This window comes from Cygnus atratus, chromosome 1 (genome assembly GCF_013377495.2).
Source record: "Cygnus atratus isolate AKBS03 ecotype Queensland, Australia chromosome 1, CAtr_DNAZoo_HiC_assembly, whole genome shotgun sequence".
Classification (NCBI taxonomy): domain Eukaryota; kingdom Metazoa; phylum Chordata; class Aves; order Anseriformes; family Anatidae; genus Cygnus; species Cygnus atratus.
In genome coordinates this window covers 1,496,362-1,631,447 of record NC_066362.1, presented here as the reverse complement: position 1 = coordinate 1,631,447, position 135,086 = coordinate 1,496,362, and the positions used below count along the sequence as shown (strand labels likewise).

General features: G+C 50.4%; 10 protein-coding genes and 1 long non-coding RNA gene across 21 annotated transcripts in view; 5 read left to right on the top strand and 6 right to left on the bottom strand.

The window, feature by feature from the left end:
* Nucleotides 1-4,903, top strand: part of FBH1 (F-box DNA helicase 1) — a 26,183-nt gene extending 21,280 nt beyond the window's left edge. The window contains exons 19-21 of the mRNA XM_035566578.2: nucleotides 476-582; nucleotides 1,391-1,519; nucleotides 2,612-4,903. Of these exons, the coding sequence (XP_035422471.2) occupies nucleotides 476-582; nucleotides 1,391-1,519; nucleotides 2,612-2,716 (341 nt within the window). The 3' untranslated portion in view covers nucleotides 2,717-4,903. The remainder of the gene's footprint in view (nucleotides 1-475; nucleotides 583-1,390; nucleotides 1,520-2,611) is intronic.
* Nucleotides 4,853-12,654, bottom strand: LOC118258076 (interleukin-15 receptor subunit alpha-like). 4 transcript variants are annotated; one of them, XM_035566604.2, is made up of 8 exons: nucleotides 12,475-12,654; nucleotides 7,680-7,868; nucleotides 7,485-7,562; nucleotides 6,761-6,955; nucleotides 6,530-6,559; nucleotides 6,164-6,221; nucleotides 5,698-6,040; nucleotides 4,853-5,238 (listed from the first exon to the last, which is right to left on the bottom strand). In XM_035566604.2, the coding sequence occupies exons 1-7, from the start codon at nucleotides 12,545-12,547 to the stop codon at nucleotides 5,929-5,931; spliced, it is 735 nt and encodes a 244-aa protein (XP_035422497.1). In that variant the 5' UTR covers nucleotides 12,548-12,654; the 3' UTR covers nucleotides 4,853-5,238; nucleotides 5,698-5,928. The 4 variants fall into 4 exon arrangements, with proteins under 4 accessions (XP_035422497.1, XP_050569471.1, XP_050569474.1 ...); XM_050713514.1 differs by having other exon boundaries at nucleotides 6,761-6,952; XM_050713517.1 differs by lacking the exon at nucleotides 6,530-6,559.
* Nucleotides 12,655-15,418: 2,764 nt separating this feature from the next.
* Nucleotides 15,419-17,549, bottom strand: LOC118258082 (uncharacterized). Its single transcript, XR_004781790.1, has 2 exons — nucleotides 17,051-17,549; nucleotides 15,419-15,678 (listed from the first exon to the last, which is right to left on the bottom strand). It is a non-coding gene; the product is annotated as an uncharacterized LOC118258082 (long non-coding RNA).
* Nucleotides 17,550-38,487: 20,938 nt separating this feature from the next.
* On the top strand, nucleotides 38,488-59,538 carry COPG2 (COPI coat complex subunit gamma 2). Of its 2 annotated transcripts, none has more exons than XM_035566572.1 (24): nucleotides 38,488-38,595; nucleotides 39,953-40,005; nucleotides 40,664-40,744; nucleotides 41,580-41,651; nucleotides 42,731-42,810; nucleotides 43,607-43,682; nucleotides 44,091-44,183; nucleotides 45,353-45,439; nucleotides 46,477-46,634; nucleotides 47,316-47,449; nucleotides 48,194-48,261; nucleotides 48,895-49,083; nucleotides 49,941-50,036; nucleotides 50,399-50,642; nucleotides 51,602-51,677; nucleotides 52,861-52,964; nucleotides 53,812-53,937; nucleotides 54,811-54,873; nucleotides 54,997-55,136; nucleotides 55,448-55,619; nucleotides 56,578-56,675; nucleotides 57,389-57,527; nucleotides 57,938-58,036; nucleotides 59,023-59,538. In XM_035566572.1, the coding sequence occupies exons 1-24, from the start codon at nucleotides 38,559-38,561 to the stop codon at nucleotides 59,151-59,153; spliced, it is 2,616 nt and encodes an 871-aa protein (XP_035422465.1). In that variant the 5' UTR covers nucleotides 38,488-38,558; the 3' UTR covers nucleotides 59,154-59,538. The 2 variants fall into 2 exon arrangements, with proteins under 2 accessions (XP_035422465.1, XP_035422466.1); XM_035566573.2 differs by having other exon boundaries at nucleotides 38,511-38,595; nucleotides 57,389-57,574.
* A 139-nt stretch (nucleotides 59,539-59,677) lies between these two features.
* On the bottom strand, nucleotides 59,678-66,216 carry MEST (mesoderm specific transcript). Its single transcript, XM_035566575.2, is given in 12 exon segments — nucleotides 59,678-60,712; nucleotides 61,175-61,238; nucleotides 61,609-61,685; nucleotides 63,721-63,822; nucleotides 64,299-64,369; nucleotides 64,474-64,514; nucleotides 64,830-64,888; nucleotides 65,197-65,333; nucleotides 65,667-65,744; nucleotides 65,840-65,919; nucleotides 66,064-66,141; nucleotides 66,144-66,216. Coding segments are annotated over 12 exon segments (978 nt in total). The 3' UTR covers nucleotides 59,678-60,594.
* A 1,958-nt stretch (nucleotides 66,217-68,174) lies between these two features.
* Nucleotides 68,175-80,720, top strand: CEP41 (centrosomal protein 41). Of its 3 annotated transcripts, none has more exons than XM_035566614.2 (11): nucleotides 68,175-68,371; nucleotides 68,756-68,822; nucleotides 69,814-69,861; nucleotides 73,543-73,604; nucleotides 74,744-74,813; nucleotides 75,206-75,341; nucleotides 76,058-76,209; nucleotides 76,518-76,585; nucleotides 77,409-77,523; nucleotides 77,705-77,920; nucleotides 78,385-80,720. In XM_035566614.2, the coding sequence occupies exons 1-11, from the start codon at nucleotides 68,339-68,341 to the stop codon at nucleotides 78,531-78,533; spliced, it is 1,116 nt and encodes a 371-aa protein (XP_035422507.1). In that variant the 5' UTR covers nucleotides 68,175-68,338; the 3' UTR covers nucleotides 78,534-80,720. The 3 variants fall into 3 exon arrangements, with proteins under 3 accessions (XP_035422507.1, XP_035422508.1, XP_050564025.1); XM_035566615.2 differs by having other exon boundaries at nucleotides 68,301-68,371; nucleotides 68,759-68,822; XM_050708068.1 differs by lacking the exons at nucleotides 68,175-68,371; nucleotides 68,756-68,822; nucleotides 69,814-69,861 and adding an exon at nucleotides 70,751-71,243.
* A 1,655-nt stretch (nucleotides 80,721-82,375) lies between these two features.
* LOC118258068 (carboxypeptidase A1-like) lies at nucleotides 82,376-86,110 on the bottom strand. Its single transcript, XM_035566593.1, has 11 exons — nucleotides 86,046-86,110; nucleotides 85,707-85,788; nucleotides 85,272-85,406; nucleotides 85,089-85,190; nucleotides 84,846-84,947; nucleotides 84,663-84,764; nucleotides 84,427-84,537; nucleotides 84,145-84,235; nucleotides 83,567-83,766; nucleotides 82,692-82,776; nucleotides 82,376-82,563 (listed from the first exon to the last, which is right to left on the bottom strand). Exons 1-11 carry the CDS (start codon nucleotides 86,108-86,110, stop codon nucleotides 82,376-82,378), a joined length of 1,263 nt encoding a protein of 420 aa, XP_035422486.1.
* A 907-nt stretch (nucleotides 86,111-87,017) lies between these two features.
* On the bottom strand, nucleotides 87,018-91,704 carry LOC118258070 (carboxypeptidase A1-like). Its single transcript, XM_035566595.1, has 11 exons — nucleotides 91,640-91,704; nucleotides 90,828-90,909; nucleotides 90,231-90,365; nucleotides 89,738-89,836; nucleotides 89,131-89,232; nucleotides 88,794-88,895; nucleotides 88,318-88,428; nucleotides 88,045-88,135; nucleotides 87,714-87,913; nucleotides 87,301-87,385; nucleotides 87,018-87,205 (listed from the first exon to the last, which is right to left on the bottom strand). Exons 1-11 carry the CDS (start codon nucleotides 91,702-91,704, stop codon nucleotides 87,018-87,020), a joined length of 1,260 nt encoding a protein of 419 aa, XP_035422488.1.
* A 2,489-nt stretch (nucleotides 91,705-94,193) lies between these two features.
* On the bottom strand, nucleotides 94,194-105,727 carry LOC118258066 (carboxypeptidase A2-like). Its single transcript, XM_035566586.1, has 12 exons — nucleotides 105,701-105,727; nucleotides 103,202-103,290; nucleotides 101,236-101,317; nucleotides 100,228-100,362; nucleotides 99,316-99,414; nucleotides 98,456-98,557; nucleotides 97,621-97,722; nucleotides 96,766-96,876; nucleotides 96,315-96,405; nucleotides 95,732-95,931; nucleotides 94,630-94,714; nucleotides 94,194-94,381 (listed from the first exon to the last, which is right to left on the bottom strand). Exons 1-12 carry the CDS (start codon nucleotides 105,710-105,712, stop codon nucleotides 94,194-94,196), a joined length of 1,296 nt encoding a protein of 431 aa, XP_035422479.1. The 5' UTR covers nucleotides 105,713-105,727.
* Nucleotides 105,728-110,006: 4,279 nt separating this feature from the next.
* TMEM209 (transmembrane protein 209) lies at nucleotides 110,007-123,604 on the top strand. 5 transcript variants are annotated; one of them, XM_035566605.2, is made up of 16 exons: nucleotides 110,007-110,073; nucleotides 111,046-111,104; nucleotides 111,769-111,908; nucleotides 112,024-112,082; nucleotides 112,922-113,053; nucleotides 113,977-114,215; nucleotides 114,566-114,770; nucleotides 115,457-115,632; nucleotides 116,338-116,409; nucleotides 117,523-117,619; nucleotides 118,494-118,619; nucleotides 119,077-119,174; nucleotides 120,908-121,022; nucleotides 121,117-121,214; nucleotides 121,872-121,945; nucleotides 122,422-123,604. In XM_035566605.2, exons 3-16 carry the CDS (start codon nucleotides 111,772-111,774, stop codon nucleotides 122,474-122,476), a joined length of 1,683 nt encoding a protein of 560 aa, XP_035422498.1. In that variant the 5' UTR covers nucleotides 110,007-110,073; nucleotides 111,046-111,104; nucleotides 111,769-111,771; the 3' UTR covers nucleotides 122,477-123,604. The 5 variants fall into 5 exon arrangements, with proteins under 5 accessions (XP_035422498.1, XP_035422499.1, XP_035422500.1 ...); XM_035566606.2 differs by having other exon boundaries at nucleotides 110,027-110,073; nucleotides 111,049-111,104; XM_035566607.2 differs by lacking the exon at nucleotides 111,046-111,104 and having other exon boundaries at nucleotides 110,032-110,073.
* A 2,554-nt stretch (nucleotides 123,605-126,158) lies between these two features.
* LOC118258079 (uncharacterized) lies at nucleotides 126,159-131,985 on the top strand. The gene is made up of 20 exons (XM_035566618.1): nucleotides 126,159-126,216; nucleotides 127,171-127,317; nucleotides 127,402-127,523; nucleotides 127,639-127,747; nucleotides 127,854-127,970; nucleotides 128,139-128,206; nucleotides 128,295-128,432; nucleotides 128,579-128,764; nucleotides 128,840-128,942; nucleotides 129,024-129,165; nucleotides 129,246-129,429; nucleotides 129,536-129,635; nucleotides 129,719-129,837; nucleotides 129,963-130,000; nucleotides 130,222-130,334; nucleotides 130,430-130,578; nucleotides 130,794-130,888; nucleotides 131,176-131,254; nucleotides 131,503-131,611; nucleotides 131,881-131,985. Exons 1-20 carry the CDS (start codon nucleotides 126,159-126,161, stop codon nucleotides 131,952-131,954), a joined length of 2,250 nt encoding a protein of 749 aa, XP_035422511.1. The 3' UTR covers nucleotides 131,955-131,985.
* Nucleotides 131,986-135,086: the final 3,101 nt, after the last annotated feature.

Sequence of the window (135,086 nt, the reverse complement as noted above, 5' to 3'; positions counted from 1 at the left end):
GAGACTGGCTGTCCTAGTGCTCGCTGCTCGTGTGGTTTCCTCCTGGCAACATAGAGGGACCGCGCTTGGGAAAGACACTCCTGTCTTTAGGCACCACTAAGGTAAAGCTTTGGGAGAGCAGCTCTCTTCCCAGTAAGCAGAGAGGAGCCTGCAGAGTGAATCTGGCTCAGCCGATGACACAGAAGCTCCCCAAGTGCTGAGTCTGTGCCTGGGGAGGTGGAGAAACGCGTAGCAGTGAGCTGCTCCTCTGGGCATGCAGAATCCTGCCCTTACCTCGAGGGGAGAAGGTGAAACGAGGCAAGAGATTTTAGTGGTGCCCAGAACTGCACAGCAAACCCAGGAGGGTGCTGCTCTGCAAGCCCGTGCTCTCCCAGAGCATGAGATGTCCTTCCAGGAGCGCTAACTGAAGCATTAGAGTGGCAGAGCTGTTCATTCATGCTTTCTAGAGCCACCGGTTATCTTTCCTCTGATCTAGGCATGTATCCTGAGGATGAATGGAACCTACTCTACGTGGCGGTGACACGTGCAAAGAAATGTTTGTTAATGTCAAAGACCCTGAAGATTATTTTGGCGTTGGCTGGGGTAAGCGAAATCTCTCCAAAGTAAGCAATACCTTGAAAAGGGAATTCAGGGCCCTGATACCCGCGCTTCGTAGCACGCTGCACCAAAGCAAGCTATCAGTTTCCCAGAGCAGCACTGCCTGGGAGCTGCAGCAGTGCCTCAGAGGTGCATTGCAGAGGCAGAGCAGCAGGGAAGAGCAAGTTCCCACTGTCCGTGTAGGGTTTGGGGTCTGGAGGCAGTTCTACAAGCGACGACGTCTTGGGCAGGATGGGTTGCTGCCAGTTTGAAAAAGCACCCAATACCTATAAAATCTGCTCGCCTCTGATCATAAAATTTGCAGGGTCTGTGTGTGGTGGAGGAGCATTAAGTGAGATTCGTCCTCATCCTAAGATTCATGCTGATGGTAGACTGTGACTTCCTGGGTTGTGCTGTAGCAGACAAATAGCTGAGGACACTTTTTGTCCTCGGTTCCCACTGCTCCCCACTGTGCATTCGGTAGCAAGACACAAGGTTGCAGTGGTGCAGCATTTTTCCACAGTCATTTTGGGTGTTGTCTTCCAAGGAATCTGCCTTCTTATCTCAGCACAAGCGTGTAGGTTCCCTTTTCTGTCTGCCGTTTTTGCCAGCTTCCTTCTTTTCCAGCTTTCACTTCCTTCCTTGAAAGCTGCCATGAATTCTGCTTGGTTTTGCTGTCAGTGGTTTTTGGGTTTTTTATTTTGTCACTGGGATTTGGGGTGTTTTTTTGCCTGTTTGTTTTAATAAGCCATGTTGCAAGTCACGTCTCTCAGCTCCCTGGAAACGTTGTTCTTCCCCTTTTCTTGTTCCTTAGGAGCATTTCCTTCGAGTGGAGCTGTTGAGCAAGGCTGTGAAGGATGGGGCCACAGTCACTTGTTCTGTGCCACAGTGTGCGCAGTCCCTGCAGTCCAGGCTGGTTGTGAAGAAGCTGCCTTTGACTTACGTACGTCTCCTCCGAGCTCCTCTCTGCTTCTTGGTCTTGACCAAACCCACCGAGGGCCTCTGAGGTCGTGTGTTTAAACGAGGAGCCTTCACAAGCTGCTCCTTGTCACGGGGTGGCCGTGCTCGGTCACTGCTCTGAGCTATCACAAGGGGAGGGACAAATTCAGTGCTAAGCTTGTGTGGAAGTGAGCAGGGAACGTCCCGTGGCTGGATCCCGTGGTTCTGCCCCTTACTTCTGCTCACAGCCCAGTCTTGTAATTGGGGACGACTTCCTGAGTGCATGATTCAGGGTGGTGGTGGGGTTCCTGCAGTCTCTTAAGTCTTTACCTCTTCTAATTGTGGTCTCAGGTGGAGCCACTTGGGGGTTTGTTCGTGTCATCGCCCATTTCTTACTCTGCAGAGGCCATCAAACGCTCACCTAGAGATTAGTAGGGCACCCTTTGTCCCTGCCAGTGGCCGTACGTCAACTGGCGAGAGGGTGGCAACCTGATTTTTGCGCCCAGTTTTGGTTTCAGTTCCACTTTGTGGCTCTGGGGTTGGTCCTCACCCAGCAAGCTCTCCTAGTGCCAGGATCTGCAAGCACGCGGTGAATCTGTGGAGCTCCACAGCTGGGACTAGTGTTAGCAGATGGCTCCAAGCCATCAGCAGCAGATGTGAGCAGTAAGGGCAGTGCGTGACCCTAAATGAGGCAAGCTGACTGAGATGGGCCCAGCCTCGGTGTCAGCTCCTGGCTCGCAGGCAGGATTCGCTCCCCAGCATTGTAAGGAGCCATGCACATTTACGGGATGAGATCACAGAACCATAGAATCATAGAACATTTACGGGAGGAGATCATAGAACCATAGAATCTTAGAATCACAGAACGTTCACGGAGGAGATGCCAGCTGGCAGCCTCCTGCTTCACCACAGAAAACCTGCACGGGGACGTTTGGCTGCAGCTATTAAGCAAACTGCCCCAGAACGGATTTCTTTGCAAGGGAGGTGGCACGAGATACTTTGGGCACATCACTGCTGTCTTCCCTGGACGAGGCTGGGAGCAGAGGCTGTGCTCCTCCAGCCGTAGCATCCTCTTAAATCTCTCTTTCCCTTGCAGAGCAATGGCAGCACGGATGCAGATGGGTACCTTTGCTACTCGTGTGCGCAGAAGCGTTTTGGAACCATGACATCTCTGGCCTTCTTCCCAGCACTTCAGGAATAACACATCCTGATGTAACAAAGCCTTCCAGCTCCGAGAGCCCTTGCTTCACCCTGGAGCCGTTCTGGGTGCAGGACGAGGCCGGTTTTCACATCCACGCTCCGTATCAGGTGGATATTGGGGGCAGGATTTTGGACCAGCTCCAGGAGGAACCTTCCAGGTTCTCTGCAAGGAGGTGCAAGACTTTTTCTCAAGCCCTGCCTTGTCCTCCAGGAGCTGGTCAGCATGGCCTGCATCTTTGCACAGAAGAATATTCACAATGTAAACTCTGTGGGACAGGACTGCTTTTTTTTTTTTGAGCATTACCATCCATTCCTCTGTCACCAGGAAAATACTTCCAGTGACAAAGCTGCTGGGATTTTCCTGACTCTTCCATCACATCATGCCTTGGGAAAATCCTTCTCACCCAACAGAGGAGGAATGTGATGCCAAAAAGTACCCAGCGAAACCATTTATTCCTAGAAAATGAACCTTTTCCTGGAGCCTGCTTTAATGGCAACGTTTCACTCTCAGCTCTGGATCAGTGGGAAAGAAGGAAATCAGTCATAACTGCTCCCAGCTGAATTAAAGGAATTTTCCTTACTTACAGCCAAGAGGTTTCCCCAGACTTCATGTCTCTTCTCCCTGCAGCAAAGCCTAAGGGGAGGAGAGGCAGCATCTGAAGAACTGCTTTGGTTTGATTCCAGTCTAACACAGATGATCAGAGAGAAGTTGGAGAGCATTTTTAATGCTGAGATAAAATTTGTAACAACAGCAACGAAAGCCTTAATGCTTTTTCTCTTCAGTTAAAAAGTCATCCTGAGTTGTATTTCTTTACCAGCCATCACAGTAGCAATGGTACCAGCAGCACGGTGGCCTTGTCAACCAGAGGGTGGCTTATGCTGTCCGTGTGAAGACAGAATCAGAGAAGCCTAAATATCCGAGTTGGAAGGGACCCACCAGGATCATCGTGTCCAACTCCTAGGTTCCCAAAGGACCACATAAAAATCAGACCCTGTGTCTGAGAGCGGTGTCCAAACGCTTCTTGAACTCTGCCAGGCTCGGTGCCGTGACCACATCCCTGGGCAGCCTGTCCCAGTGCCCAACCACCTCTGGGTGCAGAACCTTTCCCTAACCCCCAGCCCGACCCTCCCCTGTCCCAGCTCCATGCCGTTCCCTCGGGTCCTGTCGCTGTCCCCAGAGAGCAGAGCTCAGCGCCTGCCCCTCCGCTCCCCTCGTGAGGGAGCTGCAGGCCGCCATGAGGCCTCCCCTCGGCCTGCTCTGCTCTGGGCTGAACAAACCAAGGGCCCTCAGCCATTCCTCACACGTCTTCTCCTCTAGACCCTTCCCCATCTTTGTAGCCCTCCTTTGGACACTCTCTAATAGTTTTATGTCTTTCTTATACTGTGACGCCCCAAACTTCACACAGTGCCTGAGGTGAGGCCGCACCAGCATGGAGCAGAGCGGGCCGATGACGATGCCCTGGCTGCTACCAGAGCCCCGTGCCACGAAGAGATCAAAACCGAAACCGATGCAGGCAGAGACCTGGACATCAGCCTGGAGCCATGAGCCGTGCCTGGCTGGGAAAGCTCCCGCATCCTGTTGACTTCCACAGTTAATCACTGAATGGCAGCTGCTTCGCTGGCTCTTTTCGCTTTCCAAGCGCCAGCTCCAGAAAGGCTTCCGTCTTCCCGCTCACCTAAACGTGGGCAGAACGATGCTTGGAAGCCAAATGGAACTGCAGACGCCGGACCAGGGACCTCGTGCGCTCCCTTTGAGCCTCATCTATTTTCTGCCCACCCCGTGGCACTGGGGAGGAGAAGGGGAGTGAAGTGCCGTGACGGGAGGCCGTGCTCGGCCATGAGTCCCTACAGCAGAGCGCACAAACATGAGGAAGAGACAGAAGGGAGGAAAGGACAGGAGTTGTGAGACACCTCCTGCTTTCCAGCTGCCTGCTGAAGCCCCTTTCGCCTTCCAGTGGAGCCAAATGGGTCGTGGCAGCCGCCACTTTGCCTCCAGAGGATGGCAGTGCCCATTTGGGGCAGTCACAGGGCTGTGGCAGGGCTGGCCAGCAAGCCCTGGCTGCTGCAGTGGGGGATTTCACCCCAAACCTGCTCCCTCTCCCCATTGTTGTGGAGGCTGAGACACCCAACTAAAGCATTGGCCACTCTGCGTGCGTTATTTTATATACAATATATACACATTTTAATATAAAACATCACCACAAAGCTGCCTGTTCTGTAGCAAGGGGGAAACGAGTGGTTAACAACTGATAAACAGACGGAGAAGGGAAAACCTGAAAAGGAATATATTCCCTAGGGCGTGTTGTTGCTTTCAGGTTTTGGCAGTGTCTGTAGTGAATCGCTCCTGCTTGTGCTCCCCTGCAAGCAGCCGGAGCTGGTGGGCACCTGGGGTCGGTGCCGAAAGTGCCCCCGAAGGATCCCTGAGTTGTGTCCGAGGGCCCCTGAGCCGCAGTGGGCTGGTGCTGGTGCTGGTGCTGGTGCTGGAGCTGGAGCTCCTCGCTGCGGTCGATGGCTTGGGGGTGGCTGAAAGAAAGCAGGGAAGGAGTCAGAGCACGGCAGAGGGATGCTCGCCTGGGTCTGCAGGGACCGTGAGCAGTGGTTTGGGGGCAGTTTGGGGTTAAAGCAGCTCTAGGGATGGTGTCTAGGTGGCCCAACCCCCAAGGGAAGGGGTGTGATTTGGGGCAGGGCAGCCTGGTTTCAATGCCAGCACACAAACCCTGTCCCCTGTACCCAAAAACATCTTCCACTGGAGCCAACAGCCCAGTCTGCAGTGAGGATGGGTGCATCCTGCTGCCTGTGGGCATGGGGCACCCATGGGTGTCCTGCTCATGGCCTGCCTCAGTGCCTCACATCCCGCTCCTCCGGCCCGTGTTTAAATACCTCCTGCTTTTTGGCCCCCAGCTCAGGCCACCCACCACCTCCACCACCCCGGGGTGCTCCCAGGGCTCACCCACCGAGCTGCCCAGCAGGATAACCACGCACCTTCGGCCGACGGAGCGGGCTCTTCCATGACAGTCACTTGGTCAGGCTGGGAAAAGCAGCCGCGTGTCCCCGGGGTGAGGATGCGCCGTGCGCAGGGCAGCTGGGGACGGGGGACGTGCTCTGCCCCGCGTCGCTGCCGCTCGGGGAAGCATCCGGCTTTCCAGCCGAGCCCCGAGCACCCTCCTCGCTGGCCGGGCTGGCAGGTACACCGAGTTGCCCGGCCGTGGGTGCTCAGCCCGTGGGGAAGACGCCGGGTGGCACCGTCTCATCGTCCTCGGCTGCGGCGGCAGGAGCCACCATGGGGATGGCCGTCCCCGCCACCGTGTAGTCCTGCTGGGCACTCCTGTGGACGGGAGAGGAGCGTCGTCGGCACCCAAAGGGTTTTCCCCAGCTTTTAGGAAAACTCAGGGGACAACAGTGGCTTGTCACCAGTGCGGAGGGACCGCGTGGGGCTCAGCACACTTACATTTTCATCCTCCAGCAGCAGCAAGCCACAACGCCGGCGATGACCAGCAGCGGGAGCCCTGTGGGGGAGACGAGGCAGCTGATGAGCATCTTCCAATGCACGGCCAAGGGAACAGCCGCACTCAAAACGCCTCCGTAAAGAGCCAAAAATGCGTTATGCACAACTTTTCACAGTGTATTTTTAAGGTACCCTCCCAGCTGGGGGAAGAAATAGGGGCGCTGCATCCTGCCCTCCTTGGAGGCATCGCTTCCGACCGTGGCACAAACCTCGCACAGCTCTGAGAGTGGCTTTTAGGGTAAAAATACAAATTAAATGAACCCACGCTTGCCAAAAATGAGCTTTTTTGCTCAACCCAGCGCTGCTTACCGATGGAAGAGGCCAGTATCTGGGCGGAAACTGAAAAAAAAAAAAAAAAAGAGAAATGGAGATTTTAGCCACAGAGCTGGGGAAGCCCAGGAAAGGGGAAGATGCTGGTGGGAACAGGGTTAAAAAGGAGCTCGGAGAGAAGAGGAAAAAGCACTGAAACAGTAAAAGAGCCTGCACTGACTGAAACGCAGCCCCGCTGGCAGGTTGTCTCCCTTGGGGAGGTGAACCAACCTGCAGCGTGGTCCACGGGGGCAGTGGGCAGCGGGGTTGTCCCCAGGGCCATCCCTTTTCCTGGCGGAGACGTCTCCAGCAGCGGGGACATTGCCGGCAGCGTGGACGTCTCCGGCGATGGCCCGTCAGCCACCGGCGGCACGGGTGTTGCTGCTGGAGAGGGGCTGGAGGTCGGAGCGGCGCCGGTGGTTCCTGCTTGGGGAAAGGGTGTAAAACCCTTTGAATTTGGGGCAGTTCTCAGTGGTGCTCTGGGCAGCTCCCTTACTCCATGCATGGCCTCGCACGGGATCCAGGCAGTGGGTGGCAAGGGCGACCCAGCCCACCCCACAGCTATGAGGCGGTGGAAGGTCACGCAGCTGAGTTACTCGAGCATGGGATCAGGGAATCGTAGAGGCATTAAGGTTGGAAGAGCCCTCCAAGATCATCTGGTCCAACCATCCCCTACCACCACGGTCACCCACTAAACCATGTCCCCAAGCACCACGTCCAACTTTCCTTGAGCACCCCCAGGAACGGTGACTCCACCACCTCCCTGGGCAAGCCGTCCCAACGCCTGACCGCTCCTTCTGAGCAGAAATGTCTCCTCGTTTCCAACCTGAACCTCCCCTGGCACAACTTGAGGCCGTTCCCTCTAGTTTGGCTTTCCGCAATGCTTTCTCACCATGACCTCAGCCAAGGCAGCCCCAAACACCCCCCCGTGGCGCCATGTTCACCCCTTCCTCACCTCTTTGGGTCGTCCTCATGGTGGGCAGCACGGTCGGGAGCTCGGGGCTGGGGGTTTGCAGGGGTAGAGCTGGGTCCCCTTGGGGAAGACACAACGCGGAGACGCCGTCAGCGGCAGCGGCAACGCCACCCCGCGTCCTCCTCCGCCCCGTCCCCGCGGCCTCCCCGTCCCCGCGGCCACCCGGTGAGAGCTTACGGATGCACTGCAGGCTGGTGGGCGTCCAGATGGGCTTGGCGTCGTGGAGGACGCACTGGATGAGGCCGGAGGTGCCGGCTTTGCGCTTGTAGCCCGGCTTGCAGGTGTAGCGCAGGCAGGCGTTGAGCTGCGTGTTGTTGCCCACGTCGATGTGCGCGTTGGCCACGTCCTTGGGGCGGCTGCATCGCACTGTCACGGGGGAGGAAAACAAAGAAATGAAGATGATAACGGGGGCATGAGGCGCTCTCCTGGCTCACCGTGCCCAACGCGGGGGGGTTCCATCCTGCTGGGGAGGTGGGTACGGGGTATTGGTGCTGCTCCAGGGCTGGGAGAGCCTCATCCAGCACAGAGCCTACAAACGGAGGCGGCTGTGCCTGCACGGGGGGCACGGGGAAGGGGGACAGCGGTGTGCCACGCACAGGGCCCCGGTTACAGCCGGGTTTCTGGCACGTTTGTGGTCCCTTTGAGCAGCTCCTTTTAGCAGAAAAAAAGCCTTTTAGCAGAAAAAAGCCTTTTAGCAGAATGTCTCCCCCTGCAGCGAGCTTCTCGGTCAGCCGCGTCCCACCGCCAGCCACCACGCTCCGTCTCCGCTCTGTTCTCCTCCTGTTTTGCAGGACGTGGGAATTTCCAGGCGCTGCACGAGTCCTCCTGCTGCTTCCTGGGGTTGTCACCCCTGCTGGTGGCTGTGACCCACGACCCCAGAGGTGGCCAAAATCTGACCGCCACGTGGCCAGGCAGCAGGACGGTGGGGATCTGAGTTAACACTGTCCTTCTCCCCAGCAGCGCTCGTGCTTCCCCTTTAGCTCCGATCTGGGGTCGGTTTTGCAAGAGGGTGTCACGATTTCGCTTCCTTTTCCCTGGCGCGATGGAGAAAGTTTCCCGACGGCTCCTACCCCGAGGCTGTGCCCTCGCTGCGACGTGGGAAAGGCTCGCGTGTCCACAGCCTGTCCCCCGGCCTGGGCAGAGCGGTGACACCGCGGGGCACGCACCAGGACGTGGTCGGGACGTGACGCACGGCGTGGATGCGCAGCTGCACGGCACGGATGGAGCAGTGCCCCCCAGGATGGGGCACGTTTGGCAGGGAGGGATTCCCGGTGCGATGCTAGGCTGAAGCAACTTTTGGTGATGTCCCCGAGGCTGGTGGCCACCAGGAGTCGAGGCTGTAGGTGAGGTCCTAACCCTTCCCAGTGGCTCTGGGAAGCACCCAGCGGCTGCAGCGGTGCGGCGGGGACGGGAGCGGGGTGTCGGTAGGAGCACAAGGACAACGGGGTTAGGGTTGCAGTGGTGGGGATGGGAGAATAACAGGGACAGGAGCACGACGGTGACGGGGATGGAATGATGGTGGCAATGGGATTGGGAACGTGGTGGCAGTGGGGGACAGAGATGGGAGCACGACGGGGACAGGAGCGTGATGGCAACGGGGACAGGAGCATGGTGGCAACGGGGACAGGAGCATGGTGGCAACGGGGACAGGAGCGCAATGGGTTTGGGAGCGTGACAGCAATGGGAACAGGGATGGAAGCACGATGGGGATGGGAGCATGATGGCGATGGGGACAGGAGGACAACAGCGGTGGGGACGTGGTGGGGACGGGAGCATGATGGGGATGGGAGCGCGATGTCAAGAGGGATGGGAACACAATGGGAATTCCCATCACAAAACCAGCAAAAACAGTTCGTGAGCAAACCCCGTCACAGCCTCCCTCTTGCACGAGCCCTCCTTCCCCTCTGGGGTCCATTTCTGGGCATTTCCACCCGCTCTCAGGGCAGGGGCACGGGGCACGCACGGCTGCCTCCGCCACGCTGGCAGCAGCACCGCAGCTCCGCGGCACGTGTTGGCAAAGGCGCAAAGGAAGTGGGCAGCAAGCCAGGACCGGCTCGCCACCCTGGGAGAAGCCAAAGGGCAGCTTCGGGCGCTGCCGTGTGGGTATCCCTCGTCCTTCAAATTGACAGGGACAAGCCCAATCACACGGAAATAAAAGCTACTTAATGCTGAAACGCCCTGATTTGTATCCGCAGCATCTCCTGGCAGAGCCCCATGGATGCCTGGGGCGGTCCGTGCCACCCGGGCTGCTTCTGCCTCCCTCTTCCCTTCGTTTTGGTGTTCGGGCAGCTCCGTGCCATGTCCCCCGGTGCCGGGAAATCCTGAAATGCTGCAGACACCATCGCTGAGGTCCAGGGCGTGAGCGACGCCGGGCGTGTGCCGAGCGCGTCGGTTCTCAGCCTCCGCTCAAGAGAGCGGTGACATTTCCAGGAGGAAAAGGAGGCAGCGCCACGGGACGTTCCGCAGCACGCTCGCCTGGCAATAAACCTGCGGCGGTGCCATAAAATTAGTGGAAAGACCTTCCGGTGCCAAAAATAAAAACGACGCGAAAGCAAAGCGAGCGCAGTGGGAAATCCAGCCGGCAAAAGGGGAGAAAGCCTTCGGGGGTTCAGATTTCCAGCTGGACAAAGCCCCCTGGATTTGGTCAGTGCCGGGGAGTGGCGTGCAGCCAGCGCTTCCCAGGGTTTGCTTTCCCCTTACAAAAAACAGGCCATCTGCCTTCTGTTCTCCTGGATAACTCTAGGAAAAGCTCACAAAACTGCCAGCACGGCCAAAAGCATCCCTCTGTTGATCCCCGCTCCTTCCCAGCGTCTCAGGTTGAGTTTTGCCATTAATGTGCCAGCCCAAATGCTCAAAAACTCATCGCATGGGAGCGAGCTGCTGTGCTGGGCGCACACCTCGGGTCCAGGCGGGTTTTGGACCCTGGGTTCCCCGTTCCTGCGTCGCCGAGCCGTCCCCCTCCAGCATCAGGGGCTGCACAACCCCAATGAGACATCAGAGAATCTCCATCGGGAAAGCTTTCCCACGTTGGTGGCTGAATCTCCTCCGAAAATGATCAGCAAAATGAGAGCGGGTCCCGTTTTCTGCGAATGTTCTAAAGAACATGAGCCAAAAAAAAACCAAACTGGAGGAAAGAGAAATTTCACAACTCCGTGCCCGAGACCAGAGAATCCACGGAAGACACCAAAACCACAGAAATAAGTAAAACTTTTTTCCGTTTAGCAACTAACGTGCCCCAAAGCATGTGAAATCGAACAGCCGTGCCCGTGGCTGCGAGGAAGAGGGGTTAGGATGGAAACATCCAACGAGGAGACACCGGTGGGTTTGTCTCTTACCGAAAAGGAAAAAATCGCTCCGTGGTAAAATCAGGCGTGACGGTAATGGAAGGTGTTAAGAAAATAAGCATAAATTTAATTTTCACTGGAATTAAGTTAAAACTGAACACATACGGAGTTGTCCCCGTGAGTCGCCTGCTGAGCAAATCCTCAAATCCCCAAATCCGCACAAAAAAGGCGAGTTCAGGTTCAGCCCCACGCATCCAGGAGAGCCGCAGGGAGCCCGGTGCTGGAGCTTCCCCTGGTGCCAGGCTCAGATTTACCCTCCCCGCTTCCTAAAGGCAAGAAAAGATTTCTCCTGACAAATATCCACGCGTTTCTGTGCTTTCCCCGAGAAACGCAGCCCCGGGGATGGAGAGCAGGGGGGTGCGACACCTGGTGCGAGCTCAGCGGGATGCAGCGGATGCAGAGGATGCAGCGGCTGCAGCACCTCCCGAGTTATCCAGCGGCCGAGCTAAAAGCAGCCGGGTTTTACTCGAGCCACCAAACCTGCTCCCGACGTCCTTCCCTGCGTCCCAAGCAGCTCCTCATTGCGCCATTTGTTCCCGACCGCCCCGGATAAACACGCTCTGCGCCCCAAACCGCGGTCCTGATTCCATCAGCGCCGCCGGGAGCATCGTCCGTGGGGCCAGGGCAGGAGGTGCTGCCTTCGGGGAAAACGCTCTCCTGCGTTTCCTTCGCCGCCGGAGCCGCTTTACAGCGCTGCGTGCACACGCCGGCTGTTCAGAGATGGGAATAAACTCATTTTCCAGGGCGTTGCTGTTTTGGCAGCCGGCAGCCCGATAAAGGGAGCACGAAAGCTGTCCCGAAGCTCCGCAGGGCGCTCAGCCTTATTTCCCGTGCTTCCACTTCCAGGCAAACCTTTCCGAATTCCCCCGTTTTCAGTTAATTAAGCAGGGCTAACACGTGCAGGGGAAGGTCTTGCCGCCGGTGCGAGCGTTTCCCCCGGGCTCTGAGCATCGCTGGCTCCTCTGACGCCACGGCGCCGGTTTTCCTGAAGCCACTTGGGAGAGGCGATGCCAAATTTCCACGAGATCCCGGTCTGGCGGCGATGCCCAGCCGCGGCCACAAATTGCCCCGAGCCCCGCGTCGCGCCCCAGCTCTGTGCCCCCCAACGGGAACCCCCCCCCCACCCCCCCCCCGTGATCCGTCTCCCGTGGGGTGCAGCGGCAGGACCCGGCTCCTAAAATCGCCCCCAAACCTCCAGGGACGCCGGTGGGGATTTGGGGTGGGCGCTAAGTGGGGCAGGCGGGTACCCGGTGGGGTGCACGGGGAGCTGGGGGAGCAGCGTGGGTGCGGCGTGGGCACCCGTGGGTGCTGCGGGGGGACCCGTGGGAGCAGCGTGGGGACCCGGGGGCGCTTGGTGAGCACCCGTGGGCGCAGGGTGAGCACTCAGGGTGCAGGGTGGGCACCCACGGGTGCAGCGTGGGCACCCCGGGAGGGAACCAAGGGGCCCCAGGGCGAAGCGCAGCCACGCCGGGAGCCCCCGGGCGCGCACCCAACGCCTCCCTCCCCGCCAGGGCAGCCCGGGCACCCATGGGTGCCCCCTAGGGAGCACGGGGGGGGGCTCGGGCAAGGCGAGCAGCGGCCCGAGCCCCCCGCCGGCAGGACGGGAGCCCCGGGGAAGCCTCGCTTACCGGTTTCGCCGGCGGCCCAGGGCAGCAGGAGGGCGACGGCCCCGCAGAGCAGCGGCAGCAGCGGGCGCGCCATGGGCGGCGGCACCGGGCCGGGGGCTCAGGGCTCCCCCGGGGGCTCCGAGGCACTGCCCCGCCGCCCGCCGCCGCCAGCCATGGCCTTTCCCTTCCCTTCCCTTCCCTTCTCTTGTCTTTCCAGGCCCTGCCCCTTTCGCTTTCGCTTTCGGCCTCGGGCGAGCCCGACGGGGACGCGCCCGCCCCGAGGGGATGGGGCCGGGAGGGGGGGCGGCACCCGGGGGGGGGGGGGGGGAAGGGGGTGGTACGGGGGTGCGGTACCCCAAAAGGGGGAGATGTGGTACCCCAGGGGGTGCAGTACCCAAAAGGGGGAGATGTGGTACCCCAGGGGGTGCGGTAGGGGGAGGGAGGATGCGTTGCCCCAGGGGGATGCGATACCCGAAGGGGGGAGATGCGTTATTCACAGGGATGCAATAGTGGGGGGGGGGAGGGGGGGGGGGAGATGCGTTATCCCAAGGGGGATGAAATACCGAAATGGGGGGGGGGGGGATGCGTTACCCCAAGGGGGTGCAGTACCCAAAGGGGAGAGATGTATTATCCATGGGGATGCGATAGTGGTGGGGGAGATGCTTTACCCCAGAGGGATGCGATGCCCAAAGGGGGGAGATGGGGTACCCCAGGGGGGATGCGATACCCAAAGGGGTGTGTGTGTGTGTGTGTGCGTGCGTGCGTGCATTATCCGTGGGGATGCAACACCCAAAGCTGGAAGACGTATTATCCACAGGGATGCAATAGTGGGTGGGAAGATGCGTTACCCCAGGGGGATGCAGTACCCAAAAGGGGGAGATGCCTTACCCATGGGGTTGCAATACCCAAAGGAGGGGGGGGGGGAATTCTTTACCCCAGGGGGCTGCAATACCCAAAGAGGGGGATGCAACACCCAAAGGGGGGTGCAATACCCAAGGGGGGGGATGAAACACCCAAAGGGGTCATACAGTACCCAAAGACAGGATGTGATACGTGAAGGAGGGAGATGCGTTACCCCACGGGGATGCAATGCCCAAAATAAGGGACTGCAACACCCGAAGGGGGGATACGATACCGGGGGAAGATGTGTTAACCCAGGGGGACGCAATATCTGGGGGCAGGATGCAATGCTCAAAGGAGGGCTGCAATACCAGGGGAGACACATCAGCTTAAGGGGGGATGGAGCCAGGAGGATGCAGTACGCAGGGTGGGAAGCGGTACCAGGGCGATGCAGTAACCGGAGGGGATGCAGCTTCTGGTAGGGGATGATGAAGCGTTCAGCATGGGGATGCGTTGAGGTACCCGGGGGAAATGCTGTGCCCTGGGGAAATACAACTCCCCCCCCACCCAGCGCCTGGGAAATCCAGTTGGCTGCGATACCAGAACTCTCTTAAACCAAATTTTCAGCCAAAACTCTCTTTGGGTGGGTGGGGGACCCCAGGGATGTCGATGTCAGAGGCCTGAAATGCTGGAGCTGGAGCTTGCTGGTCCGAAACTGGAAACCAGGCGATGAGCCAAGGCCCTGGAAGACGTGCAGAGCTCCTGCGTTTGGACTCCAACCCGCAGCACGTCTGGGACTGCCCTGCTCCCACAGGCCTGCCCAAACCTACCCCAGGCAGCCCCACGGCTCCTTGCTGGGGGCCTCCTGGCTTCGTGTGTCTTCGGTTCGCCTTCCATTGGCCACGAGTTGTTTTATCTTGGTGGCGAACAGAGGAGAAGGCAACAACAACACAACAACAGAAAAACAACGAAAGGGGAGGGCTATTTGAAGGATCACTTTTCACGGCCGATTAGAAAGCCTTCAAGAGAAGTAGGTAAACTCTCCCTCTGCCCACCAAGGAGAAGGCATCAACCCCCATTAACCTCCCTCAGAGCAAAGGAGAGTTGTGGTTGGTGGCCCAAGCGGTCATCAAATCATTAAACCCTTCTGAGTGTATTTTAGAAAGCACACTTCTTAATCGATGTACTCTGGACAGTCAAGATTTCACCTGACGAGTGTTACGAAGCAATCAGCAGGTTAGAGTTCACAATGAGCTAAAGCAATAAATAGCTGAGGGCAATAACACCAGGATTTGGTAAAGAAAATCCTCAGCCTGCAAAGACTTCTGCAAACATTCATTCAAAAGCCACAGAGGACATGAAAGCATCATACCAGATTTTGGGGGAGGGCTTTTGTAATCCTTATAAAAACAAGCCCTGTAGCTCATAAACTTTGCTTAGGTAAGCTAAGCGAAGTGCAAGTGCTTATATTCGCCAAACTGGAGAAATACAGTGCCTGAGAACAGCACATTTTTAATAGGAGGCTCTTCTGCAAAAAACAGAGCCGTCAAATGACCGTGGCTGATGATTTCTAGCATCGTCCCCTTGAGTCCTGCCTGCTCCCTGTCCCAGGGAGTTCTTTGTGCCCCGTCCTCAGCACATGGCACCAAAGGATCCTTCTCACCTTGCCCTTGCCCTGTGCACCAAGACAAGGAAGTGATTCTAAAGCATCCCTTGCCATGGGACAGGGAGATGACCAGGGGCTGAGCTCATCTTTTCTATTTTCAAAGGGCTTTGCCAACCCATGTCCGAGCTAATGATGTAAGAGTTGCCCTTTCAATTGCTTCCAGCATCTGAGGAGCAAGTTTGGGGCTGGGCTATCATCCACTGTCTCGCCATGCATCGCTCTGGGGAAGGTTGGGTAGAAATAGCTGATGAGTTCTTCAAGTTCTGGGAGTCCCAAACAATAAACCCTACAAGGCTCCTAAAGACACCAGTGACACGCAGAGAACCGTGCAACGTGGCACAAATGGCGGTGTCACAGTGCACACACACAAGTACAGACTAGTTTTGGTGGTGCCTGCCCCTTCTGTGCTTCGTTTCCAAGTTCCTACGCAAATTTAAGAGAGTTTTGAATAGGCGATATTTCAATAATTTGCCTTGTCAGGTCACTTTATTACCTTTTGCTGCTGGAGTTTTGTTTCTTCCTCCTTGGCTACGTAAGGGTTGTATTACTGACTATTTTACTGAAGATTTTTGGGGTAAGAAAAGGTGGATTCAGACCAGGAGTAGAGACCAGTCCAGTGTCTTTAAAGAGAGAAAACTTGCTTGTTCCAAGAGGCAGCACCGGCAGTGACGACCCCTCTCCTGCCGGGGTTAAAACGTTCCTTTGTGTTCACTTTCCAGCTAAAAGCAACGGAAACGATTACTTAAACAGCAAAATAGCGCAGGGCCCAACAATAAATCTGCTTTTGCTTTTCTTTGGGGATTCAGCCAGGAAGAATTCATTTCTTATCAATTCTAGCATAACCTGTGCCGAGCACGTATAACCCCTGGGGATGTGAGATTATTATAAAATGCTCTTATCTCCCAGGAATGTATTGGGGTTTGGTTCACCTGTTCTATTTGCATATGGTAAGTACCAAAGGTTGCTAGGAACTATTTTTAAAGATCAGATTTGCGAGGTGGAGTGATTTCCCATCAGGTTAGCATCCCTGCTCTAGTTTTGTATCTAGAAGAGGCACCTGGAGAAAATCAAAATAGAGCCCTGGAAAAAAGCAACATCATAAAAAGTTTAACTGTTTCCTTACCCAGGAAGCAGTCACAGTGCTAATGCTTTGCCTTATGGCAGCTCCAAAACCGCTGAGGCTCTCTGTGAAAGAAGCAGCTGGCTTTCTGGTACAGAAATAACAATTAGGCCTCCTGTAATTAGGTCTGCAAATGAGGAATGCCGGCGCCAGGCTTGGAGAGGCAAAAGTAAGTGTGACCCACACCTGGCACTGCTTCCCACCCAGGGGTGCATAGATGCAAAAAAATTTATCCTACGGGTGTTGCAGGTGAGTTTTAAAAGTTAAATGTGTTGATTAATAAGGAGAAGGAAGAGGAGGACAAAGAAGAATAAAGAGACAAAGGAGAAGAATGAGAGAAAGAAGGAGGAGGTGCAGAAGAAGGAGGAGGACGACGAGAAGAAGCAGAAGAAGGGGAAAGGAGAAGGAAGAGAAAGAGGAGAAGGAAGACAAGGAGAAAGGAGAAGGAGAAGAAGCAGGAGAAGCAGAAGTAGAAAGGAGAAGGAGAGGAGAAGGGGAAGGAGAAGGAGGAGGAGGAGAAGTAGAAGGAGGAGAAGGAGGAGAAGGAGGAGAAAGAAAGGAGGAGGAATAGCAGGAGAAGCAGGGGAAGGAGGAAGGAGAAGAAAGAAGAAACAAGAAAAGCAGGAGAAAAGAGAATCAGGAGGAGAAGGAGAAGGGAGAAGCAGAAGAAGGAGAAGAAGCAGGAAAAGTAGAAGGAGGAAAAGGAGGAGGAGAAAGAATAAAAAGAAGTAAGAAGACAACGCAGTGCTCAGCATTCTAGTTGGGATCGTTTTTTGCTAAGAGCCCAAACGCACTGCCTGGAGCCCACATTTGTTTGCCGTAGGCTTTACGCTCTGACGCACATCAGCAACTTTTTATTTCTGGCTGCAAGGCGGCGGAGTTCCTGGAAATGGGTTGGTTTCTCTGCCCACAGGAATACCCTGGCTCGGCTCAGCAGGCGTGAGCCCCTGTGGCTCTTAAATCCGCGGTACCTGGCTGGAGGGGCTCCTGCACTTCCAAAGGCTGCTCCTGGGCTCGACAAGAGGATTTGCTCCGTGCCGGTGTTTCATCAGGCAGGACTTTACCACCAAGAAATCACACGGGAGACGAGCAAGAGGTGGAGGGGCTGCTTGGCTCAGCGGGGATCTCCGACGGGGTTTTTTGGAAATTCAGCTCCGTTCCCATGTAGGGCGATGGGGTGGGGGCAGGCACCGATGAAACCACAGAGGGGGTTTCTGCCGCAGGGTTGCTCTGGGTTTTGTCCTCTGGGATCCGTGGCTTTGGGGAATTTCGGCTCTCAGAGCGTAAGGTCATCGGTGAGAAATGCCGCAGCCTTTTCTCCGAGAAAGGTGGCAGATTTGGGCTGCGAACCTTCAATTTATGCGATCGTAGTACATCCTGGGGGAGACGAGTGATGAAACACGAGGCTGTAACATTGCCAGCCAGAGGCTTGGACACAGTCCCTTTGTCCATAAATCATATCCCCAGGAGACTTCTCTGAAAGCAAAAATAACATTGCTCGCTTTATTTTTATTTTTTTTTAGTAACGAGGATGGAAGATTTCTAATGGCTCTTTCCAGAAGCCTATAAATGTCTGTCATAGGAGGCATTTTCCCATTTTACTTTCCTTGGGGTGAAAAACATTGTACGTGACGTCATTCAATGGTAGAAAGTGTAACAAGCTACAGGCAAGGTGTGTTACATCATGCCAAAAATCCCTGTGAGCACGGTAACTTTTAAAACTGCCCTGAATTGTGTGAAATTAAGCTCGCCTGCATTTGCCCTTGAAAGCTGTAAATTATGGTAACTGGGAGATCTTCACTCCAAAACACTCGTGCGGAGAAAAATGGTGCTGCAAAGGCTTGGAAACAAAACGAAACAAAACAAAACACATTTTCCTCCTTTTAACAAGTTCAGGGAAGCTCTCCTTGCCCTCTATACGGTGCCAAAGGAAACAGCTTGTTATAGAGGACTAAAAGCTCGGGGAAAACAGGCTTAGGAGGGGGTTGGTTTTCATTTCACGGTCTTCTCATCCATCTGTAGATGGCTGAGGGTATTAAGCTTCGACTTGGCTTTATGATGAGATTGAGGGGGTTGCACAGTGCAGCCTCCCAGCTTGTCCTTGCCACGAGGATGTTTTTATTTTTCCTCTCTTTGGCCTGAGAAAATCAGTACTCACAAGCGACGTCCTGCACCAGGCATCTGGGTATGTTGCTGGCCCGCCGCACTGCTTTTCTCGAAGAATTCTTGGAGCTGGCAGAGAAGCTGAGAAAGCAAACACTCCAAGCTGGCTATTTATAGACAGTTACTCCAAGCCCTGGTTTTGGAGATGCATCATTACCCAAGGATAGAGTGGCCTAATAAGTTAGCAGAGTCGTAAGGTCATTATTTGTGTTGGTTCGGAGCAGACCATTACGCTATTTTTAGCCTTTCTCCATCCTACTGCTGAGGAGAGGATTAAGCAGATGTTGCTGCTCCTGAAAGCAACGTAACCATGATCTCGGACGTGTGTTCAGCACGTAACAGCTTCAGTGCTGTGTGTGTATGCCAGCAAGGCTACAAAATGCCGGGGAAGCAATACTGGTGGGTGCTAAGCCTGAGCAGCCAGGCAGAGTCAGGGGCTTCTGCATAGACCAGGGAGGCAAATGTAAGATAAAAAGGTGCCACCAGAGGCAAAAGAAAAAGGGACAATAAAGCTGGAAGGGTTAAAGAGAGGAATTTCTTCTAAGAAAGGCAAATTCTGGTTAGAAATGTTTCATCGCTGAGATGTGAGATTATGCAGAGAGCTCGGTAAAAAAGGATTTAATAAGGAGACAGACAGACTGCGATGACAGGGACATGGGGCTGGGGCAGACAAGCATACAGACCAGCTCCATTTTCCACCAAGCTGGCCCCTTTTATATCTTTTCTTGTCTATTCCTCATTTTATACTCCCTGCACACGCCTTCACCAGTCTGCACACTTCCACCAGCAGCCCCAGTACAAGGACCCTCGGGTTTGCACCTGTATCAGTAGCAAAGTCCCAGCTCACCTGGGGTTTTTTAACAGTGCATCAATTAGTGTGACTGCTGGGGTTTGTTTCTTGTCTTTGGCCTCCACCGGGTCTGTATCTCTGTTTATTTTGTTTATGGCTTTCCCCTTTCCTTCTTATCTCCTTTTGCACTGCAAAGTTGCAAAAAATAGAAAATAAAAATAAAAACAAATCGCTTTCTTGGCATAAGCCAGAGGAAAACATGCAGCTGAGAAGTGTGTCCTTCCTGCAGGAGAAAGTCTCCCGGCAGCTGCCACTGTGATTTTTGGGATGGGGCAAAGGATCTATGAGCAGGGGAGCTCGAGAGAGGAGTGGAAACTGCAGACACAGCGAGGAAAGGGCTTGCACAGCACCTTGAAAGCAACTGTGTACCTTTAACATGTGCACGAGAGCTGAGGAGTGCTGCCACCAGCTTTAGCTGGAGAAGATGAAATACAGACAAGGAATTTGGAATTAGGAATTTGGCTTGGAATAGCAAAATCACGTTAACGAATTACATTCAGAGATGAAGGGATGAACTAGTGCAGGGCATGCCTTCGGACAAGGACTGTCATGGATTTCTGAAAACAGTAGCAGAAAGGTCCCAGACTGGATTTTTTTGTGAATCTGTACTTTCTGGAACAAGATTTCTCATCTGAAGCCACAGGGCACTTAGAAAGCATGGATAAAAAGGAATATGCTAACATTAATTAACACTGAATACAGTTTTTAAATGAGCAAGCATTTCTCCTGGGGTTAATTCCATGCAGATACGATTATAGCTTCAGTAGGCAAGATAGATTAAAAGCTGAACATCGGAGTAATCACTCTAGAAAAGTTATACTGAAAGGCTTTAAACAGTAGTAACAAGTTATTGGCCAGAGTAAAGAACTCAGTCTTGCAAACTATCCATGCTGCCAACATTTTCAACTTTCAGTAAGATCGCAAGGCCATGGGGTTGTTTTCGGAAGATGAATGCTCCTGCACGTATATAATCCGTTTGTTATTCTTTTTTTTTTTTTTTTTTTAATGAGATAGGAAAAATAAACTAGGATAATACATTTTGGGAGTACTTTGTCTTCGTTTGTTATTGTTAAATGCAGTAAAGAGCAGCTGCTTGCTCCAGCTGCTCTGGCCCAGCGTGGCTGATGGCAGGACCCCAACGGCTCCAGCAGACGATGCCAGGACCCCAACCTACTCCCTGGACCGCACGTGCTCCTTCAGCAGGCATACACATGGGAGAGAGAGTGCAAACAGCAAAGGCATAGTTAAGAAAAGATTTAATGAGAGAAGATATAAGAAGATAGGACAGACTGTGATCATCAGGCACAAGGTTCAGCCAGAAAATTGCACTGACCGACCCCGTTTCACACACGTTTTGCCTTTTTCATATTCTTTTCTCCCTATCCCCCCCTTTTTGATCCTCCTGCTCCCCCTTCCCCCTGTACACCCCCATGGGTTGCAGAGCTCTGCAGTTTCTCCACCCTCCCAATCCAGGGCCCCTTGGTCCACATCCTACCGGCCGCAAGGTTCAGCCTCAATGGAAGCGGTGCCGGTAGCTCGTTAGCCCGCCAATTAGTGTGAGTGGGAGTTCTGTTTCTTGTGATTGTCTCCCACCTTAGAAACCCTCCATTGGGTAGCTCTGGTGGCATAAACATTCCTACGTTCTCACCTAAATCAGTGTGTCTGACCAGGGGAGCTCCCACCACTGCCTCCCTTTCCTACTACTCCTTCTTGCCTTGGGAAAGGTCCGTGACCAGGCACCCACGAAGGAGCAGATGCTCTTCTTCCACAACCTCTTGTAGTCATCTATAACTTTTCAAGTTCTTTTCCTACATTTCTGAGTTAAAACCACAGCCCTCCAGTTATAAGAGCTGCTCCACACCAGCCTTATGCACAAATTTCTTCTCTTACTCGCAGGTTACTCGCAGGTTCTCACGTCGGGAATACTTTGCTGAAGAAGACTGAGGAGATGCCAAACACTACGTCAAACACTCCCCAAACACTGTGCTGTGCCTGTTAATCACTCAAGAAGTCACTGACTTTGAAGATCTGCTAGGGGAGGAGGACGCATCTCACCCAGCTTTACATACCAACATCTGGATGTCTCCACTCAACTCAGTTGCCTTTGATTCCCTCGGAGTCCACAGGAAAAAAACGGCACTTTCTGGATACATCTTAGCTGGTTTCCATCAGAACTTGTGGTCAGCAGCAGAAAATACCTGCAAAGACTTCAAATGACTTCGAATATCTAAACTAGTAGAACTTTAACATGAGCAGAAAGACAGACAAGATGCAGTTTTGTAAAACATGCCAACTACCTCTCTTCTTGTGGAAAACAGGGCATTTTGTAAGGAGACTAAGAGGAAGGTAATACTTAACTATCTGCAGCCACTGTTTCAGAGAGAATTGCATGGAAATCTGGAAGGAAGCCCTCTGCTCTGCCTCACCATCTGATACCGAGATTTAGACCTGCAAAGCTTGGACTGGCATGCAACTGCCCCTTCGAATGTTGCTTTCTTAAGGCATTGGATGTAATTGATAGGGATGACTGAGTCAGGATCTCTGGTTAGGGGACAGAGTCCTCAATTGCTCCTTCGTTAATGAGGAGAACTGCAGAAATGGACAGTAACTGCCTCCAGCCTTCCATCTTGCAGAACGTAGCAGTCTTGTCTGTGTCTTTCACAAAATGGAGGAATTTAGGTTTGAAGAGAGACATTTCAGCATTCCATGAATGAACACGAGACAGCAGCATGTCCCACGATGACAGCAGAGAGATGAACATTGTCCTCGAACTACAAGTTGTGGTTTAACACTTGAATTCGTTCCTTGGATTCAGACACCACCAGCAAAAATTTCTTTCCTTTTATAGCTCTTTCCTGAAAAAGAACCATAAGAACAACAACAAAAAAAACACAACACAGATGGTTGGAGAGTTTGCTGAAGTGGTTTCGGAGACCAAGCAGCCCTGCTTGTTGTGCATGCTTATGCTGCTTCAGAAGAGTTAAACAATTTTTATTGCAACACTTCTGGTCCAAGCAGACACCACTTGAATTTTCCGCTACAAAAGATTGTATACGGTTACATGAAAACAAGCATGGCATTCAGGGCATTTGGACAGATTAATCATACTTAAGGAGCAATTCAAACATTTTGCTGAAAGAATGCATCTTGACCGGGATTTGTCTTTGCTGGACTGCATACAAAAGCAGAATCAGAAATATTAAGTGGTTTTTATCAATCTCCCTGCATTAATTAGGGGACTGAAACACAAGCCTGTTGCCTGTGAGCAGGCAGTACCAGTCGTCCCATTTTCCAGACGATGTGAACTCAAGGGAATGTAAAGAACAGCAATTCTGACTGCTCAGAGATAAGGAAAAACTCTCAGAAGACATCAGAGAAGACTATGAGAAAGGATATCTGTCTCAGGAATGGTACAAAGGTCTCATGGCACACCAGACCGAAAGGAGAAAGTAGTAAACCCAGAAGCTCAGAAAGGGAAGGAAAAGGAAGCCCACATTACACAATGCACTGTTAGGCGGCAGAAGTCCAGACAGGCAAATATCTAACCACAAAACCAGCTGGTCACTTTATCATATTGCTTGTCGCTAGAATTAAAGATAAACTTTTCATCCGACACTGTAAACTCACTCACCAGTCTCTAATTTTCTAAAAACCGAAATGAGAGCTGCTCTTGGAACAGATTATACAGGATGACCTTTTATAGAGCCCGTACTTCTCCTGGGGCAAGAAAAATTGGCCACAACCACGGAATTGGTACAAATGTGGCACTTTGAGGCTGATCCATCTGAAATTTCCTGGGTTACCAAACCAGATCAACATATGAGTGCTGCCATGACACAACTCCAACTGTCCCAGCTGCCTAGCTGACAGCAACCAGCTCCCACTGAGGTTTTCAAATAGATTTATGGATGTTCTTTCTCCAGCAGACTGATTTGTTCACTGGATTATGCAATTAATCTTTGTGGTCTGGCTGTGTTAGCGAAGCCAGGGCAGATATAGTGCATTGTGCTTGGCTGCTCTGACTGCGTCCCAGCTGGCTCCCCCGGCCACGACTTCTATGGCATGTTGTTGGTGTGGTGGGTATGGACTGCTCCTGTACAGCATGATGGGGATTGTCTGCTCACGTATAGCATGGTGGGGATGGTCTTCTTCTGTACAGCACGACGGGTTCAGTCTGCTCCCGCTCTTGGCATAAGTCGTAGTCAGGTTTGTGAGCATGAAATCGCCCCTTGAACAGGATAGCTCGTTAAAACAGAGCCCCAGGCAGAGCACATTCTGGGAAGCAACCTGATAAGAAATCTCTGACTACCATTTGATCATTTAATCTCATAAATAGGAAAGGAAAAGCTATCACGACACCATTCGTCTGTTGGTGAAGGCTGACAGTGTCTCACTCTCCTGTGAGGGGAAGAGGATTGCGCAACCTGACTTCAAAATAAATATTCAAAAGACCCGAATCCTGGAAAATTACTGACCAAGAGACAATGGCCTCGTAATCCTATGAATAGCAACCCCAAACAAGAACTCTTGGAGCTCTCCAGGAACTGAACCCACAATTTCCCCCTGAGCTGGGACACCGCTTGGGGTGCCCCGAGGGTCCCCACATCTCAGGGCTGAATGCTCAAGGAACAAGCTCATCTGCAGACATACACCAGCGAGGGAGTAGGATGAACTAAGAGGGAGTTTTTGAAGCCACAGAATTTAGAACAACCCCCCAGGACCCTGCAGTAAGTCTCAGGTGAACCTTGTCACTCTCGAACCACTAACTAAGTCACTGCTTCTATTGTAGCAAATCCCTTTGGACCACTGTGTTAATTGTCTGAGACCTACCTACTGATGAGTGCTGTTAAAATCATGTAATCTAACCTGGTTATTTGCTATAAAGGTATATAATAAAACCTTAATTGCTGCGTCATTAGAGTTGCATAAAATCTAATACCACAGCAGCTAGAAAGGACACCTCTCTTCTTGGCCTTCCATCTGAAACCTCGTAGGGGGTTCCAGAAACTCCCTTTTTGTCCCATTTTTTCTGCCTGTCCTAAGGAGCAGTGCTTTAAAAAGCAGGAAGCCTGAAACAACAAACCTACTGACAACTTAGTCACATTATTTCAACCCAGTATTTGAAGGGAAAGGGTGTGTTCTATTGTGTAAATCAAGCTCAGTAGGAGCATTTTGCTGTGCAGGAAGGATTTGACAACAAATATAACTTTAACTAAAAGGACAAGCAAAATTGTATTATTTTCTAGAACAAATTAAGAAGCCTCATGTTAAGCAGCCAGCCTAGCAGGTGAGCTTGGGAAGTGTCCTACAGCACACTGGGGCCACACAATGAAGGCATCAGAGTGGCTGGAAATACACTGATATATGAGAAAATCAGGCTAAGGGGACTGATGGGTAGTATGCAGTATTACAAAAGATGAATTCAGAGGGGAAGAGAAAAGTCTTCTTTTGATGTAAGAGTGTGTAGGAAGACATTGAATGTGTTGGAAGGGGAACTCGGTACACTAGAGGATAAGGGAGGTGGCTTTTTAACAGAGCTCCCAATGTGTACTCTTGGGAGGCTGTGATGGTACAGTGGTCAAAGCAGGATTGTGTAAAGGACTAAAAGAGAATTTAGCCACGGGGTTGGAAAGAAAAGGATGGGTGGTGGCTATGGAGAGAGGCTAGAAGCAGAAAGATCTGAAGGCAGTCTGTGGGGTGAGGTTGGATGGAAGTTTGGTGTCTTCATGATGGAGAAGCTGTTGTTTGGTGTTGATGGCAAAAGAAAGGGGAGAGGTTTGGGAATTAGGGAGGGAGAAAGCAAGATGCAAGACAACATTTTTTTGTGTGAAACAATCGGAATATAAGTTTCAAGGAGTAATATTTGATCATACTAACAATGAATGTCAAATTTCCAGGATGGGAGGTATCTAGGGACAGGTTTCTAAAGCACTGAAATGTCTAAAGACATATAGAGGTCCCTATATACAGTTCCTAAAAATGTCCCTGCTCCAATTTTTTAAATGTACAGAGAGCAGTTCCTCCTTAGCAAAATGTCCAGGAGTGCAGAAGTTGCAGTCATGCCCTCCATGACTGAAACTATTTCCTTTTCAAGTTAACTGCACTAAAATCTGACCCTCCCACATCCACTTTCAATATTCACATGGCCAGACAGGATATAGTTGAGTACAGGCTGGAGAGTGTGAACAAAATGGAAGGATGTCAGCACGGCCATATTCATCTTTAGGTAGCTCAAGGTAACTGAGTACAATCCCACAGTCTTGCCATCACAATCTATGCAGAAAATTGAAAACAAAAAACAAAAAAAACAACAACAAAATCCCACAAAGTCAGTATCTGCTTTGGGGACACACCTACACATAACTACTGTTCCTTTACGCATTGTAGCAGGGCAATGGGATGCTGAGGCAATGTTATGTAGTAATTTTATATTGCCTTTTTGCCCACCAGGTTAATAATTTGTTGAAGCACAGATCAGAATTTTTTTATTTTTATTTTTTGTAGAGTGATGCAGAAAGCATTACTCAGAGGAACTTTGCAGGGTCACTTGTATCTTAAGATTTCTGATTTGTTCTGAGCAGTTGTAACACATTTTTCACAAAGAAAGATGTCATTTCTAAGGCCATGGTTTAATGATAAGTAAATCCAGCTTAAAAACTCCCGAACTGAGTTAAACCCTTCTGCAACTATATGATGCAAAGCACTGGCCCAATATAAATTCAGTGTGTTGACTTAAGTTGGTTCAAAAAATGATGCTGGATTCCTTATGTACCAGCTGGTCCCATGCCAGATCAGGTATTGTTTATTATTCCCAGGTAGCAAAGGGAATAAAAGTATAAAAGTAGTGCTACCTAAAGAAATACTGATTCACAGTTAATTCAGATTGCATTTGTATTGCAAATAATTGCTGAATCACAGCCAAAGGAAAACAAAAAGTAAACCACTGAGAACATTTTGACCAGAACATTTTCGCTTTGAATTTATTTTAAATAAAAGCTATTAAAGGGGAGTGTTCCTCAGACTGGTTTCTACCTTTGTTGTGGCTGTATATAATTCAGTATGAGGTTCTGCACAACATTTACAATCCTTTATTTGGCACTCATACTTTTTTTTTTTTTTTCATTTTTCCCTGTTAGAGATCACTTTTTACTTTTTCTTACGGAGTATTTTGTTACCTGAAATTTTCAGATGTACACCAACCTCTAAGCCCTCTACAAACATCTCAGACTCAGCAAACAATCTGGGACTAAATGGACCTGCCCCAAAACAGTTGTCTCAGGCAGAGTCATAAATTGTCCTGTGAAACTATATTATTCTTTAAAATTGAGAATAAAGCCCAGACAGGACGCCTGACTCTGAGACACACAGTGTTCTGGAAGATTAATTCTGCCCTCGTGTCAAAGGGAGTGCAGTCAGCAGCCATCCACATCCTTTGACCTCGTCTGCACTTACCATACACTTCAAATGGCGTCAAATTAGAATCAAAGAATCATAGAATATACCAAGTTGGAAGGGACCCATAAGGATCATTGAGTCCTACTCCTTGCTCCACACAGATCTACCTAAAAATTCAGACCGTATGACTGAGAGCACAGTCCAAACGCTTCTTAAACGGCTTGGTGCCGTGGCTATGTCCCTTGGGAGCCTGTTCCAGTGCGCGACAACCCTCTCGGTGAAGAACCTCTTCCTGAAGTCTAGCCTAAACTTTCCCTGCCTCAGCTTGACACCATTCCCTCGGGTCCTATCACTGGTCACTAAAGAGAACAGATCGGCGCCTGCCCCTCCGCTCCCCCTCATGAGGAAGCTGTAGGCCGCCATGAGGCCTCCCCTCAGCCTCCTCTTCTCTAGGCTGAACAGGCCAAGTGACCTCAGCTGCTCCTCGTACATCTTCCCCTCTGGGCCCTTCACCATCTTCATCACCCTCCTCTGGACACTCTCCAACAGTTTAATGTCTTTTTTGTACCGTGGTGCCCAGAACTGCAGACAGTGCTCGAGGTGAGGCCGCACCAGCGCAGAGGAGACGGGGACAATCACTTCCCTCAACAGACTAGCGATGCCGTGCTTGCTTAAACACAGGGCTTGAAATAGGAGAACCAGTTATTATTAGGCCCGTTACAACAGCACTGACACCTGCATTCCAAATTATCTAATTGTTATTTTTAAAATCATTAAAAATACAGCTAAATTCTTGGTAGGTGAGCTCCCCAGTGCTTGTGCAGCAGGGACCCAGGGCTGCTGGCACCCCCTGGGCACTTCCCACTGCCATTCATTGCAGGGTCACGGATGCTGACCCTGGCTGGCAGAGCTCCTTGATAGCACCACTGGCAAGTAATTAACAAAAACTAAAGCCAAAGCAAATTCAGGCAGTGGTCATCAGACAGTCGCTGTCCCACTGAAAACAAGCTAGTCATCTTGCACCATGGGAAGCCCATGTAAGGCTTGAGACTGCACCAACTTGTCAGGACAGAGCCCACAGCCTTACGCTAGCAATAGCAAATTTAAAATTAATGAGAGATTGGTTAGTTAATTTTATGAAGAAAAATGTCAGGAAAAGGCATTATAAAATACTTGGGAAATACTCGGGGAAGAAAGAGGTGACCAGAGAGGTGGTAGCTGGAGGGTGCCCAAACCCAGACACGTCCTCTCCGTCCTGGTTTTGCTGGAACCAGATGCATGACCCACGCAGGACCAGCTGTGTGCAGCCAGTGGTGGAGGACGGATGCTTTTCATCTCTCCGGTCAGTGTGTTCCTTAGGAATAACCATGCCAGATATAATCGGCCCTGCGGCTCCGGGCACGTGCCCTGGTCCCAGGGTGCTGCTCTCCCCAGCCTGGGCTCAGTACTGAGCACTTATCCCTCGTCCTCCATCACCGCCCAGAAATGAGCAAACACCCAGCGCGAACACAAGGCACAGGGCTTGGGAAGGGTCAGGAAAAGGCTGGCACGGCAGCCACCACACTGCCTACTGGGATTTGTTCCCCATTGATAGCGTACAGTGTTTAAAATATCCAGCCAGGTCATTTTAAAGTTCTCACACTGCCACTTCAGACTGCAATGTTATATCTTATGCATACAGCCAATTGTTGCACCAATTAAGAATTTTCTTTGATTTAATAATCTTCTAATTGCAATATACTCACAGTCTTGGCCCAACTATTTTGGCAGCAGCATTTCAAAGAACACGCTCTGTGCACACTGGCTTGTCGTACCCAAAGCAAAGCCTTTGGAGCAGTGGCTCAGAGGAAACCCTTCAAGCCTCTCTGCCAGCTACAAGCACAGCCCGGAGCTGCCCACAAGCTCAGACTGAGGGTATAAATGTAAATTTCTGTCCTTTAAGAAATTTGTGTGGTATAGCACTGTTGGATATAGATACATTCGCCTGCCTCTGTTTTTTTTTTCTTGCCCCTCCCAAGGTCAGGAAACATTTTTAGTCAAAGGTTACTCACGGACAGTTAAGGGACCCAGCATTTTTAGCATTTTACAGCAGCGTATCTGCTAGCTGGGTTGTAAGGAAGGTGGTACCTGGTGCAGAACTGCCGAGGAAAACCAAGCCAATAGCCTCTCCTTTCCTCCAGATTAGACAGCCCCAGTGTCCTCAGCTGCTCCTCACAGGACATGCCTTCCTTTTATCTGCTTTGTTGCCCTCCTCTGGACACTTCCAAGTACCTTAAAATTCTTTTTATACCGTGGAGCCCAGAACTGGAGGCAGTATTTGAGGTGAGGCCACACCAACACTAAACATAGCAGGAGAATCACTTCTTTTGATGCACCCCAAACTGGTGTTTGCCCTCTTGGCTGCCAGAGCACGCTGCTGGCTCCTGCTGTCACCAGCACCCCCAGGTCCCTGTCTGCTGACCTGCTCTCCAGCCACGTCTCTGAGTCTGTACCCATGCCTGCCATTACTCCATCCTTGGCACCACACCCCGCATTTTTCTTTGTTGAATTTGACGCCGTTGGTGATTGCCCAACGTGGTGCCTCCGACACGGCAGCATGCACTGGTGGCGAGGCACCAGCCCTCCCTGCTCACCCACAGCCGTGCTTCTCTCCCATGTCCAGCAAGGAAACGCATCCTTGGGGCCTGCCAGATTCCTCACGAACAGCTGTGTCTTGATTTGAACCAGTGCCAGGCTGGAGAACAGCTGCAATGCAGAAAAAAAAAAAAAGGAGTTAAGTGAGGTGACAGCTCCACATTCCTCATGCAGATCGAACGTTTGAAGATGCATGTTGTTTCGTGAGGTTTTGTAACCTTCTGAACAGCCTAAAGGACTTAAATTCTTAAAAGCCAGCGGGTTTTTGTATGCAGCAAACGCCTTTAACATCTGGCAAAACAAGTGTATGTAAACTGTACTGTGGCTTTTAGTGGGAAAGAAGTTTCTGAATCACTGTAGTAGTCATATCAGAGACTGAGACTCTTAGCCACGCTGCTTATTTCACATTCTTCAAGCTTTACAAATGTAACATGAGACAGCTCCCTAGGCTGGAGATGTCTGCGACAGCCCGGAACGCAAAAGATGAAGTATGGGAAAAGGAAAGCAAATACTTGAAGACCAAACTCTGGCATTCGTGATATTTTCTTTTCACATATTTTGCAATTCTAGGGGGGAAAAAGCCATTGAATAAATTCATCCATCACTCCTGTCTACTTAACTTCTTTTATTGGAAAACAACTGTCTTTATTTGAACTTGTTAGTAGGGAATTCCTCAGGAAAAAATAAAAATGTCAGAAATTGGCCCTATTGCCATTTGAGTGGCTGAGTCAGACATTTCAGAAATGGCCACTCCACTCTTTGCGTCTTGTCCAAAATTGGAAAAACTCTCCATCTTTTTCATAAGCCCCCTTTTAAGTACTGAAAAACTGCAATGAGGTCACCCCGGAGCCTTCTCTTCTCCAGGCTGAGCACCCCCAGCTCCCTCAGCCTGGCCCCACAGCAGAGGGGCTCCAGCCCCTTCACCATCCTCGTGGCCTCCTCCAGAGCCCCTCTAACAGCCCCACATCCTTCTGGTGCTGGGGGCCTCAGACCTGGACGCAGAACTCCAGGTGGGGCCCCACAAGGGCAAAGCAGAGGGGCACAATCCCCTCTCTCCCCTGCTGCCCACCCCTCTGGTGGTGCAGAGCCCTAATTTTATCTATTTCATTCCTAGAGGCAGCAAGCATGAAAATGTTTCCCTATGGCACAAGAAGGGGCATGCCAACATTCCCTGCATGGTAAGGGAAAAGTGTTTTTTCCTCTGCCTATGCTGGTGGGACAACATCCCAGCCCTCTGAAGCTATTACTGCTGTTTCCGTTAGAAGTGGCAGCATTTTAAAGGTTGCTCTCATACTAATTAGTCCCTGATAAGCATGCAGCGTGATGGTCCCAGGCACTATGGGGCTGATTCATTCAGGTGAGCACCAAGCACTGGACTTTCATTTTTACAGCTCTTTGCTGTGAAGGAAAGGCTGCTTGTTTCAGAGTAGGCTGCTCCTTCCCCCATGTGATCGAATGAAGGGGGAGGTTATATTTCCATGTCACTCCTTCTTGTTAAAGTTGCTGTTGCCATCGAGGCTGAGTAAGAAGCAAAAAGCTACTAAAAAGTGAAAAAAAAAAGTAAAATTGCTCTGAGATTACAGCCTTCAAATGGAAATGGACTGGCACAGTGGTCCTTGGGGTTTATTTTCTTTCGCTCAGGTGACACCTCTACTGATGTCTGGAAGACCCAGGTTAAAATCTTGCTCCTGGAAGGTTGTTTCACCAGCGTAACAGAGGGCGTGGTGGATGGTCCTCCAAAATAAAATGGTCCTCTGCAGCAGGCGGGCTGGAGCACACAGAGCACCTAAATCCTTATGTGGTGTTTTCTGAAGAACAGCTGTCACAAATAAATCGAAGCTGTTTCAAACATCATCTAGACAAATCCACAGAGAGACATCGATGCCTTTTAAATACAACAGCCCAGCTATGGAAATCACTTAACCCAGTGACCCCTGGAGTGCCAGAGTGAGGAAAGACTGCAATATTCAGGTGATTCTTATATTCTGGGTGTCTCTGCTAGAGATTGGGATCTCTCCGGGTTATCCCCTCGACAAAAAGTGGGCCCAGGCAACTCAGGACTGGTGCAGGAGGGCAGTTCTCGTACTTGTGTAATCATAAAATGGATATATAGAACTGGCTGTCTTATTTCAGCTCTTACTTTTGTCCCAGTATGGGAGCATGACTTTATGCTGCTCATCAGTGACGCATTTCAGAACCATCTCAATAGCTGCAGAAGGCTGATGAGATAAGGAGGTAAGATAACACCGACCATAACAAACAATCACCTCCCTGAGCTGAATTGTAGCCGCATGGTGTTTTACACTGAAAAGCAAGATGGAACTGTAAAGCACTTTATAGCTAATCAACGTACAAGGAACTTAATTTCTAAACTATCAAGAAGGTTTGTTGAAGGCTAAAGAGACCCCAGAGTCACAGCTCTGAGGCAGGCGGTAATACGCATTGAGCTGGGAGGCTGGTTTTAAAATTTCAGCCCATGACTGTAGTTCTGAGTGCAACAATGATCCAACAGAAATCAAATCCCATCCACTGGGTCCACTTCCCAAGATCAGTGAGTCGAACCCTTTGCCCTGCTGCACAGGGAGTCATCTGGAGCAAGCAGGTAGGAGTGGGAAGAAGATGTGGGTTTTTACACCTAAGCTGTATTAAATATAACAAGAAACCATACCCACAGACAGGGGATTCAGTTCTGGCTGTCTGCAGCGTCAAAGTCTGAGACCCTTCAGTGATGCTGCCACAAAAGCCATTCCCAACCCATCTTTGCTCCTTGCACCACCACCTTGGTTGGGCAGCTCAGTTGCCTTTTATTATGCAGATAACGTGGAAAAAATACATCCAAGTTTAAATAAATGAATAAATATCAATAAATTATAAATAATAAACAAACTGGTTCTGTTGTTACCTAAGGAAATATGGTCAAAACAGCCTCGTGCCTGCACTTCCATGACTAGTAGCACATCGTGCTATCATGCTCCGCCACTTCTTGACTGCAAAACAGAGATAAAAAAAGTCTAAACATGGAAGGGGCATCACTGCTAGGAGCAGGGCTGAGTCTGGGATCTGCTTGCTTGTTTGCTACAGTCTCTCAGGCAGGGAGAGTGACAAAAGCATGGGATGTGGACAGCAGGAAGGGAAAGATCACGCCGTGGCTAGCTGGGGCATGCATGCAAACACATTTAATGGAGATTGTGTGCTCTGGTGGGAGAGAATCAGCCTTCTGAGGGAAGCACTGGGGGCTGCGCTGAAACGTGGGCAGGATTTGGCAAGAGCTGTCTTCAGTTTCTTGTGCCTAGGTGAAGGAATCCTCTCATGTGACTACAGCCACCTCAGGCTTAAGGCTTTCATTCTAAACTACGTTATAAAGGACGTTTAGACGTGTGGGTAAAGGCGTCCTGTGCATGTCAGCGTCCCCAAACAGGATGCTCTGTCCATGAGCAATGTCTCCTTCCCTCTCCCTTTCTCACCTTCTACTCAGTGCAGAAGACATCCAGATGACCAACTCAGACTAGATGCCTAAGTTGTAGACAGCTGAAGTTAGGTGAGATGAATTCCAGCCTCAGTGCTGTGGAATTACGAAAGCATATTAGTATTTCTTTAAAACTGAACATCAGTATCTATGCCAGCAAAGAGAAACTACAGAACTCAAAGGGCAAAACAGAAAACAACAAAGAACAACTGAAAATATTTTATTTATATGGCCCAGCTGCCTTTACACGGTAGTTTTGGAAAGCACACTTGTGTGCATTAGGATAGCTGTGTTATTGCCTTCCCTGCGGCTCAGCCTGCTTGGCCTCCATTGCTTCCCTCCTCTAGCAGCAACTGTATTTGCTTTAACTTTCTCACAGAAACACCCTGCTAATCCAAACTTCCTCATTCCTGATGCAAAACCATTTCATAGTACCCTGAACAACTGTCTGGAGGTCTGGAGCTTCTTTCTTGTGTTAAAGTGGATGTTTTCAACCTGTCTCAGTACATCGAGTTTGATTTAATTATCCCTTCTCTTCTAGAATATTGCTCCCAAGCGTCAGATACGCTCTCCCTTGCTGAAAGCACACTGGAAAGAGATGGCAGAGCCAAGGACAAGCTTTCCTGGGGAGATGGCTGGTAAATGTTTTCCATTCAGGTACAGTCAAACCGCTCTCCTTTCCTACATAATTCTTGCCAGAGTACTATCATGGATTTTGAATCCTAACTTTGGTCTGAAATTAAGAAAGGGACCTGGAGCAGGTAGCAAAGCTATGATTTGCCTCTTCTAAATGCAAGGAGAAAATGGAGCTACTTGAATGTTTTTCAGTGGTAATTAAGATCATCAAATAGGCTCAGCACATAGGAACAACCCTGCACATGTTTTAGTCCACATATTTCTATAGCTTCGCATTCCCCCCAGGCAATTCTTTCTCCTGGGCCACCATGTTTTTAAAACAAGGCTCAGGTGGGCTCTGATGGACACCTCCTGCAGCTTCCCCCAGCATCGCGCAGCTGCTTGAGCCCAAGAACAAATGCTCCTCTCTGGAAGCCCCAGAATATTGGTATTTCAATTGCAGCTGGAGAAGGGCACTTAAAGGGCCCTACTTCACCCTAAATGATCACTTACGGATCCATTTCCGCACTTGGGGTTGCCAGAGACATGCGGAAGTCCACTTTGACCCAGACCCTTCAAGGAAGAGGCTCTCAGGTCATGAATATCCACTTGCCTTATCCTGCTTGACCTATAAAAAGGGCTGTTCTTCATGTGATTCACTGCTGTTAAGCACTCGGAAGCATGATCAAGTAGCCCATATCTATTGCTGGGATCTCCGGCTGGTTTCCCAAGTCTGGTTTTCACTTCATACCCTAAGTTCTCCAAAGTGATTTTGTAGCTGAAAGATGGTTCTCAGAAACCTTCACTGAGAAGCAAATAAAAAGGGAACATAGACAACTCTGCTACCAATCCTTCCCTAAACCAGGGGGGAAGTTACCTCTCCTGGAGAAGAGAAGTGAAAGGGTTGAACATATCCAGCACCCAGTCATCACCTACTGCAAAGCTTTTAAGTCAGAAGGAAAGAGCAACCAGTGTTTAGTTCCTTGAGTAGCTGTAGGAGGAGGACCAGAGGGTGTGGAGAAGGTGAAACACAGTGTTGATACCCTCCATTCCAGTCCACGGGTAACAATGTGTAATAAGATAAAAGATTCTCCTTCTCCAGCCTACCAGCAGCCATTCTTTTTACTAGATCTATAAACAGACACCATTCCCTAAAAAGCTGCAATCAGTAAGGTTTTAAAGGTGGTGAGTGAAGGCACCTCTTGGCTCCCTGAATAAAAGCTGCCCTTGTAGCTGTAGTTACCCTAAACCCATACAGGAATTCACCCTGCACACACCCAGCCCCAGGGATCCGTATCTATCATCTGTTACCTCACTGCTCACCATTGAAGACCTCCATGTAAGAGCTAATGCTTTGTACATGTGAAGAAACTACATCAACATGACAAGCCTGTTTTTAATGTAAATTAAACTTTTATGGACACACGAGCGAGTGATTCCTAGATGACAGGACATAAGCACGTCACAGGTGAGGTAAGACATGATATGTTGCCTTGAATACTTTACTGGGACAACTAATTCTACACTCAGTGTCTTTTCTTTCTCATTTTCTTCCATCCTCTATTTGCCTCAGTGTTGCTGCCTACTCTCACCCTGTTCCCCTAATTTATATCAAACTAATTTAGCATCCAGACCTTTATGTTGCGAATATCAAAGCCTCCCTATCCTACATCCTGCTCAGTACAGCTTTTTCCTTTTGTGGGGCTCTCCGCTCTTCACCATTAAAAATGCTAAGCTCCATGCTCAATACCCCTTCATCTCCAGCCCCAAGATCTGACCCATTCCCTCACTATTTTTTTTATGAGATGAATATTTTTTTATGAGGCTTCCCATTTTATACTAAGAGCAGCAGGTGGACCCCTAGCCAAAGAAGTCTCTGAAGGGAATTGAACATACAAGATCCTCTGCTGAAAACCATAGAATTATCATAGAATTATAGAATGGCTCAGATTGGAAAGGACCTCAAAGATCATCTAACTCCAACCCCCTGCCATGGGCAGGGATGCCACCCACTAGATCAGGTTGCCCAAGGCCCCATCCAGCATGACCTTGAACACCTCCAGGGATGGGGCATCCACAGCTTCTCTGGGCAACCTGTGCCAGTGCCTCACTACCCTTACAGTGAAATGTCCTCCTAACATCTAGGCTAAATCTATCCTCTTTTAGTTAAAGAACATTCCCCCTAGTCCTATTATGATCTACCCGAGTAAAGAGTCCTCCATCTTTTTTATAAGACCCCTTTAAGTATTGAAAGGCCTCAACGAGGTGTCCCTGGAGCCTTCTCTTCTCCAGGCCGAATGTCCCCAGCTCTCTCAGCTTTTCTTCATAGGAGAGGTGCTCCAGCCCTCTGAAGAGTTGCTCCAGTCCTCTGTAAAATCAAGGTCTGTAGGAGCGTTGAGCAAAGGGACATGACCACTTCTTCCATCTGCATGTAGAAAGCTAACAGAGCTGTCCTCAGGGCATCAGATGGAGCATAAAGATTGATGAGATCCCCCCAGAGGAAAGTATGTTTTTCCCTCCCAATCCAAGACAAGAGAAGAAGCAAGCAGGTTTAGGGATGATCCTTTCCTGTTGACAGAAGGTTACCCAGACAGGCTATGGTGTCTGACTCCATGCAGATATTCAAAAGCCGTCTGGACATGGTGCTGGACAACCTGCTCTAGGTGGCCTTGCCTGAGCAGGGGATTCAAGCCATTTGACCTCCAGAAGTCCTTTACAGCCTCAGCCATTCATCCTGTGATTCTGTGAAAAATGCAGAAAAATCCAGTTGCTAAAAACACGCAAGTAAGTGCCAGGCATTGCTGTGTACTGCTAGCAGTGTGCTGCCAGGATCCCTCCAAGGCCTTCTCTGTGAAGGAGCTGCAGTGACAGAATTTTGGAAGGAGAGGAAAATATTTGGCTCACAAGTGCTGGTAATCTGAGATTGATCAGAAATGCCCTGCTCCTGTCTACCTACATGGCAATGAGGAGCAAGGCCTCAAGGGTTTGCTCGCTCCCCTCCAGGCAATTTCAGATCTTGGCACCCAAATACTCCAAAAAGCACCTCCAAAAATACTCACTAATATCACCTGCTGAGTACTCTGTATCTTCATCTCTTGCTATTTTAATCTTCCACCTGTAAAGCAATAAAGCAAGTGTGAGGACAGGCAGATGAAAAGCAGGGAAGCCACTCAGCTACTTTGGGCAGCAAACACCCAAGGTAAGCAGGAGCCAGTTTTGCAGCTGAACCCAAAACATGTCTAAATAAGATACCTGAGACTGACACAAAGTGAAGTTTGTCTGTGCCTCACTAAGAAACAGCACATACTTCCTTACAGGGCCAACACTGTCCCAGCAGTGAGGTGAGATGGCGACCTGTCCGCTACAGTCATTGTCCCCGTCGGATTAAGGGTATGTGGCTGAGGGAGGCCCTCCTGTTGAGTCATGAGGTTCAGAAAGGACCCCCTTGCTTTCTAAACCCTTTCTCAGAAAGGAGCCTACGTGCGGCTGAATCCAGTCCTAGTCCCAGTCTTGGTCAAAGGTTTATGTCTAAGGGATTGTGTGTATAGCTATTTATTATTTCCCTAATTATTTCACTCAGAGGGTGGTGAGGCACCAGCACAGGTTGCCCAGAGAAGCTGTGGATGCCCCATCCCTGGAGGTGTTCAAGGCCAGGATGGATGAGGCCCTGAGCAACCTGATCTAGTGGGTGGCATCCCTGCCTATGGCAGGGGGGTGGAACTGGATGATCGTTGAGGTCCCTTCCAATTGAGCGATTCTGTGATTCTGTGATTCTATGATTATTAGAGTCAATGTTTGCCAGTTTCAGAGCCCTACCGAGGACTTTCACTGAGATAATTTTACAAAGTTGAAAATTCAGGTGATTTATTAAGGTGACAGATATAACAGATTCAGAATTGCCGTTAATAAATTCACTTACTGCAATGATTGATCTCGAGTTAATAGTTCGGCACTGTAGTTATCAATGTTTTCCCAGGTAACAACAGAGTTGGAGGCAAGAATGTTACCAACGAGGCATCCCTGCTTGGGAAGGAGAGCGGTCCAGGCCTGTTGACCTGCCCAAAAATTGGAGTTCTCATCCTCAGAATAGAGGTTTCTGAATACCAGATTTATCTTTCAGGTGAGGTGGGACTAAGTCATTTATCGTGTGCTGATCGGCTCTCAGCAAGGCTTGTTTGGTCAACAAGAAAAGATGAGGAGAGGGTGAGGCCAACATTCAGTACAGAGACAGGTTGCTTTCCGGCCTTACTTGGAGCAACATCAGGATGCGAGGAGACATCATTTAATTGCTGCAGAGAGATCACTTAATTGCTGTAGTTGCCAGGCCTATTGTTCAACTGCAAACCTCTAACGTCTGTCCTGTACTTTGGCCAGACGAACAAGATGTACATGTTAATTCCTGTCTGGTAATTAACTCGTGTTCCCGCTCAAGCCCAGTCTCAGCAATTTTCTGCTGATTTTGGTATTTTGACACCAAAAAGCCTGGCAATATTCCACACCCTCTTTGCCCTTGTCCAGAGCCACCATGTCACCCCCAAGCCTGGTGGCAACGGCTCCCAAAAAGGACGATGGCCACCAAATGGCTTGGTGCCACTTGGCGCCCAAGAAACCTCTCTGTTGCCTCACATGTTGGCCATTGCTGTTGGAAACAGTGCCATGATAGGGGGGATCCTAATTTCTGTTTTTTTTTTTTTGTTTGTTTGTTTTGTCTTGTTTTTTGTTTGTTTGTTTTTGTTTTGTTTTTGTTTTTGTTTGACTCCATCACCTCCCTGAGCAACCCCTTCCAATGCCTGACCGCTCTTTGTGAGAAGAAATGTCTCCTCATTTCCAGCCAGGAGAGAGGCCATTTGCGCCACATCATTCAGAAAGCCCTTGCAGAGGTATTAATGATTTATGACCACTCCATTTTCAGCTTTATTATTTTTAGAAGGGACGGGGCAGAGGGAATCAGTGCACAGGGTGAAGCAAGGGCATGCTGAAATGGCTGCTGAAACACCTCAGGCAACTCCAAGCCCCTTTATGAGAGTATCTGGCTAAAATGTGCATTCGTTATTTTGTTGAGGGGCTCAGATATTTGTTTGGTTTGTTTGTCTGTCTATCTGTCAGTCGGGGGGGGGTCCAACACCCCCTCACAAAATGGCGCCGCGGCTCCTTTAAGACTGGGGGGGGAGCGAGGAGCTCAGTCCCTGCCCCGACCCTCCGCAGCAGGGAGGGGGCGTGGCTTGGCGCGACGAAAGGCCCTGAAAGGCTAAGAGCCTTGAGTGGCATCCCCATGAGCCAATCAGATCGCAGGCTGCGAGGCGGCAGGGGGAGAGGGGGCGGGAGCCGCCGCTGAGGCGGCGGCGGTGGCGGCGCCATGTTGAAGAAGGCGGACAAGAAGGACGAGGAGCCCGGTCCGGCGGGGCGGCAGCGGGGGTGGGCGGCGGGTTCCTGAGGGAGCGGCTCTGAGGAGCTCCGGGGCCGTGCGAGCTGAGGGGATTGGGTTTCCCCGTGCCGCCGTTACCGGCTCTCCTCTCGCCGGGCCCCAGCCCCTGCCCGGCTGCGGCCGTTTGGGGGCTCGGGGGGCCGCGGTCGGGCACCTCAGGGGGTGAGGAGCCCCTGAGGCGCAGGTCGGGGCTCGGGGGGCAGGGAGCTGCTGGTGGTGCCCTGAGGCTGCCCCGTTACAGGCCCCGAGCAGCGGGTGGTGGGGTCGGTTCTCGTGCCGGTCCCAGTTTTCGTCTGCTGGGGGTGTGAGGGCTGAGGGATGGAAAAATTAAACGTTAAAAGGTGCTTATGGGAGGAAAAGGGTCAAGAGCAGGGTTTGAAGGGGTCTGTGTGTGTGCAGCAGGGGTTCTGAGGGGTGTTTTTGCTGTCAGCGTGCTGCCCGCAGAGAATTGCCATCTCCAAGAAGCTAAATGCCTTCAGAGTGAAGAGTTAAGCTCAGAGTTAAACATCAGCGTTCTTCAGAAATCTCAAAGAGAAGATGGCCCTCTTAACCACTTTTGAAACTAAAGGCTTCCCTCCGCTTTCCAGCAGAGATTCAAACTGTATTGGGTACCAGATGTGCAATAGTTGGCATAGCTGGTTCTCCAAACGGTGCACAGGAGTCGAAATGGACAAGAGATGGATTTGAGCCTCATGCCATGACCCATCCCATCCTCTATCCATTGTCTCCCTCTGCCCCCAAATGTTTTTGAAGTCTTCCTGCAGATTTTGGTTTTAGCCACTAAATAACTTCCCAACCCCATAATTTGGGTGGCTGAAAGGTTGCGAAGTTACGGCACGGAGATGAGTCTCGGATCTGTGGTTTTGTGATGTGCCGTAGCCAGGCTGATTGTGGAGTTTGCTGAGTAGCCCTGCTTAGTGGTGTGCTTGTTTTTCGGATCCCGATCTGCAGCCCCATCCTGCTGTGTTCGGTGCTGTCTGTGCCTGAAGGAATAAAGTAAGGGGACTAGGAAGAAAAAGAACAAATAGCTTTATATAAAATGACTGTTATTAACTACCTCAGTAGTTAATACTTTTCTCCCTCACCCTCCAGCTATGTTTAAAGCCTGTCACCCATTTTTTCCTGTACCTCTGAATATACAGCTTAAGGAATTGGATTCACAGCTGTTGATGGGGAACATCAGTTATTCAAAGAGGAGTGTCATTGTAGCATCGAGGTGTTTTTGTGAAGTTTAGGAGCTGGTCCTGCATGTACGCTTCTGTTGCTTTTATAGTTGGCGTTTGTGACGGATGTGTTTCTTTAACTGAGAGGTCTCTCTTGTCCAGGTAGTGGCTCTAATCCTTTCCAGCATTTGGAGAAGAGTGCTGTGCTGCAGGAGGTATGAACAGTACCTTAACCCTTTCTGATTGGGAGGAATTAGCAGCTTGAGGAGGAATTGCAGTGCAACTGGCAGGCAATGTGAACAGCGAAGTTTGGATAGCTGATTTAAAATCAGAGTTAATTAAACTATATGAGTTTTTTGCATATGGCAATTAGAGCTTTCTGAAGAGATGCCCTGCCTGGTTTCCTATTCTCATTCGATATACTCTGTTATGGGTCTTCCTGTTTCTCTTTGTGTTCCTCCAAGTAGTGAGGTGAATGTGTGATTAAATAAGATACTTTTGGGGCACAGACAGCAACAAGAAGGAACTTAATTTCAATTTTCTGTTCCCACAGGTTAGTACAAAGTAATGCTTGGGGTACAGATGCTATGGAAAGAACAGAGTTGAAATTTTATAGATATGCTTTTATTTTAAGCTATTTAGTTAGTACCAAATAGTAAACTGAGTCATTGTCTCTTGTTGAGATTGCTGCCCATCCAGCAAATCAACCACACTTGAACTGGACATCAAAAATATGTTCACTGGGACACATTTTAGAATAATAACGAAGTTATAAGCTGCTCGGTTGAAAGCAAACTGCTTTAGTTTTTATGGTAAGGACAAATTGTTAGTGTTGGATTATAGTGTAATACAGTATTTGTGCTCCGCTTGCAGGCGCGTATCTTTAATGAGACCCCCATAAACCCACGAAGATGCCTGCACATACTTACCAAGATCCTTTACTTGCTGAACCAGGTAATGATCATTTCTTGCCAGCCAGAGTGCGTGTTCCCAAGGCTTATTTCTGGTAACCTTCATTGCGAAAGAGGTTTTATAACTCCTGTCAGACTCAGGAGGTAGCTTTTAAGAAATAGAGTGCTTATGCTGTAGTATTGTGTGTCCCTTTCTGACTAAGGTGAGGTATGTCTACGTCCCTGAAGCTTTTAAATCTTTTTTTGAGTGCCAAGTGCGAGCTGCTGTTTGGTCTGTGTTCACTGTTGTTGAGCAATTAAGAGTCATTTGTGGTTGCCTGCCTAAAGTAGGAATAACTGAGTTGAGATAAGAGAATAAGGTGTCATTTTGTTTGTGGGGAAATTGGAAGCGTGGTAAGGAAAGGAATTTTACGCTGGGTAACCACAAAAGTTTCCTGCCTGCGTGGCCTGAGCCAGGCGGTATTTGACACAGGGTTACTGCTGGTTGGGATGACCTGTGCTGCTCGCTCTTCATTAGCACCAGTCGTCTTCGAGTAGGTGCCTCTTCAAGCAAGGGCAACTGTGTGGTTAAGAAGCGTGGTGCAAAGCCAGCTGCTGACACAGTAACCTCAGAAGAGGGACCAGAGGTTACAGGGCCGACTCTTGTGGCGCTGTACAGCTGCGGGTGGCGCTCGCTGAAGCCAAGTGGGTAACGGTGCCAGTGATGGCCTTACTCCCTGGAAACAAGGTGAGGGAGGGACTGCTCCTCACATGAGGAAAAAGTCTTGAAAGAAGAGAGTGTTGGGATGTGAGTAGGTGCTAGAGGTAGGGACTAAGGTGGAGGCTACTGGATAATGATAGGATTATTTTTCCTCTCACTTCTCGTATTCTCTTTTCAGGGTGAACACTTTGGAACCACTGAAGCCACAGAAGCTTTTTTCGCAATGACTAGGTTGTTTCAGTCTAATGATGTAAGTGCCTGGCGTTTAACGCTTTCTGCCTCCCTGGTTTTTGTTTGCAGTAATTACAAAGCAGCTGAGTGCTGGGCTGTGGGAGGAGGGTGAGGTGAGCAAACCACTTGCTGAAGGCAATTCACTGTTTGGAAACAAATGACTGAAATGACTGCAGCAACATGCAGCTCCTTCTGCAGGTTGCTTTTGGTGGTTTATTTTGAATTCCTCTTGTAAAGAATGTGAATAGTGACAGGAAGGCTTAGTATACCAATCGGTATAATGCTTTGAATGTTTTTTACGCTTGCAAATAATCAGCTCTCAAAACAAAAGTTAAGAAGTTGCTTGTAGCTTAGGTGGTTCTATTCCCTAGCACGACTCGCTGTATTTGTTAATCAGCATGCAATAGAGACATGACAACATCCTAAAAATGTTGGATTAAACTTTGGATTTTGCCCGATGTAAAGTCCTTTCCTGGTCTCTTCTGCGGAGGGTGTAGAACTTAGCAGAACATGCTTCATGGGTTGGATTTCATTCACGTTGGTTAAAATGAGCTAGCACTTCAGTTTTGGGGGGACTTGTCTGAAGAGAGTTCCGTGTGTAACTGTCAAAAGACAGAATGAACATTTTGGAAGCACAACGTGTTTTGTGACCTCTCCCATATCCATATTGTAGAAAGATTATTTTCTAGTGCAAAAATGTCATTTGCTTTCAAGGAATTAAAATGGCAGTGCTCTTTGCATATCTCTGTTGTTCTTTTGCAATAAAAGAGGAAGTTTTAAAGCATTTGGCTGGTAATTGTGAGGTTTCTGCTTGCAGACTTGGTGTGCCACTTCGCTCATAAACAACACACAGATTTTCTTTCCGTTAGTCCTATCATTTTGTAAGACATCTCTTAGTTGCTTCCTGATTTGTTTGTTTGATAGTAGGAGGTAAAAGCAGTGTCCAGTTTTCAATCAGGGTTTTACTGGTGTGCTTATGACTTTGTATGGACGTAGGGAAGAGGGCGTGCCGTGTCTGGTTTACCCCTAAAACTTGTAGGGAGTGTTCATTCATAATTGCCTGTGAGTTTAATGGTTTTCTGCAATTTGTTTTCACAGCAAACCCTTAGACGAATGTGTTACCTTACTATCAAAGAGATGGCCAATATTTCTGAGGATGTCATCATTGTCACAAGCAGGTACAGCCTTTTCTGCAGCTACCCTATCAGAGCTCTGAAATAATTAGCTACATTTTGACATGTTTGTTTTAACCACTAGGGTTTTTTGTAATTGTGCAAGGATACAGCAAGGGAAAACAAGTTGTTCCATGCCGCATATGAAGTGTTAATTTCTTCCCCCTGTGTTGTTGTGCTTTCCTTTAAAAACAAACAAAAAAACTTATATACACTTTATTAATAGGTTGTTACTTTTTTGTCTTTTCTTTTTTCTTCCACCTTATTGGTGCTGATGCTTTTGTTTTTCTTGATGTTTTGAAGCTGATTTGTTTTGCTTGTTTGTCTGACGTTTTGAACCTGTGGTTTCTGTTTCGCTTTGCTGTGAGAACAATTACGGAAAACAGAGCAAAACTCAGCTCGTTCCAGCACTGAACTATCAATTTTTATCGCTACAGAGTAGAAGTGACAGTTGTTGTGAGAACAAATTCCAGAGGTACGGTTTTTGCTAAGAGAATTTGGTTTTGTCGATTGAAGCTGTTCAGCAAACGAAATTTTATGAGGTAGAAAGAAGAATGGCTGTGCTAAATAAACCGGCTGTATGGCTGAGCAATTTTATGGACTACATATCTGTGTAATGCTCTCTATTTCTATAGAATCCGATGTTAATAATTTTCAAATAGCTGATTATTAAGTTGTTTCTACTGTATCTTGGCAGTTATGTGGTAACAGCTTGAAGGATAGGTAAATGAGATGGAGTGGAGTGTTGCAAAAGGATTGAGACACTAGAGAAGTGTTAACAGGTTGTCCTTGATTATTTCAGTTTGACCAAAGACATGACAGGGAAGGAAGACGTATACCGAGGCCCGGCCATCAGAGCACTGTGCAGGATCACTGATGTAAGTACAAAACGCTTCTGTTGGAGAGATGAAAAGTGTATTTAAAATCAAATTAACTGCTCTGTAGCAGGGTGCTTTCTTAGAGTAGAAAGGGAACTTCCACTTCAGGGAGGACTGCTCCGAAGCCCTGTGCTGATGTAGAGGCTCTGGAGCTGAGGCGCTGTAAAGATGGAGTTAAAAATCAGGAGCTTTGGAGTTCTGGTTTCTGCTCTGAGACTGCCTTGCTGTGGGCTTTGTGTCACTGAATCTTCAGGAGTGGGCACTGATGTTTCCCTTGTGTTTTTAGAATTAGGTGAGGCATCCTTCTGAGGGCTTTTTGAATATGTTGTGCATTTGTTTTTGTCTGAGCGTTTATACTTTACCTCCAGGGGTTGAGCATCAATGCTTTCTCTCCCCCTCTTCTCACAGGGTACGATGTTACAAGCCATCGAGAGATACATGAAGCAAGCCATTGTGGACAAAGTCCCCAGTGTGTCTAGTTCTGCACTGGTGTCTTCCTTAGTAAGTACAGCAGTAAATTGTTGTAAATCTGTGCCTTGTGTTGTGGCTGGGAAGGCTAGTCCGCTGCATGTGCAGCTTTGCTTGGCTTTTGTTTTGTTCTTTCTTCGTCTCCCTTTCCTTTGATAGGACTCCTCTTTGTCTTCTCACTGGAAAATAGACATAAACAGCAGCAATGGAGTTTCCTTTGTCTCAAGTAGTCTCTCTGTCTCCTTCCTCGATCTTCTCTTGTTTTAAAGTACTTTGGTTGTATGGCTCAAGCACAAAGTGCTTGGTCATCTCTGCGTGTAGTTAATGTAGAACATTGATTTGTCTGGGGAGGGACTTGTCTTTCTTTTTAAACGTCAAGCACACTGACGGCCATAAAAGTGCTTATCGTTTTGCTGAGAGTAAGTGAAAGCAGCCTGCTCTGTGTTGGGAAAGAATTAGCACCGATGACTGAAAGAACATTTAAGTTATGCAACAGAAAGTAAAAGCAGCCGGCTTTGTGCTGTGTAAAACCCACATCATTGAAATTGCTGCCCTGGTACAACTGCAATTCAAGATTATTTTTGCTAATATCTAGTTGGGGAGCCAGGTGAAGAAGTTTGCTGTGTGTTTTCTCTCCATTGTTTACAAGAAAAGCCTGGAAAAGACCTTGTTAATTTAGTATTTTTATTAAAGGGAGAAAATGCAAGTGAAAACATGATAGTCTGAGACTGAGATGCAAGAAAAACAGTGGTTTATAGGTGCGTAGGATAACAAGACTGGTTGCACTGGGAAATAAATAAATAAAAAACAGGAGCTAAGAAGTTTAGCTGATAGGGTAGAGTAGGGCTTGTGCAAGACCCCGAGGGTGCAAGTGAAGCTGTATTAATACTGACAACTGAAGGGCTCCTCCTGAACTAGCAGCAGGTAGATGGATTGCCCTGGGTTTGTTTCCTGTCTGGTTTGGACATAAACAAAATCTCAGAGTTACTTCTCGCTTTATTGAAACAGGTGCCCTGTTATGTAACTTGGGAGTTATTGTACGTGTCCTAAATACATATCTGGGAGTTATTCTTCGTTACCAGTAGTGTGCAATAAAGCAGTAGATGGTCTTGAAGTAGTGAAACTGAAAAACAAGGCTCACGGTACTTCACGGTGCTTCTGCTATCAGCTTGTTTGCAGTCTCAATTTGTGGCTTCTTCCAGCACATGATGAAGATCAGTTACGATGTAGTCAAACGGTGGATCAACGAAGCTCAAGAAGCAGCTTCTAGTGACAACATTATGGTACAGGTATGTTTTGGGGGGCTGCCCCAGGAAGCTGTAAACAAGCTACAGGGTTTTAATGGTGTTCTGGAAGTTCTTATAATAACTTAGAAAAAGGAACTGGTACTCATTTTTCCTTATTCTTTTGTTTTGAGGGAAATGATTCCACAGTTTCAAAAACCATGAATTTCTCCACAATCCTAGTGCAAGACAATCAATAAGTGGCTCTTTAGTGCAATCCTCTGCACTTTCCCTGCGGGTCTTTTGATAGCTGGAATGCTACTGACAGGTTTCACAGTAGGTATTGCAGGAGGAGGGCTTCGAATCTGAGTTTTCACAAATCTCGCTGCTTTCCAGAATACCGGTATCTTTTGTCTTGGCCTTCACAAAATTCGCCAGTTATTGCAGGACCGCAGGGAATAGCCCAAATATCTGGGATAGCCATATTAGGAAAATCTTTGTATAAATATTCCAAACAGTTATGGAAATGACAGTATTTATTTAAGACTAACAATCAGAAGCAAATCTACAATACCAGCTTTGTTTCTGTCCAGTTAGCAGCTTCATTAAGCTTTACTGTGAATCAGTCTCATGGAAAAAAAAACAAAACAAGAAAAAAACACTGCAAGAAATTGGAAATGTTCCTTTGTACTTTAAACATAAATGTCTCAAAGATTTTTGTGTGGTCAACTATGATTTGAAGGGCTTGGGGTACCGTGGATATTAAGTATACTAGAAAAGCAAGTGCTACTGTGTATCATAGTTAAGCCGAAGCCTTAGAAGTTCTGGTGTTTAATGGGGAGAAAATGAAGTAAAATAACTTCATGACTCCTTTGATCTTTAAAAATGTATTGAGGCTTTCTTGAGGGTAGGCAGGAAAGGAAAGGAAGTACAGCAGGTCTTTGTTATTTGTCAGGAAACTCAGATCATTTGAGATTAAAAGGTACTTCTGCTAGGAAACAGCAATTGTAAGACACAGAGGGCTGATAATCTGCCTTTTCCAACTGCATTATGCATTTAATATCCTCATGTGTTCCTGTGCACATCTGTTTCTGATCTAATAGTACCACGCTCTGGGGCTGCTCTATCACCTTAGAAAAAATGATCGCCTCGCAGTTACCAAAATGCTGAATAAGTTCACAAAGTCCGGACTGAAATCCCAGTTTGCGTACTGCATGCTGATCCGAATTGCAAGCAAACTCCTGAAGGAATCTGAAGAGGGGTGAGTAAGGAGCAAGGTGTGAATTACAAAATTAATGGTAGTTTGAGGTAAACAGTAGCTCGGATTTTCTTTTTTAAGTGTGTGGAAGTGTACACACAGAGCTGTAGTGTTAAAAATGAAGCGCAGGTAAAAGCAGAATGCTAGACTGAACTGAGTAGCAGTTTGTCTGGTAGTTGTGTGGTGAGTTTTGTGTGTTTTTGTTTTGGCACCACACCAGGACTCACTTTAGAGTACAACTAAAACTGCAGAATAATCTCTGGAGGAGAGGAGTGTTCTGTACTTTGCCTACTTCGTTGTCTTTCAAACTCAGTACGGATCTATCTATATTACGGTGATAAAAACAAAAGGAACTCTATTCTGATCTCATACTAGCAGAGGAGTTATCTGAGAAATTAACCTCCTGATGAAATTTTTTGTCAGTGAAAATTTTTGTTAGTGGTGCGTGATACATGATTAACCATAAAGTATTTGTAGAGTGCCAGAGTTCTGGCTTGTAGAAGATAAATTAAAAAAGAATAAAAAAGTAGTAAATAGGAAACTTATTGCTCAAATAGGAGTTCGGCAGCGTCAGAAACATGAGACCCAGGGCACTAACTGTGCTTTCGGCCAAGTTCTCAGAAATACAGCATCAACGATTGCGTGTAGTTCAGCATCACAACGTGAAATGTCATCTCTTTGTAGACATGAAAGTCCACTCTTCGACTTCATTGAGAGCTGTCTGCGGAATAAGCACGAAATGGTTATTTATGAAGCTGCTTCTGCAATCATCCACCTGCCAAACTGCACAGCGAGGGAGCTGGCACCTGCTGTTTCAGGTTGGTCCGAGAGCCCTGTGTCCTGCTGACATGGCTGAAAGAAAGGGCGGTAAAACACGATGTAGAGACAGTACAGCATAACTGGAGTACTGGACTCAAAACCTAAATTTTCTGATTGTTCCCAGATTTAGGGGGCTTCTGGCTGGGAAACAACTTGATCCCTTTTTCCTCTTCATCCAGAGCTTTACAGAAGGGACAGGAGAGGTGGCACAGCGTGATGCCTGCCCTTTTCCAGCTGCAGGAAGGGAAGGTGGGAGGAAGGCAGAGGAGAACTTGGACAGGAGATAGTAAAGATGTGTCACTAACTGCTATACAGACAGCCTATTGTTGTTATAAGGTGAAAAACCAGCTTTTTTTTTTTAAAATTCGCTGTTGATCTTAATTAGCTGTTGAAACTAGACATCAGTTATTAATAGAGCTGCACGAATGCTTAGCGTGCCATCTGCATAGTTGAATGTGGATACCTCAGACTTCCCTCTCCACTCCCTTTTTTTTTGAAAGAGACCACATTTGGTTTTCTGCTGTGGTGATTTCTGACTCTGCTATTTGCACCTCTCAGTATCAAAGTGCTGGCACAAGGCAACTTCCCTTTCCTCATCTGGTATGGGCATAAGGACTCTCATCTTCTGCTCCGCAGACATTCCGGGTGCCTGGAGGGGCAGTACTGGGAGCCAGTTTTTGTTAAGCAGTCTCTTCTCTGTACTATTTTGTCGTCGCTTACTTCTCTTGATTCTTTATTTTCAGTGCTGCAGCTTTTCTGCAGTTCTCCCAAACCTGTCTTGAGATACGCAGCTGTACGGACCCTTAATAAAGTGAGTGCTTCCAAAATCTTCTAAACAAGCCTGGCTTCCTCTGATGCTCAGAGACTTAGACTTCAGTGCCTAATGGTGTGTCACCTAAACCAGCAACTGCTGGTGTGATTACTGTATTCCAAAATACTCTGTGTTGGAGGATTGGCTTTTCTGTGCCAAATTTCCTGGGGTGACAAAAATCTTTTCTTCGCTGAAGCTCTTTTTGCTTATTTCTAGACCACAGGGCTATAACAGGCTGTAGCTGGATAACTTGTGAGCTCTCAGCTGTATAGGGAAGCAGAGCCCCAGATATTTAATGCTGTGAGAAGTGTGGATAGGGCGTGTGTGAAGGAAATAACGTTCTGGTTTCAGAGCAGCACGCTACACCAGAAGTAGAGCAAGACGTGGGTCACGTTATGTGACTGTCAAACTCATGAGCTGTAACTTTAAGTTAGAGGAGTTCATTTCAAAAACCGAAACAAGAATGCAAACCGAAATCAAAATGCATTGATTGCATCCTGCCAGCAGCGCATGATGTAGGTTTAGTTGCAGTGCTTGAAAAAACAAGGACTTTGATACTTGCTTCACTGAAAGCTTTGGACTCTGCAGGATGGTGCTGCTCTCACGTAACTTTTGAAATTGTTTCCTTTACAGGTGGCCATGAAGCATCCATCTGCAGTCACTGCTTGCAACCTGGACCTGGAAAACCTCATCACGGACTCCAACCGCAGTATTGCTACCCTCGCCATCACCACCCTGCTGAAGACAGGGAGTGAGAGCAGTGTAGACAGGCTCATGAAACAGATCTCTTCCTTCGTGTCAGAAATATCAGATGAGTTTAAGGTGTGGCATTGGAGGCCTCTCCTCTTTCCAGCTGCAGGTTTTTCTCCCATTCTTGTTTTTATGAAGCTTTTCCCACTTTTTAGTCCTTCGGTGACTTAGTCTAATAGAGCAAAGCCAACTTGAAATTCAGAAGGTGTGGTTCTGTGTTTTTCAGCTGTCAAAATACACTTTTCCATTTCCTCTCTCCACTCTGAAAAGGGATAAACATCATTTGGTAGATTCCTGGCTCCTGCGCAGTTTCCTATAAAACTTTGTACCGTCTTCTGGTTGCCTCTGGAGAAGGATTTTAACTGTCTTAATCAAGTCTGTATGACTTCAGTCTGATAGGAAACTTCCAGTTCACGCTACTAATTTAAGTTCAATCACTGTAAATTCAGGTGATAACGTGGTTACGGATGATTGTTTATCTGTACCTGTCCCTCTTACACTGCGGAGTTGCCTTGAGGAGCACAGCGTGCCTGCCAAGTCCTTTAGTCCACTATTGTACGGTGGTTTTACCTTACTGTCTGTATGAGCAAAAGAACCAAGTTTTAGATAGCTTTGAAATTGCAAAGAGCCTTAGTGACACGATGTAACTAAAGTTAGAATTAGGTCAGGATCCTCCCTGGGCAGAGGGGGAGGCGTGGGCCTTGGAATTGCCATATGACACCTGAATGCAGCCCCTTGAGCACAGCCAGGTCTTGCAGCCTGCTAGCATAGAGCTGTTAGCAATCCACGCTGAGGGTCCACCACCAGATTTTATCCTTCCTGTACAAGAACGTAATCTGTCAAAGCGACAGTTCGAGGTAGGGAGAAGGCTGTGCTGCTCTCAGAAAAACAAACGCGTGTGCCTAACGTCCTTCTCTGTTGTTTTGCAGGTAGTGGTAGTACAGGCTATCAGTGCTCTGTGCCAGAAATACCCTCGGAAACACAGCGTCATGATGACCTTCCTCTCCAACATGCTCAGGGACGATGTAGGTTTGAAACGTTCCGTGTAGTTCTGGGCAGGGAGCTCTGACGGCGTGAAGGGTCTCTTGCCTTACAAGACCTCGTTTATCTTGTGGGTCAGACCTGTCTGAAATCTGCTTCTGAATTAGAGTTGGTGCATTAAAAACCCTTCTGAAGAAGTTTTCTTGATGATGTGCCTCTCTTAGTTGATGGGAACTGGGAAGACCCTGTTAGATTATCCGGCCCGTCTCCTCTTCTCTGTTTATGTACAAATGTTTTGTTTTGTTTTCTTCAATGGAAAGAAGTAATTGAAGCATGAGGGGAACTGTGTAGAACTGCAGTCTGAGCTCTGCCTGCTGGGTGAGTGTCCTTGCTTTGCTCTTCCCAGGGTGGCTTCGAGTACAAGCGAGCCATTGTGGACTGTATAATCAGCATCATCGAGGAGAACCCCGAGAGTAAGGAATCTGGCTTGGCTCACCTCTGCGAGTTCATCGAAGACTGTGAACATACCGTCCTAGCCACAAAGATCCTGCACCTGCTGGGGAAAGAGGGGCCGAGGACCCCGTCCCCATCGAAGTACATCCGCTTCATATTCAACAGGGTGGTGCTGGAGAACGAGGCTGTGAGGGCTGGTGAGTTGAGCTAAAAGGCTGGCGTGATGTCTTGACTTCTGCCCATCATCTGTTTGCATGGAAATCTCCCGTGCACAAGATAAGGATTCCACTAAAAAAAAAAAGCTTGTTGCAGACTGATGCTTCCTTCCTGCAGGGCCTCAACAACAAACCCTTTAGAGCGTGGCGTCTTTTTTCGCATTTTGGGCCTGGTTTTGGAGAGGTATTGGCTCGATCTCCAGAGTGCTGGAGGAGGAAGCCCTGCTGGGGAGGGAGGAAGGAAAATGAGCTGACAAATACTGTATGGTGGTCTTGGCGTTTGGTTTTTGATGACAGCTCTTCTGGTCACCATTTCCTAACTTGTAACCTGGGAACACATGGAAAGCATCCCTCTGAGACCGTACTCTGTACAGATAATTCATCATATAGCTTCTTTTTTTTTTTTAACTCTCAAGGCCGTAAAGACTACTTCCTTATTGAACTTTCTGTTTGTATATGTGGAATTTATCGAAGGCAAAGCTGAGCTGAAATGAGAGTAGTTTGGACAGGCTGCTTCAGGTGATCGCTGAGGAGTTTCACCTCCTTGCAGAGTCATTGGCCCTGCCCACCACTGGATGCATCTGTATGTGGAAAACAAAGATAGCCAGGAGCGTGAGCCGCTGCTAAGGGTAGAGGGGCCACAGACTGGAACAAGCTGTGGAGCTTGACCTAACCTCGTCTGGCAGAGGATTCTCTTGGAACAGGGTTGTAGGGCGGTCAAGCTGGCCTTGGCCTGTTAGTCCCTAATGTCAAACTATTTCCTTTTGAAAATATAGAAATAGTTTAATCTTTCCGTATCTTTAACGAGTTTGTGGCGTGGAAGTGACAACCTTTGTAACTGGAACTTCGGGACAGCAGTATGCACAACGCTCTGGGTGTGCTGTGAAGTCTGTCTGCGCGTAGCGTTCACACCTCTGATGCCTCCCTGTTTTCTCTTGCAGCTGCTGTAAGCGCGCTGGCAAAGTTTGGTGCCCAGAATGAGAGCCTTCTTCCAAGCATCTTGGTGCTTTTGCAGAGGTGAGTGGGTCTGACTGTGCCGTGTATGGGCTGAGGATTGGTGACACCGGGCGCTTTGCTCCGCAAAGAAGCAAGTTAGACCAGGCCAGAACGTGTGCTGGGTCTGCTGGGCGGGTGGCTGCCTTCCTTCCTGGCTGGTGGGAACGCAGGGCTGCCGAATGTGCGTAAATGAAGGATGTGATGGGTCATGGAATCGTCTGACAGTTAATCTGATGTGAAAATTTTCCTTAGTGGGTAATAAATCTACGGTAATTCGATAAATGTGCATTTTTGCATCCCTTTGAAGCAAGAAAATAGATGTCCATGTTATTTATAAATAGTAAAATGTCTGTGGCTGATCTCAGGTGGTCCAGTTCCGCAGCTTTGCGTGCGTTGCACTAAGACCACCCAACCTTCCTAAGTTGTCTATTCGGTGAATGTCACATTCTTCCTGTGTGTAGCACTATAGTGTACCAGAAACCCAGCCTATGACTGACTTGTGTGGCGAAATAAATAATTCGAATTATGAAATGCTTCAGGAAAAAGGCAACCTCGGCGTAGGTGCAGGTGAAGAACTGCTGTGACAAGTGACCGGAGCAATGTGGAAGAAAAAACAGAATGAGTTGCCAGGAGGGGGAGAAGATCTCTCTTTGTAAGGCACCTGCTGTAATTGGAAAAACTAGGTGAATGTTTGAGCACACGGACGTTTTTTCAGTATGAAATAGCAAGCAGCTTTAACACGATGATTTTCGTGATCTTTTTCTTCTCCTTTTTTATCTCAAAACAAAGCTGTTTAATAAAAAAAAAAAAAAGGGCAACTGCATGGTGCAGTTAGCCATAAAATGCAGGCTCCAGGTGTGCGTTCTGTAGTCTAGCCACGTGCGTGAGGTGTTTTGGTGCATCTCCTTTAGTCTTAGGTTTTTCTAACGTGGCACTTGTATACAAGCTTCAGGTTAGCATCTTCTAACTGAAAGAGCTGAATGAAATATCCCGTCTTTTAAAATCTTACATTTTCTGGTCAGTACATCTGGGTGTGACAGTTACCGTGTTGTCTGAAGGCTTTTTTTCACAATTTGCAAATCCATCAGGAGAGCTCAGACTATCACTGCAGTGTCAAGCATCCAGCCTGGTCAGTGCCATTTGCAGCTCAGCTCTCACAACGTCCTGAGCAAGCTGCCTTCTGTCCTTTTGTTCCCCAAACCAGGTGTATGATGGACAGCGATGACGAAGTTCGGGACAGAGCAACGTTCTACTTGAATGTACTTCAGCAGAGACAGATAGCCCTGAATGCTGCTTATATTTTTAATGGTCAGTGGTAGAAAGAAACGTATGCGTGCCTGAAGCGTGAGCTGTTACTTCACATTCCGTATTATGGGTGGGTTTAGTTGCTGTAAGAATAATTTTCTGTGATGCATCTGGGGGTAACTTGGGTCAGAATAACTGGAAGAAATGGACCCATGTGTTTCTTCTGGCACTAGTGCTTTCCTCAAAGGATTTGTGTCAACTGAGAATGGGAGACTTAGCAAAACATGGGAGGGATTGTCTGGGTAAATAGAGCAGGAATATGGGCTGGGCTTTTTTTCATCGTTGCCTCTTCCTTCACTTGAGACAAGTTTCTTAACCTTTGCACTGTCTTCTCCGTCGCAAAATGCGGATGACATATCTTGTTGTGAGGGCTGGTTATAAAAATGTATTAGAGTTTATGCCAGAGAGATTATGCAGCAAAGTATTTAACGATTAAGATCATTGCAATGTGACTTCTCTCAAGTGAATTGTTGTGACTCCAATACTCTGGAATGGCAACTTAGTCTCTGTCATCTTCAGAGCAGCTTTTTTATTCTATGCAGTGTCTTGAAGCACTTCACACGTGTGCGTGTATACAAGTGTGTATGTGTTTACTGAGAAGCGAAAGTACTTCTACCAGCTTTTTATTAGCCAAAGTCCAAACCGTATCTGTGTAGTTGTAAACTCCAGATTCCGTGCGAGAGTATTACTCTGCAGCCTGAGCTACAGAGAAGAGCTTTTAAAATAATTTTCCTTACCTGATCTCGAGGGATGGAAATGTAATGCTGATTCAGACCCTGGCACCTTGTTGATTCTGGGGCAGTGAACCTCATTAACACTGAAATCTTCTGCCTGTGATTCTGCTTTGCAGGGCTGACCGTCTCTGTTCCTGGAATGGAGAAAGCCCTGCACCAGTATACACTGGAGCCTTCCGACAAACCTTTTGATATGAAAACAGTTCCTCTGGCTACCGCACCAATCTTTGAACAGAAAGCAGGTAACGCTCAGGCTTCCTTTAAATAGAAGAGACTGGAAGCGTTCGTGTTGCCGTAATGATGTTTGATGCCTGTAAGCTTGGCTGCTGCCCTCGCAGTGGGGTCAGGCCAAGACAGAGGTGACTCAGCTGAACGCCTCACAGTTTACTGTCACAGGCTTTGTGTAGGTAAGCCTGCCTGATCTTCACAGAGGAGAAACAGAACCTCTTCCAAAGAAATACGGATTGGCAAGATTTCATTATTCATTCACCTAGTCTTGTTATCGGATGGAAGTTTGTACATCATCAGAATTAATCTGCTCATAGATGTTTGAAAAAGGTGCATTCCAGAAGCGCTAAGTCACTTCGCTGGCTTTCTTCCATGGTCTTGCACAATTCTTGCGTCTTGACCTTGCACAAGCTTTCTAGAGAAGGTTTTTTTTTTTTCCCCCCTTCTCATTTTCCCTTCCTATCTGTTAGATATGGGAGATAGGAGCTGCGTTATTTCGAATTACATGGGTCATGTGCTCTCACGCAGAGTAAATAAGTTAATGCCTTCTGAGAAACGGCAGCTTGTCTTGTAAATTGCTGTTCTCATATATCGTGGCGGTGGTCACGTTGTATGCTGAAGCTGGAGCAGTCACGCAGTCAGTGTGGTGAGCTTTTTGCTGGCTGTTCCAGACTAAAGTGCGCTTTCTTCATCGTGACTCAAACGTCTCTCCTTGCAATCCAGTATTGCCTAGCAGAAAATACTCGTGTGTGTGAGGAGCTGGCGGTGATAAGGAGCAGGATGTGTGAAACGCTGCAGGCTAATGAATTTTTAGTGGAGCTATAAAGGCATTTAAAACTCCCCGTTGTGGAATTGACAGCATGATGTCTCTGCTTTTCTCATCACAGAGATTGCCTTAGTGACCAGCAAGCCTGAGAAAGTTGCTCCTTCGCGTCAGGATATATTCCAAGGTATGAGAGGAGATCAGCGGGTGTCCGGTGCTTGAAGCAGGGGGAGGATCGCTACAGATGAGGCGGGAGCAACGAGCAAGCCTGTCGCTGAGTGTCTGTCGTCGTCTTCTCCTTTCTGTGCAGAGCAACTGGCAGCCATTCCAGAGTTTAAGAGCTTGGGTCCGTTATTCAAGTCTTCAGAACCGGTGCAGCTCACAGAAGCAGAAACAGAGTATTTCGTCCGTTGTATTAAACACGTGTTCACAAACCACATTGTTTTCCAGGTAAGGGAAATTAAAAGCCCCTGTGAGGGTGCAGTAGGGGGTCAGCCGTTAGTGAGGCCAGGGTGTAGTATGAACAGCATTGCCACTGCACCCTGGAGAAGAGAGCTTCCCCCTTAAGGGAGTTGCACAGTAAAGTTAAGAGGGTGTGTGTTGCCTCAAAAACGATCCAAAAAAGGGTAGTAACCCCTATCCATCTGCTAGAGAATTCTGGTAAAATTGGAGAGAAGCTGTTCGGTGAGACCGACTTGGGAAAAACTTGATTGGAAATGTTTCTCCTGTGCTTGAGTCCTCTTCAATTTATTCTTCTGCAGTTTGATTGCACAAACACGTTAAACGATCAGCTGTTAGAGAGAGTCACCGTGCAGATGGAGCCGTCGGATGCTTACGATGTGATCTGTTGCATCCCAGCACCCAGCCTGCCCTACAACCAGCCAGGCATGTGTTACACCCTCGTGCACATGCCCCAGGATGACCCCACTGCAGGTAACGATTGCGAGGGAATAAAGAAATTGCGAGGAAAATAAAACTTTTTGAGAACAGCTGTTACAACGTTCAGGGTGTGGGATTTGGTGAGTGCATACTGAGATTCTAGCGCTGTTTTTCTCACGTGTCTTACTTGCTGGTTTTTATGCAGGACCTCTGTTTGTGCAGAACAGTGTGCATGCTTTTTAACTGATCGTTGGTACTGGGTGATTAAAAATGAGTTGGTAATGAGGCCTGGAGAGCACGCAGGTAATACAGGAAACTGAACGTGTTCGCTTGAGTCAATGAAAGCAGCACGTTTGAAAACGTGGATGCTTGGTAGTACTCAGGAACAGACTCAGTCAAAGGAAAACACAAGTGGAGACGAATGACTGGTAACTTGGGCCTTTGCAAATTCAGCTCATGCAAATTTTCCTGTCCCTAGAGAATTAGAAACTACTGTGAAATTTAGGAATGAGTGATTTTCGTGTGCATAAAGCTTCGTTCTTAATTTGTTCATATGCAAAAGGAACTCTGCTGGATTTGGAGTTGATTTAACGTGACTCAGCTTATCAGCGAGGTGAATTTCCTGGTTAACATTTTAACCAGAGAAGATCAGAACTGGTCTGAATTCCCTGAACTGTGCTTTTGGATCGTAATCCGCTTGTCAGAAATCCTTGCAGGGTTTCTGCTGGTGGCTAGTGCTGACCGATTGCGCTGCAGCACCCTGCAAGTCATTGGGCCAGTGCCTGTTACGCTACGGCCGTGGCATACTCCTCCTCTGAGATCCTCATTTAGTCTTCATCGTGGAGTCTGGGGGAAATTTTAAGTGAAGCAGAGAAGTGCTCTGACCACTGCCGTGTCTGTATCTTCTGGGGAAGAGCTTACTTATTGTCTTCTCAATCCTTTTTGGGAAGCAAGGGCTCAGGCAGAAGAAACTGCGCTACTAACCTGTGAGGGCTTTCCCTTTCCTCCCCAGTTGCTTGTACTTTCAGCTGCACGATGAAGTTCACCGTTCGGGACTGTGACCCAAACACAGGAGTGCCAGAAGAAGATGGCTACGATGATGAGTATGTGGTGAGTTCAGGACTGTTTTTCTTTTTTCCTGTCGCTGATTCTGGCCGTTGGGCTGACAGTTTCCTTTCAGTCCTGAAGCCAGTAGGAGGATCAGGGGATCTGCCTGAAACACTTCCAAAATACCCAGAGCTTGTGACTGTTTAGATCCTTACCCAAAAATAAGCTTCTGCCTAAAGTTCGTTTAACTTTAGTGTCCTGTGGAGACGAGATTTGTGGGTGTAGACATGAAAGCAGCAATAACTTCCGGTGTCCCTTCTCAGAACCGTGGCCCAACCTTTTTCTTCAACCCCCCAAGCATTTGCACCTCTGTTGTGTTCCTGTTACCAGTCGGCGCGTTACAGGCTGGATCTCAGGAAAGCGCCTGACTTTGGGGCTTGGGGGAGGTAGAGGCTGCTTCTGGGTTCTGAGGCTGCCTCTCTCCTTGCATGTCCAGTAAGGCTGAGAACGGGCTTTGACTTGAAAAGCAATTGCCCCATTTTTTGCTCTCCTTCTGTCTCTCTGATCATTTTGTGTGCATGTTTTTAAGCTTTGCAGATGACCACCGTAAATACTGATATTCTCCTCTGCTTTTTAGCATAGCATTATACGTTTCTCCTGAAATTAAAGGCAGGCATGCCGGAGTTGTCTTGGCAAAACGCTGCTGTCCCTCTTTCTAAGATTAGGTTCCTTTCTGTAACTGGCAGCTGAAACTCTCCCTTGCTTTTCTCTGTCAGTTGGAAGATTTGGAGGTGACGGTGGCTGATCACATCCAGAAGGTTTTAAAGCCGAACTTCGCAGCTGCGTGGGAAGAAGTGGGAGATGACTTTGAGAAAGAAGAAACCTTTGCGCTGAGTTCAATTAAAACCCTCGATGGTGAGATGGTCTCTCCTCGTTTATTGGTGACCCACGGAGTAATCCTGGTAAATCTGCCATGATGGGGAAATAATTAGTGTGGTAGGAAGAGGAGGAGGAGGATTTGGTGCCTTCCGATGTGACATCGTCGCAGTGACGAGGGTTTTTGTTGTAGTTTGGGATTACAGTGAGCAGAAGCTTGGCAGAGCTGTCATGCTGAGGCTTGTTGAGGGGAAGGGTGCGTTCCTAGGCTAAGGCAGCAGCAGGACGTTACACGTTAGCTGCGGTGGTGAGGCAGCAACCAAGATCACGAATGAAAAAGGATTAAGCCGTGTGGATGCTTGGAGAACGTTCTTTGACTGAGAACCAGTTCTCACAGAAAGCTTGGCACCAGCCTGGAGCTAACTTTCTTTTCCGATCCCTCAATGCAGAAGCTGTCAATAACATCATCAAGTTCTTGGGCATGCAGCCCTGCGAGCGATCAGATAAAGTGCCAGAGAACAAAAATTCTCACACGCTCTACTTAGCTGGTACGTATTCACGCTGCTGAGCCCGGTGTTTCCCTGTCCCCACACAGACAGATTTTCCCTCAATGAAGGGAAACGGGTTTGGGGATTCTGCTCCCATAAAGTTTTGCTCTGTAAAAAGCTGCGAGCTGAATGAAGCTGGTGCTGGTCTTGCAGCCTGCTGCTGTGGGCGCACTCGGGCTAGGCTCTGTGCCTCAGCATGGAGGCATTCTGCCTGTGGGAGCAGCAGCAAAGCCTTCCAAAGAACTTCCAGAGAAGACACCTAACTTATTTCCTTGCCACTTGTTATTTTGGAAGTGGATTCCTATGAACGCTTTGTTTTCAAGTTCCTGCCTCTGAAGACTCATCCTAAATCGGCCTGCAGTACCCACAACTTTTTGTTTGCTGACTTACGCTTAGGCTTACGCTTCTGGGCAATCCCTGGAAGTTAAGAACTCCACAAAACCTTCATGCAGTCGTTAAACTGCGCTGGACCTGGCATATAATGGTCCGACTGTAGGGCTGGATCTGTTCCAGGCGCAGAATGGGTAACTCCAGGTCTGTTTTCGTAGTAATGTCGGAGGGGGACTGGAGATGGCTCATCCTGCAGCCTGTTGCCTCCAAGCCCTCCGGCAGAAACCTGGGACTGTTCTTCCTTCGTGGCAGGGGCACTGAGCCAGCGGCCTGTGCCTCCCCAGCACAACTGCAGCGTGCTGCCTTCCCAAACTAAAAGTGACCTTCAACTTCCTGGCTTCTGCCCATTTAAATCTGCCTAGCCCTCCAGCAACTCATGCTGACTCCACGTGATTAATTTGGGCATTAATCTGTTACCTTTGGGGTTTTTTGGGGTCACTTCACCCTCCATGCAGCTAGCCACAGACTGTATCTGCCTCGCACTCACCAGGCTGGCTGCTCCTGGGTCAGAACTACATCACTTCCTGAGCCCCTTACACTAGAAACCTGTCAAATGTTTCGGTGGTTTATTTTTATATATATTTTTTGTCCCTCAGGTGTGTACAGAGGCGGTTGCGACGTGCTGGTAAGGTCGAGGCTCGCTCTAGGAGACGGTGTGACCATGCAGGTGACGGTCAGGAGCAAGGAAGAAACGCCTGTCGATGTCATCCTGGCCTCTGTGGGCTGAGCTGAGCGTTCCAGCACCTCAGCTGTGGTGGAAGCAGCCCTTGAAACACCAGTTGGGCGTTCCCCAGCTGTCACGCAGCCCGTCCTTCTGCATGTAGTTTTTATTCCTCGATTTGGTAAATATTTTGTATGATGTTACAGTAGTGGCTGGCTGGTACTGAGCCTCTCCCCTGTCCCCTCCTCCCTTGACACTTACACATTCCTGTCTAACTTATTGTATCTCTGGCCACTTGCGGTAGAGCAGGGAAAAGAAAAGAGGTAGGTGGTAAGAAAACGGAAGTGGATTTTTGTCAAAACTAATTTTTATTAACAGAAAATAAACACTGGTCCAAGTGGTTGGAATTCATATGAACTACTGTTAATAAAATAGAAAATTCTTGTTCTAATTCTGTCCGCTTCCATGTCTTCAATTCAGAAAAATCAGTCTACGGGGGCTGTTTACTCAGCAGAAGCCCCTTATTGTTAATAAATTTAAAACAAAGCACTTAAAAAACACCCAAAACCTGCAGCATCTGCCAACCCCCAAATTTACAGTCTTTTGAAGATTTTGCGTAAAATAGAGGAGACAAAAATCAATGTATAGAGAAATTACACTTCAACCATGAAGGTTTTTCCCTTTCTACTCTGGACTAACACTTCTCTGAGCCTTGTGTCAAGTAACACGACAGAACACTGCAGCTTTTTTGGGCTTAAAGCTGTCAAAGATTGGGAAGAAAAAGGAGGAAGGACCAGGCGGTGACTTCCTCGTGAGGGGCGCCCTGCCACACATCTCCCTGGAAATGTACTGGCGTTTCTGTCCTTACCAAGTCAGGGTGAGGAAGGAATACTGCTTTAATGCTAATTTAAACACTTCTCCCAGCTCCCTGTGGCAAAAAAATAAATAAATAAAAATAGCTATTGCTCAGAAAAACACCTTGGCTTTTGCTAGGGCCAGTATTGCTCCAGGGACCAGGCACAAGTTTGCCCCGGTAGCACCGAGTGCTACAGCCGAGCTTTGAGGAAGCTCCCAAGACCTTCCCAAGGGCAGCTAACCTAGGAACATGTCACTGCTCTTAGGAACGTGCTCCTGGCTGCCTGGGGCAAGCAGCAAAGCCTCCCCCTGAGGGCAGGAAGGACTCTTGGACCGACATAACTCGTGTTATGCTTCCCCTCGGGTGTCCTTGTTCTGCCCTGAGCCCTCCTGGCCAGCCAAGAAGCGAGGTAGGAAGGGCTGGAGGAGCTGTCAGCATCCTCTGACTCCTAGGCTGATGATTTTTGTCCACGCCTCCCCGCAGGCTCATCTTTTGTGCTGCTCGAAGGATTTAACTGCGTGTGTGAACGCAGCAGGTTGGCAGCCAAACCATGGGTCGTTAGTGCAAAGTGTTGATCTGGAGATTAAAAAAAAAAAATCAGTTTTTTCCTGCCCCCGAAGCCTGACTTGTAAACAGAGAGCAAGCAGCAGCTCAGAAGGAGTTGATGAAGCTCAGATAGGCGTTCAGGAAGCCCGTTGGATCCTCCAGCTGCGGGTAGTGGCTGATGTGGTCATCCAGCACGGACACCGTGGACGTGGGAAGCACTCTTCTGGGGGAAGAACGCAGCAAGGGGTAAGCACAGCGACCGCAGCGGGCTCAGCCTGCAGCCAGCTGCTGCTGGTGAGAGGGACAGGGCCCTCCTGCGCAGTTGGGGTGCTGTCTGTAACGTGGCTTCAGCACAAAATAAAACCCCAACAACCCGTAAGAGCTACAGCTGGCCTCTGGTCCACGTGCTTGGACTTAATTCGGGTCCACTGGAGGAAAAGACAATAAATCTTAACTGTCTGACGCGGTTTTCAAATGCGTGATTGCTGCGACTGAGGATTGGGACTTTGATGCCTAAAATTGGGGAACGATTTCTAAACTTCCGAACTGCCTGGCTGCGTAGGTTACAGGTGGGGAGAAAAACCAGCCCGGATGGAAAATGAGCAGAGGGGAGAGTCTGAGACAAAATCCCCCTCGAAACGAAACCCCAGCTGCGTGCTGCCGCTCCGTGGTGGTGGCGCCTTACTTGTACAGCTGAAGGAACTCCGGGTGCGGATTCACAGGGTCCAGGGGCCCGTAGATTAAATGCACTGCAAGAAAGCCGCACAAACAGAATTTTTATTACCTGAGAACATCTCGAAGCAGGCCGGGGAGGCTTGTTGCAGTCACAACCCCCAGCAGGGAGCTCGGGGAACTTTCAGCAGGGCACTAAGCCCCCAGGCCAGCTCAGTACACGGGGGGGGGGGGGGGGGGGGGGGTGTGTGCAAACCAGAAGCCCAAAGGTCTTTTGCTCAGCCCCCTCTGCAAACACCAAAGCTTTCCTCGAGCTTTTCCTCGAGCTTTTCCTCGTCCTCATCACGAGAGGCTCCCACGAGGAGTGGAAGGAGCCAGCGCCTGCAGGAGACGGGCGCGATTCCCCACGTCCCCCCCTGAAACCAAAGAAAACCAAATCCTACTCACGTGGGACGGAGGTGGCCACCAGAGCCCCAACCCAGCGGTCTCTGTGCTTCTTTCTCTGGTTGATGTACTGCAAAATACTGAAGGGAAGCCCGTCGTTACAACGCTGATGACGCCACGAGGTGCCTGCGCAGCCCGGAGCTTGCTCTCGCAGCGATGCCCAAGGGCACCCTGCACCCGTGTCAGCCTCCCGGGTGCAGCGGCAACAGAAAAATAAAAAAATAAAAAAAAAAATCAGCCTTCTGGTCAGCTCCCAGCTCAGCAAACTGCCTGCTCTGTTATTTCAGCAGTCAGCAGACAAAAGGGCAGCGCAGATCACTGGCTCCGAGCCCTGCTGCTGCCAGCCCCGTGCCCTGCGGCGTCCAGGTCAGAGTCCTGCCTCCCGGCTGGGGCTGACCCCAGATCGCAGGGGAAAGGGGAACTGGCCCCGTAGTCCGGGGTCAGGGAGGTGGAAGGATGGGGTTTGCAGCCTCCCCACATCAGGTGGAAGCAAATTTGGGGCCTCTGCTCCCAGATAAATGCCACGGGATTGTTAAAGGAGGGGAGCGGCTCCATCCAGGCAGCGCAGCACGGCTGTGAGTGAGCACCAAAGGGTTACTTAGAATCAGAGAATCCTAAAATCAGTAAGGCTGGAGAAGCCCTCCAAGATCACCTGGTCCAACCACTCCCTCCCACCAATGTTACTACTAAACCACGTCCCCAAGCACCACGTCCAACCTCTCCTTGAGCACCCCCAGGGACGGGGGCTCCACCACCTCCCTGGGCAACCCGTCCCAACGCCTGACCGCTCCTTCTGAGCAGAAATGTCTCCTCGTTTCCCACCCGAACCTCCCCTGGCGCAACTTGAGGCCGTTCCCTCTGGTCCTGTCACTGGTTACCTGTGAGAAGAGGCCGACCCCCAGCTCCCCACACCTCCCTTTCAGGTGGTTGTAGGGAGCGATGAGGTCTCCCCTGAGCCTCCTCTTCTCCAGACCAACCCCCCCCAGCTCCCTCAGCCGCTCCTCACAGGACTTGTGTCCCAGGCCCTTCCCCAGCTTCGGAGCCCTTCTCTGGACACGCTCCAGGGCCTCGATGTCCTTCTGGTAGTGAGGGGCCCAAAGCTGAACCCAGCACTCGAGGTGCGGCCTCACCAGAGCAGAGCTCAGGGAGATGATCACCCCCCTGCTCCTGTTGGTTACACTATTCCTGACACAAGCCAGGATGCCCTTGGCCTTCTTGGCCACCTGGGCACACTGCTGGCTCGTGTTTAGGCTCGTGTTTAGCACCCCCAAGGCTCCATAATACCCCCGCTGCTTCGCTCCGGCACCAGGGCAAACAGTGGCTTTGGACCCACTTCCTACAAAGCAGGCCCGGGCTCCCACTTTTAACCAGCACGTTCACGTCAGCTGGGTTTTCAGGAGCTTTCCAAGGACGGGAAGCTGTGCTAAATAAACCCCCTGATACTCGGACTCATGGCATTTCAGGGACTGGAGCTATTTGTGGGCCGAGCTCTGCAGCCGGCGGTGACATTACAAGAATTTGCCCCAACGGGACTGCCAAGCGGGCAGCGCATCGGCCCCGTGGCTGGGCTTGTTACAAAATGCTCTTGTCACAAAAGGCAGGCAACAAGCGCCCTTTGGAGAGCCTGGTTTTTATTTTTTTATCCTTATTGTACTTTGTGATTTGGCTGGAGATTGTCCCCCACTGTCTTTGCAGCCCCCGCAGCAGGAGGAGAGGAGTCTGCGTGCCGGGCAGGACACAAACCAGCCCCACCAAATTCACACCACCAGCCCGAGGTCCTTCCGAAAACCCCAAGCTTGGAGAGAGCCAGAATTAGCTCCACTTGCGAACAAAACCCCCAAAATTCAAACCATGCCCCCAGATTTCTCCCCATCAGCGGCCCTGTTTCTTGTCCCCCCTCGCTGCCCCGCCACGCGACGTGTCCCATTCCCAGCTGCTCCTCCATCATGCCCCACATCTTTTTTGGGGGTTAAGTGACCCCAAAGCCCAAGAGAAGCACCCGGAGGCTCCAAGCATCCTGTGCCCAGACCTCTGACAAGCTCCGAGGCGCTGCCAGCGGACAGGGGCACGCTGCTGGTGTCGAACCGAAGAGCTCCCGCGGCGCTCCCAGCTCACCTGTCAACCACAAGATGGCCGTCGTTGGTCCTCACCGCCGTCCACATGTCCCAGTACTCGGCCTGCGAAGGCTGCGTGTAGGGCCCAAAGACGGCCCCGAGCCTGAGGAGGGTCCAGGGCAGAAGGGCAGCAGCCCCGTTAGCGCGCAGCTCGGGCACGAGCCCAGGGCAGAGGCACGCCGAGCGCTCCCAACCCTCCGCCGTGAATCCCTCGGGAGCCGCAAGTCATCCCCCAGAGGCACCCCAAAGGCATCAAAGAGGGGTTGTAACAGCTGGTGAAGATATTTATTTGGTCGTGTATTGTAGGTAGAGTGGTTTAGGGTTTTTGTTGCCCCCATGATGTCTCACTTGCAGGAGAGGAGGAGTCTAGGGCATGGAGGAAAGCCATGTGGTTTATTATTAAATGCTCTGCCAACCCAACGGGAATGGCTCATGGGACCGAGGTCACTCAGATTTGGGGCAAACCTCTACTGGGACAGAGCCCAGGGATCCCTCCCCTAACAAATTCCTCAAATTCCTGCCTTCGCCCCCCTCCCTGCCCATCCCACCCGCCGCGGGAAGCACGGCGCCCCAGCTCACCCTCTGGAGAAGAAGAAAAAGTTCATCAGCCGCGTGATGACGGGGGACAGCAGGCCCCCGTCCTTGAGGACCTGGGGCAGAAGGAGAAAGCAGGCGGGCATCACTCTTGGTGTCGGCCAGGAGGGCGAATCCTGCCCCTCCAGAGCGCTTTTCCCCCCCCGGGGCAGCCGCTCACCTTCTGGATGAGCCGGGGGCGGTGCGTCTCGGGGAAAATGCCTGGAAACATTTTGGAGAACAGAGCTGTGAGGGCACAGTTGTATTCTCGGCATCCCCCAGTCCTTCCCTTTCTTTCCCCTCAGCAATCTCGGTGAAAACACAGACAGGTATATATATATATATATATATATATACATGTCTGGAATCAACCTGGCTCGGTCCGATCCTTGATTAATTCCCCTTGTCGGAATTAGTTGCAGCGTTAGGGAAGGAGGGCAGGTACATAACCCCCCCGGAGCCTGGCTGACGGGCTCCAAGCCCCCAGGACCACCCGTGTCACCTCTCTCTGGACGATGCCACCCGGGCAAGCCTTACCTCCATTGGATAAGCAGAGGCTCTTGATCAGGATGCTCCCAGTTCTGTTGTGCTCGTACCTGGGGACAGAGGAGGAGGAGGTGATGCGCGGCTACAACCCCTCCAGGTAGCGGTGGCACACCACCCCAGCTCGATACGAAGGAGTTTGGGAAGGAATTTAAACACCCCAGGGGCTGGGATCGGATGGGGGGTATCCTCAGATCACCCACCCTGGACGTGCCTCGGGATGAGGCCCAACAACTCCCCCCCAGGCCTTCGTTTCAGCTGCAGGAGGAGAGGGCCCGGCACCAAATCCTGCCACCCCTGATGGGAACGGGCTGCTCGGGGACACCGTGGGCCGCTCGGGGACACCGTGGGCCGCAGTGACCTGTGGAGCAGCTCCTGGGCGACCGTATCGCCGTAGTCGTGGGACAGGAGGTTGATCCTCCGGCGGTGGAGGCCGAGGTGCCGCACCAGCCCCTCGACGATGCTCGCTTGCTCGAAGATGGAGTAGCGGTGGGGCCGCTGCCAAGCAAAGCGGGGCCGCCGTGAGGGCCTGGCCCCTCAAAAAAAAAAAACAAACAACAAACAACCCCAAATCCTCCAAAATAAAGCCACCAGTGGAAGAGCCTGGGGCTCGGGGCAGCGGTTTGTGATAAGTCCCACAGCAGTCGGGGCGTCCTGGGCCAGCAGCTCCCCAAGAGGGGCCCAGGCGTGCTCTGGAGGCACCCCAAAGCCAAGGGTGGGGGGGACAAGGAACCCCTTCGACCCCCCCCCCGCCTTTAAAACATCCCGCTCTTTTTCGGGAGGGGATTGGGGATGTGAAGAGAAACAAGCTTCTCCCGCCCCGCTACTCACGGGCTTGTCGCTGAAGCCGAACCCGACGAAATCCAGGGCGACCACCCGGCGAAAGCGCTGCGTCAGCCCCTCCCAGATCTGCGGGGGGCGAGAAAAGCGCCCCCAAAACCCACAAAGCTCACCCCAAAAGCTCTGCCGGGGAGGGAGGAATCCCGCGTCCCCGAGCCCCTCACCTTGCTCCAGTCGTAGCTGGAGGTGGGGAAGCCGTGCAGGAGGACGACCACGTCGGAGCTGCCCACGGCGCCGGCTGAATCTGAGGGGGGGGAAAATAGGGGCGCGGGGCACGGCACCCCCCCCCCCCAAAAAAAAAAAGAGTTTTTTTAGCCCGAATATCTCCCGTTTTCCCCCAGAAGGGGCCGTGAGGCGGGGGGGGGGTTCAGGGGGTGGGGGTCGGCACCTCTGTAGAAGATGCTGCGGTCCTTGTAGGTGAAGAAGGCCCCGGAGGCGCGCCAGGAGAGCAGCGCGGGGGAGAGCGGGGGGGCGGGAGGTGCAGGTACACGGCCAGGAGGGGGACGCTGAGCAGCCCCAGCTGCACCCACCGCTCCTTCATCCTGCGGGGGGGCAGCACGTGGGCCCTCACCCCATAACCGCCTCGCCCCGTAACCCCCGTCCCCAAAAGCCCCATGACCCCACCCCCCCCCGTCCCCAACCCACCACGTCCCCATAGGCACCCCATCCCCATAAGCGCCCCCCCCCCCTCAACCCAACAACCCCCCCCTTTGGCCCCCAATAACCCTCCCCACGTCCCCATAACCCCCCCCTCCATTCCCACAACCCAATCCCCCGTTCCTACAACCCCCGTGTCCCATAGCCCTCCCCATGTCCCCACAGCCCCCCCATGCCCCCATAACCCTCCGCATGTCCCCATAGCCCTTCCCGTGTCCCCACCCATACCCCCCCATGTCCCCATAACTCTCCCCAATCCCAATGTCCCCATTACCCCCATGACCCCATAACCCCCCACACCCCCGTAACTCCTCATGTCCCCATAACCCTCCCCACGTCCCCACAGCCCCCCATACCCCCATTACCCTTCCGTACCCCCATAACCCCCATGCCCCCATAACCCCCCCATACCCCTGATACCCCCATACCCACCTATGCCCCCATGACCCCCAATAACCCAAAACTCCTCACATGCCCCCATAGCCCCCCCACGCCCCCATTACCCCTCACATCCTCATTACCCCCCCATGTCCCCATGCCCCCCATTACCCCCATAACCTTCCATACCCCGCCATGTCCCCCCGTCCCCATAAGCTCCCATACTCCCCACACCCCCAACCCCCCCATACCCCTGATACCCCCGTAACCCCCCTATGGCCCCATTACCCCCATGCCCCCATTAACCCTCCCACGCCCCCATAACGCCCCATTACCCCCAAACCCCCCCATTACCCCATTACCCCATAACCCCCCCATTGCCCCCATTACCCCCATAACCCCCCCATTACCCCCATAACCCCCACAACCCTCCCATTACCCCCACAACCCCCCCATTACCCCCACAACCCCCCCATGCCCCCATAACCCCCCCATTGCCTCCATAACCCCCATGACCCCCCCATGCCCCCATAACCCAATTACCCCCCATTATCCCCATAACCCCCACAACCCCCCCATTACCCCCATGACCCCCCCATTACCCCCATAACCCCCCCCATTACCCCCATAACCCCCATGACCCCCCCATTACCCCCACAACCCCCCCATTCCCCCATTACCACCATGACCCCCCCATTACCCCATTACCCCCATAACCCCCCCATTACCCCATGACCCCATAACCCCCCCGTGACCCCCCCATTACCCCCATGACCCCCCCATTATCCCCATAACCCCCCCATGTCCCCATTACCCCCATGACCCCCCCATTACCCCATGACCCCATAACCCCCCCGTGACCCCCCCATTACCCCCAACCCCCTCCATTACCCCATTACCCCCATAATCCCCCCACGCCCCCATTACCCCCACAACCCCCCCATTACCCCCATAACCCTCCCATTACCCCCATAACCCCCATGCCCCCATTACCCCCCATAACCCCCCCATGCCCTCATTACCCCATAACCCCCATAACCCCCCCATGCCCCCATAATGCCCCCATAATGCCCCCATAACCCCCCCATGCCCCCATAACCCCATGACCCCCCCCATAACCCCCCCCATGCCGCCATTACCCCCATGACCCCCCACGACCCCCATGCCCCCATAACCCCCCCATTACCCCCACGCCCCCCCAGCCCCAGCGCGGCCCCACCTGGAGGCCGGAGGCAGCCCAAGCCCCGCCCCCAGTCCCGCCCACCAACAAAGCCCCGCCCCCGAGCTCCCCCTTCCCGCCACGCCCCCTCTGAGCGGCGCCAAGCCCCGCCCACTGCCGCCGGGGGGCGTGGCCTCAGCTCCCCGCGGGGGGGCTCGCGGCACCACCAAGCCCCGCCCCCCGCCCCCCGCGCATGCGCCCTCCCCCCCGGCAAACCCCGCCCCTTTCTCTCCCCGCGCGTGCCGCCGCGGCGTCTCCCCCCGTTGCCCGGCGACGATTGAGCGGCGTCAGGGCCCGAACGGCGGCGTCCGATTGGTCGCGGGGGGGGGCGGGCGGCCAATCGGGGCGGGGGTTGTTGCGGGGTCGGGTTGGGCGGGAGGGAGAGGCAGAGGAGCGGAGCGGCGGCAAGATGTCGGGCAGGAGGAGCGGCGGGCGGCCTGAGGTGGGCCGGGTCGGGGCCTTCCTCCCCTCTTCATCCTCCTCGTCCTGCTCCCATGAGGCGGGGGGGCCTCGGCTGGGGCTCGTTGGGGGGGGGGGGGAGGGGGTTCGGGGCGAGCGGGGCCGGGTTTGGGGGCAGAAATTCAATTTTCGGGGCTGCGACGGCCCCCGGGGCCCGGTACGCCCTGTGGTGAGGGGCTGGGGGCCCGGCTCGGGCCTTGCCAGGCCTCTGGGCTCCTGCCCGGGGGGGTGGCCGCGTTCTCGCTTCCCCCGCTGTCTTTTGGAGCTCCTAAAATTGCCTTTTCTGTCAGTTTTTTAAAGGCTTTCAGCCTCCCTAGCAGATGCGTGGCTGCGTATTGACATCTTTGTCTATTTTTCCCTTTTAAAGCAGTATTTAACCAGGCGCATCCCTCAGAACCCCAGGTACCAGCACATAAAAACCCGTCTCGATACCGGTAAGTGGAAATGGGGGGTAAAAACGTCTGGGCACGGGTGTAAGAGTGCACACATGGCTATGCTGCTGGCCGTGTTTTGCCCCAAACCGGCCGTGTTTTGCCCCAAACCGGCCGTGTTTTGCCCCAAACCGGCCGTGTTTTGCCCTGCACAGCTGGTTCAGAACTCTCGTTGCCATTGTTGTGTCTTCCCTTATCATTTATGTCAGGTTCTGATGTGACAGTTTGTGTATGTGAGCTTTTCTTGTATAAATCAATAACTTAACGAGGGCATAAGTCAAAATAATTACTTGGAGGGTTTGTTTTGAGCTTTTTTTTACTGTTAAAGTGATCGAATTTTACCCAGTTTGTCTATAGTACCCAAACAGCTGTTAGGAAAGGGGCAGCATGGCCACGTTTTCACTCGAAGCAATGCGTCAGAGGCAGGATTTGGGTACCAAGGTCCTGATTTTGGTTCCCTCAGAGGCTGGTAACTTCATACTCCATAACGTATGGAGGTTTAGGTAGTGGCAGAGGCTTTAACCTATGGGGCACCGTGCGCCCCCAGAGACAGTGGGCAGCTGTGTCCAGCAAGCCCTAGGCTTGACGTGGCTCTTTAACGTGGCTGTCCTTGTGAGAGAAAAGCGCTGAGAGAAAAATTGTGGTGCTTGGGGTTTATGGCTGCCTTGTCTTGTCGTGGTAAAAGAGGATCTGCCACAGACGCTTGTTATTTTTAGGAGAAATGCCTTCATGGTGAGGCTCAGGCTTCCTGGAGAGGTGATTGGTGCCCCGTGGCTTTTGGTTTTGGAGAGGCGTTTGGGTAATTCCCTCATTAACATGATTTTAATTTTCAATTAGTCCCGGAGCGGTCAGCCCATTGGACTCGATGATCTCTGTGGGTCCCTTCCAGCTGAACTATTTTCTTCTCGTGTGGTCCCTTCCTTCAAAACCAAAACGCTTAAGCCTTAGCAGCTTAAGAAAACCGCTAATAACTTGTAACCGATGTTTGTTACAGGGTGCAGCTTAACAAAATACATTGAGAAGTTGGAGGAGATCAAAAGAAGTGAGTATCTCGAGTAGTTTTTTTTTTTTCTCTCTCCTCCTTCTGGTAGGATGTTACAGATTTAACTTAAGGTAGGAGACGGACAGGTCTGAGAGGTTTTGTAAAAAAAAAAAAAAAAAAAAAAAACAAAACACAAAACAAAACAAAACAAAAACTTGTGCAGGTCGCATTAGTGACCGTGAACCAGGCAGGAAGAAGTTCTCGGGATTAAGAAAACCAGACTAGACTCACGTGGGAATACTCAGACTACATTTCTGAGGCTTTATTTCAGTTTTCAGTAACGCTACGGCTGAACTTGAGGTCTCTCTTTTCATATAATTTTAGCAGGCTTAGGTTTCTGTCGGGATATTACAAAACAGGAGGTAGACAAGCTCCTTCCTGTGTCCCTCATCAATTTTTACCAGCAACACCAGGGTTTCGAAGGCTTTGGGTTGTTCGGGCTATTGAAAACCCGTCTGGCTTTTGTTTGTGGCTGTATTCCTACTGAAAATAAGCTTTTCAAAATGTTTCACTGCTTTATTTTCGGCTGTTGGCAGGGTTATTCTCACATGGAGGGCCAGAAAGAAGCTATTGAACCCACAAGGTGCATTTATTGAGGTGAAAGAAAACACCCCGTAATTAACGGGGGTTAATTAGGATTTTGAATGCTCGCTTTTCGTTCCTAGGCCCGCTTACTGTGCTCCTCCGAAATAAGGTTCGGGTTGAAAGGGAGGTCACTGATCCGTCGCAGGACGTGTTCGTGCCGGGCTTCCTGCGGAATGGCCCTTTGTTGCTGGTTTGCTCCTGGGAAAGGCGGCAGAGAAATGCCCTCCGGTTCCAAAACCCGGCTAAGGTTTCAGCGCTCAACGCCCGCTCGCCGTCGCTCTCTTATCCGCGCTGAAAACCTCGTTGTGTCGCCGCCGTCGGTTTTAAATCGCCCCCGTGAATCCGATCTCGTCTCGTGCAGGAGATCTTCTTGTTTCGTCGGGCTTCGGGAGCCCAGCAGAAGCTTTCCCGTTGTGTCTGCGCTGAATGGGCACCTTGTGTCCCCAGGCAGTTTAGAAACTTCTCTCCCTTGGTTTCTCATGGACAGATGACACCGTTTGGACTCAGCTTTAGGTACCCAGCACAGTCAGCTCTCTGTTTCTCGGGTAACGTGAGAGAGAGACTTTACACCGTGAGCCTGCCGTGGAATCGAAAACGATAAGGCAGCTGGAACCCCGATTGTTTGCCCTTCGGAGGGCTGGCTCGAGGAGAGGCACCGAGTCTCTTCCCTTTCTCTGGCGTTGCTGAAGCGCAGAGAAGAACTTCTGTGAATATACGACGGAGTAATCGCAGCTTGAGACTCGTTTCCTGGAGCAAAATGTCAGAGAATCCAAACGGACTTCCCGGGACAGCACCAGGTACCTGGCCTTGCTTGGAAGCAGCGCTGCTGAACCCTCTGCTAAAGGCTCCGAGCACTCAAGTGGGTTTGCTCCAGGTCGGGCTTAGGAATAGCAGCTTTTTTTCCGTGTAGAGCTAATTTTGGGTGCTAAAGGTAAGGTCGTAAAGGATGGGAGGAATAACCCTTGCCTGTGATGGCAGAAACCATCCAGTCTGCACAGCTGTCGCGGTGAAAGGGCTGTGACAGTGCTGCTGCTTTGTCAGTGTTTATATACATCGGTATTTCATAAGCTTTGCTTTTATTTTTCCCTCTAAATTAAAATAATGTCTTGCTCTCCACAAGGCGCCAGCTCGTTTTGCCTGCGGATGGGGATTTTTAAAGATTTGGTCGTGGGCTGTGCGTGGGTTTTGCGTTGGGCAGCTGAAACGATGATTGTTGCTGGTGTTTCCGAGTTACAGAGGGAGTTCCTAACAGCCTGAGCTTGAGGCTTGAGGCCAGGCAGTTCTGCAAGGACCACGAGGATCGTTTGGAAGCTATTGGACGTTCTGAAGCCTCGTTTTGTACTTCAGACCCACGGTTTGAAATGGACAGCGTACACTGGCTTAGTTCGGATGGGCACTGTTTCTCCGAAGACAAATTTAGTAGCACGTTCAGTTCTTCGTGGCCGAACAATTACGTAGGGCAGGATGTTGAATTTGGGACCTCTGCTTGCCCTGAATGCTGAAAATGAATTGTCTCGCTTCTGCGGGAAGCGTGTTTAAGAGATGGGAATTAAAAAAAACTAGAGGGGAAAGCTCTCTTAGTGCCTGTCCTGCTACCACAGTGTGCAGGGAGAATCCTCTCCGAGCGGAATTTCTTTCAGGACGCTCACGGTCCCCTCGTACCAGGAGGAGATTTCAGCCTCCAGCATCCGCTTGGCTTCTTCTCGATAAAGATCTCATCTTGAGGGTTTCCCCCTAAGCCAGTTCTGGGGCCGCCGCTTGTGTGGCGATGACAGGGGTATGGATGGGAGCCTCTCCCCCTTCCCCCCGTCTTAAGCCATGGAGCATTCAGCAGATGGCAGGATTTAGAACCGCTTAACTGCCCGGATTTGATAAGTTCCTGGGCTGCGTTATTAGCCCTCTTGGCTGAACAGCTGGAGAGAGGGCAGTTGGGAATATCCTCCGGCAGTTATTTACGATAGTAGAAAAACACCAAGGATTTTTCTTATTTTAAAGATAAAAACCTGTGAGTTGAGGGGTGGAGCCCGGTAAGCGAGGAGGGGAAGAAAGGAGGAGCAATTTTGTGGGTTTTAGGGAGCTTGGATTGATTGGAGCTTGGCTTCCCGGGGTTAAAGAGCTGCACGCGGAACTTCTACAGCCGCCGTGCCTGGTGCAGAAGGAATCTTGTTCATCGTCTTTGCCTTTCCTTGCCAGTACAGGACAGATTCTTATTTTTATTTTTTCCTGCTTATCCCCCCACCTTTCTGTCTTCTTTTTAGCTGTGAACTTCCCAAGGGATGGGCCTTCCGTTACCTCCCGGGGAGGCTATTTCATATCAAGATATTCCTACTGATGCTTGCCTTAGCTTCCCTCTCCTACTGCATACACCCTTTTGTTTCACACCTGAAGGCTCCTCTCCTCCCGGTGCTCGCACATCTCGAGTATCTCGGTGCTTCCATCCTTGTCATCGCTTTCCTAGCACTGTTAATCCCTGCTCTGGTTGTTTGCCAGTTGTTCCAACAGACCGCTTGGTTTTCAGCCTTAAGAAGACAAAGACGCTTCCTTAGAAATCTATTAACAAATCATAGGAATTGGAATTTGTCAGGTAAAACAAGAAAACCTGGACCATTATTATCAGTAAGATTAAACATACACCTGTAATACTAGAGCTTAGTAGTTTAAAAAGCTTAGGCTGAAGCATACCTATGCTCAGATTCTGCTGTAACGTATACAATTAAAAATTCAGGTAAATTAAGTCTTTTGATATGAGTTTGCAGTTATAGAAAGCTTCAAAGAACGGCGGAGGGTGATAAATTCATGAAGCTGCTTCCTTCCCTCAGTGAGAACAGAAAGCCCAAAATAAGAGGTTGGAGTGTAAAAGCGACTGAATCCGTCTTCTGCGTTTTAATCGTACGAGGACGTGATCTCTCTCTGTTAGGAGTTTTCACGAGGCCTTTAGGTTTGCTGCTCTGATCCTTCAGAGCAAGCTTACTGCCCCAAAATCTTACACTTAAGGAGTCTGCAAAAACAGCTGAGACTAAGCCTGTCACCTGGTATCCGCAAAAGCTGAGAATTGCTTCAAAATGTTCATTGTTCTCTTCTGTTTCCTTTTTCAAGATTACAGATACAAAAAGGATGAGCTCTTTAAAAGATTGAAAGTGACTACTTTTGCCCAGTTGGTACGTATAGCTCTTCCCTCTGACTGCTGAAAGCTCTCTCTTGTGAACAGCGTGCTTGCTTTGCTTAAAGCCTTCTGTGTAGTTACGCAGGTTTTTACAACATGTAATTCTTTTGTAATTGGTTTCTTCTGCACCTTCTTATTTTCCAACTTCCTGCCCTCGTAGATTTCCCTTAATAAAAGCAAACCGTACAGGCCCAAGTTTGCAGAGCAGTCAAATTCCTGTAATGGCAAATTGAAGGCTGCAAAAACTCTGGTTTTGAAATTTGTTCCCTATTTGTTTTTGTTTGTTTGCTTTTTTGTTTGCCTTTTTTTCCCGTTCACTTAAGAGGATCTTCAAGCCTCTTACAGAAGAAAAGGACCACATAAAGTAGCATTCAAATCTGATTTCATTGAGCTTTGGGTCAAGTAGCTGCCTCCTGAAACCCTCCCTAACTGCAGTTGTATCTGCAGAATATGGAAGGCTGAGACTTCAAAGCTTTCTGCGTAGTTTTTAATTAATGAAGCAAAATATTAAAAATCTGATCAGTAAATAGAGCCAAGCGTTTCTTGTGGTGGTGCAAGAAAAGCAGTAAAGCAAGAAAAAGACAGGCTTTCTTCTAAGGAGTAAAGGGAAAAGGGAAGGTTAAGCTTGCAAATACTGAAGGAGCAGATTTCTGCAGGATTTTGTCTTTAGTTACACTGGATTGTCACGACCGAAACCGTGACTCCCACTGTTGGGATGAACTGATTTATTATGTGAGCGTTGTAGGTCTGCTGTCACAGGCCAGTTACGCTGGCTGTGTGAGGTTTTTTCCAGGGCAGTACTAAATGTTTCAGTTGCTGTCAGTGACTGAGCTTCATAAAAGTCAGAAAACATCTGACGTATCTGATACTGCCAGCACGGCCTGTCTGGCTTTTCTTTGTCCTCAGGTTGAGTGTCTTTTCTTTTTGGTACAACTTCCATTTAATAAAAAGGCAGACCTGCAGTACAGACCTCAAATACCCAACTGTGTTTGACCTTGAAGTCCAGTAGCAGGTACGCTGAGTTAAAGGCGTTTTGGCTCGGGGATTATTTTTCCTTAAGATGATCCCTGCTGTCTTTCAGTGACACCAGTGTGTGTGTATCGAGGCATTGTTGCTTGCTTTTGTTTCCTGCAGGTCATCCAGGTTGCTTCTCTATCTGATGAAACCTTAGGAGTGATGAATGAGGAGATCCACAAGCTAGAAGGTAACAATATTTGTTGTAAGCACAAAGAGAGAGAGCTGTAGATCACTGTCATATGCTGAACTGTGCCCTGACAGACATAGCTGACTCTTCAGCAAGTCTTTAAATCAAGGAGAAAAATGGCATCATCTGTGGCCTGCAGCTGTTTGCAGGCTTGCAAATAGGAAAGACCTCGTGCTGCACGGTTTGCATTTCTATTGAATGCTTAAAAGTGAGATCTTGAGCTCTTAAAAATCGTATGGTTCTTTCTTATTTTGTACCGTGGGGCTCTCAGTAAGTCACTTTAATAAGAGGATGAAGATAAGGCATTCTTTGAGACTAAAAATAGAAACCAGGCTTAAAACCTGCTCGTTTCCTGCAGCATTTTAACTCTTCGTGCCACGTTCCCTTCCCAGATGGTGCTTCCGATGCAGATGCTGAACTCACGGCAGGGACAAATGGGAAAGGAAGCCCCAGTGGGACACCACCCAGTCCAGTCCTGTTCATAAACAGCACAGGAGCTGGGGAATCATACCGGTCCACGCTGCAGAGGTACCTGATGATAACACACAACTTTATCTTGGCAGATAACTGGTTTTACCCAGCTGGTTATTTTAACTTGCTATTAGTGGCTTTATATTGCTTTTTTTTCCCGTTAAAGCCTGTTTTTGCAAGTCTGAAGATGGGAGTAAGAGAGTTGGCAGGTTTTCCTGTCTGACTGAGTTTGTTCTGAGGTTGTGACCCGACGCTGTTGCCACTTGATGATCGTCTGAATGGCTGACAAAGAAATGTTTGTGGGATTCAGTCCAGTTCCCTGGGCTCAAGGATCCATGTTCTAAACTGCTCTGGCAAACCCAGGAATGTGTCTTCCCAGTGAGCTTAATGGGTTGTCCCAAGGCTTAGAAAAAGAATTTCCAAACCCAATGCATCACTTGTCAAGGAACAATTTTTCTCCCTCACCTCAAAGAATGTTTCGTAGTCACTTAGGGTGCTGAGGAAAACACCTGGACTTGACTGGTCTGGGAGAGTATGAAGTGTTCATGTAGTGATGCTGTACCGTTTATTTTTATACAGATAAAAATGAAATCAGTCTCTTACAATGTACTGGCAAGCCTGAAATAGATTCTCTCTGTTTTTATGTGGTGTCATCCTGTATTAGAACATAAACGGGCGATAAGAGAGTGCTTTTTGATCAACTTCTGACCTGGCTAAGAGGTACAGAAGTGTTCAGAGGGAGGCTTGCAGCATAACGCCTTTCCTTTTTGCAGTGTGATAAGTGGTGTTGGTGAGCTGGATATAGAAAAGGACACTCCAAAGAAAGCGGACGCTGAGGCTAAAGACATGCCTTATCCCGACTGCCCCTTCCTGCTTCTGGACGTACGAGACCGAGATGCTTATGACCAATGTCACATCGTTGGAGGTGAGGAGCCGCAGTCGCACCGCAGCCTGTGTCAGCTGGGGTCACACGCAGCTCTGCGTGTCGTGCTGGCAGGCTTCGTATTTCCCCCCCAAGGTGGACATCACGTGGCTGCAGAACGTTCTCTGCACTCATCCAGCACACCCGTCCCTCCTGGAAAAAGATGAGGGGACCACGCTGCTGTTAATCCCTTAGTCAGCGGGTTTCCAAATCTGTTGTACTCTTACAAGCCCGCGTCAGTTGTATTCCAGACTGTGAGGAATAACTGTGTGTTCAGTAACTGTTTGATTTCTCTTTTTCTTCCTCTGCAGCTTATTCATATCCTATTGCAACGCTGTCTAGAACCATGAACCCGTATACAAATAGTATTTTGGAATATGTATCCTTTACTTATAAAGTGCTGGAATCAAACAAAAAAAATAAGAATAAAATTGGGGGCACGTTGGCAAGGGCTTTCAAAAACAGTTGCAGCTGTAGCAGCTGCTGTGACCAGGACAGAGTTTAACCATGAAAATCCCGGGATTCCAAGGAGAGTGGGAGGGGAGGTTCCTTCTGGTAGCTGTGGTTACCTGGTGGGGCTCTGCTGCAGCCATCAGGTGCTGGATTTGAGTTCCTCAGAGCTCTAATGCCTCTTGGTGCCAGTGGGAGCCGCCTGAATTTGGCGCTTCCTGAGGCTGGCTCTGGCTGCTGGAAGGCAATTCTGTTCTACTTGGCGCCTGTTCCGTGCTGTTGTTGGAGTGCTGGGCTTCTTGAGGGAGGCACTGGTCAAATCCTCTGGCTTCCTCTCGGCACCTTGGTGGGGATTGGCTTTTCTCTGGAGGGCACAAAGAGGATTATTAGCTAGGATTAGGCTGATAACTTCCCAAGTTGGAAGCTTGTGAGGGCTGCAGGGGAGATTTTCAACAAATTGCCTCTTGCTATTGCCTGTTACTAACCAGTCTTCAAATCAGCACTGAAACATGTTCGCAGGGGCTGCACTGCAGTGGGGATCAGGCTGCGTCCTTCCAGTGTCTGGCAAGCTTCAGCTACTGAAGAATCAGTTTTTAAAGCATAGGTGAAGGGAATGCATTCCTGCCTGGTACTTGCAAATCAAAAAGGGAGTCTCTCTGCCTCCATCCCCGCTTGTTTCTCTCTTCTTCTTTCTGAAATTCACTGACAGTCACCCTGTTTACAAACGAATCCTTAGCTCTTCCGCCTCTCAGAAAAATGCCCATGGGAAAATCATAATTCTGTATGACGACGACGAGAGGCTGGCCAGCCAGGCTGCCACGACCATGTGTGAGAGGGGCTTTGAGAACTTGTTCATGTTATCCGGAGGTAAGGGGCAACGGGCGGGATTTTGGGTGGGTGGGCTCAGTGTGAAAGAAGGGTTGTGTGAGCTGGAGGGTGGGAATGGACGGGTGGTCACCCGCTGCTGGTAAAATCTCAAATCTCTGATCCCATCTTAGCTGGTGGTCACTGCTAATTCACTGCTAATAAGCGGTCTGTCCGTCTGCAGGCCTGAAAGTCCTTGCACAGAAGATCCCAGAAGGACTCGTCACCGGCTCGCTCCCCCCATCCTGCCAGGGGGCAGCTCCCCCTGGATCCGCGCGAAAAAAGGCCGCTCCCAAAGCGCCACCCACGCGTGCCGAGAATAAGTGGAGATTTTCTGCAGAAGATCTACAGAAGATTAAGTACTACCTAGAAGAGGAGCAGATTCCTTCAGATACTGCCAGTAAGGCTCCAGGATAAATGCTGCGACTGCTTCCTGTAGCCCTTGAGCCTGCCCTGCAGCAGTTCCTTGCTTTGCCATATTCTTTCCATGAGGTAGCTGGAAGAAGGAGAGGGTTTTTTTTTTTTTTTCCAAACTGAGAAAGGACTACACTGTGCTGATCCCAAAATTAAATCTTCTATAGCATTATGACAAAATCCTGGTTCTGTGAGGCAGACAGAACCCATGCTGCCTGCGATGTTTGAATGCCTTTAGGTTTTCCTGGCCATTAGTAGGTATAGCAAGTTCTTAGCCCTTCTGTTCCTGCACAGCTAGGTTGAGACTGCCCTGAAACCCCCACTGAATTTTTGAAAGGTCTGTGTTTAGAGTAAGAGCTGGACAGCCAGCGAGGGGCAGCAGGTCATCTTGTGTTTCCGTGCTCTGTCACGCACACAGCTTCATCTGGATTTCTGATCTTTTTTTCGCAGGCCGTCTTAGCAGTGGCTCTTCAGGGCGCGATTCCAAGGCAACGACTGTGAGGAGCAGCCCCAGCCTCCCCACCGCTGCTGCCAACGCGGGGTCTCTCACCACCCGCTCGTTCAGCAGGAGCAGCCTCCAGAACAGGCCGTGGAAATAAGCAGCGGCGTCTCCTTCCAGTGAATAAACGAACGTCCAGGTTCTGGGAACCCTGAGCAGTGCGGCCCGTTTGTCGTTTTAGGAATCCACGGGGAAAAGCAGCGGTGGTTTATAAAAGGCAGCTCGGGTAAGGCAGGGGGAGCTGGAAGGGTTGAGGTTTTATAGAAGCAGCGACATTGGCAAGGCTGACCTTTAGGTGCAGTGTCAGGACAGGACTGGTATAACTGATTTTGTAGGGGAGGGAAAGAAAACTGGTTGCGAAGCCCGTGACCAGCAGGAACGGTGCTGTGAAACTTGTAGTTCAGACTGAAGAATTTGCGTCTGTAACTAATGCTCCCTCTGCGCTGTGCCCAGAGCTGCAGGTTGTGCTAACGGGAGAGCACGTGAAGGTCAGCGGGCCAGAAAAGCATCTGTGAGCAAAAACCTTGCTGTTTTTTTTAGCGGAGATGCGAATTGCCAAAATAACGCAGAGGGGATTCCGTAACTTCTTTTTTTAAAAATGTTTATGAGCAGAAGTATTTGTAATAAAGCTGGTTTTGGAAATAATGCCCAGCATGGCACAGTAATGTGACGGTTGTCTTGACTCGTGGGCAACTTGTGAACTAGTTCTGTATTTTTGAAGGTGAGTTGGAAGGGAAAACAACTGATTCTTCTCCCTTGTTGTCGGCACCGTTTGACTTCTAACTGTGCTTTTTCTGCTTTGTTCTTTGCTGTGGTTATGGAGAATGCTCCTGTGCTGTGTTTTGGGCTCTGGATAAGATGAGAGGGGAAAGCTGTGAGCTGAGCAGGGTTTTAGCTGGCTCTTACAGCGAGATCAGCTGCCGTGCCCCTCTTCCAGATGTGCAAGCAGAGTTGTCTCCCTGGTTCAACTGCACACCAGTGGTTTCTCCATTTTCCTACTTGGAGTAGCTCCTTTAAGGTTAGGGTGGCTGAAGGGAAATTGTCTTTTGCCCTCTCACCGGGGCCCCTAAAACCTAGACAGGACGCAAATCTGGTAACTGAACGGGGCACGAAGATTTTGCGGAAAACCGGTACCACAGCTTTCATCAAATCGGTGCTTTCATCATACCAGTATTGCCTGGGTGACCTAGAAATCGTCTGAAACTCAACAGTGGGAAAAACGATGCAGGGTGCGGAGAAAGCAGAACCAAGGCTACCCGTGTTTGTAGATGGTTGTGGAGAGATCCTGCTCCTCTCGGCTCCTCTCGCCTTCACCTAGAGTGTTGCTCAGCTTTATCTGGCTTTGGCTTCTTGGTCTTGTGTTTTAATGTGCGTGGCTTTTGGGGTTGTTTTTTTTTTTTCTTCTTCCCCTTTTGACATAGGCAAATGATCTTTAACAGACCCCTAAATTCACTCCTGGTGCAGGTCATAGGGGAAACTTAAGGTGAAAGGGCAAGGTGAGAGAAATTACAAGTGATTCCCAGTTTATCAGTTTAAGACTCCTCATTCCTGAGGACACTTATCACAACCTCTCTCTGTACCTCCGCTGCAGGAGTGAGCTTTGCCTTCTGTACCCGTGACCCCTTGGAATGGTTAGGATAATCCTTGTGAAAGCAAGGAAGAGGTTGTGTAACGAGCTGCTTTTCTGCCTCTGGACTAATCTTTTCAGATTTTTTCACTCATTTTAGTGACAAATACCGGTAGCAGAGCAGAACCACAGAATTTAGCTCTGGGTCTCTCCGTGAGTCTTAAATCAGAGAAGTGCTCACACAGGTGAGATTCCTGTGCCAGGGACTGGCAGGCTCATTCTGATGAGAGCCATAAGCTCAGACCTCTCCAGAGAAGTGCGAAGTGACCAGCACAAACCTCCCACGCTGTGTAGGGATGCTGTGAGGGGGAGGAAGAGGGGAGAAAGGAAGGGCAGAGCCACGTTAAAAGTATCCTGAAGGACTATGCATACTTCAGAGTTGAATGCCCGTGTTTTCAAATATGGATCTATATTTTTTTATATGTAACAAAAGCCCAGTAAAGTGAGGTATCTTAAAGTCCTCAGCTTCCCAGAGAACCCTTGAATGGTTGAAGTTGTGCAAAGCAGCTTTTACTTGGACAAGCTGCCCTTCCAACCCATCCACTAAGGATCACCTGGTGTCTTGCGTTTCCACAGGGAGCGTGCATGTTTGTACTTAGTGCTGCAAGAGGCAGGTTGGCCAAGTGTAAACACCCAAATAAAACAATAAAAAAAAAAAAAGGGGGGTTGTCTGTGTCTTAGTCTTATTTCTTCCTGTCCATGGGAAGCTGAATGAATCTCGCCATCTTATGAACTGCTCTGCTTTCTTGCACTCATGCATAATCACGTTTTTGGAAGACTCGTTGGAGCTGCAGGTGTATCTGTTTTGAATGAAGCAGCCTGTTTCCAGGTCAGTCTGGTGGCACTGCAGTGTCACCTCTGGGGAGAGAAGTGTTTGTTTAAATGGTCTGAGACCAAAGCAGGAGCTGCAGAGACCTTGCTTCATCCACACTTTTCTTCACTCGTGGTCCAGGGGAGTGGACTCATCTCTCAGGGCCTTAGTTTCTGGCTGATGGTGTTGCTGGCTGGATGTCCCCCTAAAGCTTTCAAAGGAGTCTGATATTGAAGCATTGTGGAAATGCCACATTTAGCTTTGAGTGTTGGGGTGTAATGGAACTTTACAGCTGCATATTTAGAGCTTGATGTCCCAAATCAGCTGCTCCTTTCTGTTCTGTAGGCAGCTCTATGCTAATGTCATTGGAAAAACAAACAAACAAACAAAAATTGACCTAACAGGCAGCTCTTGCATGATTCAGTGGGCAGCTAGTCTAGGCTGGTTGATCAGGTAGCAGCACTTTTCAGGCAAGGTAGCTGAAGCTGAGTGCACAAGAGAGCACTAAGAGTATTTATGTGCTTGAACTGCAGGGACCAGCACAGCGTTCAGGTCCCACCAGCATGGGGCTAGGAGGCGTTTCAGCTCCCTGGGCACATGGAGGTGGTGGTGCAGAGGTAAGGAAATAAAAATTGCATCCAGCTGAAACTGGAGATGCGAGTCAGGGTCTTAAATCAAATGGCCTTAAATCAAATCCTCCAACCACTGGATAGCAAAATGAGAAGGATCCAAAATCCCTGGCTGCTCTGGACTGCATGAAAACCGACTTCTGAAGCAGAGGGACGAAACTCTTGGAGCTGTTTGTGATCCTCCTAACCCAGGGCAACAAAGCAAGAACTGAACGTGCTTCCCTGTCACCCTACTGTCTTAATGGATTTGTGCATTTTGGACTTTTGATTTGGTATTGCTTGGAGGGGATGGATACAGTCAGACTCTGCATAGCCTGAGAGTTTTAAATGTTTAATAAAAAGTAAATGATGTTGTGTGGTTGAGTTCCTCTTTTCAGTTTGAAGAGGGTCTGCCGGGGCTGAGCTCCCCTTGCCCGGGGATCACAGCAGGTGAGGAGGGGCAGTTCTAACAGTGCTACAAGTTGGTGTTTGACCACCAAAACACGCAGGATAAATCTTGCTAACTTGCCTTGGGGACACCCCAGAGCCACCTCAATCCCCAGGGGACGGTGCACACCAGTCCTGCCAGCACGGGTGAGGTATCTGAGGTCTCTGCTTGCCCAGTGTCCAACTGAGGCTCTCCCCCCTCCATCCTCTGCTCCAGCAGGGGGAAAACAAGCACCTTCGTTTCATGTCCCGCTGTCTTTATGTCCTTAATCCCCCTGTGGGCCTGCTGGGCCAACATGCCCTGTTTATGTTGGCCACCCCCAAGAACGCTGAAAAAGCTTTTTGACACAACTGGAATAAGGGAACCCACAACAAGAGGCATTTCTCTCCTTTCCAGCAATTTATTGCATTCTTCTCTGCAGCTGAGTCAGCCACCGCTCCGGCTCCCGTTAGTAGAGGTGTTCGCGCGTGTGGCGCATGATGACCTTCAGCGCCAGCCACGTCTCCTGGGCGGTCGGCACGATCTGGCTGGCGGGCAGCAGGAACCCGTAGCGCCCCGTGTCCCGCAGCTCGAAGGTGAAGGAGTACTTAATGCCCTGATTGTACGTCCAGTCGATGGTTCCTCCGCTCGCTTGATCTTGTTGGTGGGGGGGGGAAACAGCAAAAACGGTCACTCTGCCTTGTAGGGTTGTGTGGGAAGGTGTCCCTCCATCCTGGGAAAGGGGATTTTGGTTTATGCGGGAGCGGAGCAGCCCCGTTACTTACAGATGGTGCTGATGATGCTGCCGTACTTATACTGGGTGCCGTACAGAGAAGACAGAGCGGCGACAGCCTCCTTGGCCACCTGGTGCTGGGGAGGGACACAGAAGGGAGAAAGATGAGGTGGGGAAGGCCTGGGGCAGCCTGCAGAAAGGTTTGACACTCGTGCCATGGGCAAAAACAATGCCAGGAAACTAGTTTCTTTAGGCTATGGCCTTTGAGCGTTTCCAAACTCCGCAATCAAATTCCTTCCATAAAGTCTAATAAAATAGGGCTAATAGGGCTCCTAAGATGGTGAAGGGCCTGGAGGGGAAGACGTATGACGAGCAGCTGAGGTCACTTGGCCTGTTCAGCCTGGAAAAGAGGAGGCTGAGAGGAGGCCTCATGGTGGCCTACAGCTTCCTCACGAGGGGGAATGGAGGGGAAGGAGCCGATCTTTAGTGACCAGTGATAGGACCTGAGGGAATGGTGTCAAGCTGCGACAGGGGAGGTTCAGGCTGGATATCAGGAAGAGGTTCTTCACCAGGAAGGTGGTTGTGCACTGGAACAGGCTCCCGAGGGATGTAGTCACGGCACCGAGTCTGTCGGAGTTTAAGAAGTGTTTGGACTGTGCTCTCAGTCACATGGTCTGAATTTTTGGGTAGACCTGTGTGGTGCCAGGAGTTGGACTCGATGATCCTTGTGGGTCCCTTCCAACTCAGGATATTCTATGATTCTATGAATAGCCTCAGCCTGGGGGAGGCCCTGGGGGCTGGCAGAGGAGCCAAGGCTTCTTCCTGGCTTGCCAGTGTCCACTCTGGGTGTGGGATGGAGGCCCCTCAGAGGAGGAGAGCAGCCTCACGGTGCCCAGGCCCCCGTCAAACTTTCGCACCAGCCCCTACCAGTTCCTCCTTGTCAGGCACAGGGGTGGTGGTGTAGCCGTAGGGGTAGAGCAGGAGCTGGGAATAGCTGTGGATGGAGATGAAAGCCTTGATGTTCCCATGGTTCTTCACGAAGTTCACGATGGCCTCAACCTCGGGCTCTGAGTCAGCGTAGGGCCCTCGGTACGTCTCTGAGCAGGGGTTGCTGCTGGACCCAGACCCTGTGGAGAAGAGGACGGTGAAAATGCGGAGTGGGTGTTTGGTGGCTTTGGTGGCATGTGGGTGGCTCGGAGAGTCACAAGAGCAATGGACCTTTTCCATTTACAATCCCAAAAGCTTCTCCCACCCCTTGGCTGTTTGGTGGCCGGAGAGGAACGCTCCTAGGGCTCCACCTAGATGTTTGTATGATGGTTCCCATTTGTGGTCCCTACCGTACTGGTCACTAGGGGACACCAAAGCCTTGGTAGAGCCCAAACCCACGTCTCGGCCAAGGAGAGCAGAGCCCAGCCCTTCCCCAGAGACATCAGAGAATCTCTCCGAGTCAGAAATGTCCAGGAGGGTGCAACCACCCTCTGTAGGGTTAATGGGAGAGCTCTGACCTCCAAAACCTGCATCCCAGTTGCGGTTGGGGTCCACGCCGACACAGAGGGAGCCCGACCTCTTGGACCTGGTCTTGCGCCACATGCGGTTCTGGAAGGGCAGAGCCACCTCAGCCTGTGCCCGGGGCTGGGGCTCTGCCAACCCTGGGCAGAAAAGGCAAAGCAGTGTCTTGGGGGGGACTAACGGGTCACAGCTGTCCCCTTTCCACCCTGTGGAAATATGGACAAGGAGGCCTTGAGCTTGTGCAGTACCCCCATCCTGCTCCCCAGACCCAGCAGTACCGTGGTGTGGGTGAAGACGAAGCCGTCTGGGTTGGTGACAATCTCCAGGAAGATGTCCATCTGGTCCAGGATGGAGGCCAGATCTTCATCTTTCTCCTGATCTTGGACAATCTAGAGAGGGTGGCAGTTTGGGGCTTGCTGGAGCACCATGGGGATGGCCACATGGTGCTCAGGGGGGGGCTGTGGGGCCTTGTGGGCCTTTGGGGATGTGATACGTGGCCAGGAGGTGCCCATACCTTCTTGGCGAACCAGACGCCACTGGCGTGCGTCACCCACTCGCGGGAGTGGATGCCGGTGTCGATCCAGATGGCCGGGCGGTTCGTCCCCCCTTTGCTGAACTGCAAGAGCAGAAATGGGGCTGTGGGGGAACCACCTGTGGTCCTGGGACCTGGTCACCCCACGCACCCCTCCTGCCTTACCTTGAGCACATAGAGGGGGCGGTTTTCTGTCGTCCGGCCGATCTCGAGCTTGCTGACCAGGTTGGGGTTTTCAGCCACCAGCAGGTCCATGAAGGCGTAGATCTGGGGGTGGGAGAGGGATTGGGAGGGCAATGAATGACCCCTGCAGTTGGAGCAAGCCCCTTGGCAAAAGCAACTCCAGCACATAATTTTTTCCCCAAAAAATGCCCCAAATCTTGTGCTTTTCCACCCACAGGACATCACCTCGTCCAGGTTGTGGTAGCTGCTGTAGTCGAAGGCGTCGGTGGAGAGCGGCAGGACCCGGCGGCGGCGAAGCATCTGCATCTGCTCACGGTCCACCAGTGCCTGGGGGACACGGGGCAGGGTGAGACCTCGTCCCCCTCCACGCTGAGACCCTCGCCCCTCACTCCCACCAGCACCACTGACCTGCACGTCCTCGATCATGATGGAGTAGGGGATGCCATTGGCCTCCAGGTGGGCTTTGAGGGGCTGCAGGCTGGGGAAGGGCACACGGACATCAACCGGGTCCCCGGTGCCATGGGGCGTCAGCCAGAAATCCAGCTGGGAGGGGGAGAAAATGAGATGGGGGTGGGCAGGATCCGGCCTTGGGTTGTCCACCCATGGGACCTCACCCCCCCCTCCTCACGGGACTTCATCACCCCCTTCCCAAGCATCTACCCTGAGCACCCACAAGGTTAACCCCTCTCCCATCCCCAACAGCACCCCAAAATAGGGCACAGGCACCCCAACGAGACATCATCTCTAACCCACAGCCATCCCTGCTCTGTTCTGTGGGTGCAAAGCAAGGGACACAGGCGGGGGGGGGAAATCTTCCCCACCACACCCCGCAGCGCCCAATACCTGCAGCTCCTCCAGGTCCTGCAGCTCCTGCACCCTCCTCAGCTCTGCGTCGCTGCTGGGGACGATGCGCAGCACCTGGTGCCTGCGGGGTCAGAGAGTGCTGGGGGGCGTGGGGCAAAGCTCCAGCACCCAGGAGTCCACCATAGCCCCCTCCCCATCCATCCATCCCGTCCCGTCCCGTCCCGTCCCGTCCCATCCCATCCCATCCCATCCCATCCCCATTCCCCAGTGCCTGTGTCCTATTGGGGCTGAACCGGCCACTGTCCCCATCATGGACCCCGTCCCCATCCCAGCCACCATCCCCATCCCAGCCACCCCCACCGGCCAGACCCCCCCTACCCAACAAAATCCTCGGTGGCAGTGGCCACTGCCACCAGGGCAGCCAGCAGCAGGAGGATCTTCATTTCCAGCCGAAAGAGCTCGTCCCACGTCCCCGCGGCACCTCGGGGCATCTTAAATCCCGGCGGTCCCCAGCCCGGCCCCCTCCAGCTGCCCCAGTTCCCAGGGCCCTGGGAAGGCTCCGGCTGGCACCGGTCAAGGTTGGGCACCGTGGCGCTGCCGGTCCCGGTGAAACTCGTCCCGGGGAGCTGGGAACCGGCCGGGGCCGTCGGTGACTCAGCCGGCGGCGGGGCAGGACGTGGGGAGGTGACGCCGGGTGCTGGATCCCAAATCCCACCGCCCACGGGGCCGGCCGCGGCTCAGTGCTACGGGGAGAAAAAGGGCAAAACCGGGCTGAGAAAGGTGCAGGGTGTGGGTTTTCTCACGAGCCTGGGGTCCCGAGCGCGGCTGTGTTTGCTTGTTGGGGGGGATTGGATTAAAGGTTGGTGTGGGATGGAGATTAGGGAGGGTGTTGGTTGTTCCAGCTGGGAAAAATAATAGAGGAAATTCCTGGAAGCACTCGGCACCCAGAAGTGTCCCCACTTGTCCCTGAGGGTGCCAGCCCCAAGAAAGGGGAAGAGATTTTGGGGCGGTGCTGCCCCAAAAGCCACAGATCTGGGCGCAACCCCCCATGCTCTCCTGCACCCTTTGGGGTCGTTGGTCCCAAAGGAGAGGGATGTGGTGGGGCTGCTGGTGGCATGGGGACGGGGATGTGTAAGGACAAAGCAAAAAGGAGGGAATAAAGCCCCCCCCAGGGCTCAGAATCCTTTTTTCACCTTTTTTTTTTTTCCCCTTTCATTGAAATCTACCATGAAAAAAAATTAATAAAGGGCTAGGCTTCAACCATAGAGTCTGTGGGATTGTTTATTGAGACGAGTGGCGGGGCCGGACCGGTGGGATCGGGGTTCCCCTCCCCAGCTGATCCTCGCGGGCTCAGTACGGGTGCTGCTGGACGTGGAGCATGATGTCCAGCAGCGCCGGCCACGTCTCGGTGGCGGTGGGGATGATCTGGGTGCTGGGCAGGAGGAAGCCGTAGCGCCCCGTGTCCCTCAGCTCGAAGGTGTAGGAGTATTTCACCCCGTTCTCGTAGGCCCAGTCCACGGTGGTGCCGGCTGCCACGTCTGCGAGGAGAGGAGGTGAGACGCGGCCCCAGTGAGCGGTGGCAGCGCCGCGGGGAGGACGGAGATATTTTGGGGAGGGGGGGGGGGACACTCACAGATGGTGTCCACAATGCTGCCGTAGGTGTATTCCGTCCCGTACACCGCGGCCAAGTCGTTCACTGCCTTTTTGGCCAGCTCGTTCTGCAACAGAAAACCCCAAAGCACTGAGACCTGGTGGACCCAGACCTTGTTTCCGTCTCCCTGGGGCAGCAGAGACGCCGGGGCACCAGGGCTTGGAGCCCAGCATCCTTCCCCACCCCGTCTGCTCTTGCTTTTCCCCTAAACACCCTTAATTTTTGGCACACACGAGGCATATCTTGCAATCCCCATGAGACCAGGGAGATGATGGGTTTCAAAGTGCAGGTTGCACCTAATGAGAGGTCCGAGGTGGTCCCGTGGTGATCTGTCCTGACTTTTCCACCAAGGCTGGTGCTTGCAGCCCCACCTCGACGTTTTGGGGCCATCTCACCAGTTCCTGGTAGTCAGGTGCAGGCGTCCTCTTGTAGCCGTAGGGGAACATCAGCATCTGGGAGTAGCTGTGGATGGAGATGAGGGCTTTCACGTTCCCGTGGCCAAGGATGAAGTCCACGATGGATTTCACTTCGCTCTCGGAGTGGGCGTAGGGGCCGCGGTAGGTCTCAGAGCAGGGGCTGCTGCTGGAGCCGGCGCCTGGGGCAGGGTGGAGGAGACACCGTGAAACGAGGGGAAGGGTTTTTAGCCCTGGCTTTCTCCCCTCTGGCAGGAGGATCCAATGCTTCAACGAGTGGGTGCTGCCCAGTGTGGGGCATCCCGTGCCTCACCTCCAAAGCCCGCGTCCCAGTTTCGGTTGGGGTCCACGCCGACGCAGGAGGAGCCAGCGTTGATGGACCGCGTCTTTCGCCACAAGCGGTTCTAGGAGCAGATGGATGAGACCACAGGGACGTGAACCCCTGCCCCAGCCTCCCCATGAAGGGGTGAAGCCACCTCCACCACCAGCCCAGGTGACAAGGGACATGCCTCAGCACCCAAACCCGCGCCTGCTGGAGCCCAGCACCGGGACGAGTCCCCCCTGCTCACGGTGTCCCCACACTCACGGAGCTGTGGGTGAAGGCATAGCCGTCGGGGTTGGTGACGATCTCGAAGAAGATGTCCATGCTGTCCAGGATGGAGGTGATGGAGGGATCCCGGCCGTACTCCTCGGCGAGCTGCAAGGGGAAGGAGCAGGAGCTGCCTTGGGGCTCCCCAGGATGAGGGACACAACCGAGCAGCACCGGGGAAGGTGTTGAAAGAGGGCGCAGGTAGGAAGACGGGGAACTGGAGATGCTGCAGGGTTTTTTTTCCCCATCGGGTCCAACCACAGCACCCAGGAGATGGCTTTGGTTTGCAATTTCTGCCCTTCCTTCACCCAGATCTTCGCCACGTGTGGGCCCAGGGATGGGGGACGCCGTCCTGTCCCATCCCGGTGAGCTTTGGGTTGTTCCCCTCCTCTCGCAGCCACCCCAAACCCATGGCTGGGCTGAGCCCATGGAAATAGCCCACACAGACATCGACGTCCCCATCGTGGGGTTACCTTGTTGGCCGTCCACACGCCGGTGGCCTGGGTGACCCACTCACGCGAGTGGATGCCGGTGTCCAGCCAGATGGCCGGCCGGTTCGACCCCCCGGTGCTGAACTGTGCAGAAAGAGCAGGATGTGACCCCAGGGCCCACGCGGTGCCAGGCTGGCAGAGGTTGGGGCCACCTCTGGAGGCCACCAGCAGGGTGCTCAGCACCATCTCCAGGTGGCTTCTGAAGCTCTCCAAGGAGGAGACCCCACCACCTCTCTCCACCACCGTGCCAGGGCTCAGGCTGGGTGCAGGGGGACACCCGGGCAGGACGAGGACGAGGTGAGGCTGCCCCCGAACCCACCTTCAGCACGTACAGGGGTCTCTTCTCATAGCTCTCACCGATCTGGATCTTGCTAACGAGGCCGGGGTGATTGGCCACCAGGGTGTCCAGCCAGTCGTAGATCTGAAAGGAGGAGTTGCTGGGTCATGCGGCTCACCCAGGTTTTCCTTTTTGGTTTTTAGGTTGTCTGGCACCAGACACAACATGCAAAGCTTCCCTGGAGAAGATCTGGTGCTTCCCTGGAGAAGGCCTGGTGCTCAGGACTGGATATAAACCCTTTGTGCGAGCAGGGAGGTTGGTGGACTACCAGGTGAATAGTAGGGAAAAAATCTCCAAGATCCCCCAGCACCATCACAGCCTCCATCAGCCACCCACCAGGCTTCAAGGACAGGGTTTGACCCCAAAATGAAGACATCCCCCAGCAAGGCAGGGAGGTGGTGGCAGAGGCCGAGCTGTATGTGCATGCACAAGGAGGGGTTCCTGCTCTCTGGGCTCTACAAAACCCTCCACCCAAGGAGGGCAGACACATCCCAAAGGTCTCGCTGCCACCGCCACCAATGTCACCCCATGCACACAACCATGGCACGGCCCCAGGAAGGTGAAGGGAACGCTCTGCAGAGCAAAGTACCTCGTCCAGCGTGTGGTAGGAAGCGAAATCGAACGTGCTGGCCCTTCTCTCCAGCCCCCTGGCCAGCATCATGGTTTTCTTTTCCTCGTCCAGTAGTTGCTGTTATGGGAAATAAATCCATAAAGCGGGCTGGGAGGAGCCGGGGGTTGGTGCAGCGCATTTTGTGTGCACAGATAGCACTGTGCAATTCATTTTCTATCATCAAGAAAGGAAATGGGAGGGCAGGTGAACGTGGTTTGCTGGGAAACAGAGGCCTCTGAAGTCTGGGGCAGCCCTGTTTTTTTGTTTTGTTTTGTTTTGTTTTTATACAGGGGCTGTTTATAGGGAGAAGCATCAAACCCAGCCCCACAGAGCCCACGTCTTCCCTCCAAAGCCCCATCATCTCCACCCCACCGATGGGTTTTGCAACTTTGCCTTCTCTACCCGTCATCTTTTCTTCCAGCTCCTTGGGCTTCCCACCTCTCTTTCACCCCCTCCTTGGTGCTGTCCTCACCTGCACATCCTCGATCATGATGCTGTAGGAAATGCCGTGGGACTCCAGGAAGATTTTGACTGCTTGCAGGCTGGGGAAGGGCACGCGCAGGTCGGACGGGCGCCCGGGCTTGGTGGGGTCGCGCCAGAAGTCAATCTGATGGGGACAAGAGGAGGCATTTCTGCTGCCTTGAAGGATCTGGGAAGGTCTTTGGACAGGTCTTGGGACCAGGAGGGCTTGGGCACCCTTCAGCGGATCTTCTACAGAAACGTTTCAGCCCAGATGGCTTGTTGGCTGCATATGTACCTCTGGATAATGAGGATTTGTGAACTGGGCAGCTGTGATGAGACACTGGGGTTACCCCATGCTGGTTCTGCTCTTTAATTCCATAAAGGTAACTCCAGAAATCAGGTTGGGGGTGCACATACTGCTCCCCATCACCGATCCATCTTGCACTGCCTAAATCGTCTGCCAGGATTCACTCCCCCAGAGCACCCAAGGCAAAAGCAGTGGGCGCATGGGCATTTCATAACTCAACCAAAAACCAACCAACCCAAAACCCCAATACTACAGCAGGAGATGCTCGGGGCTGGCTCTCGGGGCACCAGCGCAGCTCACCTGCAGGTCCTCCCGCTCGCCCAGAGCCCTGAGCAGGGCGATCTGCTCCTCGTTGCTGGCCGTAACGCGGAGAACTTGGTCCCTGCGGGGAGTCAAAGCCATCAGTGGGCACAGGGGGACACGGAGGAGCATGGGAGGACACGAAGGAGCACGGGGGGGATGTGAAGGAGTGCAGTGTGAGCAGCAGAGCCCAGCCCTGAGCCACCAACGTGGCCCCAAGAATGGGCTGGGTGGAAGCTCGAGGTGGCTCTAATGGGTCTGCAGCAGCAGAAATTGCACTTGTTAGAGGTTTGGTGTGGAGAGGGGAAAATGCATGTTGAGGATGGCTGGCACAGGAAAAAAGGAAGCATTGGACAGCCCAAGGTGGTCTCAGGCCTTCCTTTGGTCGTGAGAGGGGCTAAAGTCATAGGAAATAGCTAAGACAGGCTCAACGTCAGCAGGAGAGAAGGTTATTTCTGTTAAACGATAGAGCAGCCGCCTTGATAGTGGCGATGTATAATATTTGGGGAGGTATTTCAGGAGACTCGTAATGAAACAAAACCTGCTAGCAAAGCTTTGTGCTTGAAAAAAGTGAATGGATCCCACATGCGATGAGCTCTTGCTCTGCTGAGGCTCAGCTCCCCCGAGGGTCTGAGCTTCCCTGGAATACCCCAAGGTGCAAGGTTCCTCCCCTGGGGAACGCTCACAGCTTCCATCAGCAGAGGAAACACCTAACGGGGCTTTTTTTCTCATGCACGAGGGCGCAGGCAAGCAGGATCCCTCCCCGTCCCCCACCGGGGGTGCAGCGCGTCCCTGCTTTCGTCAGGACTCACCCCACAAAAAGCTGCTCGCTGAGGGCGGCCACCACGAGGGCGGCGAAGACCAGGAGGACCTTCATGGTGAGCAGACGCAGACAAGCCTCAGCCCCCGCGGCATTTACAGTCCCCCTATATAGTCCCCCAGGAGCACTCACGGACCTCTCCACCAAGGCCACCTCTGCCGTTCCTACAGGGCCGGTAGCTGCAAACAGATAAGCCAGGGACGGCTTCTGTGAGCCCAAATGTTTGCTTTATTTGGAGGAGTCAACAAAAGAGCGGCCAAGCTGGGGAGGATCTGATAACATCTTCCTCGGGGCTCGGGTGCTGGCGCAGATGGCAGGGGAGGACACGTGCACCTCAGTTGGGTGTGAAAGGGGAAGGTGCCGTGCTCAGGGGTCCTTTAGGGCTTCTTAATGCACAGCTGTTGGGTTCCTGGCCAGGAAAACCCTACATGCACTGGCGATAATGTTGGTGAGCTGGTCCCAGCACAGAGGTCTTCATTTAGGTGGATCGTGGGGTAGCAGAGGTGGGATGGGACCTCAGGAGGTCTCAGGTCTGTATGCGACCTCCTGGCCCATGGAAACTCATCTCAGGGTCAGCCCAGCTCCTTCCACGTTGGGTCTTGGAGCCCTTCAAGGATGGAGACCACACAGCCCCTCTGGGCCATGTGTCCCACTGCTGGACTGTCCTAGTGGAAAAGCTTTTTCACCCATCCATCCTGACTCTCCTGTTCCAGGTGATGCCGTTGTCTCACTATCACGTTGCGGTGGAAATCCTGGTTCCATTTTCTCAATAATCTCCTCACGGGGACGGGAGGGCCGCTGTTAGGTGCCCCCACCCTGAAGCCATCTCATCTCCAGGAGCAGCCCATCTCCCTCAGCGTCCCGTTGTGAGCCTCCAGTCCCTCTGGGTGGCCTCCACTGGCCTTGCTCTGGGTCTTGTTGGTACCGAGGATCCCAAAACTGGATGCCGCTGCCATCAGGCCACACGTTTACAAGACGAGGAGCCGGGTGACCTTGAGACACGGGTGCTCGGATGGGGCTTGGCAGGTCTCCAAACTCGCCCAGCACCCAACGCGGGGGCCCTGAACCACCAGCAGCAGCAGGTCGGCTGGATCCTGGAGCTGTGTGCCCCGAGTCCTGCCCGCCAGCAGGGTTTTACCTTTCTCACCAGCTGGGTTTTGGCAGGGTGGGGTCAGTTTGGAAATTGGGTGCCCTGTGCCCAGGTTTGCGTTCCCAAACGGCCGTGTTGAACCCAGCAACGGACCCACCTGGCGCTGCCCGAGGTCTCAGCTGCACCTCCGCCTCCCTTTCCCTGCCAGCAAGTCTGCACGAACGTTTTACCCGCTCGCTTCAGGTGTGTTTGCTCTCCTGCCACGCTCCCAGAGCAGTGAGTAACTCGCCAGCTGCTGGGGGATTAGGAGACATTGAGATAAACCTGTTCGACTCGGTACCTGCTGCACCCCAAGCAGGGATTGCTAATCTCCCGTCCTTTTGTGGCTCCCATGCAGGGCCATGAGCTGTGTGCTCTTAATCCCCAAGAAATGAGCAGGCTGAGCAAAAAAACAAGGGAGGCAGGCGCTCAGGGGATGGAGGACTGGCCATGCAGGGTGAGAGCAGGCATCCTCCTGCCCTGGTCCTCCTGATGACCCACCGGGGAGGGAGAATTGGGACAGGACAAATACAAGGGGATGTTAGCCCAGGACACCCCCTTCCTACCAACCGTCACTCGCAGCAGCATCTCAAGGCTTGTTAAAGAAAATTAAATTCCTTTAAATTTCCTCCTGTGAAGTCTCGCAGCCTGGGTTATGCTGCTTCGTGCCAGGCACCTGTTCAGCCCCCAGGAGTGAGCTCTGTTGGTGCCCCCAGGTTCACAAGCCCACCAAAACTGAGGTGCTCTGCACAGCAGAGTTCCTCACAATCCTCTTTAAATGGCCACTGGACCCTCCCAGAGCTTAAGGAAGGCTCATGCAGTCCCCTCAGCTGGAGCTGCACTGCAGTAGTGGAGCAATTAACATTCTACACGGTGAAGTTTATCAAGAGCTTCAGCAGCTCTGAAGAGCTCACACTGCTCTCAAGGGACAGCCACAAATTTCTGAGATGCTTTAGAGAGCCTGCACCATCACCTCAGGGAGGTGGTTTCGGTGCTGGTGCCAGGGCCGGCTGTGAGATGGGGGCTACTGCATGGGCGAGGAGGTTTGCCGAGGTACAAAACACTGCCAAGGGCTGTTGTTGCTTGCTGCAAGCACATTTTGCATTTACTAACGGAGATGGAGCTGCAGAGGACACCCGAAGGGGCACAACGCAGTATAGTTTGCTGCAGTCACAGGCCAGGGGATGGATGTCTCCTTTCCAAGCGGATCTTTTGACCGAGTCCTAAAATCTGTGACGCCTCGTAAGGGTCTACCATGCACACGGAAGCACAGCGAACCAACAAGACAAACATGAAGCGCTTGGAGGATTGCACACGGGGTTTTTATTCAGCCAGATGCCGTATCATTACAGCTGTCTCAAGCACACCAAGGATTTCTGAGCTTGCTGTTACAGACAGCTGACTCCCATCTCCGCTTTTAGTGTGCGTTGTCTCGCACATGCTCAATGATTGTCTTCAGACCCAGCCACGTCTCCTCTGCCGTCGGGATAATTTGGCTGGCTGGCAGGAGGAAACCGTAGCGCCCCGTGTCTCGCAGCTCAAAAGCGAATGAGTATTTAATGCCACAATCGTAGCTCCAGTCTATGCTGCCTCCACTGGCTTGGTCTGAAAAAGAAAAGGAGAAAAGGCACAGAGGGTGAGTGGGTGATTGATCTGAGCTCTGCTTCCACCCTTTTTGTATTTGTGAGGGGCAAGTATTAGGTTTTCCTGTGAAGACTCAGCTCCAAATTCTGACTGATGGTGTCACTCTACAGAAGCATCCCTCCTTCCAACAGGGAGACACCTTGAGGGGGTGTCCAGAGACTGCTGCCCTGGGACAGCCCGTAGAGGCTCAGAATACCAAAAATACTCACAGATAGTAGAGCAAATGCTCCCCACTGTAAAGGTGGTGCCATAGAGGGACTGGATGGCGTTGGCAGCAGCTTTCCCCAGGGCATTCTGCAGAGATGAGGATAAAGGACGAGTCAGAAAGTAGCCACACTTAATGAGACTAAATGTTAAGATTTCACCAACCTGAACCATACTCAGGGAAACCTCCAAACTAGTTTACAGCCTGCTTTCACTCCCCATAAAAACAAGTTATGCCAAATCACTCAATTCCTTAATCACTCACACTAGACACAGCACTCACAGCTTTCCCAGTATTTTGGGGAGGTGACATTGCAGGTGAATTAAATCATAGCCAGTTCCACATCTGATCATCCAGTGTTTCATCTCACCTACTGCCCTTGTCAAGAGAAGGTTCAAAATACACCAGAAAACGCCAAGGCAGTTGGGGACCTTCCAATGCCCAGCAGCCAGCTTTGTGCTCACTGCAGCTACCTAACGGGTGGTTGTAAACAGAGCCAGGCTCTTCTTGGAGCTTTCAAGCAAAAGGACGAGGGGCAACACCAAACTGCTGCAAGGGAAATGGCGTTTAGGTATTAGGGAAAAAGAAAATCCCCGTGACAATGGGGAAAGTTTGGAACGGGCTCCAAGAAGCTGTGGAATCTGTCCTTCCAAGCAGTCAAAACTCAGCTGGGCAAAGCCCTAGGCAGCCTGATCTGACCTGGAAACTGGTTCTGACACCAAAGCCCGCCTGCTTTGAGCAGAGGGTTAGACCAGAGACCTCCAGAGGTCCCATCCACTTAAATTAAATTATGACAGTGAGATTCATATTCCCTCAAAGATATTATTACAGATGTGATGCTGTCATTAGAGCAGAAGGAAGGATTTCTGGACGAGCAAAGAAATCCAAGAATGGGTGGGGATGGCACAAGTTTGTGTGCGACCAAGACTTCTCTTTTAAAGGCATTGCACTGCACGAGGTCTTTGCTTGCTCTCATGAGCGGTTACTGTTATGGATGGCAGAGTTTATCCCCTTGTTTTTATCCTGATAGCTCACTATAATACTTTAGTATGGAAAGCCAGCTGGACAGAGCAGAGGAAGCTAAAAAAAAAGTCATTATGTCTCACCAGCTCAGCGTAGTCTGCTGGCTGAGTGCATTTATAACCATAGGGGTACATGAGGAGCTGAGAGTAACTGTGGAGGGTGAGGAAAGCCACGACGTTTCCATGGTTCTTAATAAAATTCACAACAGATTTAACTTCCACCTCTGAGTTGGCACTGGGCCCACGGTAAGAGTCGGAACAGGGATTACTACTGGCTCCAGGACCTGTTGGTAGAAAGGGGGAACAAAGACGGATCTGTAAGGATTGGTGTTCATGGAAGGTCAAAGCAGATCACCACAAAGCTGGGCTTCCTTAAGACCAGGTCCTTAGTCAAAGGCAAGGTCTTAAGTGCTGATAAACACTAGAACAGCAACAACAGAGCATGAATACTCGAGGGACATAAATTCTGGAAGATACGGATTCCTTCATCTTTTGCTCATTGGCAATTAATTAAAAGGTATCTTCACAAAAGACAGCAACCATCCTATTTGACCATTTTCTTTCTGAATCCCTTATATTAAGGAGATCGCTGGTCCTGTGTAACAGGATCCAGGAGCATGAAAGGAACTTTCTTCTTCCAGCCAGAATCCAGAAACTTTATTCCTACCTCCAAAACCCGCATCCCAGTTCCTGTTTGGATCAACTCCAATACACAGACTGCCTGCATTCTTGGAGCGGGTCTTCCGCCACATGCGATTCTGAAAAAAAAAAAAAAAAAGGAACACTATGGAGCAAATCTTCATCCTTGCATTAATGCTGCTACCCAGAAATAGTTGCTGTTCAGCGAGAAGTGTTCCTAGGCACAAGCCTAAGAACATTTCTGATGGGCTGACAGCCAAAATGGGCCAATGGACACAACTGAAGGACTGGTGAATTTGCAGTGAAGGAGAAAGATGGGTTAGACAAGTAATTGGTATCTTTGGCTTCCCAGCTCTTTTGTAACTCCTTCTTACAACATCAGCAAAAGGACTTTCAGAGCCTATTTCTCTTGCAGTAGTTGGCTTGGGAGAGCATGACAGCTTTCTCAATTGGCTTAGATGCACAACGTGTTTACTCACTGTGGTGTGAGTGAACTCATATCCATCAGGGTTTGCAACTGGCAGCAGGAAAATGTCCATTTTGTTCAGCAGAGAGGTGATGGATGGATTGTTCCCATAGTCGGAAGCAAGCTATGCAGAGGCAATAAGGTACACCGTGACTATCAGCACATTTCTTTCCCACTCATTTATGCTCTAACAACTACGTACAGAGGCAAAGCTGGCTTTCAGAGCAGGCAAATGAGAAACACTAATTACCTACTGGCAATAACTGTTCCTCATTAGACTTGGCGCTTGGAAAGAGCAATGAATCTATTTCACTATTTTGTTCCAAAGATAGGAAGTTAATGGAAGAGGGCAACAACATTTTCCCCTGCCTGTCCCTGAACACAGGCCAAGGCTAGCGCTAGGACTGAGGCGGATTAGCCAGGTTGGGAATGTACAGCTGTGCTGCTCTCCTCTGGTGGCTAGGTCATTTTCAACAGAAATAGATGCTCATTTAGCGAGAACTGGAATGTTTGGCACCTTTGTGGAAAGCGGCCAACCACACAGTGTTCCTCTGCATGCGCAGACTGAAATAGAAAACTGACCTTCTCAAAGTCCTTGGTCATTCACAGGGCTATCAGCCCTGGAATCCCCAACAGTTTCACCTGGACTACTGCATTTTGTCTGCTTAAACATCTCCTGGCTGTTTTAACAGTACGCAGCGTTTTTCAATTCTTTGTCTAAATAGTTGCCATACTGTGTCTGGAGTCAACCGTGTTTTAAGAGGGTTGACGGAGAGTTCTCAGAGCAGGCTGACCACGTGCAAGTGCAGTATATTTTTAACTGGAGGCATTCCCAAGGCAAAAGAAAATCAAACGCTGCCAAAGTGACCTTTCTAGCAATCCACATCGCGCTCGCTTGGGTAACCCACTCTCGGGAATGGATGCCAGCATCGATCCAGATTGCAGGACGGTTGCTTCCTCCAGTGCTGAACTGTCAAACAAAAGAAAAAGTTTTAAAACCCTCACTGACCCCTCTTAGGCAAAAACATCCCATATAGACAGGGTGTCTTGGTTTCAGTTGGGATAGAATTAATTTTCCTCCTAGTAGCTGGTAGGCTTCTGTTTTGGATTTAGGATGAGAATAATGCTGATAACACACTGATGGTTTAGGTGTTGCAGAGCAGTGCTTACACTAAGCCAAGGACTTCAGCTTCTCATACCGCCCTGCCAGCAAGGAGGCTGAGGGTGCACAAGAAGCTGGGAGGGGGCAGAACCAGGACAGCTGACCCCAACTGGCCAAAGGGATATCCTATACCATGTGGTGTCATGCTAAACAATTAATATGGGATGGCTGGCCAGAGCGGTGGGGTGTGACTGCTGCTCGGGGACAGCCTGGGCATCAGTGAGTGGTGAGAAACTGCATTGTGCATCACTTGCTTTGTACATTCTATTATTATTATTATCATCACCACCATTAGTACTTTCCTTCCTTTTCTGTCCTATTATACTGTCTTTATCTCAATCCATGAGCTTTTACTTTTTTTTCCCGATTCTCTCCCCCGAGGGTGAGCAAATGGCTGCGTGGTGCTGAGCTGCCTGCCAGATTAAACCCCAACACAAGGACGCTTTGAACTGAGTCGTGCTGTACCTATAATGCATAAGTACATTAGTATATCCATACACATATGTACACTCAGAGTCCAAGATATGCTGTATGACCATACCTTGAGCACGTACAAAGGCCGCTTTTCATAGGATTGCCCAATCTGGAGTTTACTGACGATGTTGCTGTACTCAGATGCGAGATTATCCAGTTCCTCATAAATCTGGAATGAAAAGCCATGATAATATTTACACTCCGTTTGTATACAGTGCTGCCCAGACCAACCATAGCATCTGTTGAAATTATTTTTATCTCCCTTTGTCATCATCACTGTGGCCTCACCAAAGCCCCACCTCACCTTACGTCAGTGTAGTTGGTGCTGTTCCTAATGTCACAGATGTAGAGGGAAACGCTGCTATATCATCAAGATTCATTTATTTCAGGAATAAATTCAAAAGCCTCTTTAAGTACTTCTGGTAGTACAAATAACTTTTCCTCTGCTCTGCTTGATGGCTACTGGCTTCCTGTATTTTCCTAGATTCATTTATTTCCCAATTTCTTTCGAGGGCCAGAACTGAAAGGTTTTGAGAGAACTCTGTAGGAGTTTATCAAAAATTATGATCAGCACTTGCCTGTCCCAACACTCTGTGAGGAAGTGTTGGCTCATTGTGCTGACCATGAAATTAATACATTTAAAAACAAAACTTTTACCAGAAGAAGTAAGTGTTTAAGGCCAGGTTGGAGGGGGGTTTTAGCAACCTGGTCTAATGAGAGGAGTCCCTGTCCATGGCAGGGAGGTTGGAACTAGATGATCTTTAAAGTCCCTCCCAATCCAAACCGTTCTCTGATTCTATGAAGACGCCAGAAAGAAAATTTAGATCCTAATATAGGATGTTTGATTGAAGACAACACGAAAAAAGGCCAGAAAAAAAAAAAAAAAAAAGAATCCTTTTCCCCAAAAGCGAGATCTAAGGAACTCACAGAGCTTAAAGAATGGTAAATGCCATAGTTGAAAGTGTTGCTGCTGCGCTCCATCTGTTGACTGGCGACCATATCTTGCTTTTCTCTGTCAAGAACGGCCTAAAAGAAATAATTCAAATTTTGAGGAAAGCGTGCTTAATTTACAAGCTTCTTTCCAAATGTTTATAAAATAATGAAATGGTGGCTCTGCATACTGGCTCCAGCCACAGTCCCAAACTTCACACAGCTATGGAGCAAACATGCTTCTGAAGAATTTATCTGTAGTGAAGTGGCAAGAATACTGCTGTTTAAATGGTCAGCATGAAGTTTTTAACACTGGTTAAGATGAACAAGAATAGCATTGGAAAGCTGGAAAAAGGGGCAGCGTTTCTGCTATTTTAGATGCTCTCGTGGGATTACTTTTTAAGAAGAAATTTTGGATTAGCGCCCACAGGGGCAATTTTTCTCTCATATGGTGATGTACAGTTCTTCTGGCTTATGATGCAGAGCCACTCGTAACAGTTTATTGAGTTACAAGTGTCTTAGTGTAGGGATTCCCAAACTTTGCAGTCCAAAAGACCACATGGAATTCTTCAGGGATTATCAGAACAGCCCTGTGGAGCCTATGAGCTTATTAAAGTCACTATCCAACATGGGTTAGGATAGCATCTGCAAAGTGATCTCCACAGTTTCTCAGAACAGAAATGATCCACAGCTTGCCTTTGGAAAATCAGTGACAATCTATAAAAAAATATAGAAAATATAGTCTATTAAAATAAGAGGAGGGCTATAAAGTCCATAAAAATAAGGGGAGGACCTCACAGAAGGCAGACTACAGAACAATACCTGAATTAATGAAGGAGGCTGGACTGTGAACCACTATTTATTTCCACTGTATTTGAAAGCTAATCATGTGCCAGTGGCATTACCTACCTGCAGGTCTTCGATCAGGATTGAGTACTCGATCCTATGGGACTCCAGGAAGATTTTGACTGCTTGGAGGCTGTTAGCAGGGACTCGCACATCCACAGGGAGGGAGAAGGTGGAGGGATTTATCCAGAAATCAAGCTGAAAAGAAAAAGGAAAATGGATTTGGTTTGGGGGAAAGTGTGCTTTGCAAACAGCTTTCCTAAAGCTTTAGAAACATCAGTTTCTCCCAAATTTAACAACTTCTGCAGTGTTCCCCAGCACATTCCATCCTGTAGCTTGGCCTCCCTCTCCTCAACCTTGTATGAGGTAACATGACAAATTCTCACATACACAAAAAAAATAAAGATCCAGCAGGAGATTAGAGTCAGCATTTTCACTGACTTCAGAGCTCCAGCAATGTAAGCAAGAGGAAATTTCAGTCTTCTATGGTGATTATTTTACTATTCACCTTTTTACATGTAGTAGTTTCAAGAAAAGCTCCATATTACATTATATGACAATATGAAACCCATTACTTTTATTTCTCCTTTGGTAGAGCTTTTCTAAATTTTAGTTTCTATACTATTCAAAACAATATTTTTAAAAGAAAGTGATAATAAAAATTCTCACCAATAACAATAACAACAGTAATAACATAGAACTTTCTAACATTTTTCTGTTTCAATAGAAGTCAGACTAATTTATTAAAATTCTTCCCATTGTTCTGGGAGACAGGTACAAAAGTATTAGCATCCCCCTTTTAACAACAAGGTTTTTGATCCTAAGAATAAGAGCAGACCAGCTCAAATACGACTGTAAACCCAGTGGGAAGCAAATTTGAGTGCAGGCATTCCTGACCATTAGGCTAGTACTAGAATCTGTAGATCAAAAACCAAATATTCAGACAGTATGTCTATCTATGACAGCTGCCACGTTATGGTATGACCCTTCCAAATTCAAGGCAAAGTCCTACCAGGATAAGTCCTACCCCAGTCTGAAATGTTAAAAAATGCCGCTGTGATAATAACGTACCTGAAGGTGTTCCAGCGTTTCCAAAAACTGTAACTTCCTAACTTGTTCCTCATTTTTTGTCTTGATTCGGAGAACCTGGTGCCTGCAATAAAAGAACTAGCTGGCTATTGAGATTATGAATTTGGAGAGTTACTTGCATGAGATCAGCCAATATGGACTTCTTAAATGCAGTTGACTTAGTGCTACCCAAGAATTTAATCAACAACCTGCAGAGCCAGCCTGGTATACGTGCACTAGATTAGTAACTAGTTAAATGGCAATGTTTAAGATTTCATCACGAGCAAGACATCAAGTGAATGAGTTTTTAATTGGTTACAAGGATTAACACTACATCTATTATTCTTTGTCAAGGATTTGCAAAAAAAAATTGAGTTTGTGAATGATGAAATGATGGTAACAAGGGGCAACATCTCCACACCCTGCTCTGAGCAGGAAAGTGGACTAAAGACCTCTGGAGGGCCCTTCCAACCAATGTTTTTTATGAAATAGCAAAAGGATCTAAGAACAAGTGTACACAATGTTTGTAGGACAGCAGATCTTATTCTGGAGAGCCAGTGGGGATTCTGAAGGAAACCTGAGAGCCACGGTGAATAATCAACCGCAAGCAAAGCCTGGGATTGATGCCACGGCCAAAAGTGCCGATGTGCTCCTTAGCTTTAGCATCCGAGGACTACTGAAAGAGAGCAGTGTAAATGCTGCATTTGCAAGTGGCATATGGCGATGTGTTTGTTTTCACTCTCTTCTTCCCCAGGCATCTGCCTTTGGCCACTGTGGGAGGCAGACCAACATCCACAGAGTCCATCTCCCAACCTGGCTCAGCTGCTCTGTTGGCATCCAGTGCAAGCAGTACTGAAAAATGGAGATGACTCAGAGCAAATCGACACAAATGGTTGCAGAACTGGAAATCACATCTTAAGGCACAGTAAACAAGGGACTTAACATAGGAGCTCAGTTATCCACTGGTGTGGCCTCAGCTGCTGAGAAATGTTCTTTAATACCAGGTTCCTTGGTCTGGCCAACTGAGGTGTAAAATTCTTTTGTTGGACCAACTTAAACCAACTTTGAAGGTACTTTACCATGTTAATTTATTATCGGATTCTCCACCACCATAAGCTTTATTTTGGATTGGATTCTTCTCTGAAGAGGAGATGAGGTTCATTAACCACAGCTACTGGAGGTGACTGAGGAATGAATTCATGAGAACCCAGTCTACGATATGGCAGAGACCAGATTGAAAGACCGCAATAGTTTCTTCTGATCTTAACAAACCCCAGAATTTTAGTAAATTTAGTATACTATTCTACTTATTCTTAATCCTTACATTTTAATATACTCTTTGCTCACTGGAATCTAGTGTTCACTAGGTTTTTTATTATTTTCTATTAAGGTTCTTACATGGTCAGTAAGGCTGTGAGGAAATACACCAGAAGGAGATTGTTTTGCTATGAAACATACACGTAAACCTTTAGGATATAATGGCTGGAAATACAGAGTCAGGTCAATTAGAAAGGCTCTGAAGAGGATTAAACATTTAAAGAGAAATATGAATCTTCAAAAACACAATGGGAAGCCATTGACCTGTCAGATCTGAAGGCAGGTTCTGATCTTCTGGCTCTGGTCTGTGCTGGACCAGATCTGTCAAGCTCTCAAGCTTTGCAGTGTGTTAAGCTTCAGATCTAGGCTTGAGACCACTCCCTACCTAGCAGCAAAGCTGAAACAAATCCTTGGGTAAATACAGGAGCTCAACTCTGCAGCTACACCCTTCTCTTTGGACATCCCAGATGAAACTAAAGAGAGAGATTCCTTCAAACACTGGAGAACCAAAGCCATGAGAGAAGTCAGTCATAAAAAGCAAAGAATGTGCCCCAAGCAGATTTTTTAAGGTTAAGATAATGAAAAAGAACAACTGGAAAACGCAGTCTTGAAGGTCTCGAAGTGAAAGGTCGTACACAAAAGCATGACTCACCCAACAAAAGTTTCCAGGCATAAGGCAGCCCCAAAGAGGGCACTGAAGATCAAAATCGGCTTCATGTTTGATATGAAGAGCAACTCAATCTAGCAAAGGTGAATTTATAGAGGACTTATTAAGAATCCCTTCTTCAGACAAAACACATCTGAATTCCATGTGACTAAATTCTCACATGTATCAGCATTTCAAGGTAATCAACAGCTTGAAGGCTGATTTCACCTCCAAAAAATATTTTCCAGTAATCTGGAAATTCCTGTAACCTGTAACAAGAATTGTTTTCAAAGCTTTGCCCACAGAACATTTTAGTGACCTGGTAAACATTTTTCTGCTAGGTAGAGGGGAATAGAGTCACACTGAATGGTATCCCAGCTCTCACTGGGATGGAGCTCTACCAGTAGTTTCTTGCTCGTGTTTTTTTTCTCCTACAATTGGTTTCTAGTAGCCTACTCCTTGATATAGAGTCAGCTAGCGGAAAGCTCTCACTCAAGCAAAAATACACAAATCGAGCAATTATTTTGAAGGATGAACTCCAGATTCTGCCTGCTATACAACAAGTTGTCTCTGGTAGACTGGGCCCAGACAATGCTATAAATTTTCTCTTATGTATGAGTTACACATTTCTAGGTGTAAGCCAGACAGTTTAAATATATCTTTATTGAAATTACTAGCATCCCCCAGTCCTCAGTTGGGGTGGTTTCATACAAATCCAGCCAGCCTTGCCAGTGCTTCAAGCAAATTAAAGACGTAGCAAGCTTCATGTGAAAACTGTACAACAGGAGCAGAAGCAAAGCCATGGGTGAACAGGAACACAGGAGCTCAACTTTGGACAACCTTGCTAGACATCTCTTCCAAGGAAGAATTCTTCTCAGGAGGAGGTGACTTGGGTTTAAAGAAGTGCTGGAACAGCCACTGCTGGGTCCACACAGCTCTACAACGCCTGCAGTGCTGTTTGCTGATCCTGTAGCTCTGCGTGTCCCTTTGTTCTTGTGCTGGATGCTGCCTATGCCTCACGTTACAGGGGATGGCCTACATCTCATTTGCCTTCCACACAGGTGCCCAGGTATCTGAATTGTTGCTTTCCACACCGAAGGAGTAACGGTGACAGGCGCTCTCCTGGCTGATCTTTAGGGACTTCTTCTCTCGCCTTTGGTCACAGGAACACCCAGCTGTGGTTGTTCCAGAATGACAGGTAGAGCCGTAGGGCTGTTGGATGCACTTTTCCTTCGTCCCATTAAAAATGTTACTAAGGAAGAGCCAGGTGTTGAACCTGCTGCAATATGTGCAGATAGGGCTCCTGGGAACTAATATGGGAGAGAACGGAGACAGTTCAGCTACTCCGTAATCAGCCTCAGGCTTCCCCTCCCAGGAGCCACACCTTCCACTCCGAAAATCTAGGTGAAGGGCTGAGGGAAGGAAATGGCTGACAATCCTCAGCAGAAGGTGTTACTACAGACCTCACCCACATAATATTCTCTCTAAATATTCATCAGCACCTCCCTGAGGAGCTTCCACCGGCTTCCACTTCCACCCTGCCCCTCTGGAGCTGGGGCAGTGGCTCCTTGTCAGCCGATTCCAAGTGAGTCTCTGCTAAGGGCAGGCCCTGTTTTTATGGGAACAAAGGGAGCTTCTGGCAGGGACTCTGCCTGTTTTGACAGGTGGGAATTAGTCATCCTGCAGTGGCTGTATCTTGGGGGCACACTGTGGAGAACATACGCTCTGCGAGGAGAGAAGGTGTGTTGCTGTGAGTCCTCAGGTCTTTGAGGTTTAACCTAACCCCGTCCTTGGGAAATAAACAGACATCTCCTCTCCCCTCAAAGTAAATCAGGTAACGTGAGTTTCTCCTAAAAGACAGGATCCACCACGAGAATTTCCTGCTTCTAGCACTACAATAATGCTGGTGGGAGACAAATTCAAACTGTAGCTTACGGCCTTCAAAATGTCTTAAAGAACTGGTAGATTGTCCACACCATCTCCTGTGGATTCACTCTTTGAAAACAGGAAGGAGGGACTTAATTGAGGGCAAAATTACGGCTTGCTTCATTATTCGTGCTATATCCTGCATGGACTTACACGCTGCCAAGAGATCCCGCCAAACATTATGTCAGGGCCCAGGGTACACCAACAAGCTCCAAATGCCATGACCAGCCTCATTTAGGGCCTCCACCCACTGCATTTTAGGAGCTGCATTTAAGCCCAAACCTTTGCACCCTTTCCTAATTCCTGCTGAAGGAATCAGGGGATATGGTGCTGCAGAAGCCTGCGGCACTGCGTCCTCCCACTGCAGCCATGCGGTCCTGCAGGGTTTGGAGATAAGCCTTGAACCACAGGGGAAGTCCTGTGTGCAGAATCCTGCGCAGGCTGAAAGTCAGCCTCGTAGCGCTCCGCTCAGGTTTCAAAACACCTGAGCAAATTAGGGAGCAGCAGGAGAAGGGGTGTACCACAAGAATGAGCCAGAAGCCCAAGGTGACAGCAAGGCAGGCAGGGTAGAGAGCTCACCGCAAGCTGCATGGCCCCACAGGACCCAAACACGAGGAGCAAAACAGGTCTGGTGACACTGACCAGGGACAGCCGCGCTCCAGATCCCAGATAAGTCCGCAGCTGCAAGGCAGGTCCAAGGCCAGGCCGGGATGTCACGAAGTTCAAACCCAAGGACACCGTGCACCAACAGCAGAGCTCAAACAGGGCCCAAATCAAATGGCCTCAGCTTAAATGCAGCTCCCGGGTCAATGGGCGGAGGGTGCATGGGTGGGGGCCCCACACGAGGCCGGTCTGGGCCCTGGCACATTCACCCGGCAGGGTGGGACGTCTGAGCGCAGTCCCAAGAGGATGCGGTCTCACACGGTGAATCACGAACACCGCGGTAACGTGTTAATACCCGAAAGGTTGAACGTATCTCATCTGACCAAAGTTTGCCTCCTTACAGTTGCCTTACAAAGTTTGTCTGTGCTGTCTTTGATACAGGACCGGAATGGGCATAACCCCTCCTGCCAACCAGAAAGGCCTCAAAAGACATCACGCTTAGGTGGAGTCGCTCCTTTTTGTAAAGATTGTCCCCTCTGTTGTTATCCCTATCTGGTAAAGGTTCTTGCGACCACGATGCAGCATAGTGGTCTCTCCTGTCACACGGGAAAGGCTGGGGCTGAAAAGGAAGAGGCAGCCTCTGTCCTCAGAGTACGTCTGAGCCCGAGCCCATGTCCTGTGACCCCGTCCATGCCTGTCACCCGTCCTGTCCTGGTCTGTGCCTCAAAACAATGGCAATTCAGTGAGGAGGGGGACTGGAAAGGGGAGACGACCAGCGCTGGAGTGAGCTCTTCTTGTGCTCCTTGTGCCCCATGTGTCCCCTCTGCCTTCTCCACATACCTCTGGCTCTCTCACCGGGGTATTTTCTACATAACTTTTTTGAACCCTAGGCATAAATTTACAAAACTTATCTTTACCTTTGGAATTAGTCTCCCTTTTGTCAGAACATAACCATTTATCTTGAGCTTTCTGGAGGATCTGCTGTAGGAAAATAACATACAGTACAGATTTTGTTACTTACAACAATGTATAAACACCACTTCCTTAATAGCTAAGGGGAAATATACATAATGCTAATTCTTACGGCGTGTGCAAGCTTGTGAGAATGGCAGTTGCGACGGTCCTGGGACATGAGACTGAGTGGTGTTTGCACAGCTACAGCACAGGGAGCGGTGCCAGATCCTGCCCTGCTGCCCTGCTGCTGTGCCACAGCATGAGCCAGATGAAAATGCTGCCAGGAGGGGAGCCTCATGTCCTTGGCCTTTCTGCTGAGTCTCCCAACAAGACCGCAGTCCTTGGAAATCCAACGCATGTTACATATAGACATTTTTCTTTTGTCGTTACCTCGAGTTAGACCTGCAGCACCAGCACAGCAAAGGGCTCCATCTGCAACTCATCTCCTGGACGATCAAAGTTAATCCCATGCAATTGGCTATAATGCAATTCACTTTGGATTACTGCTAAGAGAACTATTATTTCTGTAAGTCGATTATTTAGGCATTCCTAATCCATAAGGCACCTTAGCAATGCCCTGGATAAGGAATGAGTAGGGATTTAAGTATGTGGCTCACCATTTGTAGACATCACTGGAATTGTTTTAGGACCAGAACGTTAATTTTGATCTTTCTGGAAGATTTGCAGCTATATGCCAATGTAATAACACTGATTGCAGTGAAGCTACTTATTTCCAACTTAAATTTCTTCAAATCAGGAAACCAAGGCCTTCAACTTTGCAGGGTTCCCCGGATTTCCTGTGTCTGAGTCACAGAGCACCATATATTCCATCGGATCCTGTTGTGGCTTTGCATTTTAGGACACCAAGCACATGTGTGAATTGTAACTAGTAATAACAAGAGGATGGGAAGGGTACTGGGAGAGATACAATCAGCTACTTGTACCTGCAGATTAAAGACCAGTTCTAACAGTGACATCATCCCCTGAGTGAGATAGTTACAAATAATAATAACAACTTCCCAGGCTGTGAAAGCCTTTTAAGCAGGGAAGTTTTGTACTAGGCCCACAATAAGCTTCTGCTAAGAACCAGCAGATGTCAGCATAAAACACAAAATTAAATATCTTACAGAGTGTAAGCAGGGCAGACAAGACAGGTAATCAAAATGCCACTGCAGCACCAAGGCAATATGTTCCCTCCAATCCCCCCAAAGCCTTCTTCATCATATTTCCTGTCATCTGGTTTCTGACTGGTGCCAGACAGCAAGAAGTCATTTTGCCAATACCACAAAAGACAGGAAAAAGGGTTTGCCATGGAGCCTCGTTGCTGGACGCGGGACCCAGCGTTGCCCCTTCTCCGAGGGAACAGCATTTCTGTGTTCAGAGCAACCCCTTGTCCGAATGAGAATCTCAGGAACCCCTGGTCAGGAAACACTCGCAGGGATGACAGCATTGCAAAAGTTGCCTCTTTTGTGCCTGTTAAGTCTGTCAGCTCTGATCTGGTCAGTGCTCTCAAGTCCTGTTAGCATGCAGTGTTTGGCGGCTGTTGGGTGAGATTCATCTCATCTCTCTCTTGTGGTGTCAGAGCTGGGAAGCACTATTTTTCAAGACTGTTTTTCCTCTGTAATTATGAAGAAGGAGACACATGCAGCCATTCACTGCATCCTCAAGCAGCCGTTTGATTTTGGAAGGCTAAATTTGACTTTTAACAGCCCCTCAATATTACCTCCATTTTATGCCTTTCAGGCTTTCATCTTCTTGCTTAGGAAATGAGTCAAAGAGCAAGAGAGCTTTCAGACCAGCTGAGATTGTCTATTGGCATGGATCTAAAAAAAAAACAACTCTCAACCTGTTTGGGCACAACACCTCCCACCAGCCCAGGCTGCCCCCAGCCCCATCCAGCCTGGCCTTGGGCACTGCCAGGGATGGGGCATCCACAACTTCCCTGGGCAACCTTTTCCAGTGCCTCACTACCCTTGGAGTAAAGAATTTCTTCTTTATATCTAATCTAAATCTCCCCTTTTTTAGTTTCAAGGCATTACTCCTTGTCCTATCCCTACACCCCCTGACGAAGGGTCCATCCCCAGCTTTCCTGCAGCCCCCTTTAGGTACGGGAAGGCTGCTGTAAGGTCTCCCCAGAGCCTTCTCAACACCATGACAATGCTGTGTCATTTTCCATCCAGTCCTATGAGTCGAGCATGCCACCCAAAGCCATCCTGTCAAACAGGGATACCTTTACCTCAGGTAATACCTTCTGGATGCATCAATTCACCACAAAATTCACCCAGCCCTCTTCATTTACAGCACTTCAGGTCAGAAATAAGAAGTTATGCCCGTGCAGTGCACAACCAGAGCCAGTCTGTTTAAGTTTTTATTGCACCGTGCAGCGTGTGGTCAGATATACATCGGTGTGTCACCGACTGGTCGGGCCGTACAAATCACACGGCAATGTATGACTCTGCACTACTGCAGCAGCACATGGAGGCAGCGAGTTCACACACACCCGCACACCCTGAGACATTTTCACACACACAATTTTCACACCTCGCACACATACACACAATTTTCACACCTCTCACACCCACCCACCCATTTTCACACCTCGCCCACACACTCACACACACCCACAGACATTTTCACACCTCATGCATGTGCGCACACACACACAGACAGTGAAACACAAAAAGCAACGTAACTTTCTAAGACTCATTTTGGAGAATTATGAAAATAGGTATTCTTTATTAACAGGTTTGGTTACGTGAGGGATAATTCCACTGAACACGTACACCTAAGTAAGACACATACTTATTTATGGTACGGTGATACACATATTAATGTGATTTCCAAGAAAGGGCAGGATTTATGTTAATGGTTTCTTAGAACTAATTATAATATTGTCCTTCCTACTTTTGCATGCACAGTACCCTCTGGAGGTCACACTTTGGGGTCTTTCTGGTGAAGGCTCATAGTCTTCTTCACCTTGTACTTTCTCCTTTCCGTTTTTGTGCGTGTTCTGTCATTGTTTACCACTTCAGCAGTTTTGCTGTTTTACAAACTCAGCTGACTTAATCATTTAAGTTCTACTTTGGGCACCGTGTTCCTTCTTCAGCCTCGATTTTGTGGCTAAAGCTGAGTCTTATCACACGAGGCCGTCCCAATTGAGCAATTCATCAATCCCTTCGGCTTACTATGTTACATATTTTGTGTTTTATACTCTTTTTTTTTCAACCTTTTCACGCCTCGCACCTCAGCGGCGCCAACGTGCCCGCCCGCCTCACGCGCCCCGTCCCGTCCGCCATGCTGCGCGGCGGGGCCGTCGCCATGGCAACGCGCCCTTGACGTCATCGCTGCGCGCGCGCGGCGCCGTCAGCGCAGGCGCAGAGGGCGCGGCCGTGGCGGTGCGGGCAGGGAGCGGGGCTGGGGGGGGGGGGGTCTGCTTTTTGGGGGGGATTTCTGCTTTTTTGGGGAGGTCTGATTTTGGGGGAGGGGGGTGTCTGGTTTTTTTTGGGTGGCGGTGGTGTCTGCTTTTTGGGAGGGAGGGTCTGCTTTTTTGGGGGGATTTCTGCTCTTTTGGGGGATTTCTGCTTTTTTGGGGGGGTCTTTTTTGGGGGCTTGGTGATGTCTGCCTTTTTTGGGGGGATTTCTGCTTTTTTGGGGGGATTTCTGCTTTTTGGGGGGGATTTCTGCTTTTTGGGGGGGGTCTTTTTTGTGGACTTGGTAGTGTCTGCCTTTTTTGGGGGGATTTCTGCTTTTTGGGGGGATTTCTGATTTCTTTGGGGGTATTTTGATTTCTTTGGGGGTTTTGCTCTTTTGTGGGCATCTCCTTTTTGCAGGTTCTTTTTGTTTTTTTTTTGGGGGGGGTTGCTTTTTTGGGGGAGGTCTGTTTTTTCCTGGGGGGTTCTTTTTTCACGCGGGGGGGTATTCTGTTCTTTGGGGGGGCATTCTGTTCTTTGCGGGGGGTTCTGCTCTTGGGGGGGGGGTTCTTTTTTGTGGGTTGCTTTTTTGTGGGAGGTCTGCTTTTTTCAGGGGGTTCTGCTTTTTTGGGGGCTCTTTTTTGGAGAGGGCCTTTTTATTTAGGGGGGGGTCTGCTATTTTTTGGGAGGGGCCTGCTTTTTTTTTGGGGGGGGGGTCTGCTTTTTGGGGGATCTGCAGGAGGATGTAGGTCAGGGGGAGATGCTGGGAAGTGAGAAGGAAAGTAAGGGTCTGTGCTTAGGGCTGCTGCTGTTTTTGGTGTGGGGAGAGAAACCTCAGGGCTCAAACCACGTGAAAAACTTTCCCAAACTATCCCAGGCAACTTGTATAATTTCATTACGTTTATATATATCATATATATTTATTATATATTCCATGTTCTTGTATAATTCTTCCAGTAGTCGTGGTCCTGCGTTGCCTCTGAACCCCACCAGTAAGCAGCAGGAACGTGATTTTGGTAGGAAGCAACGTTCAGCTGAAGTATTCGTCCCCAAACCCAAATCGTGTGTGTTCCCCTCTAGTGAAGAACTACGTAACGAGTTTTTAAGCGAGTGGCAGGTTGGAATGGCAAACTTTGGTGGCAGGACTGGCAGAAAAAGTCCCCGGTGTTATTTCTTTCATGTGATGAGGCATTTTGGGCGTAAAGGTAGTTAAGTTGTCAGGGGAGTGTTGGGATGTACTGGCTGGCAGGAGGCTGCTTTACAGTCAGAAAATATTTCCGCCTCCCAACAGGAGTGGGAATTTTCCCTAGAAAAGCTTCTCCCTTGCTTGGAGAAGACAGGAGCTTTGCCTCTTACCTCTGCAGGATGTTACCTTTCAAAAATGAGGCTGGGTTCTGTCTCCTTTCATCGGCACCTGGGTGGAGAAAACGGGTGCTGCTTTGCAGTAACGAGGTGCTGGTGCTGACAGCGGGGTTCGTTGGAGGAATATAAACGATTTGTACATGGTAAAAAGAATCTGTGCCTTTTTTTGTGTCCGCTAAACGACTCAAGGCCTAAAGGTAAAGCCAAGTCGTATAGTTTGTTTTGCGTTACTCATTTTTCTTTAATTGTATACTGACTAAGAACCTTACTGTATAAAAGCTGACGGATTCTGTCGTTCCTCTGTGTTTGCTGTTACAGGTAATGACGGTGGAACAGAGTCCAGCGACTTCCCTCATTGACAGGACCATCAAGATGAGGAAGGAGACTGAGGCACGGAAGGTGGTCTTGGCCTGGGGACTACTTAACGTGTCTGTTGCAGGCATGATATACACTGAAATGTGTGTTGATTGGCATATCTGACACAAACGAGCAAAGCATCCTGCTTTGTTCATCCCTAAATGTTTCCTTGGACCCAATTGCTGCTAAAAGGTAACTTACTGCTTTTCTTTTCAGGACTGGAAAACTCATAAGCTCCTATTACAACATAACATACTGGCCACTCTGGTATATTGGTGAGTTGCTGCAGCATTTAAATTAATTTTCAGGGTTCTCTTCTTTTTTTTTCTTTTTTTTTCTTTTTTTTTTCAGCTGTCACTTTTCTTGACCGAGATGTTATTTTTGAGCCAGCATTTTTTTTCTTTCTCTTCTTTCTCCTCTCCCCCCTCTCTCTTCGCTCTCTCCCCTCTCTCCTTTTCCTTCTCTTTTCTTTGAACCCAGACTTTGTTTTTCTTCCATGAAACTTTTGGGATTGTATCATTTTTTAGTGACAAGCAAAGAGTGACAACAGTTTGCTTAGTTATAGCTTGAAAGGGCATGAAGAGCTCATTTGGTTCCTTAAATCTGGCTAATGTGTCTAATGTTAAAGGCTTTGGATAACCCTGCAGATTTTACTGCTATGTTACCTTGTGGTATACGTGGTGTTTCCCAATAATTAAAGTTTGTTTCAGGTGAGTAGAATCTAAGCTAGATGTATCAAATACAACTAGAGGATGAAAAGGAGCAAGAGGGAGAGAAAAATCATGAGACAAGTGACGGGTGATTTGTCAGAAGGTATTTGAGAAAGTGTGAAACTGTTGCAGTAGTTTGTTCTTTTTGGGAAATAACCTTCCATTAAAAAAAATATCTTTAGCAATATAGATTAATGTCAGTGTAGAAAGAAAAATTACCTCCGATGTTTCTTGTGTAAGAAGGTGAAGAAATCTTACATCCTTGCCCAAGCTGGTACTTACCTGAAGCACCAATAATGACATATTTTTAATGAGTATATTCCTGTTTTTTCCAAGGCACATACTTGTATTATTCCCCGTGCTCAAACTACCCAGTATCGTAAAAGCTTCTGTGATTTTTCTAGAGCTTGCACTTGCCTCTTTGTTCAGCCTGAACGCCTTATTTGATTTCTGGAGGTACTTCAAATACACGGTGGCACCAACGAGCTTGGTGATGAGCCCCGGACAGCAGACCCTGCTGGGGCTGCAGAATGCAGGTGGGTGTGATGAGTGTCTCTGGCTGCCTTTCTCTGGTGCCCGATTCTGTAGTGAAGTGAGTTCCGAACTACCCCATCTGACACGAGCAGTAAGCTCAATTATCTGCAGCTTATTCGAACTCAGAACTCAAACTCAGAACTCAGAAGATTCAAGTGGAAATTTGAGTGTTTGTGAGAACTGGAGGGGAAATGCACAGTAAATAAAGGGCAGGATAGCTGGCTGCTGAAGGACTGCAAAAAAAAATCAAATATTGTGAGGCTGGACGAGGAATTTGTGACCTGTACGTGGGACTGGGAGCAAGACAGAGAGTGCAGGTTTATATTTGATTTTAATATCCTAGTTATATGACATGGGGTAAAGAACCAAATTAGAGGGACAGACAGGTGCTGGCGTGAAGTCTGAAAATGACAGCCTAGAGAGCAGTCACTCAGAAAGGTGGTGAACATTACAGCAAATTTCTAAAGTACAGCAGAAGCTGACAAGGTAAATACAGCAGGAGCAGAATGCTAGTCCGGTGGTGTGGCCCTACAGAAAGGTACGTGGATGGCAGTAGTGCTGTATCACCGCAGCTCACGGATTATTTGCACAGAGAAGTGAAAACATTCCATATACTAAAGATGCGTAAAGTATGCGGGTAGAGGAGCTGATGAAATAGGTTATGCACGGTACCCGGTAGCATTAACTGAACTGTGAAATTGAGACCCGTGACCACAGCACAGTACAAATCCTATCGTCTCAGCCTTCCCTTTTCTTCTGTCAGTGGCTTGACTGCAGAGTTTTGGGGGGTTCAGATCTTTCTAATGTTCCTTCCAGCATCTTTATAAAATTGCCTTACAATAGCGTTATGTGTGTGCATTTACAGGGAGGAGGAAAGTTTGTTGCTGTTGCATCCACAACAGTAATTCTGTTTTTCCTTTTGCAGCGGTACAGACAACTCCACCCCGTGAGCTGGCAGCAAAGAAAGCCCCTTCTTCGACGCCTTCTCCTCCAATCCAGGGGCAGAGCGTGCTGAGCTACAGCCCGTCCCGCTCCCCAAGTGCCAGCCCCAAGTTTGCTACCGGTTGTATCACAGGGTACAGCCCTCAGCTGCAGGCTCTGTCAAACAACAGCGCTTCCTACAGCAGTAACCTCACCTACTCACCAAGCAGCAGCTACAGCAAGGTAACGAGCAAGGCAGCTCCAAAAGGTGAAGGTTGGATTTGCTCGTCGTGTCCTTGTGTTGTGCCATGGAAGGTGAAGAGCAGGTAGCAGAGCTGTGCTTACGTGTGTGTGCTCCGTTTGTAAGGTGGATGTAAAATTGTCACATCAGGACTTGTGTCCTCTTTCTCTGGTGCCACTTTATTTTAGAGTAGCTGGTTTCAGGACGAAGCAAAAATAAGACACTAAAATGTAAATACAAAGCAGCTAAAAAGAAAGCACAACCGAACAAGAGTCTTTTATATTAATGTAGTGTGCAAATCAAAGTGGAATTATGTCCTATAGACACAACTGTCTGCTTTTCTTTGCCAAAGATGTCCAGCTTCAGCCCATCTCCTAGTGGATCACCGTACCCTGCGAGTATCGGACCGATGGAAAGCGGAGGGCTGAGGTCTCGGTACCGCTCCTCACCCATTCTGTATAATTCTCCTGCTGGCAAAGAAGACTACATGACAGACCTCAAGTCACTGGACACCTTCCTTCGAAGTGAAGAAGAGAAACAGCACCGAGTTCAACTGGGTAAATAAACAGAACAATTTGATCTGAAAAGCTTGGCAGTGAGAAGGTGTTGCTTGGATGCAAGAGGTGCTTTTGCAGATGGAGAAAGTTGTGAAGGACTCCAGCAGAAAGCACTAGAAAGTAAACCCAACTCATGTATGGTATCACCTGCGAACCTGGTAAAGGTTGAAAAGTTTAGTCTTCTACTAGATAATTAAGACATGAGGTAGAACGCCGTAATTTCTACACATCCCTATGGCTTAGGAGCTTCAGAAAGTTTGCTCCAACTCCTTATATCCCGTTGTAAAGGATCTAAAATCCTTTGTATGGGTGGGATAAGTGCGGCTGAGCGGAGGAATGGGCTTCATCGAAGTGTGTGCTGATGGGTTATGTCTGAGCGTGGGTTGGCTGTGGGGGACCGTGACAAAAAGCTTTATCACCTTGATGAGAGGTATATCTTGGGGAGAAGGCGTTGCAGATAAAGAGTGAATTACCTGCAGGCGGTTCTTGTCCTCGATAGGGACAATGCTTGTCGTGATAAGGAATGAAATCAGTGTTTAGGCAAACTGGCTTCAGTGTGTGTGTGTGTTCAGGGTAATTCGTGTTTGTGTCTCTAGTCAAAGCCTTGCTACGCTGACCTATTTATTGCCTGTGCTGTTGCTTCCAGAGTTACTTGGCCATAATTGTACATGCATGGTTTGTTTCAGGAAGTTCAGATTCCAGCTCTCCTTCCAGCAGCCCAACGTTTTGGAACTACAGCCGTTCCATGGGAGACTACGTGCAGATTCTGAGAAAGTTCCAGTATCAGCTGGCTTGCAGGTCCCAGGCTCCATCAGCACACAAAGATGAAGCTGATCTGAGCTCGAAACAGGCTGCAGAAGAGGTAAATTCAGCAGCGAGGTAGCCAAGAGAAAGAAGCAGGTCTAAAATAAACAGCTTCATCCAACAGTTTGGATTTGAGCTGTGTCAGAAATGTTGGAGAGAGATAGAGAAATCCTCTAGCATTTAACCCATCGTCATACAGCTTGTAAGTTCCATGTCACTGTAAAGGGACATTTCAAATTCTGAGTTGTCGTTGAAAAATGATTTCTCCCTTGGAAAGCAAGGAGTGCTCTGGATAAAATATATTTGTGACGTAAAAATTGACTTAAAGTGGATCTGTATATTTTTGTGCATTGTGTATATCTGAAGGATATAAAACATTCTCCTTCACGCTCGCATCTCAAAGAAATCTGATTTGAAGAAATATCATTTGTCTTCAATTAAATTTGATCAATTTTTTTTTTTTTACCTAAACCTAATGCAGCTTCCTAATTTGAATACCTTTCAAATCTATCCTACAGTTTAGACCAATGTTATCTTAGCGGAACTGAGAGCTTAAAAATTGTTTTGGACTCCTGCACGGGTATTGTCCCGTGAATGAAGAGCAGGAGTGTAGTATTTAAGCTGCTGTAGAAGTCATGATACAGCCAGCAGACATGAATTTGGGAACATGTGATTTGAATTATGTGCTATAGTTAGTATCAGAAAATATTTTAGTCCCTAGAAACTCCTTTGGTGTTACCATATAATAATGTCTTTTCGATAGGTTTGGGCGCGGGTGACGATGAATCGACAGCTACTTGATCACATGGATTCCTGGACCGCTAAGTTCAGAAACGTAAGTCCTGTCCCCGAGGACTGTGTGGCTTTTAAAAACAAGCAGAGAGGAGTGGAAAAGTGCCTCCACCTCCCCTGTGTGCCTAGGGTGGCGGGAGGAATTGCACCCTCTGTTTGGGGACTGGGGTGGGCTTGTGCGAGGAGATAATGACAGCATGGTTGCGAGAAGGGAGTACGGAGATGTGTTTGCAACCTGACCTAGGTGCTTCGTGTCCTGGAAATTATGCAGTTGTAAAGTTTAGCCTCCTTTGAATGAAAAGCAGAGAAAAAAAAAAAAAAGCATCTTAGATAGGACGAGATTTGTTTTTCCTTTCAGTAACTCAGATGGCTGAGTTAATGTTTCCGCAGCGTTTCAAACTTATTCTCCTCAGCTCAAAGCGCGGAAAATTCCAACCCAGAAGTTGACTTTTTCTGACAATCCTGAGCAACGTCATAAAAATAAAAGCTAAGAATCTTGATCTTACCAATAGGACCTGCTATAGCAGAGATTTAATTGCACACGATGGCAATGTAATTAGTAAATCTAACTTTGAATCCCCTATGGTCATTAACATCTTTCAAGTATGTGGTTTTGCTTATTTAAAAGAAAAATAGTAGCGAGATGGGTGAAAAGTAAAGGCTTGTGTGAGATCCTTACTAGATTCCTGAGCATCTTTTCGAAAAAGTAGGGCCAGCTTGCTTCACTTCCCGAATCCTGTCACGTACAAATACCACGTGGGGTGGTTATCAGCTCCTTGTTTTCCTGAAACCAATTTGAGAGGGAGTTGACCCATCTAAGTATAAATTATCTTTATGGATGAAGGGCTGTACTCGGTAATACCCCTTTCCTCATTGTTCAGAAAAGCTTTATCTGGGACTTGGTAGAGATTTGTTTTCCTAACTCCTTTACATTGATTTTTCTGGCCTTTTAGAAGGTATTAGTCATTTAAGTTCAGCCTAAGTTGGCATTCTAATTTACTTGCTGTGCTCCTTGGTTGGTTTCAGTGTTCCTGTTGGTAAGCATTTTTGCGATTGTAACAATGAGTAGGGTGTAAGCTGGGGGTTTGGTTTTTTTTTTTTTTTAAGGTATTCTCGTTGCTTCCGAGCTTTTTGACTTTTCATTTTTCTTTCCTAGTGGATTAATGAAACTATTCTCGTGCCGCTTGTCCAAGAGATCGAGTCTGTGAGCACTCAGCTGAGAAGAATGGGGTGTCCGGAGCTGCAGATCGGAGGTAGGATGCAGCAGGAGCTTTGGGGTTCTCGTTGGTGGCTGATGGAGGGACACTCCATAGCTGGGGCATCAAATGGGTGCCATTTAAATTCAGTCTGCTGGAGGTTACTGTTCCGTTTCCATTGTGTGTTGGCGTGGGCTTGTTTCACATCATTAATTTCATTAAGCTGGAAAGAAAGGTTCTTCGAAGGACTTCTGGAAATACTGATGAAGGCATGGTGATTTTTGTCTTGTATAAAATTCATAAACCTTTTTTTTTTTCCCCCTGAACTTACTCCTCAGGAATTACAGGATCAAATTATCATCCACTATTGTACATTAAACTGTCAGAAAACATTTTAAGGATAGATGTGCTGTAAACTCTGTTTCCAGTACTACGTGCTTTTCCAAACTCTTCCGTAAAATTAGCTCCTTTCTGAAAGAACTACTTGGGTAAAATTCTGATAAGCTAGAGCTCTCTTTTTCATTTGGCTATACAATTCTGAAGGGACTTCTCTTGTCACTTCAATCTGATATCCTCTTCACCAAGAAGAGGCTTTGATCTGCTGCCTTTAAATGAAACCCACTTTTTGTGGGCTGGCTGTGGTGTCTGCTCAAGAGCTGCCTCTGTTGTGATGCCTGGGGCAAACTGATCGCCTCCACCTGGTTACTCTCCCTGTGCTCTTCAAGGTGGATGTTGGTTCTTCATAGCTTTTACCTTCTGTAATGTAAAGCAGATGTCCACTACTTCACTGGCCTTGAACGGAGTGCTTGGGGTGCTGTGTCACATGTTAAGTATTTCTAGGACTTCAAATAGTGGGCCAGAAAGGAGAGCTCTTTGTATTGAGGCCTGTAAGGGTGGCTGCTGATGGGTGCTGCCTGTTCTTGTGTTGCAGAAGCCAGCATCAGCAGCCTGAAGCAGGCAGCACTCGTCAAAGCTCCGCTCATTCCTACCCTGAACGCTATCGTGCAGTACCTGGATCTCACACCCAACCAGGAATACCTGGTCGAAAGGATCAAAGGTGCGTGGTGTCGCTGTGCTAACGTTAAAAGACTTCAGTTACTGCAGTCAGGCGCTGCTGGTGTGGGACGCTGATGTCTGAACATCTCAACTGAGGCGCCACAGGGATGAGAGCTGCTTTTAAGTGGGAGAGACGTCTTCACAGCCTTCTATTTTTATAGCAATATCATGCTGCAGGACTTGGATGTAGCTGTTTTTAGTATTTTTAAAAGCTTTGTCTTGTGTTCCTCCTGTGTGCTGGGGTTGTAAAGTGCTGGACTTAATCCCTTCGTTAATTACAAAAAAAAATTGTCCTGTAAATTTGCTCCCCCTACATTTATATCTTTACAAGCATTTCATTAGTTGTTTTTTTTCCTATTTTGTATGCTGTAAATATGCTTGAAGTCCCTGAAACTAGCATAGAGTACCGCTCCCATATGCTTTACCCCCAGTAACTGAATAAATCTTGTTGCTTTCAGAGCTTTCTCAGGGCGGATGCATGAGTTCCTTCCGATGGAACAGAGGAGGGGATTTCAAAGGCCGTAAGTGGGACACTGACCTGCCCACCGACTCTGCTGTAAGTTTTTGAAGACAACTCAGTACAGCTGCTTAAAGTGGGTTGCCTGTCAGCATCGATTTTGGAGGTGGTGGCCAGTAAGTCTTTTGAGGAACTCGGTAAAAATCCTGTTTGCATCACTACACAGATAATCCCATTGTAGTCAGTGAGATTACATGGGGAATAATACAAATGGGATTAGACGTTGTGTTTGTTGCAAAAATGCAATTGAGTATCTTAATCTTAGGCCAGCCTCTTACTTAAACTCATCTGAAAGAATCTGAGATAACTGGGAAGCAGCCTGACAGGTAGGGGTCTTGCTGGGGCAGTTCTCTTGCTATATGTAAAAACAAGAAGCAAACTTTGTGCCGTAACTAAATCTAGTGGTTTCTAATGCAAGGGAAAGCTTTCAGCTTGTTCTCACTTTATTTACTGTAATGGACAAGGGAAAAATGGAGATTGGGTGGCATGTCTGCTCTTTGATTCAATATTTTTGGAGAAATTTGAAGATACTGCGTATTTTCCTTGAGATTTGTAGGGGCGCTTATCCCATTAATCTGAAAGGTCAGGATAACATGACCTACGCGTAAACAATGACTTGAAAAGTCAACTTAAATTAATTAATAAAAACTAAAACCACAGAACAATCCAGGAAGTAGAAACAGGCCTTGCAGTGTGAGTCTTCAGTTAAACTCTGTGTTTGAAAGTAGAGTTAGTGATTTTTTTTCCCCCACTGTATATGGATATTCAGTTACTTGGGAGAATATAAAATGGGAAATCTGAATGTCAGAACTTTACAACTTGCTGACAAAGATATCATGAAATTCAGCTGCTGGAAGCCAAACTTGGACAAAATCAGACTTGAAATAGAATTTACTTTTCTAATTGTGAAGATGATTAAATATTTGATTGTGACTGGCTGCTGTGTAGCTCTTAAGAGCAAGCTGAACAGCTTGGAAGTGTTTAAAGATCCCAAGACAGGGTATCACACCCTCAAATTCAATCTTTTATCAAAACCAGGTAGGATAGGTAGTATTGGACAGTATAATAAACTTCTAGATAAGGTCATGCTGTAGATAACACAGAAAGTATCAATTATAGAGTAATTTGGTCACATTGCCAACGTAAAATGTTGAGAATTGGGTTAAAACATGCAGAACGTGCAGCATTCTCACTGTTGGGTACTCAGATATTCTTCCTAGGACTTTATTCAAAAAATCTTGGCATAGTTAGTAAGGCTCATGGGCATCTCGGGTTTCTCCAATTATGTTTGTTTTGCCTGCTTTGAGCAAAAAGGAGAAATTTGCTAGATAAGGGGTAGTGTTTGCAAAGCTGCAGTTTAATTGCATCTGCTCTTCTAAGCCAAATCCTTGCAGCTAGAAGAAAACCCATCACTGAAGCAGATGGCTTGTAGTTTGTGGCCCAAATATGCTAATAAGATCCGTGACTTTGCCAAATTCTGCGAGACGCCAGGATAAAGTCCCTTGCGTGTGAGCTGAGCTCCTGACATCCAGCATCAGTTCATCACGTCATGACTGACACTGTTTCCTTTACTAGAAAAAAATAAGCTTGTCTTCACCCCAGCGGCAGGCTTGGGCCACTGAAATGGTGCTTAAATGGTCCTAAACAGCGGGGTTAAGTCAGTGTTGCAACCAGGGACTATCAAGTGCCTGAGATAAGGGAAAGAAAGGCGAGGTATCGTAGCACTTTGTCTCTTTCAGGACGCTAAGTGCGATCCGTTTGTGTTTACCCAGATCATTATGCATGTGTTCTGCACTTACCTTGACTCCAGGCTGCCCCCTCACCCCAAGTATCCCGATGGCAAAACCTTCACTTCCCAGCACTTCATTCAGACGCCAGATAAACCAGGTACTGGCGTTTGCAGAGCGCTCGCTAAACTTGCTGCTCGGACCATGACAGCACCCTTGAAATCCCCGTTTTCTCTTAAACTTTTCATTCACAGACACTTCAAATGAAAACGTGTTTTGCATCTACCAAAGCAGCATCAACCCACCCCACTACGAGCTGATCTACCAGCGCCACGTCTACAACCTGCCCAAGGTACGATGGTCGTAGTGTTTTCCTGCTGTCAGAGGAGTGTCAGCAGATCGGCTTTTCTTCCTCTGTTTTCAGATGTTTTTAGGAACTAGCCACACGTTGACTGTTTGCATTCTCAGTGCAGAAAGCAAACGTTAGCTTGGTCCTTGATCACTACGTAGTACTTAGTCTGGTATTAAATAATACCTGTAATACCTATTTTAAGGTTCATAAGTACCTAGGCAGTAGCTTCCTGTTGGTTTTATTTATTTATTTATTTATTTATTTAGAATAAATCATCCAAAAAAAAAAAAAAGCCATGTAATCTGTGAAGTGCATCATCATCACTGCCTGGTGCTTGTCTGTAGGAATTCTGGGGGAAAGCTTTCAGCTTCAAGATGAAAAGAGTGAAATTGTACAAATTTTGATTTTATATTGAGCCCTGGCTGTAGCTGGATCTCTGCTTTCTGAGTGTTTGGGGATAACACTCCAGCCAAAAAGCACTTTTTTTCTGAGATTTGCCTGGTGGAAAGAAGTAAAGTATTAAGGCCAAAAGCCCAACAACACACTGTGATGCCATTTTGTGATGTCCATATCGTAGCTGCTTCCTGTCCGAAGTATTGGTGGGATTCCTCATCAGTGACTTGATTTCTCACCCCTTTTCTCTTTCTGTGGACCCAGGGCAGAAACAACATGTTCCACACCTTGCTCATGTTTCTGTACATCATAAAGACAAAAGAATCCGGGATGCTTGGGTGAGTACCCAGCGCTGTCGTCGTGCTGTGGGCGAGATGCCAGGTGTCCTGTTTGAAGTGCCTCGTCTGAAGGCACTTCGAGCTGAAATTGCTCCAACGTTAATGATATTAAAATCATCTCATTTGAAATAACAGCTTTTAAATAAAATTAGGTACGTTTTATTTGTGTGAGAACGTGGTGGGGGGAAGGTTTTGTGCTTTTTTTGGTCTTGTGCTGCTGGAGAATGTAGTTGAGTCCGTGCCAGGGAGCCGTGGCCTTGCCCAGCAGCCAGACTGCTGCTTCCTGGCCTGAGGTGCTCCGCTGCTTAAACCGGGAACAAATACTACCGTCGTGCCATAACCTCTTGTTTCTGGTGTGGTGAAAGCCTGCACTGTGGAAGTGGCAGCTTTTTTTTTTTTTTTTCCGTAACGAATGTCTGGTTTGAACAGGCACTTTTATTTACTTGCATTTTATTGTGATAACTTTGTTTCTGCAGGCGTGTAAATCTTGGCTTGTCGGGAGTCAACGTCCTGTGGATTTTTGGAGAATAACAACAACTCTGGCGGGATTCCAGGCCAGAAGAGCGATGATCTGGTCTGGCTTCTCCGGCAAGACAAACCGAGCAGGATTGTTGCGTTGCTGACTTGAACACAGACCTTCTCTGAAACGAGATAATTCAAGCTCTGCTTTGTGGGCAGAGGGGAAGCGTTTGTAATTCCTCCGTGGGTTTTGTGAACGTATTCTTTAAAATGTTTTGCTGTTGCAGTGCTCCTACATACGAATTCCAGGCAGGTTTTCTCTTTCCAGCCCTTCACCTGAGCGCGTCCTGCTTAGCAGGCCCTTTGCTGTTTGTGTTGCGTGTACCATTCCCTGCCAGATCTGTTTTTGTTGCTACTATTAAGGATGATAAGAAAAACATTAATTTTTATCCCTGACTGCTGCTAAAATTGGGTGTCGTGACCCTGCCGGCTGTGTCAGGTCTCTTTGTTGTGGCTGTAAAGGAAAGAGAAAACCATGCTGCTTTCAGTATGTAAGGTGTTTTTTAAAATATATTTTTATTTTTATAAGCAAAATAAGCATGCCAGGCACATGTGACTGTCTTATGAGCTATGAAACACTGTGGGCATCTTGAGAACAACCGCGACATTACCCTGCCTTTGCTTTTTAATTTTTTAAATTATTTATTTTTTTTAACCTCTCATCAGCTTTTCTGCTAGTAACTTCTCCTTCTGGGGGCCATACAGCCTGGCGCACAGCTTCAGCATCTCGCTGTGAGACCAGGCCGTATAAACTCAGCCCTGCTTTGGAATGGACCTTTTGGGGAAAAACACTAGCCTTTGTTTCAAAGAAGGGGTCCTGGAATTTTTGCCAAAAAAAAAACTTTTTTTACATGGGAATGGGGGAGAATCTGTTTGGAGCTCTGGCAAAGCAGGGTTTCAGAAGCGGACGTAGTTTGTTATTTTTATAAACAGGGATAAAAATTCATTGCTGATGGTTTTTGTGGGCTTAAGGCAAGGATGTCGCCTCGTTTCCCTCTCTGTCTCAGCGACCAGCCGACCCTGGTGTTACTGTAAACTGCCAAAAAAAACATTTGTATGTCGAGGAGGGAGAATTACACGGGCCTGTCACTGGAGCAAAACGCGGTACGCTTGGCTATGAAAATATATTTTTGTACCGTGTTTTTCGGGTTGAGCTTTGTTCTGCCAGCCTACGTCACGCACTGACCCAGAAGGGGAACTGGAATTTGTGATGGGCTCAGGACAGGCGCTGTCACTTCTCGGGCAGGCTGCTGATTTTTGGCACGAGCCAAACGTAAGAGCTGACTGTTCCTCGTGCCTCTGCCCCCCCCCCCCCCCCCCCCCCCCCGGGGAAATGCAGATTTTTCCCCGGTGACTGACAACAAAATGGCTCATTTGGTTCCTGGATTAATTGGGTTCACCTTATCAAACAGCTGTTGGGGTTTTTCCTGTGCTTCAACATCACTAATTTAATTAATTGGGATTTGCACAAACGATACCGAGGAGGAACAGTCAAGCTCTCAGCGCTCCGTTGCTATCACATGCTAAAGCCTCCTTCTGTGCAGATTTTTTTTTTTTAACCAAAAAATGGACGTTTCTCAAGAAAAGCCTGCCCCCTACTCCGCCAGGGACTGTCCCCAGCTCAGCAAGGAACACCCCCAGGGGCCTGGCCCCAAGAAACCTCACAACCTGCGAGCTGCCCCTGGGTCCTGCGTGCTCTTGGGGTCCTGTGCACCCCAAAAAAACAAGCACCCTGGTGGTCCCTGGGAACCCCACTGCACCCTGGTTCCTGTGTGCCACGCTCCCCCCGCACCCCAACACAGCGTGCGCCCCAACGCAGCGTGCACCCTGATAATCCCTGCACCCTGGTCTCTGCGCACCCCAGTTCCCGTGCACCTGATGCATCGTGCACCCCATTCCCTACGCATCCTAGGTACCCGTGGATCCCAATTCCTGGGTACCCCAATACACCGTGCGCTCCGGTCCCCGTGCACCCTGATGCCCCACGCACCCCAAGGACACCACACAGCACAGGTGTGTGCCCCAGCACCCTGCGCACCCCAGTAATTCTTGCACCCCATTCCCATGCATCCCAGATCCCCCTGTACCTGCATCCCCTGTGCACCCCAATATATCACACACCCCAATACACTGCACACCCCAACCCCATGCACCCTGCTTCCTGTGCACCCCCATACGCTGCAGCCCCCTGCACCCCGCATCTGCCACACACCCCGATAAACCATGCCCCCCATCCCCATACAACTCCCAGCCCAGTATGCCATGCACCCCAATAAACCACGCACCCCGTTCCTGCACCCTGATACACTGCACCCCGACACTGCGTGCCCCAGCCCTGTGCACCCTGCTTCCCGTGCACCCTGATATACCACGCACCCCAATGCACCCTGGTGCCCTGCACACCCTGATAATCGTGGACCCCATTGCCATGCACCCCCATCCCCTGTGCACCCCAATAAGCTGCGCACCCCATTCCCAAGCACCCTTGTGCCCTGTGTACCCTGATAATCATGGACCCCATTCCCATACACCCCCATCCCCTGTGCACCCCGATAAATTGCACATCCCATTCCCGTGCACCCTCGTGCCCCGTGCACCCTGATAATTGTGGACCCCATTCCCATGCACCCCTATTCCCTGTGCACCCCAATAAACCATGCACCCCATTCCTATGCACCCTGGTGCCCTGCACACCCTGATAATCATGGACCCCATTCCCATGCACCCCCCAACTCCTGTGCACCCCGATAAACCGTGTGCCCCATTCCCATGCACCCTGGTCCTCTGCATACCTTGATAATCGTGGACCCCATGCACCCCCATCCCCCGTGCACCCCGATAAACCGCACACCCCATTCCCATGCACCCTTGTGCCCTGTGCACCCCGATATATCATGGATCCCATTCCCATGCACCCCCATCCCCTGTGCACCCCCAATAAACCGCGCACCCCATTCCCATGCACCCTGGTGCTCTGCATACCGTGATAATCGTGGACCCCATGCACCCCCATCCCCTGTGCACCCCGAAAAATTGTGCATCCCATCCCCATGCACCCTTGTGCCCTGTGCACCCTGATAGTCGTGGACCCCATTGCCATGCACCCCCATTCCCTGTGCACCCCAATAAGCTGTGCACCCCATTCCCAAGCATCCTTGTGCCTTGTGCACCCCGATAAACTGTGCACCCCGATACACCGTGGACCCCGTTCCCATGCATTCCCAACCCCTGTGCACCCCAACAAACCGCGCACGCCATTCCCATGCGCCCTGGTGCTCTGCACACCCTGATAACCGTGGACCCCGTGCCCACACACCCTCGTGCCCTGGGCACCCCGCTACATCACGGACCCCATTCCCATGCACCCCTGTCCCCTGTGCACCCCCAATAAACCTCGCACCCCATTCCCATGCACCCTGGTGCCCTGCACACCCTGATAATCGTGGACCCCATTCCCATGCGCCCCCATCCCCTGTGCGCCCCAACAAACCGCGCACCCCATTCCCGTGCCCCCCCCGCCCCGTCGCACCCCCCGTTTCCCCCCCCTCCCCCCCCCCGCACAGGTGCTGCAGCCCCGGCCCCTCCCGGGGGCGGCTCCCGGGGGCGCGCCCGGCGCATGCCCGGCGCCTGCCGTTAAATGCCGCCGGGCGGGGGGCTCCGGTACTGCCGCCCCCCCCCCGGTACCGCCGCCCCCATGGCCACCGAGAGCGAGCCCGGGCGGCGCCGCCGCTGCTGCACGCAGGATGCGCTGGGTGAGCGGTGCTGGGTCTCCCCCCCCACCCCTTACCTCCCTGTGGGGTCCTCACCCTGCCGTAGGGTCCCCCCCCTTACGAGGTCCTCACCCCATTGCGGGATCCCCCCCCTTACACCCTCCTTGTGGGTGTCCCATCCTCACCCCACTCCAGGATCCCCCCCTTAGCACCTTGTGGGGTCCTTGCCCCGCTGCGGGATCCCCCCTTGCTCCCTTGGGGGGGGGTCCTGTCCTCACCCTGCTCCGGGATCCCTCCTTGTGGGGTCCTCACCCCATTGCAGGATCTCCCCTTACCTCCCTGTGGGTGTCTTATTCTCACTCTGCTCCAGGATCCCCCCCTTACACCCTTGTGGGGTCCTTGCCCCACTGCAGGATCTCCCCTTACCCCTCTGTGGGGGTCCCCGCTTACCCCCTTATGAGATCCTCACCCCACTCTGGGATCCCGCCTTACACCCCCCCCTTCGTGGTCCTTGTCTCACCCCACTGCAGGATCCCCCCCCTTACTCCCTTGTGGGGTCTTCACCCCACTGCAGGATCCCCCTTTATACTCCCCTTGTGGGTGTCCCATCCTCACCCTGCTCTGGGATCCCCCCCCTTATCCCCTTGTGGGGTCCTTGCCCCACTGCAGGATCTCCCCTAACCCCCCTGTGGGGGTCCCTCCTTACTCCCTTTTGGGGTCTTCACCCCCCTCAGGGATTCCCCCCTTGCCCCCCTGCTGGGGTCCCATCCTCACCCCACTGTGGGATCTCCCCTTACCCCCCTGTGGGGTCCTGTCCTCACCCCACTCTGGGATTCCCCCTTACCTCCCTGTGGGGGTCCCATCCTCGCCCCACTGTGGCTTTTTCCCCCCCCATGGGGCTTGGAGGCCTCCAGCCCAGCACCCTGGGCTTCTCACGCTGCAGCCCCCATCAGGATGCAGCCCCTGTGTGACTCCGACCCCATTCCCTCCCCCAAGACGTCCCCAAGCCCCCCGAGCCCCGTGCTGACGGTGACGCCCTGCGCCGGGGCTCCCTCTGCGACCACCGCTGCGCTGCCATCAACAACGTGCAGGGGGACCTGGGCGACCTGGGCTACCACCAGCATCGGCCCCGCGGCCACGCAGGTAGGGCTGTGCTGGGTTTTGGGGTGCTGCGGGGGGGGGGGGGGGGGAGTCCTGCACCCCCTGACACCCCCGCCTCCCCCGCAGCCGTGTCCCCGCCGCCCTGCTGCCAGCAGCACTCGGAGGAGGTCTGCGAGAGCTGCGTGGTGAAAACCACCCTGACGGCCGAGAACGTGGTGGAGGCCAACAAGCTCTCCAACAACTACAAGGTGGGCGCCCGTCCTGGGGGTGGGGGGCACCCATGGGTGCCCCTGTATGGCTGCGTGGGGCTTTCCTTACCCCCCCCCCCCCCCCCCCCCCCCCCCCAAAATCCCCTCTCTGCAGTTTGGCTTCAAGAAGTGGAAGAGCCACGTGACGGCGCGGCCCTGGGAGGACCGCTCGGAGATCGTCAAGGAGCTCTACTCCGACCTCAACGTCATCCGGGGCTCTGGAGGTGGGTGGCCTCGGGGTGTCCCCTTGGCAGCACGGATTTGGGATGGAGGAGCTGGTGCAGGTGACAGTGGTCCCATCCGGCTTGTCCCCCCCGCCCCCCCCCGCAGGGTCCACGGTGACGTTTGGGAACATCCTCTACCTGCTGCTCTTCGGCTGGTGGCTCTCGCTGCTCTACGTCCTCGTGGCCGCTCTGATGTTTGTCACCGTCGTGGGGGCTCCCTATGGTGAGTCCCGAATCGGGGACCCCCACGGGAAGGATTTGGGGAGCCACGAGTGTCTGATGTGGCTGAAATCCCCAGCGGGCTGAACCTCTGGGTCCCACGCTGTGGGGTGGCCCCGTGGCTGGGGGAGGACACGTGTCCCCAGCAGAGCTGACACTTGTGTCCCCGCAGGGCGGCTCTGCTGGGACCTGGCCGGGTATTTCCTCTGGCCCTTCGGCAAAGTGATCCAGAAAGCAGAGGTAACGGCGTGCCCCGCATTTGGGGCCTGATTGGGGTGGCCATGGTGCCCCAAACCGGACCCTGACTTCCCTTCCCGATCTCCCCCAGGCCCCCAAATCCCGCCGGGTGCTGGGTGCCTGCGAGGCTGGCACGGAGGCGAGTGGCACGGGGGAGAGCTCAGCCCTGCTCGGTGGCCCCGTGCCCCGCCGCTGGCGCCCACGCTGCTGGGCTGACGAAGGATACTGGGTGAGCCCCATGTTGGCCCCAATAACACCCCCCTCCTGGGCTCAGGGACACCGGGGGTCCCCGTTGTGGCAGGGATGGCACCCACGGGTGGCCTCCGCTGCCCTGGGGTGGGTGCTTTGGTGGCAGACCCTAAATGCCTGTCCCAGCAGCGTGCCGGCACCGTGGCGTGGCTGTGCTTGGGGTACCCCATGCTGGCGCTGGCCCACGGGCTGGTGTGCGTCGCCGCCTGGCTCCTCGTCTTCCTCATCCCCGTGGCCAAGCTGAGCGCCCGCACGGCCGCCCGCGTCCTGCTGCTGCCCCCGGAGCGGGTGCACGTCCGGCGCCTGAGGATGGTGGGTGCCATTTGGGATGGGTTTTGGGGTGGGGAGGGACGCCCGGAGCGGCGTCACCGACCTGTCCCTCTGCAGACGGAGGTGCCGCTGGACGCGGAGGTGATCCTGTGCTGCTACCGTGCTGTCAACCCCTACTATTACAAATACGCCGTGGATGGCATCAATGTCTTCGCTGTCAGTATCCTTTCCTGTCCCGGGGTGGGGGGGGTGACCCCAAATCCCACCCCAGCTGGGCCATGTCCTTGACCGAGTACCCCAGACCTGCTGCCGCTGGTGCTGGTGACGCTGGTGCTGGGCTACGTGGACAGCCACAACCTCCTGACGAGCTCTCCCGTCAAGTTCACGCTGGCGCTGCTCTCCATCATGCCCCTCTCCTACTACATCGGGATGGCCATCGCCAGGTGAGCGGGGACACGGGGACGTCCCCCGTAAGGTGGGGACACCCCCACGGCCCCTCTGACGTCCTCCTTCCCCCCTCCAGCATCTCGGCCCAGAGCAACTTTGCGGTGGGAGCGGTGGTGAACGCCACGTTCGGCTCCATCACGGAGCTCACCTTCTACATCACGGCCCTCATCAAGGGCTCGCGCGAGGGCAACCGCTGCTACGCCGAGATCGTCAAGTCGGCGCTGACGGGGACGCTGGTGGGCTGCGTCCTCTTCGTCCCGGTGAGGCCCGCGAGCGCCCGGTCCCTGCTATGCCTGGCAGCCGGGTGGGCTGAGCGCTGATGGATTTTTTTTTTTTTTGGGGGGGGGGGTTTCTTCCATCCCGAAGGGCTTGTGCATGGTGATAGGAGGCATCCGGCACCAGGAGCAGCGCTTCAACAGCCGCTCGGCGGGCGTCAGCTCGGCCTTGCTCTTCCTCTCCGTTGGAGGTGAGCTGGGGACAGGGCTGTCCCCAGGGTCGGTGGGGTGCCACCGGTGTGGGCGCCCACCCCCTGTTCCTCTGTCCCCGCAGGTGTCTTTGCCCCGACGCTCTTCTCCAAGGTGTACGGGAAGCTGGTGTGCGGTGAGTGCCACAACGTCACCCAGAACCCGCTGGGCCACTACCTCTGCCACAACTGTCACTTTGACCTGGTGAGCAGGGCCACCAACATGGGGGGGGACATGCTCTGAACCCACCCGGCTCCAGCTTTGGGCCCGGGCGGTGGCAGCGGGGCTGTCCTGAGCCCCGTGTCCTCACTGATGTTCTTCATCTGCAGATGGAGAACAACGGCACCCTCTACTACAGCCACGTCCAGTGAGTAGGGCCGGGGGGGACAGGTCTGTCCTCGCTGGGGTGGCACCTCCTGGTTGGGCCGTGGTTCCTCTCCTGGAGCTGCCCTGCACGCCTCCTGGGGCTGGTGTCCCTCTGTGCCACCCCAGAGGGGTCTGATCCTGCACCGCATCCCCAGCTGGTGCAGGGATGCCCCAGGGTCTCTGAGCCAGACCCCGGTGGTGCTGAGCACCCTCGTCCCGCAGGCCCCTGGTGTACACCGTGTCCCTCCTGCTCCCCGCCGCGTACCTCATCGGCCTCTTCTTCACCCTGAAAACTCACTCGCACATCTATGACATCCACGTCAGCGGCTGTCACAGTGAGTGTCCCCAAACAAACCACACGATGCCCAGCCTCGTGGATGGCTGTCCAACCACCCCAGGGTGTCCAACCCAGTCTCTTCTCTTCCCCCAGTGCCCGGCCACCACCACAGCGCCGTGGTCCACTGGTCCCGCTGGCGGGCCCTGGTCATCCTCCTGCTCTCCACCCTCTGCATGTCGGCCTGTGCCGACCTGGCCACGGAGCACATCAGCCCCATCCTCACCAACTCCACCATCTCCCAGGTGAGCATGGGGATGGTGATGAGCCTTGTTTGGGTGGCTCTGGGGACTGTAGATGTGTCTTCCAGGGATGGGAACCAGCCCTGGCTGCACCATGAGCCCCAAAATCTGTGGGGGGGAAGATGCTGAGATGCTTCATGCACTGGGGAGACGTGGCTGCTCAGGGCTTGGATACGGTCAGGATCAGACCATGCGCTGACACCTCCGCTTCCCTGCAGTACTTCATCGGTGTCACTGTGCTGGCGATGGTGCCTGAGCTGCCGGAGATAGTCAATGGCATCCAGTTTGCCCTGCAGAACAACCTGAGCTTGAGGTGAGCGCGTGGATTTTGGGGTGTCCTCCTCCAGTGCAGCCCCTGTGCCCCATCCCAGCCCCGTAGCACTGCCAGCAATGGGCTGCCCTGCTCCATGGTGCCAGCAGGGTGGATGCCTGCAGGTATGGGCTCTGAAGTGGGTTTAAAACCACGAGGAATGGGTCCAGAACCAGGTTCTGCTCCACAATTTGGTTTCCTGGGGTTGGCTTTGTCCTCACCCCAAGCTGAGCTCCCAGGGGCTGCCAGAGACCTGGTGCTCAACCCCTTTAACCCCTCTGTCCTCCCAGCATCGAGATCGGGAACTGCATCGCTGTCCAGGTCTGCATGCTCCAGATCCCCATCCTGGTGCTCTTCACCATCTTCTATGTGAGTAGCCCCGGGTGTCCTCCCCTGGTGGGGCTGGGGACGCAGCACCCCATGGCAGCTGTCCCCTCCATCCCCCCAGTGAACGGGAAGTGGGTTCAGATGTCTCCTACCTCGGCTGATGCTGTCCCCAGCCCTGGGGACTTGTGTGTCACCCTTTGCGTCCCCTCCACCACAAACTGGTGTGGGGCTGTGCTGGTTGGCCATAAACACAAACACCAAAAAAAAAAATAATCCTCTCCGCTTCGCAGCCGACCAACTTCACGCTCGTCTTCAGCGACCTGCACGTCTACGCCAGCATGTTCAGCGTGGTGCTCATGAACTACATCTTCATGGATGGCAAATGCGACTACTTCCAAGGTAACACTAGGCTGCTGTGGGCCTTGATGCACCCACCTTCCCTGTGACAATGGGGTGGGGGGCTTCTAGAGCCACCTCTGGGGTCACCGCTTGTGGCTGCTCCAAGCCCAGGGTGGCGGTGACTTAACCAGGACTTTAAAAGGCCACACAAATCCCTTACAGCGTGCGCCAGAAGGCCTTAAACCACCCCTAAAAGGCCTTAAAAGCAAGATCCCTCCCTGCTGCAGGCAGTGACAACCCCCCCCCCCCATTCTGCTCTGTCTCCCTAGGCACGGTGCTGGTGATGGTCTACTTCATCCTCCTGGCCGTGTATTTCTTCGCCCCATCGCCCAGCGGCTGCTGAGGCCTGGACATGGCTGCCTCCACGTTGGGCCGGCGCCCGCCGGGGCATTATCCGGCATCTCAGGGACTTGGTTGGGCTGGCTTGGGGTTTTGGAGGCGTTGTTTGAAGCCGAAGCTCCTGCTGCTGTCTGGTTTTTTTTTTTTCCCCCCACCCTGTGGGGTACAAATGGAGTTGCAGTGGTGGGGAAGGTGGTGGCAACGGGATCACTCCTGAAACTCCCAAACCGAGGAGCCTGAAGGCCCGAACACTTCACAGAAGCATTCCTGGCTTGCGTCTACATAGCTGGGAGGAAAATTGTCCTCAGTGGGAGGGTCTGGAAGGACATTCCTGGGTGGTCTCGAGGATGGACCCTCCCCAGGATGTGTTGCACTGGGAGAAGGTGCCTGAGAAGAGCCTCTCGCCCTTTGGGCCGAGGTGATCCCGGCTTCCCCGTGGCCTGGGGGATCACGCAGGGCTCCTTGATGGTACCAGAAACACACCAAATGGTTTTTTTCAGCTGTTTTGTCATTAAAGCAGTTTTGTACGAATCAGAAACAAGCTCCTCGCTCCTTAATGAGCCGTCGGTCACCTGTCTGGACCCCTCCGTGCCCACCAACGAGGTTAGTGGTGCTCTTGGGGTGATGGCAGCTTGGTGCCCACCAAGGCTGCCCCCAGGACCCCTGGGGTTGGGGGGAATCAAGATCCTGCTCATCCGTCGCCTGTCATGGTGATCATCCACTGTGTGATGGGTGAGGAGCCACCAGGACATCCTGATGGCTGCGTGACCGTCCTGGGTTCCTGCTCGGAGGCTTTAAAATTGGTCAGGGCCACTCCAGGCTCTGAGCTGCTTCCCATTGGTGCCACGTGGGGTGGGAGGTGGCGGCACCGTGATGGGGTCCCCTACCTATGAAGGGGAACGCCAGCAGCTGAGGTGAGAGGTACAAAGCAGGTAACTTGGGCAGATTGATAATCAGAGCTTGGAAGTGGGGGGAAAAACCCACCGCCCAAATGCTCCTTCTTCCCTCTCAGCCCCTTGTAGCTCCCCAGGGACGTACGTACTCTGCACGAGAAGCAGGAGGGGAGCGGTGCTTGCTGCATGCAACGTGTGCAGGACTCAAAGGTCCTGCAGCAAAAGGAGAAAAGGGGCCAGAAACAGACTGAAGTTGGGGGCAGGCAGCGAGCAGCAGCCCAGGGTCCCTCTGCTCTGCTCCTTTGTGGTTGGGGATGCTGCTCTGAGCTCTTCCTTTTCCCAGTATAGCATCAGTGTGGACAATCCTGCTGTCTTGCGAGACATTAATGTGATGTTTGGGAAGGTTCCTGCGTGAGTATAGAGTTGGCTGGTGGCAGCAGAGGGACTTGAGCATGGGGTAGTGTATGGGACTTCAAAAAGGAGAAGTGGGATGGGAGGGCAGAAGCTGACAGCAGCGGGTAGATTCTCCTGTGTCTCATCTGAGACCAACCTGAATGTGTGCCCCTGGCTGAGCAGTGAGTGTGGGGTGCTGTGGGGATGCCCCCAAAGACCTCACCTCTCCCTGAGCTGCTCTGCCAGGTGCTGGCAGCAGAGGGAAGCCATGGGGTGACGGCAGCAGGGCTGGCTGGTGAACCCGCTTCTGACACGGCTTTTTGTCTAGGTGCATCCTGTCCCCGTCCCAGGAAGCCTCAGGGGTGCTCTCACCTCCTCTTCTCCCACCAGTTCCAGCAGAGGAGCTGAATCCCTTCCTTCTCTCTCAGGTCCTGCTCTGGCAGAGGCAGGATCGCTCTGCTTGTTGCTTGTAAGTACGGTGTAGGGCGAAGGGAATCCCTCTTCAGAGGGAGCAGTGTGTACTTGGGCACAGCCTGGGCTGGAGGTGCAGGCAGCTGGAGGTAAAAGCCTGGAGCTATTCCTCCTTTCAAGCCCTGTCCCCAGCACGAAGCCTTTGCACGAAGCTCCTGCGGTGCCCCAGCAGCCTCTGCTGGAGGCTGGGGTGGAAGCTCTTGGAGGGGATGGCCCAGCCCTGACCGTGTCAAGGGCGGTGTTGTGAGTTTGCTAGGCAGGACCTGGGTTAGTCACCCCTGATTTGGAGCAAGTGTTATGTGATGCTGTCACACTGGAGCTGGGCTCAGGCTGGACACATCCTGGGCTGCCATCCTGACACCTCTCTCCTTCCCTGCGCTGCCACAGCAGGCACCAGTGGCGTTCTGGTCCCTGCAGCCCGATGTCCGTGATTGCCCCGGAGCACAGAGGACAAGGAGTCAGCTTGAGCTTAAGTCACTTTTAAGGAGTCAGCTTGAGCAGAGAGCCAGGCTGGGGTGATTTTTAATAATCCTCTGTGAAGATGGAATCCTTCTTTAAGGTAGGGAAGGGAAAAACCAGGAGCTGTGTAATCAGGCCGGTTCAGTAAATCAGCCCCAGTTCACCTGCAGGCTACAGGACGAAGATTCAGCGCAGGCATCCAGTTCCGGGGGCTGAAAGCCCCTGAGCTCAGGCCAGAAGAGGGAGCTGGAGGTGGGGAGAAGGTCACCTTGTCCACCATCCACCATGGTCCCAAAAGCTTACTCCAGAAGATGACCCTGCTCTCCTGTCCCTGGTTTGCTCTGTCGAGTCCTGCCAGCTTGCTGCTCGTTGTTTCCCAAACCCCGGAGCTGGGCAGGGGCTGCTGCAGCCAGCAGAGCTGCTGGGAAAACATTCAGCACTGGTGCCCACCTTGCAGCTGTCTTGTGCTGGGGCTGGAAAAAAAGCAGCAGGACTGGGGCCGAACCTACACGCAAGAACTGGAAGAGTTTAACACTGGGGCATGCGAAGAAGAAAGCTGGGTGCCCCCTAAGCTGGGTGTCAGACTCAGGCAGCTGCAGGTCAGGTTAATGAGGTCACGTCAAGGCCAGGGTTTGTTTCAACACAAATGCCATCTACTGAAACCCCGCAGAATCTAACGGAAACTAAAACCTTGCAGAACCTAACCTTTGTCTTAGCTGATAGAAGGGGAATGGAATAGGAGAAGCTGGTTTGGGTTTTGCTACTTTTTTTTTTTTTTTAAAGAGAAAAGGGGCACTTAAAAATGGTCTGTAAAGGAGAAGGAGTCTGCACAAACCTGGTGCCAGCAGGCGGAGCTCAGAGGAGGAGGGCTGCTGAGTGTCACACGGTTGGAGCACAGCAAGGCAAGGGACAGACCCATG

Coding starts and splice junctions, on each gene's coding strand:
- LOC118258076 (XM_035566604.2), bottom strand. CDS start 12,547: ATGGCGCGCCCGCTGCTGCCGCTGCTCTGCGGGGCCGTCGCCCTCCTG. Junction 7,869..12,474: donor CTGGGCCGCCGGCGAAACCG/GTAAGCGAGGCT, acceptor CCCCCGTGACAG/TGCGATGCAGCCGCCCCAAG. Junction 7,563..7,679: donor CACCAGCCTGCAGTGCATCC/GTAAGCTCTCAC, acceptor GTCTTCCCCAAG/GGGACCCAGCTCTACCCCTG.
- COPG2 (XM_035566572.1), top strand. CDS start 38,559: ATGTTGAAGAAGGCGGACAAGAAGGACGAGGAGCCCG. Junction 53,938..54,810: donor AATCTTTGAACAGAAAGCAG/GTAACGCTCAGG, acceptor TTCTCATCACAG/AGATTGCCTTAGTGACCAGC. Junction 55,137..55,447: donor CAAACCACATTGTTTTCCAG/GTAAGGGAAATT, acceptor ATTCTTCTGCAG/TTTGATTGCACAAACACGTT.
- CEP41 (XM_035566614.2), top strand. CDS start 68,339: ATGTCGGGCAGGAGGAGCGGCGGGCGGCCTGAG. Junction 68,372..68,755: donor GGAGCGGCGGGCGGCCTGAG/GTGGGCCGGGTC, acceptor TCCCTTTTAAAG/CAGTATTTAACCAGGCGCAT. Junction 77,524..77,704: donor CTTGTTCATGTTATCCGGAG/GTAAGGGGCAAC, acceptor GTCCGTCTGCAG/GCCTGAAAGTCCTTGCACAG.
- LOC118258068 (XM_035566593.1), bottom strand. CDS start 86,110: ATGAAGATCCTCCTGCTGCTGGCTGCCCTGGTGGCAGTGGCCACTGCC. Junction 84,948..85,088: donor GCTACCACAACCTGGACGAG/GTGATGTCCTGT, acceptor TCCCACCCCCAG/ATCTACGCCTTCATGGACCT. Junction 84,236..84,426: donor TCGTCTTCACCCACACCACG/GTACTGCTGGGT, acceptor CTGCCCTTCCAG/AACCGCATGTGGCGCAAGAC.
- LOC118258070 (XM_035566595.1), bottom strand. CDS start 91,704: ATGAAGGTCCTCCTGGTCTTCGCCGCCCTCGTGGTGGCCGCCCTCAGC. Junction 90,366..90,827: donor GCGAGCGGGAGGACCTGCAG/GTGAGCTGCGCT, acceptor TGTCCCCATCAG/ATTGACTTCTGGCGCGACCC. Junction 89,837..90,230: donor TCATGATCGAGGATGTGCAG/GTGAGGACAGCA, acceptor TTCCCATAACAG/CAACTACTGGACGAGGAAAA.
- LOC118258066 (XM_035566586.1), bottom strand. Junction 99,415..100,227: donor TCCTGATCGAAGACCTGCAG/GTAGGTAATGCC, acceptor TATTTCTTTTAG/GCCGTTCTTGACAGAGAAAA. Junction 95,932..96,314: donor CTGGGATGCGGGTTTTGGAG/GTAGGAATAAAG, acceptor TTCTACCAACAG/GTCCTGGAGCCAGTAGTAAT.
- TMEM209 (XM_035566605.2), top strand. CDS start 111,772: ATGACGGTGGAACAGAGTCCAGCGACTTCCCTCATTGACAGGACCATC. Junction 114,771..115,456: donor ACAGCACCGAGTTCAACTGG/GTAAATAAACAG, acceptor GGTTTGTTTCAG/GAAGTTCAGATTCCAGCTCT. Junction 121,946..122,421: donor AAAGAATCCGGGATGCTTGG/GTGAGTACCCAG, acceptor TTGTTTCTGCAG/GCGTGTAAATCTTGGCTTGT.
- LOC118258079 (XM_035566618.1), top strand. CDS start 126,159: ATGGCCACCGAGAGCGAGCCCGGGCGGCGCCGCCGCTGCTGCACGCAG. Junction 129,838..129,962: donor ACAACTGTCACTTTGACCTG/GTGAGCAGGGCC, acceptor CTTCATCTGCAG/ATGGAGAACAACGGCACCCT. Junction 130,335..130,429: donor CCACGTCAGCGGCTGTCACA/GTGAGTGTCCCC, acceptor CTCTTCCCCCAG/TGCCCGGCCACCACCACAGC.